Source organism: Bubalus bubalis, chromosome 5 (genome assembly GCF_019923935.1).
Source record: "Bubalus bubalis isolate 160015118507 breed Murrah chromosome 5, NDDB_SH_1, whole genome shotgun sequence".
NCBI classification, from domain to species: Eukaryota; Metazoa; Chordata; class Mammalia; order Artiodactyla; family Bovidae; genus Bubalus; species Bubalus bubalis.
This window is the reverse complement of record NC_059161.1, coordinates 57,825,484-57,969,662: the sequence shown is the minus strand read 5'-3', so window position 1 is coordinate 57,969,662 and position 144,179 is coordinate 57,825,484. Positions and strand designations below refer to the sequence as shown.

The 144,179-nt window shown below is 41.3% G+C and overlaps 1 protein-coding gene and 1 long non-coding RNA gene across 3 annotated transcripts; one reads left to right on the top strand and one right to left on the bottom strand.

Annotated features, from left to right (window-relative positions):
- The first annotated feature begins 58,853 nt into the window (after nucleotides 1-58,853).
- Nucleotides 58,854-101,207, top strand: LOC123465801. The gene is made up of 3 exons (XR_006641107.1): nucleotides 58,854-58,984; nucleotides 91,218-91,338; nucleotides 99,754-101,207. It is a non-coding gene; the product is annotated as an uncharacterized LOC123465801 (long non-coding RNA).
- A 350-nt stretch (nucleotides 101,208-101,557) lies between these two features.
- On the bottom strand, nucleotides 101,558-136,325 carry SLC30A10 (solute carrier family 30 member 10). 2 transcript variants are annotated; one of them, XM_044943178.2, is made up of 4 exons: nucleotides 135,769-136,325; nucleotides 113,674-113,751; nucleotides 105,220-105,459; nucleotides 101,558-102,848 (listed from the first exon to the last, which is right to left on the bottom strand). In XM_044943178.2, the coding sequence occupies exons 1-4, from the start codon at nucleotides 136,217-136,219 to the stop codon at nucleotides 102,349-102,351; spliced, it is 1,269 nt and encodes a 422-aa protein (XP_044799113.1). In that variant the 5' UTR covers nucleotides 136,220-136,325; the 3' UTR covers nucleotides 101,558-102,348. The 2 variants fall into 2 exon arrangements, with proteins under 2 accessions (XP_044799113.1, XP_006056009.2); XM_006055947.4 differs by lacking the exon at nucleotides 135,769-136,325 and adding an exon at nucleotides 114,332-115,100.
- Nucleotides 136,326-144,179: the final 7,854 nt, after the last annotated feature.

Here is a 144,179-nt window from a genome sequence, read left to right as displayed (position 1 = left end):
GCTTCACCTATGAAAGTGTCCAGGGCTCCCTCGGTGGCTTAGCAGTAAAGAATCCTCCTGCAATGTAGGAGACATGGGTTCAATTCCTGGGTCAGGAAGATCCCTTGAAGAAGGAAATGGCAACCCACTCCAGTATTCTTGCCTGGAAAATCCCATGGACAGAGGAGCCTGGTGGGCTAGTTCATGGCATCACAAGAGTCAGATATGACTTAGCAACTAAAACGAACAAACAAAACAAGTGAAAGTCTCCCCCTCATAATACCATTACACTGGGAGTGAGGATTTTAATATATACATTGGGGAGACACAAGATTTCAGCTTATAGCACTCTCCTAGCCTCTAGTTGCCAATGCTGGGAAGCTATCTGTGGCCTCTGTGTCCACCTCTTTGGGTTACCCATAGGCTTTTGCGTGTCCCCACTGAGGGCTCACATAGCAAGTACAACACTGATCTGCCTACAAGTCCTTCTCCATCTCTCACTCTTGAAACAAGAGTTGTATCTTGTCATCTTTGTATCCCCAGCATCCAACACAAGACCTAGCAATCAGTAACAATTTGCTAAATTATTCAAGCAAGTTTATTAAATAGAAAATTATTATTTTTTTTTCAAAAGCAACATTCCTTATGGATGAATCTTTTCTCCTTATTCAAAGAGGTTGTAAAGAGCAAAGCAAAACCAAGTCTTTGTTTTAGTTTTGGTGGAGCAGAAAATTATTATTTTTAAGGAGGATAAACTCAAATATCTCCAAAAAAAGAATGTTCTTTAAAGATAAACATTTTCCCAAAATTTTAATGACCTCTCCTCAATCAAAATGGCCTCCAAGACTGGAAACTGAAACAATAATAGAATGTCTTGACTAAAGGCTATTTGATCATACTAAGAATGAGAAGAATGATTTCTCAGAAACAGAAAACATTTATTTCTACCTTTGGAACTCGCTCATGTCTCAATGATACAGCAAAAATGAAAGAATCTCCCCAAATTCCTTTGAGCCAGAATTCAAAACTAACAAAGGAGAAAGGCCATTGATACGTGGCAATAAGAGAGTTTGCCATTTGCTTTTCTCATCACGTCCACCTGATTGGGAAAGAGGCAAAGAGTCCCTACTCTGCCAACTCTGTCAGCCTGGTGGCTCAGATGGTAAAGAATCCACCTACAATGCAGGAGACCCGGATTTGATTCCTGGGTCAGGAAGATCCCCTGTAGAAGGGAATAGTAACCCACTCTAGTATTCTTGCCCAGAGAATTCCATGAGCCTGTGGGCTACAGTTCATGGAGTCACAGAGTCGGACATGACTGAGTGACCTTCACTTTCACTTCTGCCATCTCACATACATCTAAAGACTGGCTCACCAAAGAGATGACATCCTTGATAAATGAAAATCAGTCGACTACCAAGCCTATGTTCGTTTCCAGCAAGGCTCTGTGGCCAAAGGACATGTACTGAGTATAAGTCTCTTCTATTAAAGAAAATAAACTTTCTCTAGCCGTGATGATGTCAAATCTGAATTGTCAAAGTCAACTCCCTTTCAGTTTGACTCTATTCCTTCCTAGTTGTGCCACCCTGGACAAGTCATGTCATTTTGTCAGTCAGCAAATATCGGTTAAACGCCTGTTCTATGCCAGGCCATGCAAGATGCTGGTACATAACGGAAAGTGGATGGATAGATGGGGTTCCTGCTCTCCCAGAGCTTCATCGGGTCCCCCCCACCTCAGCACCCCTTATTGGTAAACATAGGCTTTTGATAGAAAAGTTCCTAATCTAATTTTTTAAGTGTCTAATTAAGAATAAGTGAGATAACATATATCAGATGTCAAACAGAACATGGTCAATAATAGGAGCTCATTAACTGGAAAAAAAAAAAAAAACTATTATAATTAACCAAATGAGATAGTGTCAACTCTTTTTTTCTTTGGCTGCACTAGTAGGTTTGCAGAATCATAGTTTCCTGACCAGGGATCAAACCCAGGCCCTAGGCAGTGAGGGTGGGGAGTCTGAGCCCGTGGACCACCAGGGAAATCCCAGTGTCAAAAATCCCACTTTTTATAAACTGCAGAGTAAATACAATTGTTCCTGTTATCATTTCTATTATAGAGGTTTTTTAGAACAAATTGTTAAAGCCAGCATATGCTTCCACCAAGTAAAACTGCAGAATTTTACGCACATCTAAACTTCATGGGAAGTAGATGGGGAAACAGTGGCTGACTTTATTTTTCTGGGCTCCAAAATCACTGCAGATGGTGATTGCAGCCATGAAATTAAAAGACACTTTCTCCTTGGAAGGAAAGTTATGACCAACCTAGATAGCATATTGAAAAGCCAGGATATTACTTTGCCAACAAAGGTCTGTCTTGTCAAGGCTATGGTTTTTCCAGTGGTCATCTATGGATGTGACAGTTGGACTGTGAAGAAAGCTGAGCACCAAAGAATTGATGCTTTTGAACTGTAGTGTTGGAGAAGACTCTTGAGAGTGCCTTGGACTGCAAGGAGATCCAACCAGTCCATTCTAAATGAGATCAGTCCTGGGTGTTCATTGGAAGGAATGATGCTAAAGCTGAAACTCCAATACTTGGGCCATCTCATGCGAAGAGTTGACTCATTGGAAAGACTGATGCTGGGAGAGATTGGAGGCAGGAGGAGAAGGGGATGACAGAGGATGAGATGGCTGGATGGTATCACCAACTGGATGGACATGAGTTTGAGTGAACTCCGGGAATTGGTGATGGACAGGGAGGCCTGGCGTGCTGCAATTCATGGGGTTGCAAAGAGTCAGACACGACTGAACAACTGAACTGAACTGAACTGAAACTTCAAATATGCAATTCTGACAGCCAATGCGCTAGGAAAATGCTAGAAAATGTTTTTAAGCAGCCTCACCTCCCAGCAACCCCCACTAAGTACTCAGCACCAGCTACGCCAATAGCTTGCAGTGTCCTAATGTAGCAAGTTCACTCACTGTCTGCTGCTGTGGGATCCCATGCAGAGGTGATTTTGTGGAATCACTTCACTGTTTGTCTTCTCACCCAGAAGTCAGGGCTCTGACTTCTAACCTAAAACTTCCAGCTTTCTAACCCTAATGGCTTCTAGCTTAGTTCCTGGAAGGTAGGAAGGATTTGGTCCATAAATGTTCCCTAATTTAAAAGTAATGAATGAACAAGAGGAAAAAAAAAACAGAATATATTACTTATGCCTTCACCGTCTTCTTATATGTAAAATAAATCATGCTAGAAGCATAGCTCTTCATGCTTTCTATTCATTTGGAATTTGACATGCATCTAACAAACACAAGATTAACTATGGTGTGCCCAGCTATATATGAGACCCTATGAATGATATAAAACTCTGCGCACACAGCACACATTTCAGAATGACTGAACACACAATGCACACATTTTCAAGTTTTGGAGGCTATAAAAATCTGTGGTCATCATATTATTCAAAACTATTGTTCTATCAGTTATGAACTAAAGTTCACAGACTTTGACTTGTCCAAGATGTTTTTAAAAAGCAACGACAGCAAACATGTTTACTTATCTTGTGCCAAATTCTTTACAGGTATCATCTCTTTTAATGCTCAAAACCACACTATGAAATAAGTACTATTATTATCCTCTTTTCACAGATGAGCAAACTTAATATTAGGAAGATTAAGTGATTCGCCCAAGATAAAAACAAAATCTAAGAAGAAAGCCATGTCACACACACATGCACACACATATATACAAACACAGTCCAATTCCTGGGCTCCTCACCACACTAACTAAACTGAAAGATCTGAAAACAATATGTGAGCAAAATTCCACACAGGAACTCTGCTAACCTGCTACGTATCAACAGAGCAGAGCTACCTAGGCAATGGCAGACCCCCAGCTTCCGCAGTTCCCCAGAGGTCCACCATCGAGGGTGCATGACAGTGTGGAACTTCTTATCTCTCGTTTAAATTCTATTCTGGTCACTTTCAAAATAGGCAAGCGTGTGTGAAGTCACTTCCATTGTCCGACTCTTTACAACCCTATGGACTATAACAACTTGCCAGGCTCCTCTGTCCATGGGATTCTCCAAGCAAGAATACTGGAGTGGGTTGCCATGCCCTCCTTCAGAGAATCTTGACCTAGAGATCAAACCTGCATTTCCTGGGTCTCCTGCATTGGCAGGCAGGCTCTTCCACCTCGGAAGCCCCATAAAAGGTAAAAAGAAGGAATCTTTCTCTTTTACCTCCCCATTTCAGCCCATCTGTCTGTCTCTGTCTCCCTCCTTCTCTCATTGTCTCTTGGGGACAAGAATAGGGGCAGAAAGCAACAGTGGGGGGCCACAGGCCCTGAGTCAGAGACCCAAGCCACACATTCACTCACTTCACCAGAGCAGGATGTTCCAAGGTCCGTCCTAAACAACTGCCTTACCTCCTGCCTGCTTCCCCAACCCCTAGAAGCTATCAAAGTCCTGGGTAAGGAAATTAAACTCCTCAACGAGGCATTTCTGCCACCTAGTGTGAAGAGATATACATGAAAAGATTTGGGTCGATAAAAGAAGAAACACAATACAAACTCTGAATTGCAAAGCATGTTCAAATAAATACCATTTACTCTCCCCAGACTATTTTATAAGCTACAAAACAAAGGAGCATTCATACGTTAAATGCAGTATATTGAGACCGTGATTATAAAGCAGCTGAAGACTTTTTGAAGCTGGACTGCAAAGAATGAACCGTGAGGAGAAATTCCAAGATCTGCCACACTCAACTTTAAGATTAAAATCGTGTGTACAAACTGCCAGAAATCTCAAGTCAGCAGGGACCAATCCAAGGAGATTTTATTTGTACCTACTATGAAATTGGTTTTCCCAAGAAACCACAGTTTGGGAGAAACACATTTTTCCTAATACTGAGACATGGGAGACTCTATTAATGCTTATTTTGTTGTTGTTTTCCTGGTCAGAAGACACCCTGTGACATAGATTCATGTTTTTTCCAAAACTTCCTGACAATAAACACAATATGTTTCACACAGTTGCCTCTATGTCATTTTCTCAGTGTAGACAAAATGCATAACATCATGGTGAAATTCAGTGAAATCATGCATTCACGAAGCCATAACACATTCCAGGCACATGGCTCTCTGGAGGAGTGCAGGCCAAGTCATGTCTGACTCTTTGAGACCCCATAGACTGTAGCCCACCAGTCTCCTCTGCCTGTGCAATTCTCCAAGCAAGAATACTGGAGTGGGTTGCTATTTCCTTCTCCAGGGGATCTTCCTGACCCAGGGATCGAACTCATGTCTCTTATGTCTTCTGCATTGGCAGGTGGGTTCTTTATAAGTGATTTTATTCAAAGGCATAGTGAGGTATAGAAAGCCTGCTTCTACCTTTCAGAAAATTCTCAAGAAAAACTGTATCTCACATCTGGCCATGGAAAAAGTTTGGAAAGAAAACAGTTGAGGTTCATAACTTCTGGGAACCTTGGAATATAGATATTCTACAATTCTGGTTTATATTCATTTTGTTCACTAATCAGCCAGGAAATGGGTAAAGCTAATGACCTCTAATGCAACAGACCCCAACATTTTTTGCATCTTAGAAGACAATTTTTCCAAGGATGGGAGTGGGGAGGATGGTTTCAAGATGATTCAAGTGTGTTATATTTATTGTGCACTTTATTTCTATGATTACTACACCAGCTCGACCTTAGATCATCAGGCATTAGATCCCAGAAGTTGGGGATCCCTGCTCTAATGGCAACTAAGGGGTCAAACAGGCCCTGTTTCAGTGTAGATGGACAAAAAATAAAAAAAAAAATGGGGGTAAGTAGAGTTGCTCTTAATCAGGATCACATCCAGAGAGCTGAAATTCACAGCACTTGCCCCCACCCCAAGACATGCCCCCTCCAAAGAGCACAGTACAAGCCGAACATACAGTAATCTTCATCTCTCAAATTATCTAGGATATATAGACCTTTAGGGAGAAATGCTGCAAACCAGAGGACCAGTCAGATCAGGTTCACCGGCTGGCAAGCCACCAGTGACTCATGTGGGAGAACAGAAGTGCGTCTGAGAAACAAGACTCAAGCACAGGGAGTCCGGTTACATCACAGGAGGTGAAACCACTTCAAAGCCTCGATATTGGCAGGCTGAATCCCACTAAGGATTGAAATGAAATACTACCTATTTCACCAGGCCTGGAGCTAACGAATCAAGCAACTTAAATCCCTCACAGAGCCTTGGGTAATGACCAAGATGCCCGTCTCTCCCTGACCCACTCGGCATATTGAGTGCAGTTTGTCTTTATGTGTGTGTCTCATTTTTTGTATACATCTTGTATACAAGATGATGGAAAGACATAAATTAAAGATGTATTTTTATGGGAGGAGAAGGCATACTTTTTTTTTAGCCCTACTACCTGCAAAATTCTTCTAGACCTGCAACCAATAGAAGCTGAAATGCTAGAAGGGAAAGAGGCAAAAAGGGAGAGTCACACTGTAAAAATAAGAAAGGGTCCAGGAATGTGGCTGTAAGCCCAAGACTTTAAACTGGTTATCTCGCACAATAATTCTTTAAAAATGTTCTACAAGGACAGAGGCTCCCATCCCTGGATTGAGATGATGCCAAGGAGCTCCTAAACCCCAGTATGGCATGTTGCCTTAGAAAGGTCTAGAAAGATCAAGGAAAAATAAGTTTAAAGACATACAGAAGTCCTACTGCATACCCCCCAAATATTCCTTCTACTTGATGCTCACAAAGTCCCTTCATGCTTTTTATCACCTCCTGGTCACTCTCATCTCCAACGTAGAGTGTTTTTCTTCTTTTCTTACAACTGTTAAAATTTCACACCCAACATCTACAAGAAATTTTTTTTTCTGAAAATCATATGGATTTGTAAAGTTCTCTCCTAAAGCCCTGCCATGATTATAAGCCAACTGTCTGGTACTTTAGTTTCCTAATTGTTCATATATTTGTTCTATTTCCAAGAAGACTATTTGTTCAACAAAAGTGAAACAAATTTCATTACACTTCAGGATTCCCCCCAACAGCTACTTAACCAGACAACATAATAGGTAATTGGGCTTCTCTGGTGACTCAGAAGGCAAAGAATCAGCCTGCAATATGGGAAACCCAGGTTCGATCCCTGGGTTGGGAAGATCCCCTGGAGGAGGGCATGGCAATCCACTCCAGTATTCTTGCCTGAAGAATCCCCACGGACAAAGGAGCCTGGCAAGCCATCCATGGGGTCACAAAGAACTGGATACGACTGAGCGACTAAGTACATAGTAGATAATCAGTAAACAGTTGATGGTTGACTAAGTTGTAGATTAACTGTAGAATTTAGCCTGAGTTAGGTCTCATACCTCTAAGATCCTGGGATGTAACCAGTAAGGTAAGGGGGAATGGTGTGCACTGGAAAATGCATACATTCTAAAGATGAAATTTTTACCATGGTTTTTATCATTTCCCTTCCTCTAAGCTAGAGATTTTTCTCGTTTCATATTCGAAGGCTACAAATGACATTTTACACATTTAGAAAGAAAAGAACAGCTTCTTTAAGAAAGGGCACAAGAAATTGCAGTAAAGGACTTCCCATCCCATCTTCATCAAGTCCTAAAAAATTTGGAGCCTTTGACCAAGATCAGTACAAATATCATATGTGTGAGAAAGTCTGGCAGACTTGGGGTGATTTTGAGAAATTGGTGCCCAAGCAGAGAGAGATGGGTTTCAAACGCAAGGGCCTATGTCCCAGAGAGCCTGGGAATCTGAGATGACACCGCCACTTGCTGTGGGCTAGAGAGGAAAACTGTTGTTGTTTTTTAGTTGCTAAATCGTGTCTGAAGCTTTGCGACCCCATTGACTGCAGCCCACCAGGCTCCTCTGTCCACGGGATTTCCCCAGGCAAGAATACTGGAGCAGGTTGCCATTTCCTTCTCCAGAGGATCTTCCCCACCCAGGGATCAAATTCACATCTCCTGCATTGGCAGGTGGATTCTTTTACCTCTGAGCCACCAGGGAAATCTCTGCACAAAAACCGATGTAGGGAAGAAGCCACATTCTGACTGAGTCAGAGCAGCCTGAGACACCATTTTCAAGAAGGCAAAGTTGGTCCTGAGCTCCCCAGCAGCACCCTTTTCTGTATCTGTCTTTCTTCTTCCTGTTTACTATCCTCCAAGTAGGCCCTCCTGCAAAATGCTAGATTCTAGGACTCAACTCTGGGCCCCACCCATGACGGCTTCTCTTCTTTTATTTATTTTTTTTTGGCCACACCACAGGGCATATGAGATCTTAGTTCCCCCACCAGAGATTGAACCCATGCTCCCAGTGGAAGCTGGAGTCCTAACCCCTGGGCCACCAGGGAAGTCTCCATGATGGCTTTTCTTAATAATCATTCATTCTCTAACTCATTTCATGTCTGGAAAGCCAGCTGACAAACTCAGAGAACTGCAAACTTTCTAAGCAAAAGCATTACTTAGAGATAATGTCACATGACCCCTTCCATCAAGTGGAAGCCACAGAGCTGTGGAGATTCACCCCCAGTCCCACAGCTAAATAAGCAGAGGCCCAAGCCTCCTGACTGGCAGTCCTGTGCTCTTCCTGTCACACCGTTCAATTATTTATTCAACAGATTTTCATAGAGCACCAACTACATGCCAGATCCTGTGCTAAACTGCCAAACTGGGGTCAGTAAGATACTAGTTACTCCTTGGAAGGAAAGTTATAACCAACCTAGATAGCATATTCAAAAGCAGAGACATTACTTTGCCAACAAAGGTCCATCTAGTCAAGGCTATGGGTTTTCCAGTGGTCATGTATGGATGTGAGAGTTGGACTGTGAAGAAAGCTAAGCACCAAAGAATTGATGCTTTTGAACTGTGGTGCTGGAAAAGACTCTTGCGAGTCCCTTGGACTGCAAGGAGATCCAACCAGTCCATCCTAAAGGAGACCAGTCCTGGGTGTTCATTGAAAGGACTGATGCTGAGGCTGAAACTCCAATACTTTGGCCACCTCATGAGAAGAGTTGACTCATTGGAAAAGACCCTGATGCTGGGAGGAATTGGGGGCAGGAGGAGAAGGGAACGACAGAGGATGAGATGGCTGGATGGCATCACCGACTCGATACACATGAGTTTGGGTTAACTCCTGGAGTTGGCAATGGACAGGGAGGCCTGGTGTGCTGTGATTCATGGGGTGGCAAAGAGTTGGACACGACTGAGCAACTGAACTGAACTGAACTGAACTGAAGATACTAGAGACTAAAGTTCAATATTTCTCTTTAAATCACTTATTCACTCAGTAATAATTTATTGAGGAAACGCCCTGGAGTAGTTTCTGCTTAAATGCTCATCTCAGGAATATCTGAACAGGAATCATTGTGAGGTCTTTGTATTTCAGCAGCTGAGCTAGGCTGGAAGTGAGTTTCCCAGAATTCCACCCTCTGTATGGTGCAGATTAGGGAACAGCCTTATTCCGTATATCTCATAGTGATTCTCCTTCCCTGATTGAACCCTGATGTAAGAAAGTGTGAAAGTGAAAGTGTTATGCGCTTGGTCGTGTCTGACTCTTTGCAACCCCATGGACTGTAGCACACCAAACTTCTCTGTCCATAGAATTATTCAGGCAAGAATACTGGAGTGGGTTGCCAATTCCTCCTCCAGAGGATCTTTCCCGACCCAGGGATGGAACCTGGGTCTTCCACATTGCAGGCAGATTCTTTACCATCTAGGCCACCAGGGAAGCCCTCTGATATAAGAAAGGCTCCCATAAATTTCCTTTAATCCAGGACTTCTGAAGTATCAGTCCTGTTGGAACTCAAAAAATTTTTGCAGCTTCTTAGTGTTGAATAAAATTATTTTAATTGTGACTTAAATAAGCATAAATGTTTATCAAATATGTACAAATATTTATATGTAACTATCAAATAAACTTTAAATTTTAATTATCAAGAAAACTCAAAACCAATGACAACCAAGTCAGTTACATGACAGTATCATTTGGCTGAAAGGGTCATGAATGAACCTTCAGGACAGCTTCCTTCAAGGACCTGAGATGGTAACACCAGGTATATGATGACTCAATACTTCTGGCCCTTTTCTATCCTCAAATAATTACAAAGCCTTCTTTTATACAGATTTCTGGGGTTTTATTTGGTCTTTACTTGATGCAAACATATCATTCAGATAAATTTAAATCTAAAGACCTCCCCAAGTTAACTTTGCCCTTGTTGAGGTCTCCCTGCTTGATCCCTCCCTCTTCCCCTCTTTCTCCCTGGGGACACTAGCCAGGCTTAGCTGAATAAGTGATGCTGGAAGGCTTCTCAGAGGAGTGATATTTGGCACTGAAGAAAGAGCGGCATTGAGTGTGGAGAACCAACTGCTGAGAAGAGCTTCAGGGAAACCAGGGGCGGTGTTTCCCCAGGATTTTTAAGTCCCACCATAAGTCAGGGTGATGAGCAATACCAGGTCCGTTTTCACAGAGAAGAAAACTGAGACACCGAGGGGTTAACCGACTTGCCAAAGGTCATAGGCTGTAAATCTTGAGCCCACAAGTCCTCTGCTTTGCCAAATATGGTGAAGCTAGCAAGCTGGTCACTGAATGCATACCGCTTCCCTATTCTTAAAAGTTGCCACATTTTGCAGATCATTTGATGAGTCGACCTTCATACGTGAACAGAGTTGTTTGTTTTCAGGGCTGGTCTTCCTTACATTCTTTAGCCTCTCCTGCCCTCCAGTGGTTATACAGGGTTACAGCCATCTGCGCTTTCTTCCTATAGCTAAGGGAACCCTGCTGTAAGCGGGGTGGGTGGGTGAGTGTGTGTGTGTGTGTCTAAGTGGGGTGTGTGTGTGTGTGTGTGTGTGTGTCTGTGCCTATGTGTGTTGGGAACCCTGCTCTAAGCGGGGTGTGCGTGTGTGTGTTAGTCACTCAGTCATGTCCAACTCTTTGTGACCCCACGGACAGTAGCCTGCCAGGCTCCGCTGTCCATGGGATTCTCCAGGCAAGATTACTGGAGTGGATTGCCATTCTGTTCTCCAGATCTTTCGGACCCAGGGATTGAACCCTGGTCTCCTGCATTGCAGGCAGATACTTTACCATTTGAGCCACAGGGAAGTCTTGCTCTAAGCATTACCAAGTTGTTTTTACATACAAAGAAGTACTGTCTGCAACTTTAGAAAGTGCAGCTCAAGAGGAACTGAATGTCAGTGTAGATCTTGGAACCTAAGGAAGAGAGTGGTGGGAAAAGGATTGCCCTAGGTAAGACTATTCTTAGTTCTGGACCCCATTGGCTTGTCCACCTTTGCTGAGTAGGAACAATCTCTTCAGTCAGTTATGAAATAGACAACTGCCATCCCCAGAGAGAAGACATCCAGATGAACCCAACAGGCCTGTGAGGACCAGACCTAAGTCTCAGTCTCAAACAAGTATTTGAGAAATGACTGCCAACAGCAGCTAACTACCAGTTTTGCCTTCTATTCTTTAGAATCCTTGCTAACTTCGGATGACTGCAAGTGTGAAACAGACATCGCCCCATCCCCTGGGAGGAGACTGTAACATACAGCTAACAGAGCATTTCATTATCCAAGACATAAGACTTTTTATTGCCAGGAGAAATGGCCAACATGCATTGCTCTTAGTGGAGATGGTAGGAAACTAGATTTAAAGCACACAGTGAAGAATTTAAGTTAGACAAAAGGAAGAAATTTCCAAAGGGAGTGTGAGTGATAACATTGTATGTTGCAAAAGGAAATTGAACGTAACAATCTTGAGTGCTGGATTTTAGTTTCTGCTTTGTCACAAACTAGCAGCGTGAGCTTGGGAGGCTCCTGTCACCTTTCTTGATCCCCTTTCTGCAAAGAGAGCATCACACTAAACAATAGCTGTCCATTCACCCCTAAATGCTTTTAAGTCTAAGCTTCTATGATGCTTCCCCTTGGAGGCTGTCAGAGAGAGAGGTAGGGAGGGATGAGGAGGGAGGGAGTGGAATATTTTTAACTGTTTCCATTGGTATGGACACAGATGTACTTGCAATAAGGGGAGTGACAAAAATGACCTTCCAGATGACCTTCTCTTCCATATTCTGGGGAATTTAGGGATGTTTCTTTCATTGGCCTGTTGAATAGAAGTCTAGCATCTCAAAATTTTGAACCATAATGGTAATCCAACCCCCTACCTTCACTGATGTTTGAATCCTAACACCAGCGCTTCTGCTCTTTCTTAAGAACATTCAATGCCTTGCAACTGGTTCTTCTCAAGACAATTCAGGAAGTCCCTTGAAAACCTGGGCATTAGATAGAGCTACATAATCAGCCAAAAATCTACTTCATGGTAGCTGATAATCATTGATCCTAGTTTCTTTGTAGTTAGAATGGATCCAATTCCTCTTTCTCTTAATAGTTATCCAAGTATTGAAAGGTATTTATCAGCTTCCTGTGAGTCTTTTCTTATAGGACCCACAGTTTTCAACTTATCTGTGTGTGTGTGAGAGAGAGAGAGAGAGACAGAGAGAGTCACTCAGTTGCTCAGTCATGTCAGATTCTTGCGACCTCATGGACTATAGTTAGGCTCCTCTGTCCATGGAGTTCTCCAGGCAAGAATACTGGAGTAGGTAGCCTTTCCCTTCTCCAGGGGATCTTCCTGACCCAGGGATCAAACCCAGGTCTCCTGCATTACAGGCAGATTCTTTACCATCTAAGCCACCAGGAAATCCCCATCGCTGTCTAGCTTGATTTTAACTCCTTTTACCATCATGTGCATTCTCTCCTGTCCAGATCTCTTCCAGGTGTCTGAATAAAATAGCACAGTGATAAAAAGCATAGGTTCTGAAGCTGTACTCCCTGGGTTCAAAATTTAATTCTAGTTAAAATTTGCAAGACCTTGGACAAGTTACTATTTACATATCTTTACACTTCTAATCACGATGGTGTGATCACTCACCTAGAACCAGACACCCTGCAATGTGAAGTCAAGTGGGCCTTAGAAAGCATCACTACGAACAAAGCTAGTGGAGGTGATGGAATTCCAGTTGAGCCATTTCAAATCCTGAAAGATGATGCTGTGAAAGTGCTGCACTCAATATGCCAGCAAATTTGGAAAACTCAGCAGTGGCCACAGGACTGAAAAAGGTCAGTTTTCATTCCAATCCCAAAGAAAGGCAATGCCAAAGAATGCTCAAACTACCACACAATTGCACTCATCTCACACACTAGTGCTCAAAATTCAGTGAGCCAACCTTCAGCAATACGTGAACCGTGAACGTCCAGATGTTCAAGCTGGTTTTAGAAAAGGCAGAGGAAGCAGAGATCAAATTGCCAACATCCACTGGATCATGGAAAAAGCAAGAGAGTTCCAGAAAAACATCTATTTCTGCTTTATTGACTATGCCAAAGCCTTTGACTGTGTGCATCACAATAAACTGTGGAAAATTCTGAAAGAGATGGGAATACCAGACCACCTGACCTGCCTCTTGAGAAATCTGTATGCAGGTCAGGAAGTAACAGTTAGAACTGGACATGGTACAACAGACTGGTTCCAAATAGGAAAAGGAATAGGTCAAGGCTGTATATTGTCACCCTGCTTATTTAACTTCTATGCAGAGTACATCATGAGAAATGCTGGGCTGGAAGAAGCACAAGCTGGAATCAAGATTGCTGGGAGAAATATCAATAACCCCAGATATGCAGATGACACCACCCTTATGGCAGAAAGTGAAGAAGAACTAAAGAGCCTCTTGATGAAAGTGAAAGAGGAGAGTGAAAAAGTTGGCTTAAAGCTCAACATTCAGAAAATGAAGATCATGGCATCTGGTCCCATCACTTCATGGGAAATAGATGGGGAAACAGTGGAAACAGTGTCAGACTTTATTTTTCTGGGCTCCAAAATCACTGCAGATGGTGATTGCAGCCATGAAATTAAAAGACGCTAGACGCTTATATGTCCAACCTAGATAGCATATTCAAAAGCAGAGACATTACTTTGCCAACAAAGGTCTGTCTTGTCAAGGCTATGGTTTTTCCAATGGTCATGTATGGATGTGAGAGTTGGACTGTGAAGAAAGCTAAGCACCAAAGAATTGATGCTTTTGAACTGTGGTGTTGGAGAAGACTCTTGAGAGTCCCTTGGACTTCAAGGAGATCCATCCAGTCCATCCTAAAGGAGATCAGTCCTGGGTGTTCATTGGAAGGACTGATGCTGAGGCTGAAACTCCAATACTTTGGCCACATCGTGCAAAGAGTTGACTCATTGGATAAGACCCTAATGCTGGGAGGGATTGGGGGCAGGAGGAGAAGGGGACAACGGAGGATGAGATGGCTAGATGACATCACCGACTGGATGGACATGAGTTTGAGTGAACTCCAGGAGTTGGTGATGGACAGGGAAGCCTGGCATGCTACAATTCATGGGGTCACAAAGAGTCAGACATGACTGAGCAACTGAACTAAACTGAACTGAACACTTCTAATGGAAAATAATCTTTCTGTTTGGTTTCCAATCAAGAATTTTATTTGATCAGACCCAATCACAAAGGTCTTGAGTTTTGTGTTGTTGTTGTTAATTTAACTTTTTTTTTAATTCAAGTATAGTTGATTGACAATGTTGTGCCAATCCCTGTTGTACAGCAAAGTGACACAGCTATACACATACAGACTTTATTTTTAATATATATTCCTTTCCATTTTGGTTAATCACAGGACACTGAATATAGTTTCCTGTGCTATACAATAGGACCTTGTTGTCCATCCACCCTATATATCATAGTTTGCACTTGCTAACCACACACTCCCAGGCCTTCTCCCCCGACCTGCCTCCCCCTTGGCAACCACAAGTCTGTTCTCTATATCTGTGAGTCTGTTTCTATTTTTTAGATAAGTTCATTTGTGTCATATTTTAGATTCCACATATAAGTGATATCACATGGTATTTGTCTTTCTCTTTCTGACTTACTTCACTTGGTATAATAATCTGTTATTGCATCCATGTTGCTGCAAATGGCATTATTTGCTGGGTTTTTGATGACTGAATAATATTCTATTGTATATATGCACCACATCTTCTTTATCCATCTGTCTGTAGATGGACATTTATGTTGTTTCCATGTTTTGGCTATTGTGAGTAGTGCAGCTATGAACATAGTGGCGCATGTATCTTTTTGAATTATCAGATCAGATCAGTCGCTCAGTCGTGTCCAACTCTTTGCGACCCCATGAATCACAGCACGCCAGGCCTCCCTGTCCATCACCAACTCCCAGAGTTCACTGAGACTCACGTCCATTTGTCTAAATACATCCCTGGAAGTAGGATTGCTGGATCATATGGTAATTCTATTTTAAATTTTTTGAGGAACTTCCACAATATTTTCCATAGTAGCTGCACCAACTTACATTCCCATTGACAGTGTGTGAGGGTTCCCTTTTCTGCATACCCTTTACAGCATTTGTTATTTGTAGACTTTTTAATGATGGCCGTTTTGACTGGTATGCAGTGGTATCTCATTATAGTTTTGATTTGCCTTTCTCTAATAGTGATGTTTTTGCTTTGGCTCCATCCCTTCATTCTTTCTGGAGTTATTTCTCCACTGATCTCCAGTAGCATATTGGGCCCCTACTGACCTGGGGAGTTTCTCTTTCAGTAACCTATCATTTTGCCTTTTCATACTGTCCATGGGGTTCTCAAGGCAAGAATACTGAAGTGGTTTGCCATTCCCTTCTCCAGTGGACAACATTCTGTCAGATACCTCCACCATGACCCGCCCGTCTTGGGTTGCCCCACAGACACGGCTTAGTTTCATTGAGTTAGACAAGGCTGTGATCCTAGTGTGATTAGATTGACTAGTTTTCTGTGAGTATGGTTTCAGTGTATCTGCCCTCTGATGCCTTCTTGCAACACCTACCATCTTACTTGGGTTTCTCTTACCTTGCGCGTGGGGTACCTCTTTATGGCTGCTCCAGCAAAGCACAGCCTCTGCTCCCTACCTTGAACAAGGAGTATCTCCTCATCACCGCCCTTACTGACCTTCAATGTGGGATAGCTCCTCTAGGCCCTCCTGCACCCACGCAGCCACCACTCCTTGGACGTGGGGTTGGTCCTCCCGGCCACTGTCCCTGGCCTCGGGAGTGGGGTTGGTCCTCCTGGCTGCCGCCCCTGGCCTTGGGCATGGAGGCATGGGGTAGCTCCTCACGGCCCCTGCCCCTGACCTCGGATGTCAGGTAGCTCCTCCTGGCCGCCGCCCCTGACCTCCGATTTGGGTAGCTCTTCTCAGCTGTTCCTGCGCTGTTGCAGCCTGGCACTCTCGGTGGCTGCCCCTGACCTCTGACGTGGGGTAACTTCTCTTGGCCGCTGCCCTTCGGGCATGGGGTCCTCCCGGCTTTGCCCCTGACCTCGGACATAGGGTAGCTCCTCTCTGGGTGCAAAAATGACATTGTGCAGTTATGTAAGGGAACAACAGACTGGTTCCAAATAGGAAAAGGAGTACATCAAGGCTGTATATTGTCACCCTGATTATTTAACTTGTATGCAGAGTACATCATGAGAAACGCTGGACTAGAAGAAACACAAGCTGGAATCAAGATTGCCAGGAGAAATATCAATAACCTCAGATATGCAGATGACGCCACCCTTATGGCAGAAAGTGAAGAGGAACTCAAAAGCCTCTTGATGAAAGTGAAAGAGGGGAGTGAAAAAGTTGGCTTAAAGCTCAACATTCAGAAAACGAAGATCATGGCATCTGGTCCCATCACTTCATGTGAAATAGATGGGGAAACAGTGGAAACAGTGTCAGACTTTATTTTTAGGGGCTCCAAAATCACTGCAGATAGTGACTGCAGCCATGAAATTAAAAGACACTTACTCCTTGGAAGGAAAGTTATGACCAACCTAGATAGATAGCATATTCAAAAGCAGAGACATTACTTTGCCAACAAAGGTCCAGCTAGTCAAGGCTATGGTTTTTCCAGTGGTCATGTATGGATGTGAGAGTTGGACTGTGAAGAAGGCTGAGCACTGAAGAATTGATGCTTTTGAACTGTGGTGTTGGAGAAGACTCTTGAGAATCCCTTGGACTGCAAGGAAATCCAACCAGTCCATTCTGAAGGAGATCAGCCCTAGGATTTCTTTGGAGGGAATGATGCTGAAGCTGAAACTCCAGTACTCTGGCCGCCTCATGCGAAGAGTTGACTCATTGGAAAAGACTCTGATGCTGGGAGGGATTGGGGGCAGGAGGAGAAGGGAACGACAGAGGATGAGATGGCTGGATGGCATCACTGACTCAATGGATGTGAGTCTGAGTGAACTCCGGGAGTTGGTGATGGACAGGGAGGCCTGGAGTGCTGCGATTCATGGGGTCATGAAGAGTCGGACATGACTGAGCGACTGAACTGAATTGAACTGAACTGAATAGTGATGTTGAGTATCTTCTTATATGCCTACTGGCCATCTGTATATTTTATTTAGAGAAATGTTTGTTGAGATTTTCTGCCCATTTTTTGATTGGTTTGTTTTTTTTCTTGTTGCTGAGTTGTATGAGCTGTTTGTATATTTTGGAGATCAGGCCCTTGTCTGTTGCATCATTTGCAAATATTTTCTCCCATTCTATAAGTTGTCTTTTTTAATGGTTAAAGGAAAATAATTTTCAGTACAAAATTCTCTACCCAGCTAAACTCTCAATGAAGTGTCATGATAGGGTTACCAGTTAGCTTTTGCCATAAAAGAAATCACCTTAAGATTCATTAATTCATTTAATGAAGCAAAACATTTATTATTTATCATAATTCTCTGGGTCATCAGTGTGGTTTTTCTGCTGACTTGGTGAATCTTTCCAGTCGGGGGCTAGATCATCTAGGATGGCCTTGCACACACATGTTGCAGGCTTGGAGGTCTAAAGCAGAAGGAAGAGGGGCCCTCAGTTGAAATAGCTTATCTCTGTTCCACATCACACAGTCTCCCATCTTCCAACAAACTAACCCATCTTCTTCCCATGTTGGTTTTGGGGTTCCAAAAATCTGCAAGAGAAGACACCACCAATGTACAAGCATTCCCATTTCTGCTCACCTCATGTTTGATACTGTCCCATTGACCAAAGGACTTCCCAGATGGCTCAGTGGTAAAGAATCCACCTGCCAATGCAGGAGACACAGGAGTCATAGGTTTGATATCTGGGTCAGGAAGACCTGCTGGAGGAAAGAATGGTAACCCACTCTAGTATTCTTGTCTGGGAAATCCCATGGACAGAGGAGGCTGGTGAGCTACTATAGTTCATGGGGTCGCAAAAGGGTTGGACATGACTTAGTAACTGAGCACAATGGTATGAATTCAAGGTGGGGAATTATTGCAGCTGTTTGGTAAACAAATTACCACAGATAGACTAAAAACATTTTTTATATGCAAGGTCTCCCCAAATTGATGTTTCACGCAATATTTTTCAGTTGTTGGAGAAAGTGCTCCACCAAAGTAAAGAAGTAAGTTAAGAAAAAAGGAGACCTGGAATCCAGAAAATGGAGGATCTATCACAAAATAAAATTAAAAAAAAAAAAAAAAACATTCTTAGGAGGTCACATGAGGACAGATCTATGGCAAACACAGAGAACAATCAGTTCAAATTGAAGTAGATCAGGAAAGATTCTAAAAATGACTTTTTAACAAGGTGAATTTGATAGAACACTTTATGTATTTCAACCTACCCAGAGTTTTGACAATTAGGGGGAAATGGTTGGGGTTGACTTTGTGATATGTAAATAGAAAACCAAATGTAATAAGCAAACTAAAAAAAAAACAAAACAAAACAATTTTCTTAGTTCTAGGAAAAACAAACATTATGCAAGAAAGAAAAAACACTTGTTATTTGTCACCATTATAGGACAAATCAATTCTGTTCTGCATTTATTTTGGAACCAGTATATTGAGGGATTAAAATTTCCAATAAGTGGGGAAAAAACAAAACATTTTTAATCACTGTTTTCACTCACAATCTCTCAGATCTTCCTTCCCTGCTCAATAGTAAATCCTTTAGCACTTTGGGCAGGTCCCATAACTTTCTATTTATGTTCAGTTGTTAAAGTTCAGTCCCATCCTGTTAACAAGTCTGGACTCATATCTGATTCAAAACTTTCCCTCCCCTTCACTGCAAGTCAGGCATTTGGCTTGAAGAACTTGGAGCAGGAAGGAAGACATTGTTTCATGGCTGCCCTTCTCCATCTGCAGATTCCAGATGCTTTGGGGACAGAAAAGGCGAGGAAGATTGGAAGGAGGGGTATTGGTGGAAGACAAACTTCTCCTTACTTAACCGGAGTCTGGCCTCTCTCTGCCCAATCTTGACTGGTCAGTAAGGCAAGGCATGTGGGGCAGACACCCAAAGCTGACTCTTTTGTGTGGTTCATAAGTATGTTGATGGGGATATCAGAGGAGCCTCCTCACTCCATAGTACACTGATGTGGGATATCTATCCTCCCAACTCCATCTATTCTATCCTCCAGGGGGCTGGTCCATCCAACAGCCCCTTGCTTCTGCGGGGCCCTCATCCTATAGGCAACCCTCTTATGTGAAATATCAGCAAAAGAGCTCAAGGCCACCTTCTGGATGGTATGCTCAATTCACTAGAGACTCACAGCCCCTTCCCAGTTGGTGCTGGTGTAGGTCATAGCACTATTGCTGCTCCTTTTCTGCACCCTTGTGTCTCCCTCCAATTCCTGTCCTTGTCTTGGGTGTTCAGGGGCAGATCAGCAAGTCTGATGCCTGGGGTATGAGATGCCCATCTCTTTCTGCCTTGTGGCAGACACATCCAGGCTTTACAAATGAGTATCTGAGGGGTCCCTTTATTCGAAGTTAGGGAAGGAAAAGCTATCCCTGTGCTCCCCCTGGGAGAATGGCAATGCCATCTTACCACAAGCACTGTACTCCCCATGAGGTTAGCAACTCTGAAAATTCAAGGCTTCTTATGTCAACTGCCACCGCCCCCTCCCTTACCTTTCATCCTTGGTGTGGCACGAGGGTCATGGCTGGAAGTTCTACCGCCTCCTAGGAAGCCCCAGAGGGAGCTGTCTGACTCCCCTCTGCCAAAGAAGTAGGGTTCTTTGAGCCTTTTACTTTCATATTGGGGTTTTAGTCACAATTCTGGGACAACATGCTATTATATCTGTTCCTATATCTGTCTCTCTGGCTAAACTGTGATCTTTTAAAGACAGATGCCTTATCTTATTCCTCAATGTATCACAGCCCTTAGCATAGCACTAGACATATAACAAGACCTCAGTAAATGAAGAGTGAAAGAAGTAGGAATGAAAGAATAATTGATAGATAAATTTCAATAGATAGATAGAACTGCTTTCCAGCTTCCACTGATATTAATAAAGAGTAAACCAGTACTGGTCTTGTGTATTCATCTCAGCCTGAGACTGCAAAAGCATAGCAGTGAGAATTCAATTTTAGAGGCCCCTGAAATTGATGGTTTTAGGCTCTCTTTTCATCCTCTTTCACTCCTTTTATTCCTCATTCTCACAGGCTTTGCTAACCTCAGAAACAATGATATTAGCACCATATTAAAAAGAAGAAAAATAAACATTTTTCATCTAAAGTAACTGGATGAGAAATTTTTAAGAACCCTGGTATTTTTAAGTAGAAAGGCTTTTAAATTTTTCCACGATTCTAGGATGATATAAAATAATTCCTTAAAGCTTCAGAATTTTGCTTTGCAAATGCTTCCTAGGAGTCAGATCAGGAGAGGGAGAAAAACAAAAAGCCTAGCTTCCCCATTGCTAACTTTTAATTTATTTCTTCCCCAAGATCCACCTTCCCAGGAATATAATTCATCAGCATTTCTGAATGTCTGAGCCATGAAAAAGGACCAGAAGTCTAGAATCATGGATTGCCCCCATAACACTTTCACCAACCTCCTGTGAGACTAAGCAAGTAATTCCATTTGGTTTCCTCATTGTGAAATGAGGAAGTTGAAGTTCCTGAATGCTGTCCCCCTCTAAAATCCTATAATTTTATAATTTATTCAGTAACTCTAAGAGCCATGAAAACTCTGACAGCAATAAAATTTCTTCTCTACAGAAAAAATAATTTCCAAACCAAATACAGTAGGCAAATAATACCCTCTCCCAAATCCCCACCAAAGATGCCCACACTTCTCTGGATGTTGTGAATATGGTATATTACAAAGAGACTTTGCAGATATAATTGTTATAGACCTCAAGATATAGAGATGGTCCTGAATTATCTGTGTGGGCCCAATTTAATTACATGAACCCTTAAAAGCAGAAAAAATTCTTCTGTTGGGATGAGAAATGTGGCACAAAGGGAAATCAGAGAGATTCAAACAGTGAGAGGAACTCAACTTCTGTTGAGCCATATGGACAGCTTGAGGAGGACTGTAGGCAGCCTCTAGGAGCAAAGTCTGCCTGCCTCCCTCACTGACAGCCAGCAAGGAAACATACCTCAGTCCTTCAACCCCAAAGAACCAAACTGGTCCAACAGCCTGAATTGGCTTAGAAGAGATCCAATCCCAAAATCTCCAAAAGAGTAACATAGCCCTGCCAACACATTATTCAGCCTGTGATACCCAGAGCAAAAGAACCAACTGAGCCATAATACACTTGGACTTCCAACCCATGAAAACAGTAAGATAAGAAATTTGAATTGTAAATATCTGCATTTATGGCAATTTGCCACAGTAGCAACAGAAACCTTGTATGCCAAGTATACTTATATATTTTTTTTACCCTGAATTTTCTCCTTGTTTCTGAAGAAGAAAAGAGAGGAGAAAATGATGCTCCACAGTCAGCTATTGGATAGAAACTCATCAAGCCTCACCTTCACTGTTGCTAGTTAAATGTGCTTTAGTTGTGTACAAACAACATCCTTTCTGCTTTCCCCCTTTGAGTATTTATTTTCCAAAGTTGTCAATATTAATCATTCTGAAATCAAGCTTTAGGTTAAGAAATTTTAATTAAATTGTGCTAAGGAAAAAGGAATGATGTTTTGTTTTCAGTTTTTCCAACTCCTTTGTCTCTGGTCTTCAATGATGTGCCTTAATCAGAAAGAAGAGGAAGAGGGTAAAGTGTTTTATATCATATTGGCAACCTTTGTGCTACTCTCATTAAGAAACTTCAGCATTTTTATTACAACTTCCTCTAGCCAAAGAATTATACCTCAATAAACCTATTACATGACATCATTCCCTCCTAAGTTCAATGTTTATTCCTTATAGAACAATGACTGTATACCAGTCACTGTGCTAAGTATCAAATCTGGTTTTTCTTACTGTGGGTCCTAAATCATTGACGAATTGTAAAATTAACTTAGTGGATCATGACCAGAATTTCTTAAAATATGCAGTAGAATGGAACAGAAAATATCAGTGTATATTACACATAGTAAGGGTGACCATCGCTTCATTAAATTTTTGTTAAAGTTATGTGTTTCTCTCTGTGTGTACATTTGGGTACATTATCTAGTGATGCAAAAAAAAAAAAATGTATTTCCTGCTACAGATTATAGTCAAAAAATTGAAAGCATTTTTGATCCATCATCTCATTTAATCCTTGCAGTTACACTAAGACTGAAAAAAGCATGATCCTAAGCAGCATTCTTAGGATCAAATGGCTAATCAATACTAGATTTGGGATTCAAATCTAGATCAGTTGATTCAAGTTGATGCTCAACCATATGCTGTCTCTCTTTCACAGGATTAAGAAACCGAATAAGAAGCCATGTTCAAAGCTATGTTCACACCTTTCATTAAGCAGTTTAATACAGAGGAAATAATATATATTTCCTAGATATACATTTATTTTCCTAACCTCTCACTTGCATAGATCAGTTCAGCTTCCTACCCTATGTGAACCATTTTACATGAATCATGTTTAGGATGAAGACTGATTTGTGATATTTACCAAAATAAGATGTACCAGAATGAAAGTAAAATCAATGAAGTTAGCAATATACATTCAACAGGGCAGTACCTTCCCCGTTACTGTGTTTATCACTTGACAAGAAGGTAGTGTCTGTGTCAAAGGTTATTTGGGATTCTCTATCACTCTCAACTAATCCTCCCATTGATTTTCTCAAATTGCACTCCATCCCCACCCCCTCCTCTACCCCCAGCCTCAATTCCCTTCTCCAACCCAGCTGGGAAGGCAGCTGGACTGGGGTGGTCCTTCTAGCTGTCAAGTATCCTGCCATGTTCCAGCTGTGTGTTACAGTCGCCATCTAACTCATCCACACTTACAGAAGTGGAAATGGAGATACCACACTCCAAAAACCTTAACAGTGTTTTTCATAAATCATACACACCCTTAGAAATAGCATGGAGTTCTCTGATACTCATCTCTCTGTTCTACACTTCCCTGTCTGTCTCCCTGGTCTGTTTCTGGCAACCTGATTTCATGAGGGCATCAGGGAGCCCATCAAACACATAAAGCCATCAAGCCACACTTATTAACATTTCTTCCACATAATTTCTATTATTGGCATTAGAAACAGACGTAGGAAAAAAATATTTTAAAGGAATGTGATTTATTTTTCCTGATACTATCTTCTTATCCTCCCTACATTTTTTGTGGAGAGAACTGGCAAATATATTGAGAAGAAACCTCCAAGAATCACTTGAAATTATCCAGAGTCTCAACAGGTGAATGACAGGGTTTTCCATAGAAGTAAAACCAGTTCTTTTTCCTGCATCATGTGGCAATTTGAACAGCTTGCTGGCTTTCTGTATCGTTTTGCAGACTTGATCCAAATAGGTAAAAATAATTATAAGTATCTGATTCCTTTCACACTCCAGTGCGAGTCCTGCCACTTTGCAAGGATTAAAGAAAAAAACTATAAACTTTCTGCTGCAACCCTCCAATAACACCCTGTGAAAACCTGCACAGGAATAAAACCAGACTGCTCAAGGTACAGCATTTGGCATTCAAATTCTGTGCATCTAAAAGGGATATTGTGTGTTCCTTTAAACTCTGTGTGTGTGTGTGTGTGTGTGTGTGTGTTAGTTGCTCAGTTGTGTCCAAATCTTTGCAACCCCATGGACTGTAGCCCACCAGGCTCCCTTGTTCACAGAATTCTCCAGGCAAGAATACTGGAGTGGGTTGCCATTCTCTTCTCCAGGGGCTGTTCCTAACCCAGGAGTCAAACCCAGGTTTCCTGCATTGCAGGCGGGTGCTTTGCCATCTAAGCCACCAAGGAAGCCCTTCTTTAAATTATGTTACATTAAATAAGCCCCTGATTTCTCTAGTCCTTCCCAAGAAGGGTTGTGAGGGATGAGGGAGCCTCTTTTAAGTAAACTGAGCAAGTCTTTATTTACAGCCAGAGACAAACATAGCCCCACTACAGATCCAAAGAGCCCAAGTGACTACTGGAGTACCAGCCTAGATGCCAGAATTCATCATCTACCATCGCCACCCCAGAGCCCCAGAACTACAATGAATGAGCTCACCATAAAAACCATCCAAGAAGTATTAAAAATCCTCACATGCTTCTCTGCTGAGCAAGGTACATCCAGTCCTTGCGCAGAATGTCCCAACAACGCCAGAGGGAGAGCACAGGACTCTTCCTGGGCTTCAGAGCTTTCGCTCACAATCCCCTGGGAATGTTCTAGAGTGACATTCAAGCAACCAGTTCAGTCATTTTGACTGAGGCAAACTAGATTATTTGGCTACCAGATAAATCAACCAGATTTGATGTTCCAAATGATTGGTGAGTTCAACAAACTCAACACAAGCCCGCTGACAGGAAAGATACCTTCTTGGTTCTTGGTAGAATTCAGATGAATGACAAATATCTCAGATACAGAATAAAAAAGAAATTTCTGATACAAAAAATGGAGCATTTCTGGTAGCCAGACAGCCCATAACCACCAACCTCGAGAACAGCACTTTCTTCCAGGGGAAGCAATTATTGCTGCCAGGGGATTCCTTGGACCACGCAGATTAGAGAACTGCCACCCCAAAGTACTGACTGTACTCTGACCTCACCCTCGAGCTGCCTGGACCATTTCATTTTTAAAAACTACCCCAAGATTGTCCTGATTTTTAAAAGTGCTGTTGTAGCCAATGTTGATGCTGTAGAAGAAGCCAACAAATCAGGCCACACAGATTCTGGTCCAGAAATGCAACTAACCAGAAGAGCCTTCTGCTCTGAGCGACATGGGGATACGCCGAGGAGCCTCTGTGGGGCCATTCAACCTCTTTGTAAGAGCATATCTCAAAAACGGAAAAACAAAACGCAAATACATCATAGAAGGGTTTGTCACACTGAGTGTCCACCTTCCTTTCTCTACCATCCTCATAAGCAATGAAAACAAGAAGCAGAAGTAAAGCTCCAGTCTTACCCATCATCTGACATCTTAACACTCCTTTAATTCTTCCAGAAATAAAGCATGAGTGTTGAATCTGCCAGCAGAGAATTCTACCCTTCTCTGACCTTGGCAACACTGAAAGAGCACTGCTTTCCCACTGATCCGATAGTCCCTATTTGAATAATTACTCGAGATAATCACTACAAATAAACTTTCTCCCTATAATAGTAGCTGTTCCATTTCTGGCTTTAATGTTATTCACTGTCTTCCAAATAAACATCATTTCCCGATGCCTGGAAAGTTCCCATCTTGTTCCAAATTTACATATTACTTTTCCATTATCTCAAGGCAGTAATAATAATAATAATAACAGTTATAACATCTTCTTTCTCCTAGAAGAATCCTGGCCACTTCTTACACTTTTCTGGTTTGGAATTCTCCTATGGGCTTATTTTTTCTTTCTCCTCCTCCTCCTTAGTGGAAAATGTTACTGCTAGCTGCTGGATTTAATTTAATTTAATTTAATTATGGTATTTTCCACACATGCCCACAGGCTCTTGGTAATAGTTGCATTTTTAATAAATCTAATATATAATAATGACTTTGTTTTTAATTTTCCACTGAGAGTTGGATCCTGAGTTGAATGCAGAGCTTCAGACAGGGGTGTCTGGTTCACTCCATGCGATTGGGTTTCAGGGAGCCAAAGGGATCCTAATTGGAAAATGGTTGTGCTGTTAGCCCTCCATCTGCACCTGTGTTTCATGTCTTCAGCAAACATCCCATGGGATATGAAATGACACAGTTGCTCCAGTCAAAGTGACCAAATGGGTTATGTGGGTATTGCTCAGGCTGGCCTATGAAAGGAAAATGGAGGTGTGTGCATGGTCCCTGGCCAAGACCATTCTACAAACAGATTTTGTGGACAGCACTGTTTGATAATGGCCTTTACCTAGTGACTTGCCACCTGTAGTCACAAGTCGCTGGGTCAACTCAGAGGTAAAATTAAAGGCCGTCCAACCAAAAGATAAATAGTGTGACCATTGATCTCTCCTTCACAAAGATCACCATATGAGCATTGTCAGTGTTCATTGATTGATTGCTTTATGACTGTCCATGTCCCTTTAATTCAGCTACATGGTAAATTAAGAAAGCTTGGGGGTTTTTTCCCCCTTGGAAAAATTAAGAAAGACCCTTGTCTTTCTTCCCTATCCCAGGAACTCACTGGAAAGCTCAGCTCCATGGAATGTTCTCATCCATAACTAAGGCTGCATTCGTTGGGTGCTCACCATGCATTAGACACCACTGGAATACTACCTGAACTGCTTCATACAGCTTTCTCATGCAATTGTCCCCAGTCTATGGATGAGGACTGGAGAGCTACAGAGGTGAGAGAACTTGCTCAAGTTCACCCTGCTAGTCAATGGCAGAACCATCCAAGGACAGAGTCTAAGCCATTGACCACTAGGCTGTGCTTATTAAACAAAGCTCGCTTCCTGTACTCAGTCACTAAGTTGTGTCTGACTCTTCACAACCCCATGGACTGTAGCCCACCAAGCTCCTCTGTCCATGGGATTCTCTAGGCAAGAATACTGGAGTAGGCTTCTTGCCCTCCTCCAGGGGATCTTCCTGACCCAGGGATTGAACCCACATTTATGTTTCCCACACTGGAAGGCACGTTCTTTATCACTAGCACCTCCTGGGAAACTAAAGCTCAGTGCAGCAAAATCAGCAGCAAAGCACTCAGAAAGCAGTCCCTTTTGTTAATAAAGTGGGTGCACCCTCCTGAGGTCAAGTGTAACAAACCTAAGCTCTCCGAGCCTGTCCCTGAGACCCACCCAAGGAAAACTTCACGATGGATTCCAAGCAACTATGAGAAAACCGGGCAAGCAGGACAAGCCAGAGCTCAAATATGGAGCCAGTACAGCCCTGCCCTAGCCTTTCTCACTCAACCATCACGGGGGTGGCTGCTTCAAAAGGATGGCCAAAAGCAAGGGCTCCACCAGGACACCCTGGCCACCTTCCATGGATCCATGTAGGCCACGCAGGAAGGGCCTGAAGCATAGCTCACCCAAACCTTCAAAGAATATCTCATGATCCCCCTAGAATACAAGAGCATGGGAGGCCTGAGACAGGCAGCCAAGAGGCCCCTGCCCACTCACCTCCAAGGCTGTCGGGAGACAGCACTCCCGGCCTCCCAGGTTCTGATGAGGCCTAAGGCTTTTTGGCCTGCCTCCATCAGAGCAGAAACGCAGAGGATAAATCCTCTAAGGTCCTGGGATGTGACAGCTAAGGGGTGGAGGACGGGGGAAGGGGAGAGGGGGTGTGCCCAGGAAAATAGTTGTGCCATCTAAAGAAGGAACAAGTTTACCATGGTTTTTATCATTTTTCCATGGCCTAAGCTAGAGATTTTTCTTGTCTTGTACTCACACTTTCTTGCAGCTCACGATTGGCTCTGCGACAACAGGGACTTCCATAACCCATGTTGCTGTGGTCCAGCCCCTTTTATTCGAGGCTGTGTTTTTAGCTTGGGGAAATGACCACAGGGAGCTTAGTGCCATCAGCTGTTTTCCCCTTTGCTGAATATATGAATAATAAATGTTCTAAATCTAAAAGCAGCTCATTCTGTCTTTACCTGATCAGTCAGGGCCCTGGCCTTACATTGTATCTTGTGTGTGTTTGACAAACTGTCCCATCAAGGATGTCACCTCCTCAGACAATGTAAGGAAAATCAGCCAAAAAGATGTTTAAATAACATCTCTCATTTACTGCCTGCCCAATATGTATATATATAAATACACACATATATCAAACGCAGACATATAAACAAACATTCTTCTTTTGAAGGCATCCCTGAGAAAAAGAGAAAAGTCACTAACCAAGGAGCCTTTGTCTCTGTTTGCCTTTTGTTAAGCAAGCTGGTGGTAATTTGGGAAAATAAATGCAAATGCATTCAGTTTAACAAAATTAATATGTATTTTCTATAAACCAACTCGGCAGAATCCTCGGTGGGCACATATTTCAACATCAGAATTTAAAATTAAGTATGAATTCCGTATCTCAAAATCTATATGAATCCAAATGCGGAGACGTGTATGAGGATGGATCCCATTCACTCATCAAATCCCAGACGGGCCATAACAATAAAAAAGAATGCAGGGAACTCCCTGTTACCTGGCAGGGCTTGAGAATGGGCTGTTCTGGTTAACAAATACACAGATTGCCAATTTTCAAATAGCTATGTTCAAAGATGATGTGGAAAAGGATTAACACTAAAAGTACCATAAAGTTCTTTTAAACTTCTTTGGATTATTCAGGAGTCACTCATAAGACAGAGTAAATGAGTAATTATTAAGGGATTTAATTACTGTAGAGGGCTGCTTTGGAGGCTCCGTGGTAAAGATTCCACCTGCCAATGCGGGAGGCTCAGGTTCGATCCCTGGAGGATAAGATCTCCTAGAGGAGGAAATGGCAACCGGCTCCAATATTCTTGCCTGGGAAATCCCATGGACAGAGGAGCCTGGTGGGTGACAGTCTATAGGGTCGCAAAAGAGTCGGACATGACTTAGTAACTAAACAACAACAAAAATTACTGTAGAATACTGAATATATATAATAAGTAGAGGAGACAAACCTCATCCTAAAGTCCCAATCTGTTGAAGAGGCAAGATTTTCATTAATCACATTAGAAAACAAAGGTACCTCAGAGGCTTCAGAATTACCTCTGGGAAAACCAATTCTCACCTATCTGGCAGGGGCAGTTAAAGATTATCCAACGAAAGGACAACAAACAGCCACATTTTCATGTTATAATGTTTTCAAATGTCTTTCCATTTCATTCAGTGGATCAGCCCTTATAAATCCCAGGTACAATTAGCTTCACGGACATCATAGACAAAGGAAAGTTAAGTTACTCCCTTCTGCAAAATGTGAATGTATCTAACATGCCCAATCTCACTGGTCTACTCACACACACAAAAAAAAGTTACTACAAAGTCATCAACCTTTCCAGTTGGACTCCTCAACTGTTTTATTAAGAATGATGTCATCGTGCACTACTTCTTAGTCTACTTTTTAAAAATACATTTCTTTCCCCCTAGAAGCATCTAACCATAAAGACAGTCTACAGACTAGAGTCATTTGAAACTCATCCATCAGGTTTCAAATACACAAGCGAGAAGCCCAGAGGGGTGGAGAGGGGCCTGTTGGCACAGATGATCATAACAATAATTTTCATTTAAAAGCACTTCAGTGTGAAGGCACTCTGGTAAACCCTTAACAAACACCTAATTTAATTCTCACAATAAGCCCAAGGGCTAGATTTTATTATATCCATTTAGTGACTGGAAAGATGGAGCGTAAGCAGTTGAGTAATTGACCCAAGATCAAATGCTTCACCCCAGGTCTATGTCCCTCACCCTGGTCAAGTCACAGCAACTGGTACCCAGAACCCAGTGAGAAAGCTTCAGCATGCAAATGGAGCCCAGGATCAACAGTCAGGAGGTCACCGCCTTTGAGCTCATAACTCTTCCGTGGACCTGAAGTGGGGAGCAACCAGTGTTACAGAGACCTGCAAGAGACAGGCTGCTGCCATGGACTAACCTGCTGTTTCTTCTCACTAAACCACTAACCCTTTAAGGACAGAGAGTCTGTCTGCTTAATCTTCATCCTCCCAGTTTCTAGGATGCTGCCCTGTGCAAAGGAGGCTTTAAATAAACCTCCTTAAGCAGAACTTCATAATTCTGTTCGTAGAACAGGTTTGAATGGAAAACAGTTGGCTGTAACCAAAACTCAGCTTTACTCTTTTCCCCATTTGCCTCCTCAAACCCACCTATGACCAAGTTCTTTCTTGGCCTTAGGCAGATCCCAGAACTTTCTCAAGCACTCTTAAACAATGTAAAATGTGATCGACTCTAACAATCACCCAACCATAGTCCAGACTGACGCTATATCCAAACTCCAAAACAGTCAGGAACTTCTCCCCCTCATCCATGCACCCAACCCAGGCCTGTTGCAGAAAGGCGGATCCCTTCCAAGGCTTGAAACCCTGCTCTTGTCTAACACTCAGAAATGAATTGTCTGAGGAGACACATGTGCTGACAAAGCAAGAGATTTTATTGGGAAAGGGCGCCCGGGTGGAGAGCAGTAGGGTAACGGAACCAGGAGAACTGCTCTGCCGCATGGCTCGCAGTCTCGGGTTTTATGGTGATGGGATTAGTTTCCAGGTGGTCTTTGGCCAATCATTCTAATTCAGAGTCTTTCCTGGTGGCGCACGCATCGCTCGGCCAAGATGGATGCTAGCGAGAGGGATTCTGGGAAGTGGACGGACAACTGGTGTCTCCTTTAGACCTTTCTGGAACTCTTCCGGTTGATGGTGGCTTATTAGTTCTGTATTCCTTATCAGGATCTCCTGTCATAAAACAACTCATGCAAATGGTTACTATGGTGCCTGGCCAGGGTGGGCGGTTTCAATCAGTGTGCTTCCCCTAACAGACCCACTGACCGGAGAGGAGAGGATGCTCTTACTCACAAATTCTCCCTCTGTCTCTCAGCTGACCCTGGTGCTTCCCTGTGTGCCCTAGGGCACAGGGCAGCATGTCTCTCCTCTCGATAACTATGAGAAACAAACTATTTTCCAATGACGAGTCTCCTGATCTGTTGGTCTTATTATACCTCACATTTTTTATGAATACACTGTATTTTAAAACAGGAAGGCATCAAGATAACTAGAGGGTTATTATCATACGTAAAGGGCTCAGAAATCATAAGCATACTGGGGCCTTGAAGATATAAAACACTGACTTCCTAGTTACGCATGGGACAAGACACACCTAGCAGATACATCATTAAAATGCACCGAATCTCAGGACTTCCCTGGCAGTCCACTGGTTAAGATTCTATGCTTCCAATGCAGGGGATGCAGGTTCAACCCCTGGTCAGGGAACTTAGATCCCACATGCTTTGGGGCACAGCCAAAAGATTTTTTTGAAGAGAGAAAAAAGTACCCAATCTCTAATGTTTTCTTTAGCACCCCAAGCCACTTGAGGACAAAATCTGACTTGACTTCAAAAATCCATCCAAAATTAATAAGCACCTTCCATATTCAAATACTAGAAAAAATATATATAAATAAGATGTGGCTCCTGGCCCTCTAAGAGCTTACAATCTAATTTCATCAAGTGGAAAGTGAGGGGAGTGAAAATAGATACTTTTTTCAAAGTGGAGTATCATTGCTTTACATTGTAGTGTCAGTTTCTACTGTACAAGGAAGTGAATCAGCTATATGCACACATACACCCTTTCCCTCTTGGACCTCCCTTCCACCCCACCCCATCACACCCCTTTAAGTCATCCTTGAGCACCAAACTGAGCTCCCTGTGCCATTCAGCAGGTTCCCACTGGCTATCCATGTTACACGCAGTGATGAACATATGTCAACACTTCTCTCCCAGTTCATCCCACTCTCCCCTTCCACCACTGTATCTGCATGTCCATTCTCTACATCTGTGTCTCTATTCCTGCCCTGGAACTAGGTTCATCTGAACCATTTTTCTAGATTCCACATATACGCTTTAATATATGAGACTTTTCTCTTTCTGACTTACTTCACTCTGCATGATGACTCTTGTTCCATCCACATCTCTACAAATGACCCCATTTCATGACACTTCTAATATGCCACAGTGAAGATAATCACTGCAGTACCTCCAAGGTCATTTGAGAGTAAAGAGAATAGCCAAACAGGGTGAAGAAGTCTTCATCAGAAAGAGACAGCTTTGTCTTGAAAGATGAATGGGAATTAACTTGCAACAGGTGAAAAGGAACAGGTGACAGAGGGCTGCTTCAGGCAGGAGACAGGACCTGAATCTATTATCAGGTTCCATGTCCAGAACTACCAGTCATTTGATCTCCTGGAGAGTCAAATTCAAGGCAAGGGGCAACTGGTGAAAGAAGCAGTCTGGGGGAGCAGAAATTAAGCCACCTTAGACAGCTTCAGTTTATGTCAACTGCAACTCATGGGGAATTAGTGAAAGGCCAGTGAGCGATGCAGGGAGATTAGCATCTCCTCAGAGAGGAGGAGTAGAAATTGAGTAAGGGACTTGAAGAGAGTGCAGACTGGAACATACGTGTTCAAGCGTAAAGTCCTGTTAAGCCAAGCTTTTCCAAACATATCAAGTCAAATTCCCATTGTTTGTCCCAATTCATGTGGTTCTGTGAGCGTTGGGGATATAGTGAGGAGCATAGCTGCCTTCCATCTAGCTCTATGAATTCTAGAGTCTGCAAAGCAGATTGAACTGGTCAGGACTAAATCAAGATGATCTTTTAGTCAGTTACCCTAACAATTATGTATATTGAGATTATTGTGTTGTATGTCAACCTCTTGAAGGCACCAATACATAACCAGGAAGGAGAACGCTTCAGTTGAGTTTCAATCCTGGCAAATCCTTCTTTGCTAGTTTTTTCCCTTTACAACTTTGCTTATTAAAGATTAATCGTCTATGCAACTTGAAGTTCCATAAGTTTAACTTGAAAAAAGAGGGATTAATTTTGAAATTTAAAATTAATAAGAAAACTGTTAACAATCATAAGGTGAACAATATCGAAACAACTGCATTTCAAAAGCATGTTTTTTATGTCTAGCTGTCAAAGACTTCTACGGGAGATGAATCTCATGTTTCACCTCTACAGCCAGAGATTTCAATTAGTGCACAGGAAATTCTACATATAAATGTGCTTTGTACACTTAAAATACTATTCAGATTTTAATAACTATTATTATTAGTATCCTATGACTGACTAACTTCAGTAACCATGTCTATATATTTTGCAAGTAAAAACAAAATATGTCTGGTCATTATCTTCCTTACTAGTTTTAATATGGTGGGAAAAAAATTTTAATTACTTGCTAACTGTAGTATCTCCTCCTTTAAAATATAATAAAGATTTAATCCAGGAAGTTCACCCTGGCCTACATTCATTTCATCACCTTTCATGAAAATTGATTCAGGGAATAATTTTACTCAGTGGTGGAAATTTTTTAAAAGTGTACAGGCTGGAAAATTCAAAATCCATCAGCCAAAAGGCAACTGGTTTACAGTATGCAAATATCTTAGCCGGAATCTCCATGGAAATTATTTCCCCTTCTCCTCTTTGAATTAGCCCTTTGGAGCTTTAAACCTTAAAGTCAAAAGTTCCCTTTTAACAAAGGTCAACCCTGGAAAATCGCTCCCTACCCCACAAAGCAAACTCCCTTTTGGGATTCTCAAGCTGAAGTTGATTTCCTGAATTTACCAAATGCTTAGTCTCATTACTGTTTTATGTCCTCTAATTGAGGAAATTCTCCCTTTCCAAAGGCGTAACTATTCCCAACAAGATCCCACTGCTTCTCCATGAGAAGCATGCCAGGAAAATCACTGCTATACATTTAAGTGCTTCCTGATTTCTGCCAGCAGCAGGGAGGAACTTCACCAACATCATCCCCTCCCTTCATCAAGATTTCTTTATTTCCAAATGCAACCCAGGCACTAGCAGAGAACAACCTGCTGATTCCCTTGAAGCAAGAGGATTGTAGGCCAAAATTTTAAACTGCTGCTATTTATTCCTTCTTCCATGTATTATAAGACATATCCATATCTATCCCTATGTCCTCACTCACACAAATTAAAAAAAAAAAATTGACTTGGAGTCAGGGGTTGGGAGTGTGGGGAGTAAGACATTGTCAAAGAACACCAAATAACCAAAGCAGTGTATCTAAAGAGAATGGAACACTTCTGATTTAGGGTCAAAATTACGACAACTATTATTGTCCTATTAGATCTGTGTAGAAACACCATGGTCAGAAAATGAAAGAAAAGCTCAGAGAATTAAAGAGACCTACCCAAGGCCATGTAACTAGACAAAACCAAGTTATGGGTCTGGAGTCTCACATTTTGGGGGCTGCCCGGCTCTACACCCCACGTTCTCCCCAGGGTGTCTGCCGTACTAGAGGAAGTGAACTTTTGTCCTGCTGAGATCTATTGGAACAGTGGTGGCATTACACGATACGTTAATAATGAGTGCTATCAGATTATATAAACCCAGGTTTTAAAAAAAACATCTCAGCCATTGCATCTTATGATCCTATGTACTTTATTACTTCCTAAATAATGCCGTCCTAAACTGGACTGTCACCCTTTCATAGCACAATTTCACTATTTAAATAATTTTACTAACATCCCATTTTCAAATGACAAAGTCCAAATTCCTTGGTGGTTAACAAAGCACTTCATTTGTTTTGGTTTTTGTTTTTGCCCACATCACATGTCATGTGGGACCTTAGTCCCCCAGCCAGGAATTGAAGCAACGCCCTCTGCACTGAAAGTGCCAAATCTTAACCACTGAACCGCCCGGTTCCTCCAATTTACTAAGCTGGAGAAGACTGTGGTTAGCCAAGAGATTAGGTCGAAGCAATGAAAGCTACCTTCTGTCTACTGTTGGTATATTTGAAATTTTACCATAATAAGAAGTATTTTTTAAATACATTGTAAGAGTACAGTATTTCCCAAATTTCAGATTCCATGTACACCTTCATAATTTGGACCATTTCTGAGTACTATTACTATATAATATCATGTATAATATTTTTGCTTTACCAAGACCTGTATTAATACTAATATACATGAAATCACAATTTTAATGTGTTTGTGCCATGATTTTGTAATATATATTAAAATCAACATATAACTATCAAAATATTTCCACACATGCCATCCACAACAATCGTTGGTAACAACAAAAGTATACAGATCCTACTTTGGGAAACATCAAGAGGAGAAAAAGTATTGAGGTTTGGCCTTATCAAGAACAACAAGTAGTTCAATTACACTGAAACAAAAAGAATATTGAAAAGAAAAATAAATATTGCCTTTGTAAAGCTTGAATGAGGCCAAGTTAAGAAATACTTTTTTGGTTTTTGTTTGCTTGTTTTGTTTGGAGTATAATTGCTTTACAATGTTGTTAGTTTTTGCTGTACAATGAATTGAATCGGCTATATGGATATGTATACTCCCTCCCTGTTGGACCTCCCTCCCACCCACCCCCATGCCACACATCCAGGTCACAACAGAGCACCAAGCTGAGCTCCCTGTGCTAATTTATAGTAGGTTCCCACTGTTGTTTGGTTTTCTGCATGCTCAGCCGTGTCCGACTCTTTACGACCCCATGGATTGTAGTCTACCAGGCTTCTCTGTCCATGCGATTCTCCAGGCAGGAATACTGGAGTGGGTTTCCATGACCTCCTCCAGGAGATCTTCCTGACCCAGGGATCAAAGCCACATCTCTTATGTCTCCTGCATCAGCAGGTGGATTCTCTACCACTAGCGCCACCTGGGAAGTCCCCCATTCACCAGCAAATCCATTCAGTTCTACTTTCAAAATAAAGGCAGCCATTTCTCACTATTCCACAACCATGCCTCAGAGAGCCTTGTTTGTCTCTTGCTTGGATTATTCAAATAGTTTTCAAATGGCTTCCGACTTCCATCTGATACCCCTATCGTCTCTTCTCTACAAAGCAGCAAGAGGTATCTTTTCTTGAACTAAATTGCTCAGCATGTATTTTATAAAAACATCATGGCCCTACATAACTATGGCACAGTTATCAAAATCCAGACAATCAAATTGACACAGTACTACTATCCAGTCCGCAGTGTATTCACTTTGCATCGACTGTGCCAATAACGTCCTTGAATAGCTATTTGTTTCTTCCCTGTACAGGATCCAGTCTTAAATCACATGTTACATTTAGTGGTCACGCTGCTTTAGTTTCTTTTAAACTGAAACAGCTCCTTGACCTTTTTTATGTTTCAGGAACATGCTATTTATGAAACATAAAAGCCAGTTCATCTGCAGAAGGCTTCTTAATTTGGATTTGTCTGATATTTCTTCAAGATTTGATTGCATTTTGGTGAGCACTTCCTTATCTCCTGCCACTATAAGATCCTCCAGGCCAATCCTGTATTTCCCCTGCTCTCTGCCTAGAACTAGCCATGTTTCCAAGGAGCCTGATTCTTTTAACTGGAGAATGGTATTTAGAAAACAAGATCTGGGTGCCAGTTGTGCTCATGCTCCTGGAGTGGTTCTGATTCTAAACCAAGTGGCTTCCTCTTAACACATAAAAGAGAATGAGCAATGGTGGGAAGAAACGAGAACTGAGAAATCATCAGGTTTATGGTGTACTTATGCCAGTCATGGACAAAGCAGTGATTTACCTTCTGACTCCTCTTGGAAAACATAATAAATCCTACAGACCAGTTAGCTGGGAGGAAAAGTGAATGTAGATGAACCAGAGGATGCCAGAATTTGAGAGAAATAGAGGGAAGAGCAGAGCGACAGGCAATGAATGACCATTTGCCCTGGTTTGCCAAGGATGGGCTAAAGTATAAGCCTATTGATCAAGAATAATCATCAGTAGCACCCCTTTCACTCTCAAAAATGTCCCAACCTGGAAAAAAAATTATCTGTTCACCCTAGAAACAGCCATAAAATTAAGATTTGTGGTAGATGAACCACAATGTGATATTTAGGGTGTTTGCTATGTCAAGCAATATTTATCAGTCCTTTGTACCTCTTATAGAAATATCCATGAAGATTCAACCACTTGGCAGTTTTCCTTGAATTTCCAACGTGTCTCTATTAAACTTTCTTTCTGGCTTCTGGCTTACCTTCCTGGACTATGGCCCCCCAGTGAGGTCAAGGGCAGGGCATCCATCCAAAAAGGCTAGTTTTTCCTAGTCAATTAACCCCAGCAATTTTGCAACATTTATAATCTCCCAGCTCCCTCCCCCAAGGCCCCTTTGGTCCCCTAATAGCAGATACTAGAAATAAGAGGAAAAATTTTTACCTTCTAAAAATTTATTCTCGCTTTCCCAATCCTGTCTCAGCCCACTTTATGCCTTAAATCTTCACCTTAAAGCCATACCTTCCTCTGGTGTGTCCTTGTCATCCTCCAAGGTCCCATCCTGAAGGCAGAGTAGAATGGGATGTAAACCTATCAATAACTCAGCATCTATGATTCAGATTCTGATATTTGGAATTGATATTTATACAGAAAAAAAATTTTTCCTCTTAGATAAAAAATGAATTTTTTAAATTACAATTACACTATGTAATTTGAAAACTCCAATTGATCACCCAACAATTTAAAATTCCAATATCTCCTGTCAATAGTAGAATACAGGAAAAATACATATAGAGCTTAATTTGGCATCTAGAATGAACACGTACTTTTAAATAGGTTTTACAAAGCAATACAGGTTCCAGGAATTGTGGTCCTAGAAAATTTAATCAACTGCAGAAGAATCGTTATAGTTTGTGCAAGTTTGATAATTAAATGGCTTGAAATAGTTGGACTAGAAGGGTCTCCTGGTTTCTTTCAAACTGAGTTGCTCCATCCAGGGTTACCTAAGTGCAAGCAAACCCAGGTGACATTTTTATATTTCCAGGAAACTCTCAAGCCAAGATTCAGCCCATGGAGAATGATCAAATCTTCATTAAAATTCCCCAGAGTAGGAATGGAGACCAGGAAATAAGACTTTCTCGCCTCACCCATGTGTTTAGCACCAGAGCTCAAACTGTGAGAGCTGCTCAAGAAGCACGTCTCAGTTTTGGCTGAGGGTTCTTACAAAACCCAGGGCTCCCGCAGCTGCCGCCCGGCTTCCTGCAGTGAGGAGAGGGGTCGTCCCCAGGTCAGCAGGCAGGTGTGACACAGCCTTGATGGAGAGGCTCTCTGGCATTCTGAGCGGCCGAGAATGTGGGTCAGAGCGCATCCGGGGAATATCTGCAGACTCGGCCTGAGGCTGGGAGTGTTTCCTCACCCCTCTACACCCTTATCCACACCCCCACCCGGCTTCTCTCCTCCCGCTCAGGGTCTGGCCCTACCCTGGATGGATCTTGCTAATGGTCTGTATCAGACTCACCTCAGAAGAGTCTTCACACCGCGCACACCTGCTTCCACAATTCAGAGCAGTAATTCCAACAAGAGTTTCACCCACTAATTTTCCCTGATGCTGTCACTATTGGGGTTTGAGCGAAGTAGGGAGGTGGTTGTGATGTGAACGCTGGATTGTAAATCAGGAGACTGCTCTTGTTGGCATGCATCTCTTCACTTGCAGACATCGAAAGTGGACAGACATTGCTGAGCCTCCCTGGGATTCAGTTTTCTCATCAATAAGGGAGAGTTTGGAGAAGTATAGTGGAATGGAAAGGTTGTGGGACTAGGGGTCATAAGTTCTAGTTTTAAAACCTCAAGCATGTAATTTAACCTCTCTGTGCCTCAATTTTGTTTCCTTTAAAAGGACAGGAATACCTGTACTACAAGGCTGTTTTGAGGGTCAAATAAGATAAAGTGAATGTTCTTTAAAAACTGGTTTTTTTATGGTTCTTTTTGTTGTTGTTGTGGATCATTTTTTAAAGTGTTTATTGAGTTTGTTACAGTATTGCTTCTGTTTTATGGTTTGTTTTGGTTTGACTTTTTGGCCCAGAGGCATGGGGGAACTTAGCTCCCTCACCAGGGATTGAACCTGACCCCCTGCGTTAGCAGGTGACATCTTAACCACTAGACTGCCAAGGAAGTCACTAGAAACTTGTTAAATGATACAGATATCCATCTTTATTCCAGTTGTCTCTGCTCTACCATTATCTTCTAAGTATTTTTGTTTCCTAAAATCACGATTTCAAAAACTTTCAAAATGAAACAATAGCTACTATTCATGATACTTCCATGACTCTTCCATAGATTTTCCCCTATTCTTCCTTGAAATGGGATCTCCGAATAAATGAACCAAAAGCCAGCCCACAGTCATCTCTGCCATGATGAAAAAGTGCCCTGCTTGGGGCACATTGAAACCATGTAAGTCCAAAACTGTCCACCAAGGGGCAGGGCGTTTAAAAGGGATTTTTCTCATGTTACACCTTAAGACGTGCTTCCCAGGTGGTGGGTTCGATCCTTGGGTCCGGAAGATTCCATGGAGGAAGGCACTGGCAACCCACCCCAGTATTCTTGCCTAGAGAGTCGCATGGACAGAAGAGCCTGGCGGGCTATAGTCCATGGGGTAGAAAAGAACTGGACGGGACTGAAGCAAGTTAGCATGCGCACACACCTTAAGAAAGGAAGAATGTCCATAGAAAATACTTCATGCACTCAGAGAGTATTAGAAATAGAATTTGCATGTTGGTATACTCTGAATGTGCTGTCCTTATAAGCACTGAAACATGGCAGTGTTTTTCATACTTGTAGAACTCAAGGTCCCAAGTTGTGTTCCTGCTTTTAAACTTTAGGAGGTAACAGATAACATTCTTCAGTGTGGTGATGAGTTTACAGGTGTGGGATCTGTCAAAACATATCAATCAAAGGGGCTTCTCTCATGGCTCAGTTGGTAAAGAATCCACCTGCAATGCAGGAGACCCTGGTTCAATTCCTGGGTCAGTAAAATCTGCTACAGAAGGGATAGGCTACCCACTCCAGTATTCTTGGGCTTCCCCTGTGGCTCAGCTGGTAAAGAAGCCACCTGCAATGTGGGAGAAACCTGGGTTTGATCCCTGGGTTGGGAAGATCCCCTGGAGAAAGGAAAGGCTACCCACTCCAGTATTCTAGCCTGGAGAATCCCATGGACTGCATAGTCCCTGGGGTCACAAAGAGTCAGACATGACTGAGTGACTTTCACTTCACTTCATGAATCAAAGACTGTGCTTTAAACAGGTGCCATTTATTTTATTCCAGTTAAATCTCTTTAAAGGTGTTTTTGAAAGAGAATGTATGGTGTTCAGTGTAGCCAAGACATCTTAAAGGATTTGTTCCAGCTATTAACAGAAGCTATGGGAATGGAAGATTTTGGTACATCATGAGAGAAGCACAAGAGGAAGGAGGTTTGCTTTTTTATTTTCATATACTTCTGTATTGGTTGATTCTTTTAGCATGATCATATATTTCCAGTTTCAAATTTTAATACATTTAATTTCAAACTAACAATTAAAATTGACTTTTAAGAAGTTGCATGCTTATTTTAATATATTTACCTTCCAATTGTATAGATTGCTGCTGTTGCTGCTGCTGCTGCTGCTAAGTCACTTCAGTTGTGGCCGACTCTGTGCAACCCCATAGACAGCAGCCCACCAGGCTCCTCCGTCCCTGGGATTCTCCAGGCAAGAACACTGGAGTGGGTTGCCATTTCCTTCTCCAGTGCAGGAAAGTGAAAAGTCAAAGTGAAGTCGCTCAGTCATGTCCGACTCTTAGCGACCCCATGGACTGCAGCCTACCAGGCTCCTTTGTCCATGGGATTTTCCAGGCAAGAGTACTGGAGTGGGTGCCATTGCCTTCACCGATAGATTTCTGAGAGGGAATGAAATATTGAGAGAGATGCTTTGCTAAACCGGAGGAAGGGTAGGGGGAAAAAACTGTATCACAATGAAGGACACAGGGTTAGAGCAGGGAGGGGTGGCAAGACCCCAGATGGAGGCTTTGAATATCCAGGAATAGCCTAAAGAACTGCTCCAAAGCAGCTTCAGGATTGGGAATCAAGAGCCTCGCTTCTTCATAGATTCTGCCACCAATCATTGATTTGATTCGCAGGTGGGCCTGGGGTGGGGATCAGAACCAGAATTATACCTCTCCACGTGATTATGAGGAACCACTGGGCTTAGGAATCACTGTTTTTAGAGGTCTAGAATGTTGATGCTCAGTTCTATTTAGAATAAAGACTGTCCAGTAGATGGCGCTGCTGTCACTGAAACTGAACTAAGAAACAAAAATGTCCTCATCTTTCCGACAAAATGAAAATTTGGAGACAATGGTTAAAGCCCTGCTGTGGAGAGCATTGACTGGCAATCAGAGAAGTTTGAGTTTGTGTAAGTTCATCAACTATGGCAACTGAATAATTGTGGATGAAGGTTTGTGAAATTATACAGGAAGCAGTGATCAAGACCATCCCCAAGAAAAAGAAATGCAAAAAAGGCAAAATGGTTGTCTAAGGAAATCTTACAAATAGCTGAGAAAAGAAGAGAAGCGAAAAGCAAAGGAGAAAAGGAAAGATATAAGCATCTGAATGCAGAGTTCCAAAGAATAGCAAGGAGAGATAAGAATGCCTTCCTCAGTGATCAATGCAAAGAAATAGAGGAAAACAATAGAATGGGAAAGACTAGCAATCTCCTCAAGAAAATTAGAGATACCAAGGGAATATTTCATGCAAAGATGGGCACAATAAACGACAGAAATGGAATGGACCTAATGGAAGCAAAAGGTATTAAGAAGAAGTGGCAAGAATACACAGAAGAACTGTACAAAAAATATCTTCATGACCCAGATAATCACAATGATGTGATCACTCACCTAGAGCCAGATATCCTGGAATGTGAAGTCAAGTGGGCCTTAGGAAGCATCATTAGGAACAAAGCTAGTGGAGGTGATGGAATTCCAGTTGAGCTATTACAAATCCTAAAAGATGTTGTTAAAGTGTTACACTCAATATGCCAGCAAATTTGGAAAACTCAGCAGTGGCCACAGGACTGGAAAAGGTCAGTTTTCATTCCAATCCCTAAGAAAGGCAATGCCAAAGAATGCTCAAACTACCGCACAATTGCACTCATCTCATGCTAGCAAAGTAATGCTTAAAACTCTCCAAGCCAGGCTTCAACAGTACGTGAACCATGAACTTACAGATGTTCAAGCTAGTTTTAGAAAAGGCAGAGGAACCAGAGATCAAATTGCCAACATCCACTGGATCATTTAAAAAGCAAGAGAGTTCCAGAAAAACATCTACTTCTGCTTTATTGACTATGCCAAAGCCTTTGACTGTGGAAAATTCTTAAAGAGGTTGGAATACCAGACCACCTGACTTGCCTCCTGAGAAATCTGTATGCAGGTCAAGAAGCAACAGTTAGAACTGGACATGGAACAACAGACTGCTTCCAAATAGGAGAAGGAGTACATCAGGCTGTATATTGTCACTCTGCTTATTTAACTTCTATGCAGAGTACATCATGAGAAACCCTGGGCTGGAGGAAGCACAAGCTGGAATCAAGATTGCTGGGAGAAATAGCAATAACCTTAGATAGGCAGATGATACCATCCTTAAGGCAGAAAGCAAAGAAGAACTAAAGAGCCTCTTAATGAAAGTGAAAGAGGAGAGTGAAAAAGTTGGCTTAAAACAACATTCAGAAAACTAAGATCATGGCATCTGGTCCCATCACTTCATGGGAAATAGATGGGGAAACAATGGAAACAGTGTGAGAGTTGAATTGATGCTTTTGAACTATGATGTTGGAGAAGACTCTTGGGAATCCCTTGGACAGCAGTCCTGAATATTCATTGGAAGGACTGATGCTGAAGCTGAAACTCCAATCCTTTGTCCACCTGATGCAAAAAACTGACTCATTTGAAAAGACCCTGATGCTGGGAAAGATTGAAGGCAGGAGGAGAAGGGGACGACAGAGGGTGAGATGGTTGGATGTCATCACTGACTCGATGGACATGAGTTTGAGCAAGTTCTGGGAATTGGTGATGACAGGGAAGCCTGGAGTGCTGCTGTCCATGGGGTCACAAAGAGTAAGACACGACTGAGCGATTGAATGGAACTGATTGATTGGGGGTTGTTGACAGTGGATGACTGACTATATGGGTATGGGAGGGCAGTGCTCTACTGGGCTTAGTCGCTCAGCCATGTCCCACTCTTTGTGACCCCATGACTGTAGCCCGCCAGGCTCCCCTGTCCATGGGGATTCTCCAGGCCAGGATTCTGAAGTGGATTGCCATGTCCTCCTCCAGGGGATCTTCCCAACCCAGGGATCGAACCCAGGTTGCTGCATTGCAGGCAGGTTCTTTACCATCTGAGCCACCAGAGAAGCTTCATGGGAGGGGAAGGATGTGCGGAAATTCTATACTTTCTGCTCAGTTTTATTGTGAATTTACAGTTGCTCTAAAAAATATAGGTTATTATTTTTTTAAAGAAGTTTGACTTTATCATATATTCAATGTGAGCTCAATCCATGCTGAAAGCAAGAGAAAGAAATGAGGAAAGGCATTTATTGGAAAAGTTAATTTGATAGAAAGCCAAAGGATGAGTTACAGAGGACAGTGAATTGTTCAAGATGGAAAAAACAGAAGGACCTTGAGCTCCAAGAGTTTACAGACAAGGAATTATTGATAGTAATAGTTACTGATAATAATAGTCAGTAGTTGTTTAAGAATAGATAATATAAATAATAGTATTGATAATGATAGATAATATTGTTAATAGTAGATAATAATTAATATATTAATGAATAAAGTTATTAATATCATATATGTGTGTGTGCTCAGTTGCTCAGTTGTGTCTGACTTTGCAACCCCATGGACTGTAGCCCACTGGGCTATTCTGTCCATGGGATAGAGGCAAGAATATTGTAGTGGGTAGCCATTTCCTTCTCAAGGGGATCTTCCTGACCCCGGGACCACGTCTCCTGCTTGGCAGGTGGATTCTTTACCATTGAGCCACCTGGGAAGCCTCTAATATATAATACCATATCATTTATTTATTATTACAGAACACTCATTCTGTGCCATGGAGAAGGCAATGGCACCCCACTCCAGTACTCTTGCCTGGAAAATCCCATGGACGGAGGAGCCTGGTGGGCTGCAGTCCATGGGGTCCCTAAGAGTCAGACATGACTGAGCGACTTCACTTTCACTTTACACTTTCATGCATTGGAGAAGGAAATGGCAACCCACTCCAGTGTTCTTGCCTGGAGAATCCCAGGGATGGGGAGCCTGGTGGGCTGCCGTTTCTGGGGTTGCAAAGAGTCAGCCACGACTGAAGCGACTTAGCAGCAGCAGCAGCATTCTGTGTCAGGTACTCTTCTAAGCACTTTACATAATGTTAACTATTTAGTCCTCACAACAAAACTACATAGCAGGCATTATTATGAACCCAGTTTTACAGAGAAGTAAACTGATATTGAGTAACTTGCCCAGAAGCACCCAACTGGTGTAAGTGGTGGAGACGGTGCTGGTGGAATTAGTGGTGGTGAAACAGTCAAATGTGAGTGGTCTGGCTCCAGTGTGCTCTGATCACCTACACTAAATGGTTTTATGTTTCCCAACATCAGTGGTAAGTAATAATCATAATACCATGGCACAAAGAGGGCCATCATGAGAGATGATTGGACATGAGGATAAGATCATGAGCCCAGTCTCACCCACACTGAATTCAAGGTGAGGACAGGGCTTGTGGCCTTGGCTATCTGGTCTACCCTCACTCAACACAGGATCCCTTTATGAATTTCTGGATGGTTAGAATAAAGTCTAAAATGGCAAGTAGGGTCCCTTTCTCTAAAGATCCTATCTCTTCCTCATAAGAAAGTTCTTCCCTAATTATCAGAACAAAAGGCGAGTTATGTTTCCTCGCGGATTCCTCCATGTATGAGAACAAAGTGTTCCTCCATCTCTGCTCTTCCACCTGCTCTATTTTAACACGGTCACATCCTGACATGTCCCAGAAACAAGGATAACTTGGAGGTCGATGGGGAAAAGTTTCTCCGGACAGTGTTTATTCTTTATGTAAAAATACATTTGTCAGCTTTCATCTGCATTTTCACTTGCATTTCATTGCAAAGCATTCAAGTCACTTTCTCCTGAAAGAGCGAATCTCTAGTAGACGATAAATTGGTAAAGTATCTAGGTAGAATGAACTGCAGGAACCTGACAGGAAGAAGGAGAGAGGACCCACTCTGGAATTGAACTGGTCACTGACCTACCCGAATAGCAAGATATAAATTGGAGGCTTATGGATCTCTATCCCAAGTCCCAAGAGCTGTTCCTTCAGCTCCATCAAACTAGTACAAATTCATGAAAATCTCCTAACCAAAGATCCTAGAGATCACTGCCCTTCCCAATATATTTAACTTGAGATTTTTCTGTTAGAAAGTTTTATATATATATATATATATATATATATATATATATATATTCAAATCCTTGCTGGTTATATAAATTTGGGCAAGATACTTAAATGTCTTTGCCTCAGTTTCCTTGTCTAGGAAGGAGTATTGCTCCCCGCCTTGTAGGAGAGTTAACATAAATGAATGAAGTAATGCTTGCAAACCAGTGAAAACCATGCCTGACACATACTAGATACTCAGGAAATTGTAGCTGTTACCTTTATATAGCATGTTATCTCATTTGAGTCCCCTAGCAACCATGAGATAAGATGGGTGCACAGTATTATTTTTATTTACAACTGAATTTCACAAAGGTTATAATACTTTCTGGGTCATCCAGCTAATAAGTCTGTGAAAGAATTGGAAAAAAACATTTGACATATAGTAGATGGTCACTCAAAATTTGTTGTTCCTGTCATTGTGACTTGACAACGTTGGGTTTTAACCACAGATTTTCTTTTTTTGGCTGCTCTGAGTCTTCATTGCTGCATGTAGACTTTCTCCAGTTGCTTCAAGCTGAGGCTACTCTCTAGTTGTGGTGTGTACTTTTTTTTAATTAAAATATAGTTGCTGTACAATATTATGTAAGTTACAAGTGTACAATATTGTGACTCACAATTTTAAAGCTATTGTAAAATATTGGCTATATTCCCCCTATTGGACAAAAGAGCCTTGTAGCTTATTTTATACATAAGAATTTGTACCTCTTAATCCCTTTCCCCTGTATTGACCCTCCCACCTTCCCTCTGCCCACTGGTAATCACTAGTTTGTTCTCTGTATCAACCACAGATTTTCTGACTCCAGTCCCAAGTTGTTTTTCGTGCTTTCCTTCCTTTGTTTTCTTCCTGCTCTCAAGTGTCTATGGTGAATAGCAATAGAGTTTAAAACCTGAGCCCTAGTCATATCCTATATGTGATATCATTATTTATAAAGCATTTCAAACACCCAGGTTATCCAAGTCTTAATAAAGCAAAGTAATTTAATGCCTCAAATTAAAACCAAGGCTTAAAAATTCAGATAGCACAAAATTCATACTCAGGCCTTTGATCAGCTTCAGCTTTTAATTTTTATTTGGAGGCAATGCATTTTTTTTTCTCTATACTTTGAGAAGCAGACCAAAAATGTTCATGCTAATAAGTAATGCATGGTTATTTTTTATGACACTTCTTTAGAATGTTTATGGAATTGGAAGAAATAATATTGAGGGGTGAGGAGAGTGTGGGGAAAAAAAAACCATGGGAAGAAAGCTAAGTACATGTATGCTGAGTTTGAGACAAAATCACACCTTTCAGTAATTCTGAGAAGACACACCAATCAGTGCATTACATTCCAGTCCCCTAAGGTTCTAAGTATTTAAAAGTTAGGTAGTTTGTGTTTCTGTGAAAACCAAAGGGGACCATATATTTATAGGTGTTTTGATTTTTTTATTTCAAATCATTAGAAATAAAAACCTTGCTCAAATAATAATTAAAATAAACATAGAAATCTTTGGTAGACTTCTTAAAAATAAATGTAATGCTAAAATATTAAAAATATCACTATATTAGGTTTTCCATTTTACAAGGATAAAAAACTATGATTTACTAGGTACTCAGGGAATATAATTTGACTCAGTTTTCTGAGATCCTTTGTAAAGATATTTAAAATCTATGCAGAATTTAGTCCTTTAAACAAAATGTAAGTTGAATTTGGGATAAATCTTAAGTACTGTATATGTCTTCTGGTGTTGGCAATTTTTATATATAGAAAACCTACACTTTCTATTTTCTATCCATCTCTAAATGCTAGACATGAGTTTTAATCTGTACACAGTAGTCCAAAATGCAGGACAGGTGGGCAGTCTTTCTGTAAGTAACAGAGACATCCTAAGATAGATGGAATGTGAAGATGGAGAGTGTGGAAGAGTCAGAGAAACCATCTTCTTTCCAGGATGGTGATGAAGGTGGGGGAAATCAAAGTATTAGGTTGGACAAAAGGTTGTCAGATTTTTCCATAACATTTTACAGAAAGCCCCGAACAAACTTTTTGGCGAACGCAATGCATAACTCAGCATTCAGGGCCTCTGTAATATCATCAAACCTAAGCTCTCTGCCATTTTGATATAATTTTCCCCCATAAATCAATAATGTGATGCTCAACACTCATGTAAGTATCTCTAAAACGTAAAATATAAACCCATTTATTTGAACTTATCTACAAAAGAGAAACAGACTCCTAGATAGAGAGAACAGACTTGTGGCTGCCAAAGAGGAAGGGTGGACTGAGAGTCTGAGATTAGCGGCAAACTATTTTATATAGAATAGATAAACAAAACAGCCCTACTGTATAGCATGGAACACTATACTCAGTAGCCTGTGATAACCCATAATGGAAACAATACGAAAATATGTGTATTATAACTGAATCACTTTGTTGTACAGCAGAAATGAACACAACATTGTAAATCAACTATATTCAATAAAATAAATTTACAAAATTAAAAATGTGTTTAAACATTTCTTTCTCTTTTGTCAGAAAAAGAGGACGGTATTTCTTTGTTCATCGGTTTGGAATTTTCACAATTCAACCAAGAAATGAACATAGACGTGCCACTAGAATTAAAGCTACTTAAGCAACCCAAATTTTTATCCTAATAGTCAGCAAAAGTAAATCTTCTTCCCATTATATCTAGGCGCCTTCGGCAGCCACCCTCCCTAAGTCCAGGAGGCCTTCTGGCCTCCATCCTTTCTGCTTGTCTTACATCCTACATCCACGCATTCCTTTCTGCTGGTCCACCCAGGTCACAAGCAGGCTTCCAGGCTATCATGCACTCCCCTCTGCTGACCTGGGCCTCAGGGGGATGAGCCACAGAAGTGAGTGGTCTCAAGAACAAAGACTGGGTTTGCAGACTACATTCCTCCAACTACCAACTACCAACAAATCTGAGAGGAAGTGTGGCCAGTAAAATGACCCTATTCAAATAGACTCAGCTGTCAACACAGGGGTTTTTTTTTAGGACACTGTTTTCTTTATAGATGGCCATTTCAAGATATTTGAAAGTCGTCACACAAAGGGAAAGCACTGGAACTGTGATGTCCCATTTATCTGGCCCTCTGTCTGAGTATCCCAGGCTTACTCCTCCTACCCTGGAGAATTCGCTTTTACGGAACACCTTGAGCTGAGTGAACTGACAGCCAGACTCTATCTCTTGGGTAATTCCAATTCAGCAGCTTTTTATGGGGCTGTTATCACATTGGAATCTCCCACTTAAAGTCACCGAGTTTGTCTGTTATTACCTCCAGTATTTGCTTTGGCAAACCTTGAATGTAAGGTTCATTTGGTTACATATAATCAAAACATAAGTTATGTATTTATTTAATCAAGCAAAGCTGAATTCACTCTTCCCAATTAGAGATCATAACTACTGTCATATTCAAGGAGGTCGGACCTCAGGCTGGGATGTCTTTGTAATGCCCACACTCCCCAACACCTCTTCCAGGACGTGGCCCAGCATCTTCACGTGGCCAGCACTCAAACAGTATGCCATGAAAGACTGAATAAATGAGTCTCTATTTCTAATTAAAAGAAATGATTCATTTTAAGTTTTCCTGTATTTGTTTAATAAATAGATAAAACTCCAGAGTAAATCTTGTCCTGTGGTGGACTCATGCATATTATGTGCAACGCTGCCCTGCTGCTGCTGCTGCTGCTAAGTTGCTTCAGTAGTGTCCGACTCTGTGCAACCCCATAGACTGCAGCCCACCAGGCTCCCCCGTCCCTGGGATTCTCCAGGCAAGAACACTGGAGTGGGTGGCCATTTCCTTCTCCAATGCATGAAAGTGAAAAGTGAAAAGGAAGTCGCTCAGTCGTGTCCGACTCTTAGCGACCCCATGGACTGCAGTCCACCAGGCTCCTCCGTCCATGGGATTTGCCAGGCAAGAGTACTGGAGTGGGCTGCCATTGCCTTCTCCGAGGAGTTCTTAAAATCTATATCCGTGGTTGTAGACGAGAATGTGTGGTTGAGCCCGTGGCCAAGGGTGAACAATGTCTCTTCCTCCTACTACACAGTGACTCTAGGAGCCTGGTTGGTTGCTTAAGAAGCTAAAGAAAGATATGAAAAAATTAGAAATCTCATATTGATGTCAAAAGTTGAATATTCCTTCTCCTCTATTCAGAAAGAAAGTTCTGGCCAGTCAGAGAAGTCAAGAATTCTGGACAGCAAAGGAGAAAAGTGCATAAACGTATTCCAAGATATAAATGTGTGTGCATGCTAAGTTGCTTCAGGCGTGTCCGACTTTTTGCGACCCTATGGACTGTAGCCCGCCAGGCTCCTCTGTCCGTGGAATTCTCAAGGTAAGAATACTGGAGTGGGTTGCTGTGCCCTTCTCAATTCACGTATTCTCATTTTGTGTACAGACACAGTGTTGGAGGGTGGGCGATGTACAGAGATGAATTAGCGATGTTTCTTGGTAAGATTCTGGTCACCAAGTACAATGTGTGTTTGGGATGGGGTGGGACACAGGGTTTCCACCACCAGCGAACATTCAACACTAGCTCTGTGTGCTACAGTGTAACTCAAATCTGACGCTATGAACCCACAGATTGCATCAGGTCCCACACGTTAAGGACTCAGTCCAAGACTTCTCCCCCAACACCTCAGACTCCAGTCACATGTCCAGGTTGTTGCCTGAGATAGACTGGAGGCTCCAATTACTCCGTCCTTGGGTTGAATTAACTTGCTAGAGTGACTCACAGAACTCAGAGAAATATTTTACCGGTGAGATTACCATTTATTGTCAAAGGATATAACTCAGGAATAGCCAGGAGGAAGGGCAAGTTATGAAGAAAGAGCACAGAGCTTCCATACTCTCTTGAAGTATGCCTCTCCTTAAGTGGCATATGTTTAATATGTTCCATATCTCCATATGTGCACCATCCCATAAGCTCTCCAAAACTAGTCCTTTGGCATTTTATGAGTATTCTTGCCTGGAGAATTCCATGGACTGTAGAGCTTGGCGGGCTGCTGTCCATGGGGTTGCAAAGAGTCAGACACGACAGAGCAACTAAGCACGTACAAGTTACAGAGGCATGATTGAATAAATCATTGCCCAGTGGTGATTGAACTCAATCTCCAGCCCCTCAGCCCTCCCCTCATGTCAGGGAAGTAGGATTGCAAGTTCCAATCATCACTTTGCTTGTTCCCTTGGCAACCAGCCTCCATCCTTAAGTGCTGTCCAAAGACCATCTCATTAACATAACAAGAACGCCTTTCATCTCTTAAGAAATTCCAAGGGTTTCAGGAGCTCTGTGCCAGAGATGGGGACAAAGACCAAGTATCTATTTCTTATAATAAATCACAATATGGGACACTTACCCTCAAAAATCATCCATAAAAGAGATGAAAGATGCATAGCATAATGCAAGGTAACAGTGGATGATGACAGAGTAGAATGGAAAGTCATGAATTATGTCATCAGACTCGATGGGTTCCAAATTCCTACATGGTTTGGGTCAGTTAATATGTCTCCCTGAATCTGTTTCATCATTTATAAAATAGAGACATGATAATCATCTCCTAAAATGATTTTGAATATTCACTTAGCAACTATTGCAGTGTCCGGCACAGAGCGGTCAGTCTGCAAATGGCAGTTGTTCCATTTTTGCCCTGATGGTGAGAACATGAGGAGGAGAAAGAGGAGAAAGATGGTGACGAGGGTGATGAGGTAATGGATGGTGTTACAGAGAAGGACAGATGAGGTGGTCTCAGAGAACGATTACTAGCAAAGAAATTAGAGAAGTCTAAATACAACACATGTATACCTGTGGCGGATACATTTTGATATATGGCAAAACCAATACAGTATTGTAAAGTTAAAAAATAAAATAAAATTTTAAAATAAATTAATAAATACAAGACAAGCATTCATGATGAATCCTGGCCGCCGCCACGACCAAAACCACAACGCCCTCACTCCATTGGCTGAATTGGCCTCTCCCATCATAAGCATCAGACCCTGGCAGAGTCTCCATCGCACCAGCCTCGGCAGAAGCGCCTTCATCCCTGGGAAAGCCCACCAAGCCTACAGAAGCCTGGGTACCTCCTAGCACTTCTGGACTTAGGTGCCACAGCACAGGACTTGGGATACAGTTTTCCCAGGAGGGTCCAGAAGGGGCCTGATAACACAACATAGGGAAAAAGGGGGCCAGATGATACAGCACAGAATGAATGCACCATGAGTGGACTCAGACCAGTGGGAGAGGAGTCAGGGGAAAAACAGTAAATAAATTGCTCTTCCTTTCATCTTCTGGTGGGGTTTTCTGAAGCATCCAGGTCCTGCCATAAAGAGTTGAATCTATTTCCACATGTCTTAAATCTCAGCTGGTCCTATGACTTTCTTCACTCAATAGCACACAGTGGAAGTGATTTGTGCTGTTTTCAAGGCTGTCTCTCAAAAAGCCTTACATACTTCTGTTCTTCCTCTTGCCCCTCTGCCTCACCATGGAAACAAGACCAGGCTGGCCTCCTGGAGAACAGGTGGAGCACCGCCAAGCCAAGTAGTTGTCCCAGCTGAAGCCCCAGATGCATGAGAGAGCCCGTCCAAAACCAGCAAAGTCACCGGGCTGACTGAGAGCTGACCTTAGATGCAGGAGCCCTGCTGAGCCCAGCTCTGAGCAACAAAAGCAACAGATCCACAGAGCTGGAAGGAGAAAGAAATATTCGCTGGTGTGTATCATTGGGGTTTACGATTCTTCATGCAGCACTGCCGTGACAATAGATAACTGATTCAGAAATTGGTGCCAGAAGTTCACTGCTGCCAGCCAGAAACCTAAAATATGTAACATTGATGTAACACTGACTTTGGAGACTGGAGAGTGGGAAGAAACTAGAAAAATCATAGAGCACATTGCTATAACAGGCGGAAAATGGAAACCCATGTTGGGTAGTGATGAAGCAATTAATAAAACCATGATTCATGGCAATATGGAAATCTGGAAAAAAATCTTTGGACTTGAGCAAAATGATTACCACGGCAAAATGCTCAAAGGTTCGCCTGACTGTTTCTCAGTGCATATGATAACATACTGCAAGAAAGAGATGAGCTAAAGAAAAACCGACGTAATTGCAGGCATAAATTAAAGGGAATATGGGACTTTCCTGGTGGCACAGTAGATAGGAATCTGCCCGCCACGCGGAGAACATGGGTCCAATTCCTGGTCCGTGAGGATCCCACATGCCACGGAGAAACTAAGCTCCTGTGCTCTGACCACTGAGCCCGTGCTCTGGAGTCTGCGTGCGAGTCACAGCTATCGGGCCTGCAAGCTGCAGCTACTGAAGCCCACATGCCCTAGAGTCTGCGCTCTGCAACAAGAGAAGTCACTGCAATGAGAAGCCCACTTGCCCCAGTGAAGAATAGCCCCCACTCGCTGCATTAAATGACCCAAGTCTATCTCACAGTTGGTCCAGTGGGACTATGGACTTTACACTGGTTCCCCCACCTTATAGTAAGGGCTGTTGTGTAACAAGAACAAGGTGGAAGCCTCTGAAACTGAAAGATGAAGAGCAATATTGAATTCCTTGAGGCATCAGAGTTTATCACCACCATCAAAAACTCTAAAGGAGGGCTTCCTTGGTGGTCTAGTGGTTAAGAATCCTCCTGCCAATGCTGGGGACATGGGTTCGAGCTCTGATCCAGGAAGATCCCACGTGTTGTGGGGCGAGTAAGCCTGTGTGCCGCAACCATGGAGCCCATGTGCCTGGAGCCTGTGTTCCACAGCAAGAGAAGCCACCACAATAAGAAGCCAGCACACCACCACGAAGTAGAGCCCCAGCTCTCCACAAGCAGAGGAAGCCCACACACAGCAACAAAGACCCAGGGCAGCCAAAAATCAGTCAATCAAAAACAAAAAGTCAAATATGTCTTAAAAAAAAAAACCTGAAGGATGCAAGAGCATTAAGCCTCATCCTATCACCTGCCCGACCTCTGATCTCTAAAAATCAGATGAGTAGTGGTGGTTAATGGTGGACTACCACACACTCGGGGCTTCCCAGGTGGCACAGTGGTAAAGAATTTGCCTGCCAATGCAGGAGACCCAGGAGATGCGTGTTCAATCCCTGGATAGGGAAGATCCCTTGGAGTAGTAAACAGCAACATTTAACGGCTCCAGTAAACAGCTCCAATATTCTTGCCTGGAAAATTCCATAGACAGGAGACCCTGGTGGGCTACTGTCCATAGGGATGCAGAGGGTCAGACATGACTGAGCACACACACCACCATCCTTACTTTATGAGACTTCCTTTGTGATTCAGATGGTGAAGAATCTATCTGCAATGCAGGCGACATGGGTTCGATCCCTGAGTTAGGAAGATCCCCTGGAGAAGGAAATGGCTATGCACTCCAGTATTCTTGCCTGTAGAATTCCATGGATAGTGGAGTCTAGCGGGCTACAATCCATGGAGTCAAACATGACTGAATGACTAACATTTTCAGTTTCATAGTTGATTTAGACGGAGAAGGCAATGGCACCCCACTCCAGTACACTTGCCTGGAAAATCCCATGGATGGAGGAGCCTGGTAGGCTGCAGTCCATGGGGTCGCTAAGAGTCGGGCACGACTGAGCAACTTCACTTTCACTTTTCACTTTCATGCATTGGAGAAGGAAATGGCAACCCACTCCAGTGTTCTTGCCTGGAGAATCCCAGGGATGGGGGAGCCTGGTAGGCTGCCGTCTACAGGATTGCACAGAGTCGGACATGACTGAAGCGACTTAGCAGTTGATTTAGAATGTTGTTATTAGTTTCAGCTGTACAACAAAGTAGTTGGTCACACATATACATGTAGTTATTCTTTTTCAGATACTTTTCCCATTTAGGTTATAATAGAATATTGAGTAGAGTTCCCTGTGCTCTATAGTAGGTCCTTGTTGATTATCTATTGAAATCTCTGGTTATAGGAAAATAAGACGATAAATGGGGGCTTTTGTGAAAATACTTTGGTGACCTTTTAGACACATGTAAGAGATTCCAAAGTTCATGAAGATTCTTTATTACGCATGTTAACCCAAGGAGCTTTGACTTTGCTTTTCTTAGATAGGAGTATTGCCTAATAGAGAGGTTTAATTGACACAATTTAATAATACACTAATCATGCAAGTTATCCTTATTTATGACATTGGTTGTACGAAAGCTAATATTCTTTAAACCAAATTATTTTTAGTTGTGAAACACTAATTTAAAAGTCTTGTTAAATAAAGAACAAGGATTTTTTAGCTGAACTCATATTCCATTACAGTATAAATTATTCAAGTTTAGAAAGTCAGAATTAATGAAATCCATATTAAACCATGTGTATCAGAGGAAAATCTTTTAAAATATAGAAACAAAAGCTTCCCATGAAAAGAATATCCAAAAAAGCATCAATTGTAGTCTAGTATCTAGAATATCATAATTTTCTTATAAAGATGACAGCGAGTTATTTCCTAATATATTGGGGTTTTTTCCTCTGACTTCTGTGGAAACAGCAAATAAGGAACATGCAAGACTGCCATCACTATTATTAATCAAACCACGTGTCAAATATGACACTGGTCTATTATTTATAGCCAGATTTCTTCCACAATGAGTTATAGACAGTTCTTTAAGGATCTGCTAGACCTTGATCCTCGAGATTTTTTTTTTAATTGAACAATAGTTGATTTTCAATATTGTGTTAGTTTCAGGTATATAGCAAAGTGATTCGGTTGTACATATATTTTTTCCCAGTCCTTTTCCATTATAGGTTATTACAAGATATTGCATATAGTTCCCTGAACTATACAGTAAGTACTTGTTGTGCATCTATTTTATATAGAATGGTATGTACCTGTCAGGGTTTCCCAGATGGTGCTAGTGGTAAAGAACCCGCCTACCAATGCAGGAGACATAAGAGATGTCAGTTCTATCCCTGGGTCAGGAAGATCCCCTGGAGGATCATGTGGGAACCCACTCTAGTATTCTTGCCTGGGAGATCCCATGGACAGAGAAGCCTGATGGGTTACAGTCCATGGGGTCACAAAGAGTCAGACAGGACTGAAGCGACTGAATACGAACACAGTTCAATTAAGTTCAGTTGCTCAGTTGGGTCAAACTCTTTTCAACTCCAGGGACTGCAGCATGCCAGGCTTCCCTGTCCATCACCAACTCCCAGAGCTTGCTCAAATTCATGTCCATCAAGTGAGTGATGCCATCCAACCATCCCATCCTCTGTCATCCCCTTCTTCTCCTGCCTTCAATCTTTCCCAGCATCAGGGTCTTTTCAAATGAGTCAGATCTTTGCATCATGTGGCCAAAGGATTGGAGTTTCAGCTTCAGCATCAGTCTTTCCAATGAATATTCAAGGCTGATTTCCTTTAGGACTGACTGGTTGGATCTCCTTTCAGTCCAAGGGACTCTCAAGAGTCTTCTCCAACACCACAGTTCAAAAGCATCTATTCTTCAGCGCTCAGCTTTCTTTATGGTCTAATTCTCACATCCATACATGACTACTGGAAAACACATAGCTTTGACTAGATGGACCTTTGTCAGCAAAGTAGTGTCTCTGCTTTTTAATATGCTGTCTAGATTGGTCATAGCTTTTCTTCCAAGGAGCAACACTTCTTAATTTCATGGCTGCAGTCAGCACCTGCAGTGATTTTGGAGCCCAAGAAAATAAAATCTCTCACTGTTTCCATTGTTTCCCCATCTATTTGCCATGAAGTGATGGGACTGGATGCCATGAAGTGATGGGACTGGATGCCATGATCTTAGTTTTTTGAATGCTGCACGCACACATATATCTGTCAATCCCATATTCCTAATTTATCCCTCCCATCCCCAGCGATTTTAACTCCTGATAAACACAGTGAAGATGCCCCAGTCATACTAAAATGAAATAAAAATTCTAAATTAAGTGGAGACCCATTTTTATGAGTTACAAACAAAGACCTAAGTGAATTTAAGCTCTTTGTCTTTGTCAAGCTCATCCTCTCTCTAGCCCTATCTTCTTGCCCAGCTACAGTTAAAAAGCTTCCTTGGTTTCTTATTTTGTTAAAAGTAGGAAATTTTGATCTATAGAAGAAAAACAAAAGCTACCAAAACACATTACAGGTTCAAGTCCAAAAAGCACCAATATGAATCTAGGGGGCTGCGGAACATAGAATCATTCTTCTCTGTCCTAAACCTCAAAAAGGCTCACAGTATCACATTTCAGAAGGCCCAGATGCTGACCTCTGATGACTGAAATCTGGTCACATTCCAGGCATGGCAGTGCTTGGCACCAACTGGAAGCCCTTGTTTCTCCCTCTACGAAGTTAATATTAAACACTATATGCTTAGGAGATGCCTTCTCTAATCTAGTTCATCTATTTCATCCTACCAGAAAAAGGCAACAGTTTGAGATGTGAAGAATAATGACTACTGAACACAGCCACACAAAGTGAAAGATCATCCATGCCCTTAGATAACTTCCAATACGGCAGGTTCTTTACTTTTTTATTAGTGTTGAGCAAATGTTATATAACTTTATTATTTTATGGTCCTTTGAACCCCAAGACCTCCCCCTCCCTTGTTACATGAACCCATTAAACCCTTCCAACGTCACTGGGTTGGTGGCAAATTTTCTTTCAGTTTTTTTTTACACTGTGTGCTTCTGATAGATGTGGTGAAACTGCTTATTCACCAGTGTCATTGAGTTCACTGGGAAGGTGAACTGCGTGGCAACTTAGAAGTGTAATATCTAGCGTCCTAGAATGGCAGGCACCAAAAAAAAAAAAAAAAATACTCCCTATTGACCGGGTCAAGACTAGGGCAAGGCAGAGAGTTACTCATCTGGTGTTGGTGGGTGGGAGGTTGAAGGGAGGAGTGTGCAGAACTTAAAAGGGAGTCAAAAAAACATAGAAATCAAGAAAAATAGTATTTTGACACACTCTTTTTAAAACAATTTTTTTTTTTTTTGCTGTGGTGGATTGGGAGTTTGAGATTAGTAGATACAAACTTTTATATGAAAGTGAAAGTTGCTTAGTTGTGTTCAACTCTTTGTGACCCCATGGACTATACAGTCCATGGAATTCTTCAGGCCAGAATACTGGAATGGGTAGCCTTTCCCTTCTCCAGTGCATCTTCCCAACCCAGGGATCAAACTCAGGTCTCCTGCATTGCAGGCAGATTCTTTACCGGCTGAGCCACAAGGGAAGCCCAAGAACACTGGAGTAGGTCACCTATCTCCAGCAGATCTTCCCGACCCAGGAATCGAACTGGGGGAAACTTCTACATACAGAATTGGATAAACAACAAGGTCCTACTGTATAGCATTGGTTTCCCAGGTGGCGCAGTGGTAAAGAATCTGCCTGCCAACACAGAAGACTCAAGAGACTCGAGGTCAGAAAATCCCCTGTAGTATCAACTGCACTGAAGTAAAACAAATTTTAAAAATAAAAATGAGAAATTAGTGTAGAGAATTCCTGATGAACAACGGTCAAAAATTTAAATACGGAATTGCACCCTGCATTTGCATGATTCAGCTTCACTTACCTCATCCTAATCTTGACTTTTCTTTACTGACTCAATGACCCCAGAAATCCCACACTTCAGGAGTCCCTCTTTGTATAGTGTTGTCTGCAATTAAAATGCAAGTGTTCTAGAAGGAGCAGCATATTAAATCTCAGCAAATGTATATCCTGGTGCCTTTCAAAAAAACAGATTGGTGCGGGGGCTGGAAAGAAAATGAGATTATGGGTGCTGGGTCTTCAACAGACAGCAAACAGGACAGCAGCAAGTTAAAGCCCAATTCTGTTGCTAAAAATCTAAGACCAAAGTCAACAGTTTTGATTTTTCACTTCAAGATTTAGACATCAGTTGAGTTCAGTTCAGTCGCTTAGTCATGTCCAACACTTTGCAACCCCATGGACTGTAGCATGCCATCGCCAACTCCCGGAGCTTGCTCAAACTCATGCCCATCAAGTCAGCAATACCATCCAACCGTCTCATCCTCTGTCGTTCCCTTCTCCTCCTGCCTTCAATCTTTCCCAGCATCAGGGTCTTTTCCAATGAGTCAGTTCTTTGCATCAGGTGGCCAAAGGATTGGAGCTTCAGTTTCAGCATCAGTCCTTCCAGTGAATATTCAGGACTGATTTCCTTTAGGATGGACTGGTTGGATCCCCCTGCAGTCCAAGGGACTCTCAAGAGTCTTCTCCAAATTTAGATATCATTTACTGTATATTCTTGAGAGTCCCTTGGACTTCAAGGAGATCCAACCAGTCCATTCTAAAGGAGATCAGCCCTGGGTGTTCTTTGGAAGGACTGATGCTAAAGCTGAAACTCCAGTACTTTGGCCACCTCATGCGAAGAGCTGACTTATTGGAAAAGACTTTGATGCTGGGAGGGATTGGGGGCAGGAGGAGAAAGGGACGACAGAGGATGAGATGGCTGGATGGCATCACCGACTCAATGGACGTGAGTTTGAGTGAACTCCGGGAGATGGTGTTGGACAGGGAGGCCTGGCGTGCTGCGATTCATAGGGTAGCAAAAAGTTGGACACGACTGAGCGACTGAACTGAACTGAACTGTATATTCTAGATCCTAGACAAAAGGGGGCGCTGCCAAGCCATAGATGAAGACTCAGAGTTAATTTCTGCTTTAAATTTCCAAAACTCACTAGGATCTGCTATAACCCCGAGGAGAAAAAATTTTTCTCAACAGACACATTTGGCATTTACAGATTTTGCAGCTGCTGTGAATTTATCTAACTGTAGAGGATTTCTAAAACTCATCTGATTGAAGAGAACATGTAGGTGAGTAATATGCAAAGCTCGAACAAAAATATTTAATAATAACAATGATAATAAGGCTATCAATTTTCTCCATCTTAGCCATAATTTGCAAATAAGATAATTTTTAAAATTAATTACAGTATTTTATATAAATATGAACACCCTTAAAATTTTAAAGGTGCTTATTTTTAGACAGTCAATATACTTTCTTAAGCAATGGTAAGATCGTGCCTTAGGCTGCCAATGCCAAAAACTGTGCAACAAAAAAGAATTTAACCAAAACATCTTCAGTGGGGTTCCCCCTCTACCTCTAGCTACAGTTTCTCTCTCCTCCAAACAAAAAGTGATCATTTATTTCTTTCTGACTAAGCCCAGGAAAAGAAGTTTGTGTGTTAAAATATCAAATAATCTCTTCATTGCATTTGTGGGGGGGGGTTCTTCTTTTCAAAGTGTCTAGAGATGAAAGAATTTGGTGTTCATTTCTCAACATTTTCTGCTTTCGTTTTTCCTGATCTTACCAAAAAATATACAAATGTACAAAAAATATATAAAATACAGATATTCTAAAACTAAAGATTAATTTTAAGCTTTGATGAGGGGAAAAGGGCCATTTTCCTGGAAGAGATTAAAATGGTTAAAACCATCGCTGGAAAACTCAAAGGCTATCCCCAAAGTAAGTGAAATGGACAAAATCAGGTCATCCCAATAGGAATGCAGTAATGGCAGTGAATTAAGACAGAAGGCAAGGTAGCCTGTAACTTATAATCTCAGAAAATTAAACTTCTAGACACAGTGTGATTTTTGCAGGACGTAAGGCTTCATATCAGAAAGTTGCAAACGTGGATACAAGTTCAGAGGGAAAAAAGGAAAGAATGATCAGTCACACTGAAAAGGAAATGGAAAGATATTGATACCTTTATTTCACCAGGAATGTTGTAACTGATCATCCCTCTTCTGTGAGAGAAATTAACTTACACATCTATGATTTTTCTTTAGTTGATTTAAGGAGCTAAAGGCAAAATGTGTGCATAATACACACATATATACACACAATTTTCTGATGATGCACCTCATGTGAAATGCAGAGAATGTTTCAAGTTGATGAAAAGGAAAACAAGGTATTTAACAAAATACGAATAAACTTAATACACTAAGAGTAAACTGTTAAAGTATAGGTGATAAAACCTCCAGAAAAATAATCTCTTAGAAAGCAATTCAGCTGGGGCAGGGGAACATCATTAAATTTAAGAAAAGCTTGGACACTTTTTAATGTTGATTATTAAATTACCTTTTCTGATTCTATTCTAGAAACTTAGTTGGTTTTATATTGCTACATACTAAACTGCCGTCTGTGGGGTCGCACAGAGTCGGACACGACTGAAGCAACTTAGCAGCAGTAGCAGCAAACTTATCCATATCAAAAAATTACTAAACTAATTGCTAACCGGTTATTTATCCAAAGGGTTTTTTTTTCCTTTGTTTTTACACTATGTATTGATAACATCTGGAGAAGGAAATGGCAATCCACTCCAGCACTCTTGCCTGGAAAATCCCATGGACGGAGAAGCCTGATAGGCTACAGTCCATAGGGTCGCAAAGAGTCGGACACAACTGAGTGACTTCACTTTGATAACACAGGGGGCTTCCCTGGTGGCTCAGACAGTAAAGAATCTGCCTGCAATGTAGGAGACCAGGGTTCCATCCCTGGGTTGGGAAGATCCCCTGGAGATTGATAAGCAGGAATGAATTTTGGACAAATTCAAGTTCTATTTAGACTCATAAAACATAGCCTATTTGAGAGTCAACCTCAGATATCCTGATCTTGCTTGTATAAATTCCTTGACAAACCTGTAAAATAGAAAGCTTGGCCTCAGCTCACACACAGGACTTAATTCCAGAATGAGTTTTAGAGTTCTGCAGTGCCTATCTGGGCAATTTAATTAAAGAGTAGGCGTTTGCTTTTGTCTTCTAAATCAATCTTTGCCAGAACTTACAAAGTTCTAGTGCCATAATTTTTAAAAAACTGTGTTTACTAAATGTTGGAGCTTGAAAAATTAGCATTTAATATTAAAGAGTCTGCGCTGCTTTTCTTTGTGGTTTGAAAAAGATGAATACTTTGTGAGTAGATAAATTAATAGACTAACATCAGATTACAAACATGTCGTCATAACTGTTACAAACAAAGCTACAATCATATCAGAAAAATGAGTTTATTTATTTACAAAATTATCAAATACCTTGTCATATAAATGTGAATTGTATTATAACCAATGAGGTAAGCTGATAAGTTGTTCCCAGTTCAAAATATTGAATTCACAATCACTCACAGTTCAATCATAATTAATTGTAAGGTCATTTTCCGTCAGCTAGCACATTTTCAAAACAAAACCAAATACAGTCTTGTTATTCAATTTAAAAACATTAAATGAGAAAATGCTGAATGTGCTTAAAATTTTTAAATAGCTCCATTAATTTTATAGAGTATATAAATTCAAATTAAATATAAATAATATTTTATGGACAACCTAAATGAATTTTTTTTCCAATCCAGTATATTTCAGGAATAAATAAAACATATAATTACACTGGAAAGGAAATGGAAAGATATTGATACCTCTATTTCACCAAGTCTATTGCAACTGATCATCTCTGAATGGAGAATTGATTTTGAGAATTAAATATTTCTGACCTTTCAGTTCAGGTCAGTTCAGTCACTCAGTCGTGTCCGACTCTTTGCGACCCCATGAATCACAGCACGCCAGGCCTCCCTGTCTGTCCATCACCATCTCCCGGAGTTCACTCGAACTCACGTCCATCGAGTCAGTGATGCCTTTAGTATCACACTAAACAATTCCAGATAACATCAGATTTCTAATACAAAATACTAGATACTTAAGGAAATAAGCAAGATATTTAGAAGAAAATAAAGCATTTCAGATTATTTGTTTCTAACCAATTACATATACATATGGGAAAAACTATTGAACTCATAAATTTCATGTCATCTTCATGCTTGATTGATGTAAAGTTATCATGGTGCAGGATATAAAACTTGATATTAAGAAAATAAATACATGTGTACACGTTATATTATACTGATTCTGTAACATTCTTATTACCAAGTGTGTTATTAACTCTACAAAAGAAAATTAAATCACTGAATAAGTATATTGAAAGTTTAACAATCAACTGAATATTTCACTTTGAAAATATTTCAAATGAAACATTAATGAGTGTCATATTCATAACTACATACCAAAAATTGTTTCTTATAATACTTAACTTCTTGGCTATCTTAGATAAACTACAGGTTTTAAGAAATATAATGAGATTATTGTCAGCAGGAAATTTGGAAATAAAAAGCTCATTTGCTTAATATAACACCCCTACAAGCCGTTAATAGTATCAATGACTTATTTTCCCTTAGCCACTGAATCAAAATGTTTGATTAACGGTTCACTTGCAAATCAAGAGTAAATATCTAACTGGCGTTATGTTTATATCGGTTCTCTTATTTTGTAACCAATAATCATATATGGTGAATTCATTTTCACTAATATAATAAAATGCTTGTTTTATTTATATTTGCTATTTAGGGGCAATTTTTTAATGACATCTGTATCTTTACCCTTTAACTGAGTTAAATTATGTAAAACAAGCAACATTAAATTTGTCCTGGAACTAGTTAATGCTGAATGGAAATTGTCTATATTCTGAAGCATTAGAAGATCTTTGTACCTAGAATGTTAGTTTCTCACTTGAAGCCTTTCTACTTTTTGGAATAAAACTAGTAAAATTATTCCCTCCTCATATGAAAATTCCTTTTAGTCACTGCTTTCACTAATCTTTGACAGAATTTTTAAAAATTAATTTTATAAAACACAGCCTAATCAACAATGCAACAAAAAATACATGTCCATGAAATTTACACCGTTTGTATATTTTGGGAGGAAGGAGGGTGTTGGTTTTCTCTGTATCTAACACCAGTTTTTTATCTGACTTATTACCTACACCTTTGTGTGTGTCTTTGTATAAAACTGCTAAAATGCATAGCTAATAAGTCTCTCAGCATTTAAGTTGTAGAAAGAGGAAAGTATTTTACTGGCATTATCTTCTGAATCCTTTCTACCCCCTAGGAATAAAGATGATGAAGCAGATTTTCAGCAAATGACAATAGTGTTCTAATTTTTTTTCCCAAAGCATAACATGAAAGCTGGGTCTTTGATATTTGAAGATAAACAGCATTTGATATAATCGCTACAGAATTTTGAGAAGGAGCATCAAGAGTAAGGGCTGTGGAGCCAGACTTCCCAGGTCCAGATCCTGGCTTTGGCACTTACTAACTGGGTAAATTTAGGCAAATTGCTTCATTTTTCTATAGCTCGGTTGTTTTCCTCTGAGGAATGAATGATAATTACCTGCTTCTTGAATCATTGACAGAAAAAAATGAATTTAAACTGTGAACAGCTGAAGACAGGCAGTAACTGACGTTTTAAGCGATTACTGCTTTTCGTGAATTTGCAGTTTAATCTCATTACAGTGATAGTTTTACTTTCCCAGTTTTGCAAAACCGGGTATCAGAGTTCTACCATTGTTTTCATTTCTTTAAGACCTTATCACGGCTGAAAATAGCAACTGCAAACATCAACTTTTATTTCAGATCTTTCTCTTTCTTTGAAACGGATTCATCTATTTAATGTCTTACTGTGAAAAACATTAGTAAGTAGTAATTCATTTGTGCTTTTGCTTGTATATGTCTATCATCTGGATGAGAGGCAAGATGACTATTAATTTGTGATAAAAAGTAAAGATGCTTGATCCTAACATCTCATTAACAAATGTGGTTATTGTTAAGGAATGTAAGTTTTTATGTTATCTTATTTCACCTGCTATGAAAAATTTCAGTTTAGGATTAAGTTTTTCCAAGACATGAAATATCTGTCAGTAAATGGTCAAAATGGAAAAGTACATTCCCTTGTCAAATAATATGCCCAGATAATATTTATTTGAAAAGTGTCACAGGGCAATGAAAGGTTCATTCATTAATTTATTCAAGAAACATTTAGTGGTTATCTATTTTGTTGTTGTTTAATCACTAAGTCACATCTGACTCTTTTGCAACCCCCTGGACTAGAGCCTGCCATGTTCCTCTGTCCATGGGATTTCCCAAGCAAAAATACTGGAGTGTGTTGGCATTTCCTTCCCCAGGGGATATTCCCCACCCAGGGATCAAACCCGCGCCTCCTGCATTGGCACGCGGATTCTTTACCACTGAGCCACCAAGGAAGCCCAGATATCTATTATTTGCTAGAATAAACTAGAATTCAAAACAGGTCCTATAGGAGTAGTGAAAATTTGTTGTAGTATCTAGGAACAATTTCATGAGCCCAGATCAAACCATTTCTTTCTCACCAAGGAGTCAATATACAAGTCTATGAAAATAACATTCAATTTACCTTCAACCCTTATAAAGTTGTCAGAGGGCAATAAAAACAGCTATGGCTTCCTGCATCAAAAAATCAGGCTTTACAACCTTGCTGAGTAAGTCAAGAATAGGAATGGATACATAAGGGGTCAATAAACCATCCCTGGTCAACTTCATACAGTCTGCATCATCCAGCTGCTCATGTTGTCTTTTTAAAATTGAAGTTTGGTCGATTTATTAGTTTCAGATTTTTATATATTGCACTGTGCTTAATTGCTCCTTGTGTCCCACTCTTTCCAACCCCATGGACTGTAGCCCACCAGGCTCCCCTGTAGATGGGGTTATATGCTATTTAAGATTATCACAAAATAATGCTACGTATCCTTGTTGTTTATTTATTTTATACATAGATATACTCTGTATATCTTAATTCCATATCCCTAACTTGCCCCTCTCCGCCATCCTCTCCCCACTGATAAGCACTAGTTTGTCCTCTATAGCTGTGAGTCTATTTCTGTACTGTGATTACATTTGCTTGTGTTCTTTTTAGATTCTACACAATAACAGAGTGTTTGTCTTTCTCTGACTTACTTCTCTAAGCATAATACCCTCTAGGTCCATTCACATTGTTGCAAATGGCAGAAGTTCATTCTTTTTATGGCTGAGTAATATTCCATATCTATGTATCTATATGATATAGTTGCTCATGTTTTTAGAGTCTTCTGCCATCTCAGTGAAACAGAATATATCATTGCAATTTATGTATCTTTTTTCCTCTAAGTAAATACACATGGAAAAGGGATGGATGTCTTGCAAATCTGTAACTGTGATGCAAAATTACGCCAAGTTTGAGTCACAGGCCGTTTCCTGAACTAAGTAAATCCTGCCTTGGGAAGCAATTGAAAATCAGAATTCTGCTTCTACATTGCTCAGTTACCCAGGCAGCTGGAGCCTTTTCAGCCAAGTCTCTGAAGAGTCCCTCAAAAGCAGTCTTTTTAGCCAGGATGAGAACAGTTCTTCTGAGTCATACTATTAACTCCTCTGTACAAGCAGAGGTCTGGTTAATGCTTAGGAGACTGAGAAGAGAAACAAAGATCTTCTTTCTTCCAGGAAAAAAAAAAGAGGTTAAAAAAAAACTGCATCAATCTACTTTATACTTGAGTAATAGGCTCTCGGGACAAAAAATTTTGAGGACTTCCATTGTTGGTTAAAATAATAATTATTACGGTGTTACTTAAACATAAACATAAAATCAGGTTATATACTTTAGCTTATTTACAGCTTTAAAAAACAAACATACTTAGAATTTTATTTCCCCAAAAGCCCCTACATTTCTGACATTCATTTAATGTAATAAATCATGTTTTGCTAAAAATAAATCCACTGCCCACAACATGAATATAGTTCTAATGTTATGGTGAAGAAATTTTTTAAGATCAGCATCCCCAAATTATTCTGTACTATGTAATGAACCCACTCTCCCATACTCCCTCCAGATAAACTGTCATCAAACCCCAGAGTTCTGCAGTCAGACCGCCTAAATTCAAATCCCAGGACTATCACTTCCTGGGTTCTGAATGGGGGACCACTGGCAAGTTACTTAACATCTCTGTACCTCAGTTTCATAGGGCTGTGGTGAGGCTTACTAGAGTTGATAAACCTCGCATACAATAAGCACTGAATTGATATTAATTATTATATTTCACTAACTCAAGCTCCACACAGTTAGCCCACGAGGATTCAAAGCTCAGTTCAGCAGGCATACAAGACTGTGGAGAATGGAATCTCTACTTCCTCCGGAAAACAGGAACTGAATTCAAACCAGGCTTTTTGCATAAAGTCAGGGGCCAGGTTTACACTTGCTTACCACTGTACTTGTTTACCACTGCAAACAAGCTGCTCTCTTGGAAGACAGAAAAGACAGCTACCACCAGGTCCTGCTCATTGGCTCCTGGGATGGGGACTGTATTTCCCCAGCTGCAAGCCCCAGAAGTAAAACTGCTTCTCAGTTAAGGTCACCTGCATCATCATTTTCTCTTCTCTACTGATTTATTCCCACCCATGTGTAAGTATCACTTAATGTTATATACATGTTTTTTCCATCTTTATTAAGATGTAATTGACATGTAACATTGGGTAAGTTTAGGGTGTACAACAAGATTTTATCTTCTTAAATATTGGAGAACGGTTACCACCATAGCATTTGTTAACACCTCCTGCACATCACATAGTTATCATTTCTTTTTTGTAGCAAGAACATTTAAGATCTACTCTTTTAGCAACTTTCAATTATATAATAATTATAATTACCACATTGTAAAATAGATCACCAGAATTTGTTTATCTTATAACTAAAAGTTTGTACCCTTTGACAAACATCTCTTCTTTTCCCCATACCCCTACCCACTCCCACCTCAGACAGTCACCAATCTGTTTCGTTTCTTTCAGTTTGGTTTTCTTAGAGTCCACATATAAGTGATACTATATAGCATTTGTCTTTCTCCATCTGACTTATTTCACTTGGCACAATGCCTGCAAGGTCCATACATGTTGTCACAAATGACAGATCTGCCTTCTTTTTATGACTGAATAATATTCCATCATATATGTGTGTGTGTGTGTATTATATATATCTATATTTCTCCACCTTTTCTTTATTTATTTCTGTATCAGTGGACTCCTGAGTCATTTCCATATCTTGTCTGTTATAAATAATACCGCAATGAACACGGCTGTGCAGAAATCTTGAGATAGTGATTCTGTTTCCTTTGAATATAAACCAAGAAATGGAATTAATGGATCATGTGGTAGTTCTATTTTTTATCTTTTGAGGAACCTGTACACTTTTTTCTATAGTCGCTGTGCCAATTTACATTCCCATCAACAATGCATAAGGTTCCCTTCTCTCCACATCATCTCCAACACTCATTATCTCCTGTCATTGACAGCCATTCTAACAGACACGAGATGGCAACTCACTGTGGTTTGATTTTCACTCTCCTTATGATAAGTGATGCTGAGCACTTTTTTCATGTAACTGTTGGCCATTTGTGTGTCTTCTCTGGAAAAATGTCTATATAGATCCTCTGTTCATTTTTTAATTGAATCATTGGGGGGTTTTTTGCCATTGAGTTTTATATATTTTGGATATTAACCCCTTATCAGATAAATGATTTGAAAATAATTTCTCTCCTTTCATAGATTGTCATTTCATTTTACTGATTGTGCTTTGCTTTTGCTCTTTGTGTTTTGGGTATCATATCCAAAAAATTATTACCAAACCCAATATCAAGACATTTCTTTCTCTGATTTTCTTCTAGGAATTTTCTGTGTTTTCAATCTTATGATTAAGTCTTTAATCCATTTCAAGTTAATTTTTTTAAGTGGTGTAAGTTAAGGGTCCAATTTCATTTTTCTGCATGTAATTATCCCATTTTCCCAAAACCATTTATTGAAGAGTCTGTCATTTCTCCAATGAATATTCTTGGCTTCCTTGTCAAATATTAGTTAACCATATGTATGAGAGTTTATTTCTGGGATCTTGATTCTGTTCCATTGGTTTAGATGTCTATTTTTATTCCAGAACCAAACTATTTTGATTATTGTAGTTTAGTAGAATGCTTTGAAACTTTAGGGTGTGTGCTGCCTCCAGTTTTGTTCTTCTTTCTCAGGATTGCTTTGTTACTGTGAAGCTTATGTGAAACATCTTACGAATGTAACACTATTTTATGGTGATACCAGCTTAAATTTGATCACTTACAAGAATCTACCCCTTCACTCTCCCCATTTTTATGTTTTTAATGTCACCATTTATATCTTTTTATATTGTGTATCCATTAACAAATTATTATATCTATGCTACATGCTAAGTCACTTCAGTTGTGTCCGACTCTGTGCGACCCCATAGACGGCAGCCCACTAGGCTCCCCCGTCCCTGGGATTCTTCAGGCAAGAACACTGGAGTGGGTTGCCATTTCCTTCTCCAATGCATGAAAGTGAAAAATGAAAGTGAAGTCGCTCAGTCCTGTCCAACCCTCAGAGACCCCATGGACTGCAGCCTCCCAGGCTCCTCCGTCCATGGGATTTTCCAGGCAGGAGTACTGGAGTGGGGTGCCACTTATATCTATAGCTATTCTCAATACTTTTGTCCTTTAATCTTTATACTAGAGTTAAGTAGTTACAATGTATTCATTGGAAGGACTGATGCTGAAGCTGAAGCACCAATACTTTGGCCACCTCATGTGAAGAGCCGATTCATTGGAAAAGACTCTGATTCTGGGAAAGATTGCAGGCAAAAGAAGAAGAGGGTGGCAGAGGAAGAGATGGTTGGATGGCATCACCAACTAAATGGACATTAATCTGAGCAAACTCTGGAGATGGTGAAGGGCAGGGAAGCCTGGCATGCTGCAGTTCATGGTGTTGCAAAGAGTAGGACACTACTTAGCAACTGAACAATGAGTAGTTACTGAATCTCACAATATGCTGACCTTTACTAGTGTGCTGTACATAGACATTTTCATGTTACTTTTAATATTCTTTCATTTCAGCTGGAAGAGCTTTTCTTCCTGCATTTTTTCATAAGGCAGGCTTAATGGTGAAGGATTCTCTCAGCTTTTGCTATCAGGAAAGTCTTTATCTCATCTTCACTTTTGAAGGACATGTTTGCTGGGTAGAGTGTACTTGGTAGGCATTGTTTTTTCTTCTTTTTGTTTTCCAGTAGTTTGAATTTATCATCCCATTCTTTCCTGACTTGAAAGGTCTCTGTTGAGAAATCCACTGATAACCTTATGGGAAATTCCTTTGTATGAGAAAAAAAATTTTTTTCTCTTGCTGCTTTTGAAATTCTGTTTTTGATTGGAGAGAGTTTTATAATTATGTGTCTTGGAGAAGTTGATTTTGGATTGAAATTTTGGAGAGACTTTTTAGCTTCATGAATTTGAATGTCCAAACCTCTCCCCAGATTTAGGAATTTCTCAACCAATTTTTCTCTAAGGAAGTTTTCTACCCCTTTCTCCAGCTCTTCTCCTTCTAGGACTCAAATAATGATTTGCCAGAAGTAAATATATACTTACAGGATAGCAATTCAACTTCAAATCCTTTTAATCCATAAACTGGACTGAGGTGATCTAGCATTGCCCCCTACATAACTAGAAGAGGCAAAATGATGTCTTCTCTGAGGAAGATAAGATTAACCTAGCTTCAGATTATTTACACAAATAATTTTGCCATGCAATAGACAGCACACAATCAAAAATAAGCAGACAAACAAGGAGACACTATGATACGAACAAAAACCAGCAGGAAGAATTCAGACAATATAAATAGATCAACAGGGACTCCAATTACTAGGTTTCCAGACACAGACTTTAAAATAAATATGCTAACAACATTCCAAGAAATAAAAGACATTAAAAATTTTAGCAGAAAATAAGAAAAATATGTATGTACATAAATAAATGGATATTCAAGAATTAAGTAAATTAATTGAAGTAGATGGATAAAACAGCTGTTTAAATATATCTTAAAAAAAGAGAGAAGCAGTAGACTAGCACATAAATCAGAATATTCAGAATAGAGCACAGAAAGATAAAAAGATGGAAATTACACAATAAAACAAGAGGTACATTGGTTGCAATGAGAAAGTTCAATATATTAATACTCGTAATAGAAAAGGAGAGGAAGAATAGAACAGAAGCAATACTTGACAAGATAATGGCTAGTGGAAAACTACAAATGATATGAACTCTAAGCAGAAACAAAGAAATCCACACTAGGTACATTACAGTAAAGCTGATGAAAACCGATGATGATGAGACTAGGTCAAGAGAAATATTTTAATATAAAAGGGAAAGGGAAAAAAAAGGTGGGACAACATCTGATATTTCTATAGAAACAACAATAGCCAGAAGACAAAAAATACTATATTTACCTTCCAAAAGAACATGACTGCTGACCAAGAATTCGATAGCTGCTATAAAGACTCATTATGAGGTTATAGCAATTAAAACAGTGTGGTACCAATCCAAGGATTAAAAAATGACCAATATAATAGGACAGGGTCATGAAACAGACCTACATATGTATGCATACTTGATTTATTGTGAAGGGGACATTGCAGAGCAGTGGGGTATCTTTTCAATAGATGGTACAGTGGGAGGAGGGAGGAGGGTTCAGGATGGGGAACACATGTATACCTGTGGCAGATTCATTTTGATATATGGCAAAACCAATACAATATTGTAAAGTTACATAAAATAAAATTTAAAAAAAAAGAATATTATCAGAAAGGAAAATACAGATGTTCTAATCTATTAATATAAATGCAGAAATCCTCAATAAAATATTTACCAAATGAAAAAAAAATAAAAAAAAAATAAATAAAATTTAGCTCAAACCTCACACTCATTATATGGATATATAAATTCCAGGAGAACTGTATATCTAAATGTGATCTGTCAGACAAAGTTTTTTGAAAATCCCATAGGAGAGTTTTTGTGCTCTTAAGGTAGAAAAAGCTACTTGAACAGAACACCAACTCTACAAAAGGGGAATAACTGATCAACTGAATGGCATTAAAATTAAGAACTCCTATTAATCAAAAGACATGAATGATTAAGAGGGTGAAAAGGTAAGCACCAAGTGGGAAAAGGTACTCCCAGCACATTCGATTAGGACGACTGTAGGTGTTGCTTGTAGAGTGATCACATTTGTTTACCTGCTCCTCGTGTCCCTTCAGCCTTCACATCTGCATTCTAGCCACAGAGAAAGAAGGGGGACAAATTTTGTACCGACTACTTCTCCATAGATTCCATTTTCCAAAACTTATCACAAGGCTACATTGATCTGAAAGGGACACTGGGAATGTAGTCTTTATTCTGAGTACCTATGTGCCCAGCTAATATTCAGGGTTCTACTAATGAAGAGAAAAAGGAGAATGGATACTCGGCTATGGTTTTGTTTTTTGTTTTTGTTTTTAATTTTTGGCCTTGCTGGGTTTTTGTTACTGTGTGAAGGCTTTCATGGGCTCTAGGGCAGGCGGGCTACAGAAGTTGCCTCTAATGGGTTTAGTTGCCCTGCAGCATGTGAGATTTTTCCTAGACCAGGAATCTAATCCGTGTCCCTTGCATTTGCAGGCAGCTTCTTAACCATTGGACTACCAGGGAAGTCCCCTCTGCTATACTCTTAATTAGAAAGATTCCTTCCAATGAATTCAACAGTGATAAGATCTGGGTGGTTGACATGAATTTCCTAAGACTCTGAAAAGTTTCAGTTCTTTTTCACTTTCCTATTTTTCTCTATATGTTTTTTTACCAAATATAAGAGCATTATAAACAATCTTGGGAAAACCTATTTTTCACAAATTATAATTGGATCATTGATGTAGATCATAAGCCAGTTGTTGCAAATGTACTGAGCCTGAAAAATATTGATTTCTACTTTGGGAAATGTTCTTAAAAGAAGAAAATGGATGCTTACATTATAATCTGCTTCAGCGGTCAGATTAGATTCTTGAATTGGTATGTTTCATCTTTGGGTACTAATCTCAAAAGCATGGAACTAGACTTGCATATTGGATGTCCCAAGAGCCTTCTGGAATTAATACTTTAGTAAAACCAAATTTACAAGAGAGAAAGTTGGGAGTTCCCAGGAACACTGGACAAAAAGAGCTCCAGTGTCTGGATATCAAAGCAAAACCCTTAACCTCAAACATAAAAGTCATAGAAATTTTTCTCAGAAACAAATACAAAACTCCCTTCCATGAGATTATAAAACCAAAGTTCAAGACAAATTTAAATATCTAATAAAATATATTTCAAAAAACACACATCATTTTGCTGACTTTTTGCATGCTAAATATCAACTCACAATAAAAAATGACAAAGAAGGAGAAATTAAGGCAATCTAAATACTTTGAAAGCAAGTAGAAAATGCATCAATTTTAAGAATGACATTGTTTCGATTTTATATATGTATAATTTGTCAGTATATGTTATGTAAGTCAATCAGGCTGTATATTCATGAGTAGGCTAGGGTGTCTGAATGCCTGGGTTTGTTCCTTGGCTCTCCCACTGAACACTTGCTTGGGGGCAAATTACTTACCTCTCTGGTTTTTACTTTTCTCAACTTAAAGTAGAGGAAAAAGAAATAGGTAACAAGGATATCAAGTTCATGCAATCATTTGGAAAATTCAATGACTCAGTCTTGCAAAATGCTTGAAACAATAATGATACATGTTAGATATTATTATTGTACTTATTCAAAGACCAATACCCAGGCCATATCTAAGACCAATTAATCAGAACCTTTAAGAATGAAACCCAGACATAAAATCTCCCCCAAGTGATTCCAGTGTGTAGTCAAGGACAGCGGTGCTATGACCATGAACAGACTGTACTATAATTTAAGGCTTCAGTTAGAAGCTTATGTACTAATATTTTAGCAATCTTATCTCTTATGGCTATAATTCCTAGGGATTTTTATTTTCTTTTTATTTGTGTGTGTGGGGGGGTGATTTTCTGTGGTTTCAGGTTTTTCTGTAGTGCATATATTATCACTTTATGAAAAATGTCATTTTTAAAATACACTTACATATGAGAGAAGAGGAGGGTGGGACGAATCAATGAATGACAATGAACAGTATTGTCATATATACACTACCATGTGTAAAATAGCTAGCTAGTGGGGAGCTGCTGTTTAACATAGGGAACTCAGCTCAGTGCTCTGTGATGACCTAGAAGGGTAGGATGGGGGTGTGGGAGGGAGGGAGCTCAATAAGGAGAGGATATATGTACACAGGTAGCCGATTCACTTCATTGTACAGAAGAAACTAATACAACATTGTAAACCGATTATACTCCAATGATAAAATTTTTAAAAATAATAAATATACTTACATACAATATATAAATATATATATATATGTACCAGTACACTTGTAAGTTGTGTGCTAGATGCCAACACAACATCCTTGCACTCAAGAATTGTGCAAAATTGAAATCCAATGCACAAAAAGAAAATTGTAAAATAAAGCCTATATCATTAATGCCAGAAGTGAGATTCAAATAATGTACTACAGGAGTTCAGAGAGAAACAACACTTCAGGGCAGGGGGTCACTATCAGCTTCGTGCAGCTTCTGGGTGAAAGGAAGCCCAGTCATTCCAGTCACAGAGACAAGGTGAGCAGATAAGCGCACAGAGGTAGGAAAGAGAAGTTCGGGATAAAGGAAGAGCAGATAATTCAGTATGACTGACACAGGAGCTGAAAAGAGGGCTGTTATTAAACAAAAGAAATAGGGCTGGAAAAAAAGATGAAAATATTTCACTTGACCTTTAAATTAGAAGCTGAGACTTTTCCTGTAGGCTGTGGGAACATTTCTTTATTTTTATTTTATATTGTAGTAGAGTTGATTTACAATGTCATGTTAGTTTCAGGTGTACAGCAAAGTGATTCCGTTATACATACACATATATCCATTCTTTTTCAGATTCTTTTTTATGACATGAACACTTTGAGGAAATCTGAGGCTGGAAATGGCATGATCAACTCTGTTCTTTGTAAAGATAATTTTGGAAACTTTGTGCAGGATGAACAAAAAGCAGACATGAACATCTGAGAGACCAGAAATATGACAGACTGTGGAGCACTCTGATGCTACCGGGTGTCACCACCTCTTACTTGTCCCCTTGTCGATCAAGTACCCAACCCTTGGTCTCTCCCCTTCCTTGACATTATTTTATAAAAATTTGACATCTGTTCACCACCTTCTAATCTTGCCATCATCCTAGAGAAGTAAAGCTCTCACTGTTTGCAGATACATGATACTGTACACAGAAAACCCTAAAATAGTATCAGAAAATTCCTAGAGCTAATCAGTGAATTTAGCGAAGTTGCAGGATACAAAATAAATACACAGAAATCACTTACATTTCTATATACCAGCAATGAAAAATCAGAAAGAGAAATTAAGGAACAATCCCATTCACCACTGCAGCAAAAAGAATTAAATTCTAGGAATAAATTTACCTAACCAGTCCATTCTAAAGGAGATCAGTCCTGGGTGTTCATTGGAAGGACTGATGCTGAAGCTTAAACTCCAATACTTTGGCCACCTCATGAGAAGAGTTGACTCACTGGAAAAGACCCTGATGCTGGGAGGGATTGAGGGCAGGAGGAGAAGGGGACGACAGAGGATGAGATGGCTGGATGGCATCACTGACTCGATGGACATGAGTTTGAGTAAACTCCAGGAGTAGGTGATGGACAGGGAGGCCTGGCGTGCTGCAATTCATGGGGTTGCAAAGAATCGGACATGACTGAGCAACTGAACTGAACTGAACTGAAGGAGACAGAAGAACAGTACACTGAAAATTATAAGACACTAATGAGAGAAATCAAAGATGACATAAACAGATGGAGAGATATTCCATGTTCCTAGGTAGGAAGAATCAATATTGTGAAAATGACTATACTACCAAATGCAATCTACAGATTCAATGCAATCCCTATCAAATTACCAATGGCATTTTTCACAGAACTAGAACAAAAAATTTCACAATTCATATGGAAACACAAAAGACCCCAAATAGCCAAAGAAGTCTTGAGAAAGAAGAATGGAGCTGGAGGAATCAACCTGCCTGCCTTTAGATTCTACTATAAAGCTACAGTCATCAAGACAGTATGGTACTGGCACAAAAACAGAAATATAGACCAATGGAACAACATAGAAAGCCAGAAATAAATCCATGCACCTATGGGTACCTTATTTTTGACAAGGAGGCAAGACTATATAATGGGGCAAAGACAGCCTCTTCAATAAATGGTGCTGGGGAAACTGGACAACTACATGTAAAAGAATGAAATCAGAACACTTCCTAATGCCATACACAAAGATAAAATCAAAATGGATTAAAGACCTAAATGTATGACCAGAAACTATAAAATTCTTAGAGGAAAACATAGGCAGAACACTCAATGACATAAATCAAAGCAAGATCCTCTATGACCACCTCCTAGAATAATGGATATAAAACAAAAGTAAGCAAGTGGAACCTGATTAAACTTAAAAGCTTTTGCACAGCAAAGGAAACTATAAGCAAGGTGAAAAGACAACCCCCAGAATTGGAGAAAATAATAGCAAAAGAAGCAACTGACAAAGGATTAATTTCCAAAATATACAAGCAGCTCATACAACTCAACACTAGAAAAACAAGCAACCTAATTAAAAAGTGGGGAAAAGACCTAAACAGATACTTCTCCAAAGAAGACATACAGATGGCTAACAAACACATGAAGAGATGCTCAACATCGCTCATTATTAGAGAAATGCAAATCAAAACTACAATGAGATATCACCTCACACTGGTCAGAATGGCCATCATCAAAAAGTCTACAAACAATAAATGCTGGAGAGGGGTGTGGAAAAAAGGGAACAGTCTTGCACTGTTGGTGGGAATGTAAATGGATACAGCCACTATGGAATATGGTATGGAGATTCCTTAAAAAACTAGGAATAAAACCACCATATGACCCAGAAATCCCACTCCTAGGCATATACCCTGTGGAAACCAAAATTGAAAGAGACACATGTATCCCATTGTTAATTGTAGCACTATTCAGAATAGCTAGAACCCGGAAGCAACCTAGATGTCCATCAACAGATGAGTGGATAAAGAAGTTGTGGTACATATACACAATGGAATATTACTCAGTCATAGAAAGGAATGCTTTCTTGAGTCAGTTCTAGTGAGGTGGATGAACCTAGACCCTATTATACAGAGTGAAGTAAGTAAAAATAGAAAGATATATATTGTATGCTAATGCATATATATAGAATCTAGAAAAAGGGTACTGAAGAATTTATTTACAGGGTAATAATGGACCTTCCCTAGTGGCTCAGACGGTAAAGCGTCTGCCTGCAACGCGGGAGACCTGGGTTCCATCCCTGGGTCAGGAAGGTACCCTGGAGTAGGAAATGGCAACCCACTCCAGTACCCTTGTCTGGAAAATCCCATGGATGGAGGAGCCTGGTAGGCTATCGTCCATGGGGTCCTAAAGAGTGGGACACGACTGAGCAACTTCACTCACTTAATGGAGAAACAGACATAGAGAATAGACATGGGGGGGGGGGGGGGAGTTGACACCTGTTCACCACCTTCTAATCTTGCCATTATCCTAGCAAATTCTACTGTGCAGTGGATTACCCATCCGGACGCCCATGTTTCAATTCATGGTTGATTCCAATAACCTTCAGCTGCACTGGATAGCAGCCACTCACTCTTATAATCCACCCTGTTCACCGGGATCCATTCCATCTCTGAAATCTGAAACTTCAATTGCCCACTCTTAGATATTTATCTTTTATTCCCTATCTACACCAATCTTGCTCTTTCAGATAAATTAAGCCTTCCCCTCTGGTCCTCCCTAATTCTTCTCTACTTCAGAGCAGCTGTGCAAATTTATACCACTCCTTCAGCCTCACCTCATGGCTACACCTTCTGGATGGAAGTCCCCCAACTTCTGAATGAAACAGAGGTTATCTCTCAACTTATTTTTCCCCAGCTACTAATCCACCTATCTTTCATCTTCTGCTCTTTCCTACTTCAAGATATTTTTCCTCCTGAAAAAATGGATACTCTTATTCCCATTTTGGCCTCCCTGATAGCTCAGTTGGTAAAGAATCCACCTGCAACACAGGAGACCCTGGTTTGATTCTTGGGCTGGGAAGATCCACTGGAGAAGGGAAAGGCTACCCACTCCAGTATTCTTGGGCTTCCCTCATGGCTCAGCTAATAAAGAATCCACCTGCAATGCAGGAGACCCTGGTTTGATCTATGGGTTGGGAAGATCCCCTGGAGAAAGGAAAGGCTACTCACTCCAGTATTCTGGCCTGGAGAATTCCAAGGGATGGCAAAGAGTCAGACACGACTGAACAACTTTCACTTCACTTCACATTCACATTCATATTTTACATTCTAGGAAACCATGCCCAAGGTGACCACAACTAATTTGTTGAGAAGCTGTCATAGGGAGCCAGGTCTCTCTGGTATTAATCATCAGCCAGGGATATGGAAAACAGGAATGAACTAAAGAGCCCTGCTCTGCAGATTGTGCTAATTTTCTGGAAACAACATAAATATAGTACCCAAGTTCCCATTACATGAGAGCTTTTATTATTAGAGTGTCTTGGTGGGCTGGAGGTTGGTGATGTTACTGACAAAGTTAAGGAGGTCAAGACAAAGAGATGATTTGGCATCAATGGACAATGAGGTTTGTTTTTAACATGTTGAGTTTAAGAAGCTGATAAGACCTCTATCTGGGAATGTTCAATAGAGCTCTAGTGCTTAGGAAAATAATGAAGTGTGGAGATAAGATTTGGAGCCATTCATGGGGTGGAAACCATGACATAATCAAGTGAAAACAAGGACGGAAAGAAGGTAGAGGATAGAGAAGCCCTAGAAAAAGAGATGCCAGGAAAAGAGATGGAGGACTGGTATTGAGAAAGATTAGGGCAGCATCGTGGAAGCTGAGGAAAGAGTCTAACTCATCAATGACCTGAAGGCATGTCATTGAATTTCTCTGTAACTTTCCCCTCATATACAAAAGGTGAATAATAACTCCTGACACTGTAGTGTAGGTCCTGCTTTGCCTTGTTGCATGCATGATGCCATATGTCAATATTTTATACTTTATCCAAGCGTACTTTGCAAACTATAAGGTTCTGTTCAGATTTACTATTATCATCAATGGTAGTCCCACAAAGACAATTTTGTGGGACTACCATTGATGATAATAGTATAATTATTATTGGGACTACCAATAATAATTATAATCCTATAATTATTCAGTCTCTTGCATGTATAATTCAGTTCAGCTTGGTTTCTTGCCTGTATAATTCTCTAAATGGGACTAATTTCATTAGACTAATATCTTAAGAGGAAAGAAAAAGCCCTTGCTGATATATTAAAATCAATTTAGAATACATAATCATTTAACTTGAGCTGTGGTAATGGCCACCTTTGCATTAGCATTGGAGAGTTCACTTGACATATAGTTTAAAAATAATAATAATAATAATAAACAACCTTAGAAAATGAAATTACCCATCTTATCGTAGTTTTGTGTCCCAGTTGCCCTGTGTTCATCAACTGGCTGAAGTCACCCCTCTGTGAAGTTTTCATCCATTAATATTGCCCAGGCTGTCTCCTCTGCCTCTAAAAAATTACATCTATACCACTCATTTGACAAGACATCCCCATGCTAGAACATGCAGATGCAGTAGACTCAGATCATTTGCCAAATGGATAAGTCAAAGACGAGATAAAATATTTTCAGCAAGTGAAGGCAGTAAGAAACCAAATCACTATTTGTTCATGGGAGATATAAGGCTAAATTGAAGGGATGTCCCCAGTGTCTTCCAAGGACAAAGTCTCAGAGGTGGGATTCAAGCCCTCCAAAGAGGATCCCCTGAGCTCTTTCCACTACCCTCTTTGCCTCCTGATTCCACAGTCAGATACCTGATCAGACAACTTTTAAATTCTATACATGGTGCCATTGGCAGAATGTTGTTGTGTTGTTGTTGAGTTGCTAAGTCATGTCCAACTCTTTGTGACCCCATGGACTGTAGCCCTCCAGTCTCCTCTGTCCATGGGATTTTCCAGGCAAGAATACTGGAGTGGATTGCCATTTCCTTCTCCAGGGAATCTTCCCAACCCAGGGATCAAACCCATGTCCCCTGCAAGTCTCCTGCATGGCAGGTGGATTGTTTACCACTGAGCCATCGGGGATTCATTAAACATATATTTTTTTCTTAAAACAATAGACATTTATTCTTTAATAGTTCTGGAGTCCAGAAGTCTAAAATCAGTATCACTGGGCCAAAAGTGAGGTGTCAGAAGAACCAGCCCCCGCTGGAGGCTCCAGGGGAGAATCTGCACCTTGCCTCTTTCCAGCTTCCGGAGCCGGCCAGCATCCCTTGGCTGCAGGTGCCTCCCTCCAGTCTGTGCCTCTGTAGTCACAGCACCTCCTCCTCTTCTACATGTAAAATCTCTCTCTGCCTGTGCCTCCTTCTTTTAAAAAACCTTTTATTTTGCATTGGGGTATAACTGCCTAACAATGTTGTAATAGTTTCGGGTGCACAGCCAAGCTACTCAATCATACATATACACATACCCATTCTCCCCGAAACCCCACTCCCATCCAGGCTGCCACGTAACATTCAGCAGAGTTCCTTATGCTGTACAGTAGGCCCTTGTTGGTTATCCATTTTAAATTCAGAAGTGTGTACATGTCCATCTCTAACTCCCTAACTTTTCCCATCTTTTTCCTAACTTCTCTCCCTAACTTTCTCCCCATCTTTTCCCCCTTGCAACCCTAAGTTCTTTCTCTAAGTCTATGAGTCTGGGATTCATTAAGTATATGTTTACTGAGGAAACAATTACAAATACTGAATCACTAGGGGGAAAAAACTTAGTTATACTGTACACTGACCAAATGGAAGAAAGAAGATTGTCTGGTCAAAGAGTCCACCAAAGTTACTTTCACCTTTACTCTTTCTTTGGCTTCCTCAAAATTATATTAGTTTGAACTTTGTATCTTATTCAAAGAAGTTTCAAAATATATTGAAGCTGAAGCCCGATTACTAGATTATACAGTTAAATTGAGAGTTATGACTAATGCAATTCTCCGAAGATTTCACAACTAGTGGAATCCTGGGTAATAGAACTTCTTACTATCATAATTTGCTATAAATTAATTTAATATATCCATATAAGTAGACCCAGCAGAAATCGGTCTTAGCTTAAGACCTAGTTCAATAATTTCTTCTTTTTTTTAACAATGCACCAAATGTTTAATTTCTCTCAGCAGTTCATATGCAAGGAAATAATTTCTTTTTAAAAGTGTTTTCTACATTTACTACTGACTGTCTACAACTCGGCCATGTTCTCTGACTCAGTTCATAAGGTCCTAAGTTTCGTTTGGTTTTTTAAAAATCACAGATCCTTTGAGGACCTGACTGATAAAAGCTACAGATTCTCTCTGCAGAAAGTTTATACATGAACATATGTACAAAACTTGGCAAGGACCCCAAGAAAGCTCACCTGTGGACCTCTTAAGAAGCCCGTGCACCAAACTTCATGAAATTTCATTTTCAGTTATTATAATAACTGAAATTATTATGGCCATTTTCAAAATGTTTAGCAAATCAATCTTTTTCCTTAAAATGCAACTATCTTTGTATTAGTCACAGAGGTTTAATCATTTGTGAAGAATATAATGGCCCTATCTTTACCAAATGCCGTTGTAATCGCTTGGGTAAATAGTCTGGAGCCATTTGTATTATTCTTTACAGGATACTGGGTTCAAAGTTGTAAAATCTGGAAATATTTTACCACAAGAATGCTGCTGTAGGCATTTCCCATTCTGAACCTCAGTTATATCTTGCAGGTCAAGATCTTCGTTTTATGTTGATACGTGTAGTGAACAAATCGATTCTGAGGCTACCCACATGTAGACTCAGACCTGGAATGGACCTAGAGAGGTCACCTTCATCTCCCAATCTTTTCTCTTCTGATGGAGATACAACCCTTCATGCATCAGCCCAGCTCCAATCAAGAACATACTCTCTTCCTGGCCATAGTTACCCTGCACTCTCTGCTTTTTCCATTGGGGAACCTGGCATCAGTGAAATTCATCAGACTGACTCTGTGTTGGTCACTGGTGGGGAACAGATGAAAGAGCCCTTTTCTTAAACCACTTGGGGATCATAAATGTCAAGTTGCCAACTATGAACAATAAGCAAAGTGGAAGACATGGAAGATATCAATGTATCTTTTCAAACACTTACCATGCATTAATAGCTATTACTTAATTTTATTTCTCATGTTCACTGATCTTGATGTTTTATGGATTTAAAAAACTGAGATTTATGAAGAGGGAAGGGAATTAATATGTGTTAAAACCTATGGGGACCTAGCATATAGTAAGCACACGGAGTTCTGCTCAATGTTATGTGGCAGCCTGGATGGGAAGGGAGTTTGGGGGAAAATGGATACATGTGTATGTACGGCTGAGCCCCTTCACTGTTCACCTGAAACTATCAAAATATTGCTAATCAGCTATACCCCAATACAAAACAACGTTTTTTCTTTAAAAATTTATGATACAGAGATTATTTTATATTTTTCCAATGTTTTAATAGAGGTTAAGTGATGTGTCTAGAAAAACACACAACTTATCAATAAAAATCAAGCACCTGCGGGTTGTCTGAGGCCAAAGCCCATGTGCTTTCCATTACATGGAAGCTTTTGAGTTTCAGTCATTCAAAACCATGCTCATGACTTCTGCTAAAATCGTGTGCCATGTACTTGTTTGCTTTCTTAGAGGCAGCCTGGCTTCATGGTTAGAACACGATCTTGAAATCAGCCTTCCTAAGTTCTGATCCTGGTGCTGCCTCTTACATGTTTTACAACTTTGGACAATTGACTTGACCCCTGCCTCTTTCCTCGTGGTTATAATAGCACCTACTTCAAAAGACTGTTTTGAAGATTAAATGACTTAATATATGTTAAAGCACTATACTGAGTGGTCAAAGTCAACTCATATTACTTCAGAATTGTCTTTAAATCAGGCATTTGCTACTTAACAAAATGTATTCAAAAGGAGAGTTTTTATAACATGACTGTGAACCTACAAGGTTTATGTGATAGTTATAATTCAAGAAACGCTCCAACCAATACACAATATTAAAATAAAAGGTGTTTGTTCATGGATCGCCTAAAATAATTTCCTAGATCCTGTTTTGGGAATACGGTTCCACACCAGGTTGTTTGCTAACCATGAAGACAATACAGGAAGCTGAGTTTTTAAAGCTTGACGTCAATTGCAGAGAAAGGTTTAAGCTTCCTAGATGTAGGGGAAATAAGATTAAAAAATAAAACCAAAAGATAGAAGTGAAATGTAATAGAGCAGATGCCAAAACCATCTAGCAAAAGAAAGAAAAAACAGTTTTTACATGACTTCTATTTCCATGGATCAGCTATCTCCCGTGGGGAAGATATCCTGAAAGAACACAGATGGCCTTCAGAACAGACCTTAGGCCAATCTTCTGATACTCAAGTTACAAAGAAGTCCTGTGTGAGGGAACTACGGGGGGACAGGAGCCCAGAAAGAATTCAGTGCAAGAACACAAGGGAAAGGATGTAAGATAAAAAGCCTTTGGACAAAGAAAACAAGAGGGAGCTGAAGGGAAATAGAGTTAGCCAAGAATAGACCTGCAATAACTCGTCGTGTGCCACAGATGTACAAGCAGAGGACACCAAAGCAAAGTAGCAAGACATATTCAAGATGCTCAAGAATAAGACAAAAAAATTCAAACATGAACCATGAGACCCCAAGATAGACACACTAGAGTGACCCTGGAGATCATTCACCCAACCTCATTTCACAGAGAGAGGAAAGAAGGTCCAGGGGAAAGACTTAACCAAACTCTGAAGCCCAGCCCAGGGTCCTGTCTCCAAGTTCATATCCAACATCCAAAATGTGACACAAAATAGAACCCATTCTTTAATTAAAGGGTAAAAGAGAATTCACTTAAATGACAAAAAAAAAAACCCTAAGGCATGACTCTTAAAGAGACATTTGCTGTTCTTTTCAACTTTTTGTATCTCCAATTCCTTTGGAATTCACAATAAACTCCCTTGAGAACAGGCTACGCAAAGGTTGAAAGGATAGAATTAAAAGAAAATAAATACAAATTCAAAAATAAAAACATAAATATGGCAAGAAGGAAGAAAGGGAGACAGGGAAAGGAAGGAGGGAGGAAGGGCATAGAACTACACGGTGAGAGATGAATTTTAAAGTGTATTTCTGTAGAAACCTAACAGTCCACATCCCGGAATACTTTAAACATCCAGACAGAATAAATCCAGAGCCTCTGGTACCTGTTAAAAATCTGTTAAAAACATAAAAAGTGAAGAAAGTGCTTAGGGTTCCTTCAGTTCAGTTCAGTCGCTCAGTCGTGTCCGACTCTTTGTGACCCCATGAATCGCAGCATGCCAGGCCTCCCTGCCCATCACCAACTCCCAGAGTTCACTCAAACTCATGTCCATCAAGTCAGTGATGCCATCCAGCCATTTCATCCTCTGTCGTCCCCTTCTCCTCCTGCCCTCAATCCCTCCCAGCATCAGAGTCTTTTCCAATGAGTCAATTCTTTGCATGAGGTGGCCAAAGTATTGGAGTTTCAGCTTTAGCATCAGTCCTTCCAAAGAACACCCAGGACTTATCTCCTTTAGAATGGACTGGTTGGATCTCCTTATGATGCAAAAGTTCTACTATTCCCCAAAATCTGGTTTGCTGTGAAATTTTATATAAGAACTTTACTATTTAAGTCCATTTTCCCACCTATAAAAAGGATAGAATTCCAGCATACCACCTTACATCAGAATCTTAGGATGGGATGAGGATTTATATAGAGTATTCAGCCTTAAGTATTAATGAGACTCTGAAAACCCTTGACATAGACAGGCTTTTCCCTGACTTTTACAAAATATTTTTGCTCTCTTTCGATATGAATCCTCGAGAAATAATTTTGGGTAGAAAGAGCAACCTACAGCAGCAGTCCCCAACATTTTTGGCACCAAGAATTGGTTTTTTATTGAAAAATTTTTAAATATTTTTATAGAAGTTGAAATAAAAAAAATTAAGAAGGAATGCCCTAATAAATATTTTGTGTGTTAGTTGCTCAGTTGTGTCCGACTCTTTGCAACCCCATGGACTGCAGCCCACTAGGCCCCTCTGCCTTGAAATCTCCATGCAAGAATACTGGAGTGGGTAGCTTTTCCCTTCTCCAGGGGATCTTCCTGATCCAGGGATCGAATACAGGTTTCCTTCATTGCAAGCAGATTCTTTACTGTCTGAGCCACCAAGCTGCTGCTGCTGCTAAGTCACTTCAGTCGTGTCCGACTCTGTGCGACCCCATAGACGGCAGCCCACCAGGCTCCGCCGTCCCTGGGATTCTCCAGGCAAGAATACTGGAGTGGGTTGCCATTTCCTTCTCCAAGGCATGAAAGTGAAAAGTGAAAGTGAAGTCGCTCAGTCGTGTCCTACTCTTAGCGAGCCCATGGACTGCAGCCTGCCAGGCTCCTCCATCCATGGGATTTTCCAGGCAAGAATACTGGAGTGGGTTGCCATTGCCTTCTCCGAGCCACCAAGGAAGCCCAATAATTTTATATCCATAAAAATAAACCTATGAAGAAAATATCAAACAAAGACAGTAGTCATCCTATTATAATTGTAAATAAGTAATAAAGATGTATTATTTCATGATATCATTTGCTTGCTAGAAAATATTCATGAGCTCCATTTTGGAAACAACCTTTTAGATTCATTTTGAGGTTTTGTTTTTCGTGTTTCTTAAACAGATAAACCTCATACTGCTAGACAATTTTTCCTGAGCCAAATATTCAGTGCCTTTCCAATGTTAAGTCCTGTAATTGTTAACTCTTGGCTTTCAGGGCCCATCCACTCACCCCAGGCTTTCGGAAAGTGCAAGACTTCAAAGCAACATTTCAGTGCAAACATAGGAAGCTTTGGTTCACCTGTGGGGCCTGGGTTTTTTTGAGTAAATATTTCACAAACCCCTCTCCCAACATCCAGCCTTCTATGACCACAGCAATTCTGGTCGTTCCAGGACCCCTGGAATGTTCCACAACCCCTGCCCTCACTTGGTCCTGGCTGTTCTCAGATACACAAGTGCGCACACAATCTCAAGGCCAAGGTTAATTTCCTTCATTTGCTTTTATCTAAAAACGTCCTTGCAAAGAGCTCCAATTCTTGCTGTGCCAACTTTTTCGTTTCTCTCCTTCTAAGACCCAGCTCCCCCCACAGAAGTTGGCATGCAATTAGCTTGCCCTAAAATCCAAATTGTTGCAGATGTTGAAAAGGAATACATTATGTTAGAATTTAATGAAATAAGAATTTGTAGTTAAGGACAGATTAATCTAACATACTTAGAGGTGTTTATAATGAAACACACCACAGATAAAGAAGCAAAACCACAACTAAACTGCAAGACATGACTTGCTTTCCAGAAGCCTGGATAAGATCACCATGAGATGTTGGTTAACTTCCTAAGGAATAAATGCTCAGTCACTCAGTCATGTCCAATTCTTTGCAATCCTATGGAGTATAGCCCACCAGGTTCCTCTGTCCATGGATTTTCCAGGCAAGAACACTGGAGTGGGTTGCCATTTCCTACTCCAGGAAGGAACAATTAGCGCATTTAAAAACATTTAAAAGTCCAGAGTTTTTGCTTTCCCAGCAGTTCCCAATGCAAGCCCTCTTTTATGACAAGGCAATTATGAATTCTAATGAGCAACTGTTAGATAAGACAGCTAACTAAAAGACAACCCCACATTTCAATGTCAATAATCAGGGCTCTACAGTAGTCATTCACTCTGATCTACTGCATTTCACTCTGTTTTCCAGCAGATGTTTGTCTCCAGAATTTCCCCAGTTGCCTTTTCTCCTTCTATGCTATGATGTCTCAAGTCCAATATGCTGAAGAGAATTCAGTAACGGATACTACAAAGGAATTATTAGTGGATACATATGATGTCAGGCCATATCATGCAGACTTGATCTTTGAGGAGACAGGTTTGGGTATACTGGCTGGGATATGTCTTTAGAGGAAGAACTGCCCTCCATCATATTTAAGCCAAGAAGCTGCAATTACACCCAAGTTGTACAATCCATCCTTGAGCTAGATGCTGCAGTGGATTACAAAATAGGAGACGGGACAGGGCAGTGAGAAGGGCCAAGGAGAACTTGGTTCTAATCCCAGCTCTGCAAAAACTGAACTGAGCAAATCATTTAAACTCTCTGAGCTTTATTTTCCTCACTGTAAAAGAGAGAACTGACTTCACAGGCATTTGTGGAGATTGCAGGCATGCTCAGTCATTTCTGACTCTTTGTGACCCCATGGACTGTAGCCCCACCAGGCTCCTCTGTCCAAGGGATTTCCCAGGCAAGAATATTGGAGTGGGTTGCTATTTTCTTACTCCAGGGAATTTTCCTGACCCAGGAATCAAATCCACATCTCTTGCATCTCCTGCACTGGCAGGTGATTCTTTCCCTTGCGCCACCATTAAATGAGATCATATATACACGTCAGGGATTCCCAGGTGGCGCTAGTGGTCAAGAACCTGCCTGCCAATGCCGGTGCAGAAGATGTAAGAGACATAGGTTTGAACCCTGGGTCCGGAAGAGTCCCTGGAGAAGGAAATGGCAGCCCACTCCAGTATTCTTGCCTGAGAAATGCTATGGACAGAGGAGCCTGGTGGGCTAGAGTTCATGGGGTCACAAAGAGTCAGACACAACTGAAGGGACTTAGCACACATTCAAGTCAAGTGCCTGGCACATAGAGGGGCTGAGTCAATCTTATCATTAATTTGAAGATGGTTCTATGTTGTCAAGGAACAACTCTTTATTTGAAGATATGAGACATATAATCAAATATCAGTGAAATGAATCAAACATCTATAAAATAAATACTATTTTTCAATAATTTTTTCTGATAGTATATAAGTATCATATATTCATTAGGAAAAATAAGAGGAGGCAAAAAGAAGAAACACTTTTAATGGCATGAAGTCCAAACATAATACCGATAAAATAGTATTTAGATTTAATGCTTTAAATCTATAAATTTATATATTTATATAAAATTTATAAATTTTAAATCTATAAAGATTTAGATGCTTTTCTAAAGGAAGTAAAATTCATCAATAGGGAGAGTATATATTTAAGTTGATGTAGTCATACAGTGGCGGAATAGGCAATGGCACCCCACTCCAGTACTTTTGCCTGGAAAATCCCATGGACAGAGGAGCCTGGTGGGCTGCGGTCCATGGGGTCGCTAGGAGTCGAACACGACTGAGCAACTTCACTTTCACTTTTTGCTTTCATGCATTGGAGAAGGAAATGGCAACCCACTCCAGTGTTCTTGCCTGGAGAGTCCCAGGGACGGCGGAGCCGGGTGGGCTGCCGTCTATCGGGTCACACAGAGTCGGACACAACTGAAGTGACTTAGCAGTAGCAGCAGTCATACAGTGGAAAACTATATACCTAATTAATAAAAATAGACTGGAACTTTATGTCTTACATCGGAAAATAGCAGAATATATTGTTAGTTTTAAAAAGCAAATTGATGGTAAATGGGATAGAGAGCATGAAATTAACAGATGCACACTACCATATGTAAAGTAAACAACAATTTACTGTGGAGCACAGGAAACTATATTCAATATCTATTAATAAATGATAATGTAAAAGAATAACAAAAGAATATAGATATATACCTATATATGCATATGTGTGTGTATAACCAAATCACTTTGTGGTACACCTAAAACTAACACACTATTGTAAATCATTATACTTCAACTTTTTTAATGAATAACAAGCGGGTTAAAGAAAAAAAATAGTTTGAAATGGTTATTTTATTAGGCATGCTTTCCTCTGAAGTTTGGGATTATTTCAAACACTTTATACATATTTTCACTATTTTGTTTTATGGCAATTTAGTAATTTAGACAATAGCTCTAAGAAAGGCAAAAAGACCATATAAAGGGAGGTGAGGAAGAAGAAGAAACACAGATATCAAGAACCCCCAGATAACATGGAAACAACCTTAATGTCTATCAACAGAGGAATGGATAAAGGAGATGTGGTTCATAAACACAATGGAGTATTACTCAGCCATGAGAAAAAATGAAACAAGGCCATTTGCAGCAACACTGATGGACCTAGAGATTGTCATATTGAATGAAGTGGTTAGATAAAGACCAGTATCATGTAATATCACTTATATGTGGAATCTAAAAAAATAATACAAATGAACTTACAAAACAGAAATAGAGTCATAGATGTAGAAAACAAATGTACAGTTGCCAGGGGATAAGAGGGGAGGAGTAAATTGGGAGACTGGGATTGACACATACACACTAGGCTTCTCTGGTGACTCAGCTGGTAAAGAAGCCACCTGCCAATGCAGGAGATGCAAGAGACACAGATTCAATTCTTGGGTCAGGGAGATTTCTTGGAGAAAAAAACAGCAACCTGCTCCAGTAGTCTTGCATGAAAAATTTCACGGACAGAGGAGCCAGGCGGGCTACAGTCCATGGGGATGCAAAGAGTCGGACACAACTGAGCACACACACACACACATACACACAAAATAGATAACTAATAAGGACCTGCTGTATTGCACAAGGAACTCTACTCAATACTCTGTAATAACCTATATGGGAAAAGAATCTAAAAAAGAGTGGATATATGTCTATGTATAAATAATTCACTTTGCATACAGCAGAAACTAATACAACACTGTAAATCAACTATTGGACAATAAATTAAATTAAAAAAAGAACCCCCAGATAACAAAGGCCACTATCTTAGGATGTGAGCATTGAGGCTCAAAATATCTGTTTCAAACTTGATGGCCTGAAACACGTGGGTGAGAAAGTGCAAGTTCAGGACACTGGAAGGAGGAGATAGGAGGCCAACACCATTGACTCTTGGAAACCACAGATACCTTACCCAGCTCATTCTTTGCCTCGAAGCACTGAAGTAACTTGTAAACTGTATATCAGAACCTCATTTGAAGGCCGGTGTCAAAGGATAAAGAAAATATCTGCTTGATGGGGTGAAAGGTGAACCACACTTCATCATTTACATCCTTTCATTCATTCATGTATTGAGGATTGACAGATAGATACCTGGGTATTTTGATAATAGTCTGGCCACTCACAAGCCGTGGGACCTCCCATGTTAGGACACACACATGAGCCAGACTCTCTCTAGGCCCGATTATTTGATACCATGGGCTTGTTAACAGTGGAAGTGATGGTGGCAGTGACATGAGAGTATTTCCTAGGAGTAAACGCCAAGGAAGAAATACGCTTAGCATCTGGCAAGTCTTCTAATCATGATTTTTAAAGAATCTTTTTCACAGTAGGTCCCTGTTGATTAACTATTTTAAATATAACAATGTGAACATGTCAATCCCAGCCTCCCAATTTATCCCTTGCCCTCACCATTTGCCAGTAGTAATCAGATGTTCATTTCTAAGTCTGTGAGTTGTTTGTTTTGCAAATAAGTTCATTTGTATCATTTTTTTTAGCCTCTGCATATAAGCAATATCATATGATATTTGTCTTTGGTTTACTTCACTTACTATGATAATCTCTAGGTGCATTCACATTGCCGCAAATGGCATTATTTTCAATGATTCTTTTCAATGATTGTGTAATATTCATTGTGTGTGTGTACATATATATATACACATATACAACATCTTCTTTATCCATTTTTCTGTTGATGGACGTTTAGGTTGCTTCCATGTCCTGGCTATTGTAAATAGTGCTGTATTGAGCACTGGGATGCATGTATCCTTTTGAACCATGTTTTCTCTGGATGTATGCCCAAGAGTGGGATTGCTGGATCATATGGTAGCTCTATTTTTAGTTTTCTGAGAAACCTCTGTACTATTCTCCTTAGTGGCTGTACCAGTTTACATTCCCACCAACAGGGTAGGAGGATTTTTTAATAGTCCCGTGATGCAAGGAAATAAAATGATACAAAAGGAGAAAGTGCATTTGATTCACATCCTAAAATGAGGCGGTCATGGAGGCAGACATATGCATAGAGGGGCTCAATAAAAACAACTAACATTTTAAAATGTTAGCCCAGTTCTTTGCTGGGTGCAGGTGGTAAAGTATCCACCCCACAACACAAGACATCAGGGTTCAATCCCTGGGTTGGGAAGGAAGTGGCAACCCACTCGAGTATTCTTGCCTGGAGAATCCCACAGACAGAGGAGCCTGGCGGGCTACAGTCCATGGGATCACAAAGGGATCACTTTTTTCAGGATCACGCAGGATCTCATTTAAGTTTCACAACTCCCATAGGAGTAGGTATCACACCTCACATCAAAAAGTATGGAGGATACTGACACTCCAAGAGGTGAAGTAACTTGCCCAGGGTCATACAGCATCTCAGGGACCTGCTAACCAGGATTTAGAGGCTCATAACCTGCTTCATTAAAATGCACCAACAAATATACCAAGTACTAAAAACACAAAAAAGAGACAAGCAGGTCCCCTGACCTCTGGAACTGACACAACTTGGCCCTGGTGTTGCTAGGACTGGCCGGGCCCTCACAGCTAAGCAGGAGTGTCCTGCTGAACAGCATCTCTCAGGATAGCAGCACCAGACAAGAGGCCGCTCTGCACTCCTGTCTGGGTGTATGCTCAGATGCCATCATGTCTGACTCTGCGACCCCATGGACTGTAGCCCACCAGGCTCCTCTGTCCATGGAATTGTCCAGGCAAGAACACTGGAGTGGATTGCCATTCCCTTCTCTAGGGGATCTTTCAGACCCAGGATCAAACCCGAGTTTCCTGCATTGGCAGGTGGATTCTTTGCATTCTTGTTGAAGCTCAGATAAAAACAAGAACACTCTGCTAGCCATAGAAATACCAGTCTTGCCCAGGATTATGAGTGGCTGCTATTCTTTACCAATGAAACCTGAAGCCTGACTTCATTCCTCCCATGTTACAGACAGAATATATTGACACCCAGTGATATAAGATCCCCCTTGCTGGCAGCAAAGCCCCAATTCCTTGAATCCTTCCCCAGATCACCTAACCCAGGTGCTGGAACAAATCCTTGTGAACACTCTCTTGCTAAGATGCCTCATGGTTTCCCCATGGTGGAAGTTCTCCTCCCTGCACTGAGCATTAAAACCCATTTGTTTTATGATTTATCCCGAGGTGTGTCTATGGCTGAAAGGCAGTGATGGACCTGGAGTGGGAGTCCTCATTGCCTTTGAATGGAACCTGGACCCAGGACTCTCCCTAGTGTTCCTGCTGAAGATGCCGCCTTGTTTGGGAGGTGAGGTCCTGTGGAATTGGGCCCTGGTATTCCACTGAAGCCCTTCAGCATTGGGTCAGTTTCGCTTTCTTAGGAATAATGTGCCTTGGGATTTTTCAGTCATATAATCAAGTCTATATGGTTCTCTGGTGAAATAGTGGAATCTGGCCTCTGTCCTCGAGACATTTAAGATCTAACTGGGTGCAGACACCCAAGGTCAGTCTACACTATACATTTTGACATTTCCACTATGAACAGTGAGTTAAAATAGAACTAAATCTTGAAACCTTACTTATTAAAGTTGGTAGTTTAAAGGAGGCCTAGCATTCCTAAGAGCATTTACAGATCCAGACCCTGTGCCAGGCACTCCACAGGGACCACCACCTCCTTTAATCCTCCCAACAATCTCATGAGGCAGGAATTATGACTTTCTCCACTTTTACAGTGCATGAGTGTGCATGTTCAGTCATGTCCGACTCTTTGCAGCCGCATGGACTGTAGACCTCCAGGCTTCTCTTTGCATGGGATTTCCCAGGCAAGAATACTGGAGTGGGTTGCCATGTTGCCCTCCTCCAGGGGATCTTCCTAAGCCAGGAATCAAACCCGAGTCTCTTGCGTTTCCTGCTTTGGCAATCAGATTTTTTACCAATGCACCACCTGGGAAGCCCCAAAGAGAAGGGGGTGACTGAGGATGAGATGGTAAGATTGCATCATTGACTTCAATGGATGTGAATTTGAGCAAACTTTGGAAGATAGTGGAGGACAGAGGAGCCTGTCTTGCTGCAGTCCCTCGGGTCACAAAGAGTTGGATATGGCTTAGCAACTGAACAACAACAACCGCTTTTACAGATGGTAAAAATGAGGCTCAGGGCACTTTTTAAATTCACAGACAATGTGCTTTCTGAGGTTAAGCAGCTGGTGGAACAGGGTTTTGATAGCAGGCAGACTTCAGAGCCAGAATGCTCAAACTCCAAGCTATACTTCATAGTATACATTAATTTCTATAATAAAATCTCTCTGTAAAGCCCTTTTCTATAACCTAGATTGGGTCAGGCCATGGGCCAGATCATGTTTCCACAGTTAGGGCTCTGTAGTCGCACAGAGTCGGACACGACTGAAGCAACTTAGCAGCAGCAGCAGCCGCAGCAGTGCAAGTTTTGAAGATAGAAAGCAAAACCTATAAAGCAAAGCTTCATGCATCACTCCTTCTAAAAGCATCACATTTGTTTTTTCTGAATACCTTTGATCACCAGATTGCAGTCATGCACTCATAGCCCAGCATGGGTCCCAGTTTTCTGAGGCAGATAGGAGACCTGGTTATTATCATCATGGCTGCAAGCCCCTATCACCACTGGCCACTCTGAGAATTTACTCCTCCCTCCCTTGAGAAAACATAGGCAAAAAACACCCAGCCCAGTGGTTATAAATCCCATGAAAAGTGACACTTGCACCCCAAGCCTAAAAGAATGGGTATAACGTGCCAAAAATTTTGGATCTAAATTGGAGCTTATTTTTATGGCCTCTGTGACCATGTGGCTCAAGTATGAGACAAAGGAAAGTCCATCACCTTTTGTGTCACCAAAAAAAATAACAATAATAAGTGAGATTCCGGCTGTACTTCCTCTGCACAGGATATATTCTTCCCAGAGTGTGCTCCTGAATCAGGACACGAGGAATGGAAAGGTGGCGGTCTGTCATCCACAGAGAGCCACCCTTTGGGATAAAGTGACAGACTAACATAGCAAAGGGAGGAATCGGGAAAAAAAGGGAGAAAAAGCAAGGAGATAGCTTAGCAAGCTGAATTCAAAATTCAAAAAGAGTGAAAATGTCTTTTTAGGCTATTGTGTGATATTCACTCCTCAACTCATACCGACCTCCATTTACTAGTCCACAAGGAACCACCCTCACCCCTCTCATGCTCTAACTTCCTTAGTTTATCTTGGTGCTCTTCTGGTCTGCTAAAGACGATAATGCTTGCCAGAGGCCCAGGGGATAGAGGGGCTTCAGTGACAAGCTGAGGAGCTGGTCCTCCTCCTGGAGCAGAGAGAAGGTGAGAGGGTCACGGGAAGTTCAAAGTGCCAGGAGGCTGGTCAAGCGCCTTTTCCAACAGCACAGGTGTGAAGGGATAAAGTCACACCCAAGAAACAGGACAGGAATACAAAAGGGGGGGCTGTGGCGAGTCCTTTGAAGGACTGGTACAGACTGAAGGTACAGACTGGTTAGACACAGGATGAAAGGGAAAGCAGCGTCAAATGCGGCAGCAAGGTTCCACTTGGTTCAGGGGAAGGAGCATGAGTGGGCGGGGACTGTGGGCAGAATGCTCCCACTAAAACCAACAGAAGGGCTGACTGTGGAACTGGGATAAACTTGTGGATAAAGAAGATGTGGTGGGAGAAGAAAATGGCAACCCACTCCAGTATTCATGCCTGGAAAACCCCATGGACCGAGGAGACTGGTGGGCTACAATCCATGGTGTCGCAAAGAGTCGGACACGACTGAGCAACTTCTGTGTTTTTGAAGTTCAAAGGAATATGGGCCACTGAAAAGGATATAAACCAGGGCAGAATTTCTTAAAGAAGTAACAGATTAGTTAGTTACAACATCAAGATAAATGGAATTGAAAGAGAGATGCTACCAAGAGAGTTGTACAGTACTGCTTAAATAATGCTCAAGAATAATTTCTATTCTTTTTTTTTTTTTTGAAATTCTTTTTTTTTTTTTTATTTTATTTTTAAACTTTACATAACTGTATTAGATTTGCCAAATATCAATTGTTTCCTCTTGAGAGAAGATGAGAAGCACTGGGCCCACTCACCTCTGCCTTTTTTTGTTCCCCACTTTGGTTATGTGTTGCTACTTTTGGAATTGCACTTTTTTCACCTTGTCATAGTAGCTGCCAAAGTGTGTTTTTATAAACATGGGGTTCTAGAGCACTGGCTTCCTGGGGCAGAGGAAAGAAAGAAATGCGTGTTGTACAAAATAAGTACGTTCATATGTTTAATAAAATAGTTCTATTATTGAAAAAAAAAAAAGAAGATGTGGTGGACTACTACTCAGTCGTGAAAAAGAATGAGATAATACCATCTGCAGCAACATGGAGGCAGCTAGAGATTATTATACTAAGTGAAGTCAGACAGAGACAAATATCATATGATATCACTTATATGCGGAATCTCAGATATGGCACAATTGAACCTACCTATGAAACAGAAGCAGATTCACAAACATAGAGGTTGCCAGGGGAAGGGGGTTAGGGGAGGGATGGAGTGGGAGGTTGGGGTCAGCAGATGCTATCATATATAGAATGGATAAACAACAAGGCCCTACTGTATAGCACAGGGAACTATAGTATTCCATGATAAACCATAATGGAAAAGAATATTTTTAAAAAAGAGTGTATATGGATGTATCACTGAATCGCTTTGCTGTACTGCAGAAATTAACACAATATTGTAAATCAACTATACTTCATTAAAGAAAACAGAACCGAGACAAACTCCCAGCGAATGTGGAGTGTCTGCAGATTCCCGGAGAACATGCCCAGGGAAACCTTAGCAACAGCTCCCATGGCCTAAGATCCTGGGCGGGGCAGGAGATAAGGTCGCAGCCCTTTTGAACCCTGAACACAGGGCAGTATAGAGCATGGTGGGGAAGATGTCTGCATAAAATCCCTTCTCCAAATCCTGTTCCTGCCGTTTCCCCAGTCTGGCCCCCTCAGCCTCCCTGCTGTGAAAGCTCAGTGCTAGTTGCCTAGAGAATAAAGTCTCAGTTCTCCAGATGTATGGTCCTCTCCCTCTTTCTCTACCCACTGAACTACTCCAAGGCCAATTTCAGGTAGACATGTTCTGAGCAGTTGCCCTTGACTCTTCATTCTCTCTTCTTCACTTTTATCCATGTTGATTGCACCACTGTTTAGTGCCATTTAGCTTTAAATGGTGTTTAACTGACAAAATGGGATAACAGAGATAAGAGGAGGCAGGATGAGAGAAGGAAGGGTATGAACTCCGAGTTGAAAGCATAACAAAATAAAATCCATTGACATTTAACTCTGTTCTTACCCACTTGATCTCCTAGGATTCCTATAACAACCCTGTAAGGAAGGTAACTGGAGAAGGCAATGGCACCCCACTCCAGTACTCTTGCCTGGAAAATCCCATGGATGGAGGAGCCTAGTAGGCTGCAGTCCGTGGGGTCTCGAAGAGTCAGACACGACTGAGCGACTTCTCTTTCACTTTTCACTTTCATGCATTGGAGAAGGAAACGGCAACCCACTCCAGTGTTCTTGCCTGGAGAATCCCAGGGATGGAGGAGCCTGGTGGGCTGCTGTCTCTGGGGTCGCATAGAGTCGGACACGACTGAAGTGACTTAGCAGCAGCAGCAGCAGCAGGAAAGTAACACAGGCCTTCCTCATTAACCTCACTTATAGATAAGAAAACTGAAGGGCAGTGAAGCTAAATGACTTCTCCAAAGCCTGCCACCGGGAACATCACGTGTTGAACCTATTCATTCAGATGCTTATTCGCATATTTATGTATTTACTTATTTACTCATTCATGTGCCAGGTACTGAGGCACTGTTCTAAGCACTGGCAAAGAGGTTGGAAAACACAGTGGTTGATTATACAAAGCCTTATTCTAGTTGGAGAGACAGAAAATAAATAAGTAATATGATGTTACTAAGTGACAGTACTATGAAAAAGCATTAAGGAGGGTAAGAGACACAGGGAGAGGTGGGGTCCTCTTTTAAACGGAGTGGTCAGAGGGACTTCCCTGGTGGTCCAGTGGTTAAGAATCCACATTCTAAAAAAAAAAAAAAAAGAATCCACATTCCAATGCAAGGGAGCACAGGTTGGATCCCTGGCTGGGGAACTAAGATCCCACATGCTATGCTGCCAAAACATTAATTTTTAAAAATATCTTTAATGAAGTAGTCAGAGATTCTATAGCCTGAGCCCTGGAGTACTGAGTACTCTCACCTCTGCTCCATACTGCAGACTCTTGTTGCTGAAGGAAGTCGATGGTCATGTAATGCTCTATAAGCCTCTCCTTTTGCAAATGTTTCCCAGGGCTTAGCATGTGCACATTTGAGTGCCAGAACCCCTCCAGCCCAAGATCCCCCCACCCCCCAGACATCCAGGCTATAAGGCAGTTCTCTTTAAAAGCCCGCAAAGTTGGACTGCCTTTTTTGGCTTCACATATAGACTATAACCTCCTTAGAAGCAAGAAGAACTTGCCCATGGTTTATAATAAGTATATGCTGATTACTCAGTTGATTGATTGATAACATAAAAGCAATTGAAAGAAGTGGAAGACTGCTCCCCTTATTCAACAGTCATATAGTTGCCAGTCAATTCACTGGAGAGATTTTCAAATCGATAAGGTCTCTCCCCAGGAAGCCTAGCCTCTCACCATTCCCTAAATCACAGGAGCTCCCCTCCTACACAAACCCATCAGGTGGCCAGGGTCAAACACTAAAAAACCAGATCAGTCCAGGTTACCAAACTAAGGTAGCTGGGTCAATTGGTGACATTTCTGCCAAGAGTGGAGGGTAGCAGAGGGGTGTGAAGAAGAGAACAGAGAAATGGAGACAAAGAATTAATCCCAAATTATTGAAATCAATCCAACAAGCTCCTGTGCGGGAAATGGACTTAGGTAAGTGACAAAGACAAAATGATTCAGGTACTTTGAGCTGTCTAATTTTCACAAACATATCTCAGTCCTGTGTTTATTTTAAAACCTTTTTATTGACAGCACCATTGAACATCTTTTGCTTTTAAAGGTATGCACCTGTGCATATATCCCTGGGGGACTTCACATACAATTAGCAATGAGTTATTGAAAGTTTATATCTTGGAGTTTTAATAATTCCCCCAAATGTGACAATTATACTTCAGCAAAATCGCCTGTGAGGACAGAAGGAAGACTTCAAGCAACAAAACTCCACGATACTGTAACGTAATTTCAGACCTCTAGGAAGGAGTCATTCTCCCCTGAAAATCAACGTTCTTTCCAGATTATTTCCATCAGAATTCAGAGCAGGTTCAGTGTCTTGGCTTCGTACCAAAAGGAGACCACTGATCCACCTAGCAATATGCAAGAAAGTTCCATGTAAACAAAAAAAGTCCAGAAAGAAATACCTGAAAAATTCCATTAAAAATGACACATCTTCATTAGCTAAATTCCAGATTCCTAAGGACATTCAGATGACAGTGAAGACTAGAGGCTGATGCAAGTTTCATTTGAGCAGCCAGTTTCCAGATTCAACAACTTCATTTCTATTTTATTCCTGTGGCTAATCACATGCAAATACACTCAGAAGCACAAAGAGGTGACAATTTATCAGCGACAGGGCTATACAATAGGCATGCTTGCTCAGTCTTAAATAAAAACCCAAACTAGGTCATGTTTCATCATTGCTTTTAAACCAGTCTTTTTTCACAATCTTTAATTGCAAGAGTGTGAAGATACATTAAATCTGGGATAATTTATGTCAGGAAATGTATTTTGTCCTCTTGGGGAAAAAATGGATATAATTTGGCAAAGGAGTAAATGAGTCATGAACAACAAAACAAATTTTTTTAACGCTTGAATTTGTCATTAGCCCTAAGATGAGCTGTTTGTCAGGGACCAGTAACAAAAAGTATCAGGTTTAAAATCAGTGGAAAATTAAGCACGTTAACTCCAAGAATCAATCATGCTGATGTGCTCTTCTCATTTAGCAGTGAGTCCATCAAATTGAGGATAGTCAAAAGTTGAAGAGATCATCACAGAATAGTGACAGCATTACATCACTGTTACATGGGCTGAACTGTATAATCAGATTGGTAAAGGCTTTATTTTTGCCAACTTGTATTTTTCTTTAAATATCCAAATTCCTATGTAAAGATAACTGTATTTTTACAGTTTGGTCTCGTCTTTAAAAATTATTTTTTTAAAGAGTAAATTCTGCAGAGTGATTATATTAAAAGGATTGTTGGACCCTGGAAGGTCTTTCATCCACAATATCCCTCAAGAACCCTTAGGTTAAGTCAAAGGCTCAGAACTAGGGGCTATTCTGCTTCCTGGGGGACCTGTGACAGCGTCTGGGAACATGGTTGGTTGTCACAACTCGGTAGGGCGGGGTGCTGGGGAAGGTACTGACATTTAGTGGGTAGAGGTCAAGGGATGCTGCTAAAAGTCCTACAAGGCACCAGACAGCCCCACGCAACACAGAGTTATCCAGTTCAGAAGGTCAAGACTGGCACAGCTTAATAGGGACTTCCCTGGGATGTCCAGTGGTTAAGACTCTGCATTCCCAATGCAGGGAGCATGGTTGGATCCCTGGTCCGAAAACTAAGATCCAGCATTAAAAAAAAAAAAACAAAACCTCTTACTACCTCAAAAGGCAGCTGCCTTATTATAATCCAAATCTACCTCAGTGATCTCTTTGACATTCAAAGTACCCCTTCCAACTGAACTTTTCAGTTCCTGATGTACCTCCACTAGAGACTGGCCACTCAGTGGCCAAAAAGAGAAGAAAGAAAGAAAACAAACAAAAAGTAGCTAAGTATGGAGAACATTCTAAATTCTTCCTCAATGTCTCCTTATTTTAGTGAACAAAAAATTAAAGGGATAATTTCTTTTTCTGTCAACAATGGAGCCTGATAGCCCAATGAACATTCATAGTGGCCAAAAATCAACCTCTATTTTCAAAAACAGAGTTGACATTTGGGAAATAAAAGCAGACATGGTATTTCCTATAACTGGTGCTGAAATAATGTGGAAAGGACTCTTTCCATAGAAATAGGAGGAAATGGTTAAGTGTTGCCTCGTGTCCCCAGGTTAGTGGGCCTGATGGCTGGTTCTGATCTGACACCCAAAGGATTCCTTAGATGCTTAAAAAGTTATTTTCAGTTCCTAGGGACAAAGAGGGAATTCTTCTGGAACTAACCTAAACAAACAGCAATGCTAAACTGGGGAGCAGGATTTTTCTAATCTCAGAAAAAAACAGTGTTGTTTAAATCCACTGTTCATTGGGCACCATGGCCAATATGCAAAGGGAAAAAGAAAACGCTTGCATTGCATTGGGAGAATTTAAATGTAGGCTAAAAGGGAGAGTTAAACCCAAGTGAAAATACCATAGAGCAAGCATCAGATGCCTGAGGCGGCAAATGCTAACACTTAACCCAATACAAAAATATTGCACTTAATTAGCTTGTTTGGACATTATTAAACACACCAAGCCAAACTATATTCTATAATTTGGTATGTTCATAAGTGTCCATCAAGATAATTTCCTGAGGTTAGATTTAATTATGTTGGAATTAAGAGCCTTTTCCTTTGCAGACAAATATTTTAGAGATTAATTAAAGAATATTATTTGGATGTAAATGAATATGCATTCCTTTATCCAGCTGCACAAAAACTATAAAATGATATTTTCCTCTTTTTCATGAAGGCAGAAGGATACAAAATCAAATTAGACCTTCAAATCTGGAACTGAAAGACAGATTTCTTCTTTGACTCCAATCAATATATTTCAACCAACATTTACACAAGAGAATTTGATCTGCATATTACTGTGGTGAGTTTCACAGACAGAGAATCCTCGTTTTGTGTGAGGACATGCCATACTTTCAACATTAAAAATAAAAATGTCTTCTATTTCTCTCGTTTTAGCTTTAAGTCTATATACACTACGTGCACATGTACGTGCTGTGTCACTTCAATCGTGTCCAACTCAGTGCAACCCTATGAACTGCAGCCTGCCAGGCTACTCTATATACTACCATTCAGTATATATGCTTAATAAACTTCTGGGATAAAAACATATTTAGGCATTTTTATATGCATTTTTATATTTATGTAATTCATGACCAATTTAAACTCAGATAATGAATTTAACAGGAATAAAAAATTTCCTGTTCTACTGACCACAGTTGCTTCTTTACTTCAGCTTTAGAATTTAAAACTAAGATACAGCTTTTTAATGGTGTTTGTGCTGAAAAATGTGGGGGCCTTTTCTGGTCCCAATCCATAACTTTTTACAAGAACTGTGCAGATTCCAGACCATGCAGACTCAACACTTACAGTCTAAGGGATGATCTTTCTCAGTCAATTTTGCAACCCTAGAATCAAAGATTCTAGTTGTCTAGTAAGGCACCTCACATTTGCTTATACCTATTTTGAGACTGTTCTGATTAAAACATTGCTGCCTAAACAATTTGTTAAACACGTGACAGATGTTTCTCCAATACTAATATAGGTTCATTTTGCAAGCAAATCAGATTGTAATAAATGTATCTGAAGCTTGATAATATGGGTCAGAGAAAGAAAGATGTAACCTCCTTGAAACACGTTAAAGGCAGCAATTTAAGAAATGCTTGTTTCTCCCTTGGACATATACTTCTTAATAAAATTATTAGTTGAAAACTATAATAAATATCTTTAAATATATCTAAGTAAAGGAAAGTCAATCTAGCTTATTTGGGGGAGCGAGAATGCATACTCAATGTCATATATTCTTCTATCCTGAGAAAGCTCATTTTCTCCTGGTAAATGCTACATAGATCAATGTGATCATATAAAAGAAAACACAAGGGAAATTTGGGTAAATAAGCAAATCATTAACAAGCAATAAATGATATCAGTCCCAACTGGACTGACTCTAAAAGACAGTATTTAAGTACTGTGTCATACTTAAAGAAGTAGAGATATTCCCATACTTCCAAGTGAAAAACACAAGCATCTTGTATTCTTAAACATTTGAAGCAACCTATAGTTGTAGTTTATTTTCTTGGGCTCCAAAATCACTGCAGATGATGGATAAAATTAAAAGACACTTGATCCTTGGAAGAAAAGCTATGACACACCTGGACAGCATGTTAAAAGGCAGAGACATTACTGTGCCGACAAAGGTCCATCTAGTCAAGGCTATGGTTTTTCCTGTGGTCATGTATGGATGTGAGAGTTGGACAATGAAGAAAGCTGAGCACCAAAGAATTGATGCTTTTGAACTGTGGTGTCGGAGAAGACTCTTGAGAGTCCCTTGGACTGCAAGGAGATTCAGCCAGTCCATTCTGAAGGAGATCAGCCCTGAGTGTTCATTGGTGGGACTGATTTCGAAGCTGAAATTCCAATACTTTGGCCACCTGGTGCGAAGAGCTGACTCATTGGAAAAGACCCTGATGTTGGGAAAGATTGAAGGCAGGAAGATTAGGGGATGACAGAGGATGAGATGATTGGATGGCATCACTGACTCGATGGACATAAATTTGAGCAGGCTCCGGGAGTTGGTGATGGACAGGGAGGCCTGGCGTGCTGCAGTCCATGGGGTCACAAAGAGTCGGACACAACTGAGAGACTGAACTGAACTGAACTGAATAGTTGTAGTTCACAGCAGAAAGTCTTTTTTTCACCACTTCCTGAAATGAAGAAATCATCAAAATGCATTTTCTTCCTGCCTTTCCACATCCTCAGTAAACTCAACATCCTCTAATGTTCTGAGAATATTTTCTACCTTACCAGGTATTCATTTTACATTCATTAAAAAATGAGTCAAAGAAAAAAAAACTTCTGCCATGATAGGATTACCTAACTTTTCTCTTTTATGGTCACCCAGTGGAATGGAAAAGAATATAGCTGTTATGGTTCTTGAGTTTTTTTGACGTACTTGGCTATGAGCTCACCTGAGAGTCAGCTAGACGTTCTAGTCAATTTAAAACAAAAAGCTACTTTGAATCCTGCGTCCACGATCATTGAGTCCCAGCTTTCAATGTCCCTGATGTGTACACTAGAGCATTTGCTTCAGAAAATAAATGTTCAAACAAAACTGTTGAAGAGCAGCATGAAACACCCAGGATAATGTAAAGGAGTTCTTAGTCACATAACAATTAACAGACCAGTTCAACTAGCATCTCAAACCACCAGCTGCTGACGGAACACAGAGCGTGCTCACTGGTCAGTGCCTATAGCCCACAAAGTTCTTCCCACAAGCCAAGCGAGTGGTTCCAAAGTGCCTCGTCTATATAATCTTACTGATGTGGGCACCAGATTAAAAATGTGTGCTGTTGACATAATGTGAGTCCTCCTGAGGTTTGCCAAGAGCTTGTCCGTGGTCACTCAGACAACCTTCCAAAGATACTTCAATAGCCACTTCGGTGGTCTGTCGTCTACCGAGGACATCACTCTGGGACATGTCCAGAGGGGGACAGCCATTGTGCTCCGCACAGCCATTGACATGGGCCAGTGGCAGGGCCCCAGGGGGACAGCACAGCTGCTTGGCACAGCTCTTGGCGATGCAAGGGGAGCTGCAGAGCAGCTGCAAGTCCTTCTGCTCCAGGGGCTCCTTCAGGTCTGCCTTCTCAAACTGGATGGTCACATTGTGAATTCCGGCGTTGTGGAAGATTTCTCGAATTTTTCTGTTGGCATCCTGATCTCCCCCATCCTGCTGACACTTGATGTGCAGAGTGGCAATGATCTTCCCACTTATAAGCTCCCAGACGTGGACTTCATGGAGACTGCTAATTCCGGGCACAGCAGAGAGCTTACTCACTAGAATAAGGAAGAGAAAACAATAGCCAAGGTGAGGGCTGTAATTGGAACATGGAACCACCGTGGGACAGGTAGGGTCCCTGTATGCCTTCTCACCAGAATGATGTCATTATTAAGAATAAAGAAAGGAAAACAGCTGTACCTATACGAGCACATTTTCCCATAATCTTCTTCTTCCTCTCTGAGTTCCTCTAACATACAGGGTTAGCCCATAAAAGGCAATTGAAGAAAATAAGATTCACAACAACCCTCCCCAAATGCCCAGGTTGTTGAGTATACAAGGCATTAAGTGCTCTGATGGATTGGCATAGGAATATAAAATAGGATGCCTTTTTTTAAAGGGGATTTGGCAATATAGATCAAAAACTTTTAGCAGCAATTCTAATACTGGGAAATTAACCGAAAGGAAACAACCAAATATTTACATATGAGAATGCTTTGGGCAATACTTTTTGTGTTAATGAAAAAAAAATGGAAACAGCAAGGAAACAGTCAATTATGTGACAGGTGATGACATAGCTGTGAAGAAGCAAACTGCATATTTAAGGCTATGAGGAAAGGTATATAAGGTATTTTTAAATGAAAAAGCCAATAGCTGGACTGTATATGTGGCATGATCTTTTCTCCTTTTTTTAATGAAACAGTGTATATACACATACAAAAATTCTTAGGCAGATTAAGTCTTGTTTCAGTGAATGACTGACACAAAAATATTGAGTGTTAATTTCTGGGTGGTAGGATTATGAGAGATTTCTATTTCCTTATTTAGGCTCTTCTATATTTTTCATACTTTCTAGCATTTAGAAACATGGTATTGAACAGTGAATCCAAGCAACCTATAGCCAGATAATCTGAATTCCAGTTTAGTCATTTACTACCTGCAGGACCTGCATGACCTTACCCAGTCCCTCTGTGCCTCAGTTTCCTTACCTGGAAATTAAGATAATCACAGTACCTCATAGGATTATTTTAAGATTAATATGAGTTAATACAAGCAAAGCATCTGGACAATATTACCTAGCATGTAATCAGTGCCATTAAAGTGTTGCTATTGTTATTACAGCCTAATTTTAATATTAATATCTGCTTTATATATATACATATATATCTGTATGTGTGTGAAAGTCACTCAGTCATGTCCAACTCTTTGCGACCCCATAGACTACATGGTCCATGGAACTCTGCAGGCCAGAATACTGGATTGGGTAGCCTTTCCCTTCTCCAGGGATATATACATATATATATAACTTTGTTAAAAGGCAATAAAAGAATATATATCACAAATTGCCATTGGGTTGGCCAAAAGTTCATTCAGGTTTTTCCAAGATGTTATGGAAGAACCCCAAAGAACTTTTTGGTCAACCCAATATGTGTTTATTTTGCTCTCTCCATGAGGAAACAAGCCCCTGGAGAGAGCCTCCTTCACCTCTGTCCTCCCCAGCCTGCAGCACTGCACAAAGATTAGGTACGCAGAACAGTCACACTGTAAATCACGCCTCTGGAGGGAAAGCCTAGCCACGGCAATACAGTGTATTAAGACCCATCAAATCTAATTTCCGCTAGCTGTCATGAAATAAGGTCTTCCAATTTTCAGCCACATAGTGGGCCTGGGCTTTAGTTCATGTTCATGGTCTCACCGATGAAGTAATGATAGAAAAATAGCAAAGATTCATTAAAAAAAAAAAGTGTTTTCCTATAAAAAACATTCTTTCCATTTAAAAACACTAGAACTAAAGCTGTAAATTCAGTTTCTCACCAATATCTGGAGAGCTCCCATTTAGACATTCTAGAAGGTCTCTAAAAATGTTATTCTCAGATGCACATAAACTGAAATGAGAGCTTGCCCTTCTGTCTGAGCAAAGCAAAGAAACAGATTTTACTACTGAATGAGTGGATTGAAACATGGTCCATTTGCCTGTGTTTTAAGACACACAGTGACTTGCATGCCCACAAAAATCAATTAACTAGAAAGCAGGATCTAGAATATGAAGGAATGACTCATATTTTCAGAATAGGGGGAATAAAAATCAAGTCCTGGGCAGAGTGGCTTTATCTGAGTTAGAATAAATCCCTGACATGAAGGTCAATAAATATCCCAGGAATATTAATAGGGACTGCCCAAGGAACACATTCTCAAAAACTCGAAGTCAAGTCAGAGAATGACGGGCTAAAAAGGACCTCTGGTTCTCAGAGCTGCAAGTCATCTTAGTAGCTGTAGTCATCTACGAAACATAGAAGGATGTCTCAATTGCTTGGTGATTTAAAATATTTCAAGATACATAAATCAAACACTGCTCTGAAATAATGCTGGCGCTTTGGCCTGAAGAACATTCAGTGGGCAGCGGTTTGAGATCTGAATGGCATGACTTACTCAGCTCTTCCATGTTGACACCTTTGGGGACCATCTGCAGCAGAATGGTAGCAGTCTCCTTGATGAGTGGGAAGGCAGATGATAAAATGATGATGACCATGACGACAGTCAGGCTGGGGTCAATGTAGCACTGCCAGTTACACGGGTCCTCGCGTTTCAGGGGAAGCACATAGAATATGATGGCCGTGATCACCACCACCACTGACCCCAGGGCATCCCCCATCACATGCAAAAGTACCCCTGTGGGGAAGAAAGAAAGACCAATCAAGCCCAGATCCACATCTGGGAGCCGCATGACACTCAGTGACTTGGCTTCCCAGCTCTATGAATACCTGTTGCTACTTTTTTTCTGTTCTGTTAGAACAGCAGGCTGGATTAGAAAGCAAAAACAATGACCATTGCATCACAGAAAAACAAAACCCCAGACCACCATCCCATGACCCAGAGAACCCAGAATAGCCTAAGAAGATTCTGAGCTGCAAACACCCACAGGAAGATGGACTGGGCTAGTTCAAACTGCCACATTCCCTTCCCTAAATATATTTGCCTACTTTTCATTTAGCCTGTGGTTACTTCAACTGCATTTGGTGTAAGAGATCCTCCGGAATGTTCCCACTAAAGAACTCTTTGTCTCAATAAAATAACATTTAAATTCTACAGATAATGGCAAAAATTGGGGTTGCCTTTACTTAAGGGAACCACTTTGAAAAGCTTTAATTATGATATAGAAAACATGTCATCCCAGCAAAGAAGATCTAAATGTCCAGTCATTTGTTGGACATAGACTAAATAAACTGTGCTTAGTCATTCAGTCCTATCTGACTCTTTGCGATCCCATGAACTATAGCCTGCCAGGCACTTCTGTCCATGGGAATTCTCCAGACAAGAATACCAGAGTAGGTTGCCATACTCTCCTCCAGAGGATCTTCCCAACCCAGGGATCGAGCCCAGGTCTCCCACATTGCAGGTGGATTCTTTACTGTCTGAGCCATAGAGGAAGCCCAGACTAAATCGGGATTTAGTGAATTAGGTGAAGATTTGTCAGAAGGATTATACAGTATAAACATAACATTTTTTGTTTTTGTGTCTTTTTTTTAACTTTCTGTACATCAGAATCTCTCTCTTCAAAGTATAGTTCGCAGCTTCAGTATCACCTAGAAGCTCGTGAGACATACAGAATCTCAGGCCCCACTTCCAATCTTTTGAGTCCAATTCTGCATTTTAATAAGATTCCCCAGGTGATTCAAATGCAGATAAAAATTTTCAAAGCGCTTCTCTAGAAGAAAGCATAGGAACCAAGAAAGATCTGCTCTGTCTCTCCAGGTATCCCAGATTCACTCAATAGAATTAATAATGATCTAAAATACTAACAAACTCACTCATGGCTGCGACTTAATCGTTCCACTTAGAAGAGGCTAACTCTTCCTCTTGGCAGCTTCTGAGTAGCATCATGGTGTCAAATGGCATTTTGAAAACATACCAAATGTAAATTGTGGCAACTTCCCCCAACCAAAGAAGCACAAGAATAAAAGGAATCTCCACATCTCCTTCAGGCTGAGTATCTACTAGTGGCAATAGGATCCTGATTCAATAAATACATTAAACAGTCCAATTTTTAAATTCTGTGCCCACTCTGTCCACCCCACCCCCACAGGAGTGTCTTACTTCCCAGTCCTTGTCCTCAGCCACCAAGAAAAACTCAAAATGTTCCCAAGAGTTGGTCTCGAGAAGAAACTGAAGATCAAAGCTTTAACCTTCCCCAGGGCAGTACCAAACACTACCATAAAAATATGAAGACCAATTATTGCCTTTATGCACTCAACATCATTTTCACTGCCTGAGACTGTCCTTCTCTTTTTCACTCTTCATTTAGACTATAAGTAACATAAGGGTGAGGGTTGTACCCTAAATTTCCTTTGTTTATTTAGCACTGGAGGTATACCATCTAGACACTTAAAAAGTATTTTCTGGTTGATTAGTCAGAACTCCCACAATACAAAGTAACTTCTGCCTCTTAGTAAGAATAACTGTAATGACAGCCAAGATATATGCACCAGACATTGTTGTATGTTACATGTATTGATATTTATACATTAAGTGATTTTGAGGACTCTCTGAAGTGGTTAGTCTCTCCGTTTTACAAATGAGGAAACTGAAGCACAGAGTAGCTAAGTGACTTATCCAAGATCACACAGCTAAAACGTGTTTGAGTGGGGAAATAAGTCTGCATAGTCTGACTAGAGAACCATTACATATCCTGCCCCATCTAAGTCCCAAATTCCAGTTTCAGGTTCTCCTTCTGAGAAGTCCCACTACTAGCTCCTAAGAAAAAAATGTTCAAACTTATTTTTCACATAATCCACAGTAAGAACCCTATTTTGCATCCTAGCCCGGGCATAAATGTACAGTGAAAGAAATATTTCTGGAAAAACCAAAAACCTGTCCTTACACAGGATTCATTACTATTTTTCTATTTCATTCAATTCTAGTTTATTTTCTAAATGATGATCATACTCTACTAAATTGATTTTATGACCCAAACTATCATGACCTTCTGTTTGAAAAACTGCTTACAGCATCATGTCACTAAATTCCTGAGATTGGTCACTGCGGTGTGTTTTCTGGCCTCCCACGCAGAAATGGTCTTTATCTTCTGGGGACCATAGTTCACTGGCAGGATTCTGAGATAAGTAGGTCAGTAACTTCTAGAGGGAAGACTATTCCCTGTGATGGGAAATCTCAGGAAAGGGTTCTCAAGAGACGGGCAAGCCTCCAAAGGGGAGGCAGACTTCAAAAGGCAATGATGTCCCAGGCAGGGAAACTCAGCCGGAATGTGTTCCAAGCACAGAACTGGAACGAGGCTGCAGACGAAGACTTGTGAGGCAACGTGAGAGACAGACCTGACGGTCTCTCTCTCTATGACTCACGGACCTTGTGAACATCAACCTCTTACAGCAGCAAGATTCTCACTGGTGAGCTGGGGATGGTAATAACGTCAGCCTCACTTCCCAAAGCGGCTAGCTCTGAAGAGGCCGTGCAACAACATCCGGAAACCCACTGAGAAGTAAGCGCACTGAAATGGGGAGGCGACTCGTTAAGGGAATCCTCCGTGCTGTTCCGACCAGCATGTATTTCTCACAATAACACAGCGATGTCCACACTGCTATTATCTCCCTTACATAGATAAGGAAACTGAAACTCAAAGAGGATACTTTGCTTGCCCAAGGTCACCCAGCTAGTTAAAGGCAGAGACGGAACTCAAACCAGACCTCCCTGCTAAGCACATTCCTCACCCGCTCTACGAGTGACCTGGGCCCTGAAACCTGGGACCCTTTGTTGCAGTGCTTGCAACTGGACAAAGGCCTCCTCCAGCAACAAAATACAAAGAAACTATAAGGGACTTAAAATAGCTGGGTGTATGGGCAGTTGGGGCATATTATGAACAGGAAGGATTCCCTGGTGGCTCAGACGGTAAAGCGTCTGCCTGCAATGAGGGAGATCCGGGTTCAATCCCCGGGTCGGGAAGATCCCTTGGAGAAGGAAATGGAAACCCACTCCAGTACCCTTGCCTAGAAAATTCCATGGATGGAGGAGCCTGGTGGGCTACAGTCCATGGGGTCCCAAAGAGTCGGACACGACTGAGTGACTTCACTCACTCAAGATACAAAAAGACCAAAAAGCCCAACTTCGACTTCTGAAGAGCCTGGAGCAAAAGCAGGGGACTGAGGATGCCCTCCACACACACATCACTACCAAAGGGGTGGGCAAACCACCTAAGTAAGCCAATTCTCCAACCCAGTCCCGGCCTGACCCCCACCTTCACCCCATATAGGGAAACAGCTAAACTGTTACTTGTTCTCAGTCACCCGCAACCCCCAAAAACGCAGGAGGGGTGGGTTCAATTCCTGGGTCCAGAAGATCCCCTGGAGGAGGAAATGGCAACCCACTCCAGTATTGTTGCCTGGAAAATTCCATGGACATTGGGGCCTGGCAGACTATAGCTGTGGGGTCGCAAGAGTCAGACATGACTGAGCAACTAAACAACAGTAGATTATCAGAGTGCCTGCCATTGCTAAGCACCCTTGACTTTCTTGTCTGGCCTCTAGTCAATTTTTATTGATTAAAGAGGCCAAGAACCCCAGTCGGTAACAGTGGGGAAGTCGGGGAGACTGTTAAAGGGTAAGGGTGAGGCAGTAAATGAGTGAACAGAAGGACAGAAACGTCTAGAAAGGAGCATTGGCACTAGAACAGCAAGTCCTTGAATGTCTGCAGTGTTAGGGCCTCATTCTGGATGCAAATAAGGTTTCAGAGCAGATTCTGCTGAGACCTCATCTGTGATTCAGAAAGATAGATCAGGCAGTAAGTACGTCTGAGAGGCGAAGATTGCCGCCTGGAGACAACCCAGTCACCTGATTAGTCATGGTGCTCACAGGTAGCTTTGCAAAAGCAAGGACCCTTAGCTCTCGCTTGCTGTCTTTAGATAAAAACAAAACCAAAACACTGGCATATAGCTTGGAAACTTGATATAAGTTAACGTGTGTCCCAGCATGTATCAGTGGTACTGAATTTATTGAATAACTGGAAATATAGTACCTTAGCACTGGGCATTAGCAAGTGGCTGAGGAAGGATGGGAGATCTTTCTTAATGGGGAAAAAAAAAAACCCACAAGAATTAAAAAGAAGCACCTCCTCAAGAGGGAGGGGATATATGTATACATAACAGCTGTTTCACGTTGTACAGCAGAAGTCAACACAACATTGTAAAGCAATTATACTCCAATTAAAAAGAAAAGAAAAGAAATACTTCATCCCAGGAGATTTCTTTTCAAAAGATGTCAAGATTGTTATTCATCCATTTATATTTATACTGAAATAAAAAGGGTTAATTGTCTTGCTGATACCCTGTTGCAGTTTTTCTTAATGGATCATGTTTGAGCCTAATAAATAAAATCAACCACAACAAAGGGCACTTGTTTCTCTGATGAGAATTTTAAAGAAATGTGCTTCTGCTATGCTTTGCAGCAGAAGATGGGGTGTGTTTTTTAGAAGGCATTTTTTATTCCATTGAAATAAGAAAATCAAGAAACGGCTTTTGCCATACTATTCTTAGAAATCAAAACCAGAAAGTTACCTAAATGTCCATTAACCAAGAATGGATAACTACAGGGTGGAATATTCACACAGTGGAACATTATAATGAAAATGAATGATCTAGGACAATCTTCAACAATATGGATGAATCTCCTCAATGTAATGTTGAGTAGAAGAAGCTGGGCAAAAATTGTACCAACTATAAGATTCCATTCATATAAAGTACAAACGCAAGTATATCCATGCTGTTACAAGTCAGAATAGTGGTGACCTGGGAGGGTGGCTAGTGACTAGACAGGAGCATGCGGGGCGTGGGGGGCGGGGAGCCCTGGGGTGATGGTATCTTCTATTTCTTGATCTGGGTGTTGTACATGGAAGTGTTCAGTTCACTAAAATCCACTGATTGCATATTTATGATATATGTACTTCTGAGTATGTATATTATACTTGAGTAAAATTTTTAAGTTAAAAAAAAAGAAATGGTTTTTGTTCACAAGACTTCACATCAGCTGTTTGTTCCCCTGAGTGTCTGGGAAGGACAGTCTTGCTTTCTAAAGCAGTGACTAAAATGTCAGAAATGTAACCATTCAGTGGACTGTGGACACTGGAGAAGCCAGCCACCCTGATGGAGTCCAGAGGCAATGCAAGATGACAGAAAGAGCCAGAAACGGAAGCCCAAGATCCCAGCCCTGCCTCCACTGTTAGCTGGGGTGACTTAGGAAGTCACCAGAATCTCTGGTGTCTTTTGCTCATCTGTAAAGTGAAGGCCTTGGAGTCTAATTTCCCCAAGGCCTTTCCAGCTGTAACACGCTGTGGTCTTTCCCTGAATGAGGACACAGTATTCAAGGTAAGGCCAGCTTGCCCCTTGGCCTGAAATACAGACAGGCTCCTGTTAACCACAGCCAGGCACTGAGCTCACCTGTCCCTGAAGCCGTTTAGGTGGGAGCCCAGCAATTCCACTCACCACCTGAAGCACAATAGAATCCTGCTCTTCAAGTTGTTCTGAATGCTAAGTGACCTATTCATGAATGGTGCCTAAGAGCAAGTGTGACCTCCATAAAAATGTTAGCTCCCAGATGTCTCAGACCTCCCAGATATCTGAGCCTTAAACAACAACCCCGTGAAATGGGTACTACTGCTATCCTCATTTTAAAGATGAGGGGTTGGGAGGCTGAGACAGGTTCAAAAGTTACCTGAAGTCATCTGGTTCTTAAGTGGCAGAGCCCAGACCCAAACCCAGGCAGCTTCAGCCCAATCCCAATCTTTTTGCCTCTGAATTCTTTACCTCTATGGGAGCTACCAGTGCATTTTGTCAGCCCCTGTGGACCACAGGGCTCAGCTAGGTACAGCAAGGCACTTCACCCCTAATGTTTTTCTACCCAGGAGTTCCAATAGCTGTGGAGTGAAAATGAGCAGGATCATCCAATTTTCCCTTACATACGTTTCCCAAACGAGGTCACAATATCTACTGGGACCTACTCTTCATTCTTTGCTACTTTCCACCTACCTGTTCTCTTTCTCAGTAACATAAGATGAGGATGAATAACCAACAAGCTCACATATGTGGCATCTTAAAAAAGTTAAAAAACAAGCTCACAGATACAGAGAACAGATTGGTGGTTGACAGAGGTGGTGGCAGGGAGCGGTGGGCGCAAAATGGGTAGATGGAGTCAAAAGGTACAAGCTTATTATAAGATAAATAAGTCCTAGAGATGCAATGTACATCATGGTGATTATAATTCATAATACTGTATCCCATATTTGACAGTTGCTAAAAGAGTATATCTTAAAATTTCTCATCAAGAGAAAATAAAAACTTACTATGTATGACAATGGACATTAAGCATGCACTGCTATTAATCTGTTAATATTTATACAGTGGTGATCACTTCACAATATTATACAAAGATCGAATCATTATATTATATACCTGAAACTAATGTTATATGCCAACTGTATCTCAATTAAAAAAGAATAAAAACAGAATGTGCTTTGAAATGGTAAAGTGCTATGATGGTGAACTCCATTTTTAAAATTCACTAAATTTATATATATATATATATATATATATATATATATATATATAAACTGAACCTTAAAAAAAAGGATAAATTAAAGGATTATGAGTTTTCATCATAGATTCTCTTTCCAAAAAGTGTCACCACCACACTTTTTAGAAATTCCCCTATTGCAGTTAACTTTTTTTAAACAAATTCATTTAGAAATGTTTAGGAGCTCATGTGTTGCTGTTGTTCTTTTTTGCTTTTCTCTCTGGATTCATTCTGGATATCACTTTATAAAACAGATGTGAGATTCTCAGAACTGAAGATATCTTCTGTATTACTTGTTTTTCTTTGTAATATTTACCTCTAAGCCCCACTTCCACCTTCCTCAAATCAATTAAAGATAAAGGGCTGCATAATCTTTGTTCTGGCTTTCCTGGTAACTCACTATAAAGAAACCGCTTGTAATGCAGGAGACTCGGGTTTGATCCCTGGGTTGGGAAGATCTCCTGGAGAAGGGAATGGCAACCCACTCCAGTGTTCTTTCCTGAAGAATCCCATGGACAGATGAGCCCGGTGGGCTATAATCCATGGAGTTGCCAAGAGTCGAACACAATTGATCGACTAACACTTTCTCTTTCACTCTTTGCTGAAATTCTCCATCAGTTTGGGGATTGACCCTTCTTGAATCTCTCTGAAGAAAAACCTGTACTCAAGAAGTTGGAGAGGGGAGATGTAGTATACCATGTTAGTGTCCAGTGAGAAAACTTTTGAAATCTCAGTGCTGACCTTCACCCGGGGTCTGTGACCTTGAGCTCATGGTAGGAGAGATGCTAGTGATGTGCCTTCCTTCTGTCTCCCCGAACCCCCACTTTGGACATGGAGGTGGAGATTCAAGTGAACCAACAGACAGACCCATCACAGGAGCATATTTCTGGCCAAAATAAGTGAAGCAATGAGGGTCACTGAGCAAGTTCACTTGGGGCATGACCTTGGATAGATCCCACCTACTCTCTTCCAAGCTTTATCAAAATGATACTCAATTCAAACAGGCTGCGCTTTATGGTCACAATATCCATGGGTGGGCAATATGGAGCAGTAGCAAGCCAGAGATCTGGGGGGCCCTGGAGCAGGCAGCATGAGCATGAGCCTAGGTAGAACAAGGATAAATCATTAGCAACTCTGTCTCCCGAGAATCGAGAATCGATGCCACCATTAGGCAAGAGACTAAGGTCATAGTCTCTACATGTAACCGGCCAACTTTCTAACACACCTATGAAAAGGCAAACAAATGAAGAGTTCAGTGCAGTCCATATGTAACACTTAAAAGGATTTCAACTTAACCCCAAGTCAATCCTACCTCTGATATTCAGGGCTTCGGACTTTTTCTCCTTTTTCATCGTCTCTTCTGGCTCATTCTGGGTGTTCAGGGAATCACCTGCATTCAAAGAAGAAACCTCGTGTTGTGTATAAGTTCTACAAGCAAAAAGAACCAATGGACTCAAAACACAGTTTTGTTATTTTCAAATCCTACTACCTTCCCAGATTCCCGCCTCTCCAAACACGCAGTCCAATTTTGGCCTTGAAATGAGCCTTGTGATTTAAAAAAAAAGGGGGGGGGGGCATGAGAACCCACCCTCATCCCCCCCAAACCTTTAACTCGCAAGGAGACTGAAGGATGCGCAAAGGGGTAGGAGGGCAAACAAGGCGCAGATAGCTACAATGGAGGGGGAGGGGTGCTATCTGTTGCCCAATAATAATAACTGATCTCCAAGGAAATCAATACTCTTATACAAGGAGACTCCTATACAAGAGGGAGGGGGAAAGAGGGGCCCAAGGATCCAGGAGGAAAAAGAGAAATTGTAGGAATATGTTCAGTTAGCGGCAGAGACCTAAAGCCGGCCTGCAGTGGAAATCGATTACTTTTAAGCAGGCAGGTATAAAAGAGGGCGAGGAGGAAGGGACCGCGCGGGAGGAGGGAAGGGCAACGCGGGCCAGAGGATGCAACCGAAAGGCACCTGCTACGTTTGAGAACACTGTGGCCCCCTTCTCATCCTTCCTGTCCACCGATGACGCGCGGAGGGTCAAGGCAGAGTCGCGGCCGGGGGCGGGCAGGGCGCCGGCGTGCCAGCCTTGGGGATCCCCGAAAGCGCCGCGGCTGCCGACCCCGGCCGCGGGCTGCGGATGCTGCTGCTGCTGCAGTCGGCGGCGGCGGCGCCCACAGCAGGCGAACCAGGCGGGGCAGTCCTGGAAGATGAGCAGCCCCACCACGTTGACCGCCAGCCCCAGGGCGCCCACGATGAGCACCAGTTCAGGGTCATCAATGCGCTCGGGCCGTGCCAAGCGCAGCACGGCCTCCACGAAGATGGTGAAGCAAAGCGCGGTGAGGAAGACTGCGTTGCTGAGCGCGCCCACTACCTCGGCGCGGGCGTAGCCGTAGGTGGCGCCCAGCCCCCCGCGGGGGCGCCGGGCGATGTAGCCGGCGCTCAGCCCCACGCACAGCGAGATCAGGTCCGAGAGCATGTTGAAGGAGTCGGAGAGAAGCGCGATGGAGTTGCCCAGGTAGCCCGACACCAGCTCCGCCACGAAGAAGGCGACGGTGAGCACGAGCATGAAGAGCAGGCGGCACGTCTTGCCGGAGTAGCGGCCCATCCCGGCCCGGCCGGACGCCCCGCGCCGCCTCCGCCGCCACAGGTGGGGCGCGACGTCCTGGACTCCGCGGTGCCCCGGTCCCCGCCTCCCGGGCCGCCCTGCCCGCTGGCGCCCGGGGCTTCTTATAAGGCGGAGGCGGAGGCCGGCGGTCCCAGTCCTCGCACGTCCAGAGTCTAAAGGAGGGGCCGGGCGGGACCTTCCGCCGCCTCCCCGGCCGCTGCCCCTCCCTCGGTGCTCGGCCTCACTTGGCACGTGGCCACCGGCCAGTGTCTGTGCTCCTAAGAACGGAAGTGGGCAGAGAGGGGAGCTGCCCAAAAGAGGGGGCGTGCCTGCACGGCACTCGTCACAGACACCCCCTAAGCAGCGGTGGGGTTCACCCGACGACCCGCTTCTGAAGTCCCTCGGGTCACCTGGGCCGTGACTGTTGACTCAGGGATAAGGACCTTGACTGCTGTGGGGTGTGTTCGCAGTGGTGGACGTGAGCACCTTCGTGTACGTGCCCAGACACCAATTCATTCCCCACTAACCCGGGAGCACTGACCTGTCCCCCACTGCCCTTCCCGTGCTTCCTGCCTTGCATTTCTGAAGTTTGAGCTGACTCGGGGTTCCTACTCCACTACCACCGTAGTAGAGCTATTTTATTCCACTCTTCTTGTTCACAGCCTTCTTAAAGGGCACGTTGTCGCTTCTGTCACCCCTTCATGGCCCAGCATCTTCCCTTGAGGATCTTGGCTCACAAGGCGGCCTTCCGGAGATAAGCCGCAGGCAGCCCTGGGGGAGAGGGCAGATTGGACTTCTGTGCGTCCGGCCTCCCACCCAGCGCTCAGAAAGGCAGTTTCTTTGCAGTAGGTGCAGGTCCTTGGGCCACCAAAGAAGCCAGGGTCGGCCCCCTCTGTATACTTGTCTCGTTCTCAGTTGAAGAGAGTATCTCTTCACCGCTGTGGGTCCCTCCCAACATGACCTGATACTCAAGAGTTCAGTGACTGACCTACATGAAGACTTATCCCAAACAGAGCCCTTCTGTTGAGAACAGGCTGTAGTCCAAGTGAAGAAGCCCAGAAGAGGGTTTCTCAGGGAGAAACCAAGGACAGGTGTCCTGAAAAAAGGGTGTTTGCTCCTGGTCAGTTCAGGGAGTGGGGTGAGGGGAACCCTTGCAGGTTTCCTTTATTGGTTTGTTTCAGTGTTATACCTTTGTCTCATTCTGAAGAAGATCTGAGGGTGAAGTCAGATGATCGCTCTTCTCCCTCCCCCATTCCCCAACTCCTGAACTTTAACCATTGATAAACACACACACACACACGCGCACGCGCGCGCACGCACACACACATCTGGTTTTGGCTTGGAAATGAATAAAAATGTCTCACTCCAAAAAAGCCACAGAATCCATTCACGGAACATTCTAATCCTAGTTCCCATTGCCTTAGCCTTGTAAATCATGATCTTGTCTTTTAATGGTCCATGAGGGGCCTTAAAAAGCATGCAAAAAACTCCTGAATCTGAGCATTCCACCGAATATCAGGTGAGCCTTGAAATTCTAAATTCGGGGAGACTATTATGCATTCCTTTCCCACTTCCAGGAAAATATCACTACATTGAGAACTGAGGAAATTGATCTTTCAAAGTCTTCTCTAAAAATTAATATTAAAATGATCAAGAACGTAAAAGCAATAAGGAGATACAGGCCAATGAAAATTTTGAAGCTGAGTGGCCTCACACAAGTTCTTTAATTGTCCAGGCCGGTTTTAACTATTGTAAAGAGGGAGTAATAACAGTGTATTCTCACAGGGTTATGAGGATTGAATGGGTTAGTAGGCATAAAGTGACTATAACAGTGATATTGTAACAGATTATAATAGCAAGCAGTCAATAAATGTTAGCTGCTGATTAAAAAAAAAAAAAAGCAGACAGGAAGAAATAGAAGGTATGGAGTGAGGAAAAAGAAACTGGACAAGAGGAGGGAAGAGTGAAGTGATCCAGAAGGCCACACTCAGTTCAGTTTCATTTGGTTGCTCAGTCCTCTCCGACTCTTTGCGACCCCATGGACTGCAGTACACCAGGCTTCCCTGTCCATCATCAACTCCCAGAGCTTGCTCAAATGCCTGTCCATCAAGTCGGTGATGCCATCCAACCATCTTATCCTATGTTGTCCCCTTCTCCTCCTGCCTTCAATCTTGCCCAGCATCAGGGTCATTTCCAATGAGTCAGTTCTTTGCATCAGGTGGCCAAAGTATTGGCATTTCAGCTTCAGCATCAATCCTTCCAATGAATGCTCAGGACTGATTTCTTTTAAGATTGACTGGTTTGATCTCCTTGCTGTCCAACGGACTCTCAAGAGTCTTGCCCAACACCAAAATTCAAAAGCATTCATTCTTTGGTGCTCAGCTTTCTTTATAGTCCAACTCTCACATCCATACATGACTACTGGAAAAATCATAGCTTTGACTAGATGAACCTTTGTCAGCAAAGTAATGTCTCTGCTTTTTAATATGATTTTTAATCTAGGTGTGTCATAGCTTTCCTTCCAAGCAAGCAAGTTTTTCTTCTGTCTTTTAATTTCATGGCAGTCACCATTTGCAGTGATCTTGGAGCCCCCCAAAATAAAGTCTGTCACTGTTTCCATTGTTTCACCATATTTCCACATATTCCCCATGAAGTGATGGAACCTGATACCATGATCTTAGGTTTTTGAATGTTGAGTTTTAAGCCAACTTTTTCACTCTCTTCTTTCACTTTCATCAAGAGGCTTTTAAGTTCTTCTTTGCTTTCTGCCATAAGGGTCATGTCATTTGCACATCTGAGGTTATTGATATTTTTCCCAACAATTTTGATTCCAGCTTGTGCTTCATCCAGCCTGCATTTCCCATGATGTATTCTCCAAGCCAAGCTTCAGCAACACATGAACCGTGAACTTCCAGATGTTCAAGCTGGTTTTAGAAAAGGCAGAGGAACCAGAGATCAAATTGCCAACATCTGCTGGATCATGGAAAAAGCAAGAGAGTTCCAGAAAAATATCTATTTCTGCTTTATTGACTATGCCAAAGCCTTTGACTGTGTGGATCACAATAAACTGTGGAAAATTCTGAAAGAGATGGGAATACCAGACCACCTGACCTGCCTCTTGAGAAACCTATATGCAGATCAGGAAGCAACAGGTAGAACTGGACATGGAACAACAGACTGATTCCCAATAGGAAAAGGAGTATGTCAAGGCTGTATACTGTCACCCTGCTTATTTAATTTATATGCAGAATACATCATGAGAAATTCTGGGCTGGAAGAAGCACAAGCTGGAATCAAGTTTGCCGGGAGAAATATCAATAACCTCAGATATGCAGATGACACCACCCTTATGGCAGAAAGTGAAGAGGAACTCAAAAGCCTCTTGATGACAGTGAAAGAGGAGAGTGAAAAAGTTGGCTTAAAGTTCAACATTCAGAAAACTAAGATCATAGCATCTGGTCCCATCATTTCATGGCAAGTAGATGGGGAAACAGTGGAAATAGTGTCAGACTTTATTTTTGGGGGGCTCCAAAATCACTGCAGATGGTGACTGCAGCCATGAAATTAAAAGACGCTTACTCCTTGGAAGGAAAGTTATGACCAACATAGATAGCATATTCAAAAGCAGAGACATTACTTTGTCAACAAAGGTCCATCTAGTCAAGGCTATGGTTTTTCCAGTAGTCATGTATGGATGTGAGAGTTGGACTGTGAAGAAAGCTGAGCACCAAAGAATTGATGCTTTTGAAGTGTGGTGTTGGAGAAGACTCTTGAGAGTCCGTTGGACTGCAAGGAGATCCAACCAGTCCATTCTAAAGGAGATCAGTCCTGGGTGTTCTTTGGAAGGAATGATGCTAAAGCTGAAACTCCAATACTTTGGCCACCTCATGCGAAGAGTTGACCCATTGGAAAAGACTCTGATGCTGGGAGGGAATGGGGTCAGGAGGAAAAGGGGACGACAGAGGATGAGATGGCTGGATGGCATCACTGACTCGATGGACATGAGTTTGTGTGAACTCCGGGAGTTGGTGATGGACAGGGAGGACTGGCGTGCTGCAATTCATGGGGTCGCAAAGAGTCGGACATGACTGAGTGACTGAACTGAACTCTGCATATAAGTTAAATAAGCAGGGTGACAATATATAGCCTTGATGTACTCCTTTCCCGATTTGGAACCAGTCTGTTGTTCCATGTCCAGTTCTAACTGCTGCTTCTTGACCTGCATACAGATTTCTCAGGAGGCAGGTCAGGTGGTCTGGTATTCTCATCTCTTTAAGAACTTTCCACAGTTTGTTGTGATCCACATAGTCAAAGGCTTTGGCATAGTCAATAAAGCAGAAATAGATGTTTCTCTGGAACTCTCTTGCCTTTTAAATGGTCCAGTGGATGTTGGCAATATGATCTCTTATTCCTCTGCCTTTCCTAAATCTAGCTTGAACATCTGGAAGTTCATGGTTCACATACTATTGAAGCCTGGCTTGGAGAATTTTGAGCATATTCTCACATAAGAATATGAGCATATGAGAATTGAGAGTATATTTGCATAGGTATTAGTAATACAGCACATGTAACAGAATTACTAACTGAGGCAGACTCTAATTTGAGAAGAGTGATGCCCAAGTAGTGCAGACTATGAGTCCCCTGAGACATGTAATCTATGAGAGCAAGCCAAGCAGTCACCACAAAAGAAAGAGGCCTTTTGGAGATAACTTGACATTGCTAACACAGACCCCGCTGACTGCGCTTCTCTGTCATTCACAACTACAAGAAAAACCTTAGAGCAGCAGGACTATCTCACTTGTGCCTGTTGCCCAGTCATTCCCCTAGCCGAAGGCAGATAAGAAGAATTATGTCATTGCCCCAGAGGGCAATCGATAGAACCTGAAAGCCAGCGACCAAGTAAGCATAGGTGGGAGCTGTAGCGCCCTGCCTTGAAGAAAGGCTAAAGGCTAAGGGTATCAACCAAAAGCATTTAGGAAAATGTTTTGACTAAATAACCATAACTACATATATATACATATGTATTTGTATATATACACATATAGTTGTGTGTACATGTATATAGTTGTGTTGTTGTTTAGTCACTAAGTCATGTACAACTCCTTGCAACCCCATGGACTGCAGCACTCCAGGATTTCCTGTCCTTCACTAACTCCTGGAGTTTGCTCAAACTCACTTCCATTGAGTCAGTGATGCTATTCAACAATTTCATAGTTGTCTGCATGTATACATATATAAGAGGTTTCCCAGGTGAAGCTAGTGGTAAAGAACCTGCCTGCCAGTGCAGGAGATGCCAGAGATGTAGGTTCAATCCGTGGGTCAGGAAGGTCACCTGGAAGAGGGCACCAATTCACTCCAGTATTCTTGCCTGGAGAATTCCATGGACAGAGGAGCTTGGCGGGCTACAGTCCATGGGTCACAAAGAGTCAGACATGACTGAAGTGACTTAGCATGCATGCACTCACGCATACATATACATAGTTGGTGTCTGTGTATATATACAAAAACATCTATATATATATAGGTTATATATAATCTAAGTTAATCACCAAAAATTTAGACTGTATCTTACAGTTATTATAAATTATGAGGTTTTAGTAGTTTTGTTCATTGAGTTCTGATTCTCTGCCCAACCCTGTGCTGAGCACTTTATAGTCATTATCTCACTTCATCTTTGGAGAAGGAAATGACAACCCACTCCGGTACTCTTGCCTGGAAAATCCCACGGATGGAGAAGCCTCTAGGCTATAGTCTATGGTGGGCTACAGTCTATGGAGTCACAAAGAGTCGGACACAACTGGGTGACTTCACTTTCACTTTCACTTTTTCACTTCATCTTCATAAGAGCCCCATAAAATAAGTACAGGCAGACTTCAGAGATACTTCAGATTTGGTTCCAGACCACCTCAATAAAGTAAATATCACATAAAGTGAATCACAGGAGCTTTGGGTTTCCCAGTGCATTTAAAAGTTATGTTTAAACTGTACTGTGGTCTTTAAAGTTTGCAATAGCATTATGTCTAAAAAAAATGTACATACTTTGATTGAAAATGCTTTATTGCTTAAAAAATTACAATCATCACCTGAGCCTTTACTGAGTCATGGTAGTAACATAGAGATCATTGATCACAGATCACCAAACAAATACAATAGTTATGAAAAAATTTGAAACACCTTGAGACTTTCCATAATGTGACACAAAGACAAAAAGTGAGCAAATGCCCTTGGAAAAATGGCACCAATAGACTTCCTTTAATGCAGGGTTGCCACAAACCTTTGATTTGTAAAATACACAATATCTGTCTTCCAAGCGCAATTAATCAAAGCACAATAAAATAAGGAATATTTTATGCAAATACATGTCTGCATTTACTTTGTAAGTCACGAACATAAAGCCCTAAAGATTTTAAGATTTTTGTAACATCTTATGGTAAAACACAATAATTTATTAGCTAACCCAAAAAATTGCCTAAGATCGCACAATCTGTAAATGATAAAACAGAAATACTGTCTAGGCATCAAACTCTTCAGTGTACTTTTACACTTTGCCCCCACATTATACTAATTTGATCATTCTTAAAACTTCTTTTGTTCTAAACAAATGAAAGAACTTTTTTTAAAGTTCATCATCTACTGGTACAGGACTTGATGTGCTACAATTCATTAAGTCTGATTATGACACCCAAAATTCTTTTACATTGGTGCCGGGAGCCAGCGTGAGGAACTCCACCCGTGGCAAAGGTCATGAGGAAGGAAGCTTGGCATACGCAAAGGTGGGATCGAGCCTCAGGAGTCTCCCTGGAAATTCTCGAGCGTCTACCCCCAAAACCAGAGTCTGCCTACTTTACTGCTTTGTGCTCTCATCTACACCTCTGATTTTATGGGGGGCTGTCCCCCACCACCTCTCTTGGAGAAGGAGTTAACTTAAAGCTCCAGTTAATAAAGTTCCTGGGCGTGACAAGAGTGTTTTAGTTCACAAACTCCTTTGGAAGTTTTCTAGCCTGCCTGAACAGGTTCTTCCAGCCACATGTGATTGTTCACAGCCTCCCAACCATGAGAGGCATGAGATGTTCTAAACTTTCTAAATACAGATTCCTTTGAGCAGTTAGAAGATTATTAGTATAGTATAGTGGGTTGATTAGAAATTATATTAGTGAAGGGTTTTCATTTATTGGGCCAATGTTTGCTGCTAAGTTTCCATATCCCTTACCTACTGTGTTCCTGGGAGTGTATTGATTAATATAGTTGGTGTATAGGAATGTAAGTAGTAGCTTTAATGTTTGTAACCTTGGGCCCTTGAGTTAATTCTTTTCTTGTTATAGCCCACCACACCTTTGCCCTATAGGAATGCAACTTTATCTAATGCTTTCGGAGGGTAGCGCCTGACTTTAGAATAATCACCTTTAGAGAAAAATAAGTTTTCTGAAGAAAGGATCATAAAATGTTAATAGGCCTCCTGGCCAGAAGATGATGTAAATCACCTAAACTTTTGCATATGATAAGTTTGCAGGAAGAAAGCCTGGCTTCAATAAGGATCAAGGACTGCTGACCTTGCATGACTCTACCCCTTCCTCCATTATCCTCTATGCACAACTTAAGGTATAAAAACTACTTTGGAAAATAAAGTGTGGGCCTTGCTCACCGAAGCTTGGTCTCCCCATGATGTTCTTTCTCTCACCTTCTGGCTGAATTCCCATCTGGAGCGTGGAGGCTCGCCAAGCCTACTAATTTTGCCTGGGCTTCTAAGATCTAACCGGGGAGGCCTTAGTGTCTCCTCTCCTTCGGGAGAACGGGAGGACGCCTGTGGCCTATGTAGGTGGCACAAATTCCTTGTCTTGGAATTTTATTGGTTTTCCACGTAAACCAAGTTATTCAGCCTCTTTTCTTCACTGAATTTCTTTGCTGAGCTATCCCTATTTAACCACTTTTTATATCTTTAATTCTATCATATCCTGATCGCCGATGCCATCTCCCCTTCGAATTCCCTGGATCCACCAGGGCTGGACCCCAGCACATTGGCGTTTAGCTCAGAAACTAAAAAGACTATTTTTTTTAGAAATTGAAAAGGCAGCTGTTATTGTTTTCATTTTTCAGTTCTCCTTGACAAGAGAAGATGCTTCCTTCAGAGAAAAGAGCAGACATCTTGTCCAAGGCAGCAAATTCTTACTCAAAAGAAGAGGTGGCTCTTTTTCTGCACAGCACTGTCTTCAGACTGCAAATACATAATCAAAGGATGGCCCTTTCTCATCATCAGCCCAGCTCCAAACATGCTGAGCATATTACAAACATGACTTTTCAAAAGGAAATTGCTTCTCTAGGTAGCTGAGGAATCTTATGTACAAATCAGTTCTTCATTGATAAATTCATATAATACGTATATTTGTAACAGTTTGTAACTCAAAGGTATTTTTTGTACACAAAAGTATGTATTTCTCTTTCATGAAGATTTTTAGAATACATTAAAACTTAAAAGATGCTTTAATTGAGGTGACTTTTTTTAAATAATAAAGGCATGAGACAAAAAAAGATAAAAATTAGGTAATGGTCCACACCACTTTGGGCTGTTGATAGGGAGAAATTGTCAACATTTACATTATAGCCCATGAGAAGGAGGCAGCTCTGATATGAATTTAGAGCTGTGCTATTAGCCTGTCCTGGAGAAGGAAATGGCAACCCACTCCAGTATTCTTGCCTGGAGAATGGACAGAGGTGTCTGGTGGGCTACAGTCCATGGGTTGTAGTTGGAAACAACTACACAATTGGACACACAAAAAGTTGGACATGACTCAGCAACTTACACACAAGCACACACTGGCTCAAAAGTGAGCCAGGCAAGGATTTTGACCTTGGCAAATCAAAGCTGCTTATCACCTATGACTGTTGTTATAGATGCAGTGATATTCTAATGGGCCTTCGCGAGCATGAGTTTTTAAGACTGTTTTTAGTTATGCTTCAGTCTTATTGTGCAAAGAAAGTGGGAGAGAGAGTAGTTTGCTCTCAGAAACTGCAGGGAAATTGCACCAGAGGAAGAGAGAAAGATGCAAAAAAGAAAAGGAGATGCACATCTATCTAAATATACTTAGAGGGGATTACATTAGATCAGACTGGGAACTGGGAACCAAAGATATCTTTCAGAGACAGGAAGGCAAGACACCGGATGGCTGATTGGCATCGAGGAATGCACCTCACCAGCCCCAGAGGGAACCAGAGGTAGGGAGCTATTCAAAGTCATCCTTAGAATGGACTTATGGTTGCCAAGGCTGAGGAGGGGGATAGATTGGGAGTTTGGGTTAGCAGATGCAAACTATTACATATGAGAAGGATAAACGACAAGGTCCTACTGGGTAGCAAAGGGAACTATATCTGATATCATGTGACAAGCCATCATGGAAAAGAATATGAAAAAAGAATGTATGTATATGTATAACTAATCACTTTGTTGTACAGTAGAAATTAACACAATAGTGTAAATTAACTGTACTTCAATAAAATAAATTTTAAAAAATTTAAAAAATAGAAGTCTAGTTTAAAAAAAAAAGTCATCCTCTTAAAGCTGCTGTACCATTGAAATAAAAGCAACTGGGGAATCCAGCAATTATCCTATGTCCATCCCATTGTCATGTGCTGGGGATGTGGAGGGCAAGCCCTTTCTTTGTTTCTTTAGTTTGTAGATCTTCAGATGGAGGAGAGGATACCTAAGAAGCCCCTGAGGAGCCTCACTTGCCCTCGGCTTGAGTAAGAGCCTGAACATGAAGTGGATGCCCCATGGGATGAGACGGTAAGGCTCTGGGGAGCAGTGAGTGATTTTGCATATAGAACTGAGATGAACTGTAGTTGGAGGGCAGACTATGTAGAGCATTTTTTTCCAAAGATGGCCACAACATTATCTCCCATTCAACATGTTTTATCATAGGCAGACCTTGACGCTCCTTCCATTCAGAAACAGGTCTGAGGGCTTGACACTCCTTCCATCTTCTCACTTGCTTGTATCCCATACAATCTGAGTTTGGGCCAGAAAAGGCATTGAGGCATCTACCTTGTTTGATGGGACACTCATGTTTGAAACCTGAGCCACCACAGACGATGTCTTGAGGTGATGGTCTGTGAGGAAACCAAGCCACACAGCGAGGGCCTGTGTCGGTGGTCCAGTAAGCAGTCCTTTCAGCCCAAGAGCCAGACATACGGTGATGCAGTCTCCGGCCATCACCTTGCCACCCTCAGCCTTAGAATCTTCCCAGTTGAGGCCCCAGACAAGCTGTTCCCACTGTGTCCTTTCCCAGTTCCTGCCCAGAGAATCCCGAGTATAGTATCATCAGATGAATGTTGTTTTACCCCACTGTTTGTAATGGTTTGTTACATAGTTAAGTAGAATGAGGAACCACCATGTAAAGACTGGAAGAGCTATACAAAATTCCTACATAATTTGGAGCTATTTGAGAGGAGAAAGTAGGAAGATTAGCATAGAATATTTAAGGTATTATTGGGCTTCCCTGGTGGCTCAGATGGTCAAGAATCTGCCTACAGGAGACCCAGGTTCGATCCCTGGGTTGGGAAGATCCCTGAGAGAAGGGAATGGCTACCGACTCCGGTATTCCTGCCTGGAGAACCCCATGGCCCGAGGAGCCTGGTGGGCTACAGTCCATGGGGTCTATTATTAGAGTGATTCAAAGCAAAATGGTTATCATGGATGTGGGGGTTTGCCTGCTCCTGCGGGACCCGTCGGGAACAGACAGAATTAGGACATCCAGGACAGGAAAAAGGAGGATGAGGCACAGTGAAGGGGATCAAGGCAAGAACACAATAGTCCAAGGCCACACCCAACTTAGACTTTGGGCTCACTTGGAAAAAGCTTTTCAAGTGAGATGACCCAACTCAGAGAGGTGAGAGTTGATGAGATTTGTTTGGAAAACAGCTGCTTTTGGCAGGCCCCTGAACACTGACTTCATTTCTCTCACTGTGATAAGGGGGGAAAAAACTACATTGGAAAAATAAATGCCTGACCCAGAAAACAAGGACCAAATAAAAGGGGGAAACGTCCAACAAAAACACCAGCCTTATGTGGAGTAGAGAAAGAAAAGGAGCAACTTTAAGAATTTGATTAAACCATGAAACCATGAACAGTTCAACTGAGCCTTCTGAGAGAAGAGCAGGAAGAGAGCCGGGAAAACCCTGGAGGCCCCTCCCACACTTCAGAACAGAAGACAGAAGATCAGTCAAGGGCTGTGGGAAGACGGACAGTCGCTGAAGGGTCGGAAAGCAGGAGCAGGGGCAACAGGGCGAGCTTGCAACATCCAGACAGCTTCAGCTAAGAAATCTACGGAGAACGGCCCTCAGGCAGAAGCCCACATGGGCTCGAGGGAGAAGCTTCCTTAGGAAGCAAGAGTCACAGGCCTCAGCAGCTCTGGAGATGGAGGTGGTGGCAGCAACCCCTGAGACATAGGACTGAGAGTGCAGACAGGGCAGAAATAGGAGCTCGAGATGGAAACGGAATCCAGGGGGCTGCTTGCTTGTATTCTCCATTCCTTCCTTCCCCCTCTTTCTCCCTCCCTCTCTCTTTCTCTCTCTCTCTCACACACAACCTGGAGCCTCAGAAGTCTTTAAAGCCTACTCTACAAATAGGCAGGAATATTTTAAACATTGCTTCCTGGAAAAGGATGCAATGTGTTTTTCAGATACAAAAATCTTGGTAGCATAATTAACCTCTTGTTGTGAGGTCTGCTGGCAGATCCGGGTCCGCTGGCACATGCTGACCCACCTCTGAGAGAAGCAGAAACCAAGAGGACTCCATCTGTCAGTCGCCCCTTCTCCTGACACTGTTGAGTCTCTGCTATGATCCTTTTAAGTGGTAATGAGGGCCTGCCTTATATTAAGTGCTGAGTTCTAGGAACTAAAATTTACCTATATTAAGTGCTCGAGCTCTGGGTTAATACTATGTGCTTCTGTCAAGCTTTTTGAACTCTATTTTTTTTTTATTTTTTATTATTATTATTAATATATATATTTTTTTTACTTTACAATATTGTATTGACTTTTCCATACATCAACATGCATCTGCCACGGGTGTACACATGTTCCCCATCCTGAACCCCCTCCTCCCTCCCTCCCCATACCATCCCTCTGAGTCATCCCAGTACACCAGCCCCAAGCTTCCTGTATCCTGCATCAAACCTGGACTGGCGATTCATTTCTTATATGATATTGTACATGTTTTAATGCCATTCTCCCAAATCATCCTCCCCTTCCTTCTCCCATGGAGTCCAAAAGACTGTTCTATATATCTGTGTCTCTTTTGCTGTCTCGCATACAGGGTTGTCGTTACCATCTTTCTAAATTCCATATATATGCGTTAGTATACTGTATTGGTGTTTTTCTTTCTGGCTTACTTCACTGTGCATAATAGGCTCCAGTTTCATCCACCTCATTAGAACTGATTCAAATGTATTCTTTTTAATGGGTGAGTAATACTCCATCATGTATATAAAAAGTGTGGCAGGACATTATTGACTTTGGGGTCAAACAATGAAGTGAAAGCCAAAATCCAGAAAGGTGAGTTGAAGCCAGAACCTGACTTAAGGGTGTCTGCCCACCAAAGACAAAGGATCTCGCCTTGGATTTTAACAGCCGTGTGACGGGGTATGATGCAAGAGACAAAACTGAGATGCAGGCATGGTGAGATCAGAGATCCCCTCATAAAGCTCAATCCTTTGGTAAAAGGTTGAATCAAAACAAATAATAAAATAAACACACAAAAACTCACTGCCTCGAAGGAGACAGCATGAAAACTTGCATGTTTCACTCTTGGTTTTGGGTAGAGAGAAGAATATCCCCTGTGGAAAGTTGGAACTATCCTCTGGCCTTCATGTGGGAATGCAGTCTAAATTCTCACTATAATTATCATCCTCAAGCAAAGAATTTTTTAACTGCTCACCAGTTTCTAATGGCTTCAGGGACCCAGTGAAAAGAAAAGTAAATCTTCTGTGGGAAAATGTATTTACAATCTTCCTCAAAAAATTCCCTCAAAGAAAATTCCACTGATCATGAGTTCACAATAAAACATCATGAAACTCACAAAACATGAAGAAGCAAACCATCTTGAGAGAGGCAGCAAAAATAATAAACAGCAGAATCAAGCATTCAAAAATTGCTGATTTTAAGAATATAAGATGCAGAAAATAAACTGAGCATATTTAATATATGGGAATAAGGGAAGGTTTGAAAAGTAAAAATAAAGATCAAGGCACTGTAAATGAAGAATACATTACTTGAGATTAAAAACTCAATAGAAGGCAGCCCTATTCCTCCCAGCCAGAGAGTTATCTTGATGCTATCATTTCACGTCACTCTGCAGTCTCTAATGAGTGATTCTTAACATTTGTGGGGCCTCGGTGTTCATTTAACTAATATACTTACTGTTCTAATCCATTTTAGTCATTGAGGAGATGGGTTTCAAAATTACCAAACACTGGACCCAAGGATTATACCCAAAGGAAAAAGTGGTTATTGTAGGAGGTGCAGGCCTTGAGAATACCAGCATCAATACTCTCCTGATAACTGTCTAGCCCGTCAAGGGAAGCCCTCAGTGAAGGGCACGTAAAATTGGAGAGTACTGGGGGGAGATGATTCCTCTGGTCTTACGTTTCCTTGAGGAGACTGCCATATTGGCTCTGACTGACCCCTTCATTCTTTCTCCATGGGAGAAGTCACTCCTAGAGTAAGAAAGTCTCCTTTTATTGGTGGGTTTAGTGAAAGTCACTCAGTCATGTCCAACTCTTTGTGACCCCATGAACTATACAGTCCATGGAATACTCCAGGTCAGAATACTGGAGAGGGTAGCCTTTCCCTTCTCCAGGGGATCTTCCCAACCCAGGGATCGAACCCAGGTCTCCCACATTGCAGGCAGATTCTTTACCAGCTGAGCCACCAGGGAAGCCTTGGTGGGTTTAGTGGAAGGAACAGAAGCCTGGCTCAGCCCCTCCCAGGTTTTATCCTTTGAACAATCTGCCCCTTGGAATGTCCATCCTCTCTGCTCCTGGGCCCACCTCTATGCCTCCCATTGTTGAGCTGGGCCCTGAAGAAGATGATGGGTATGTTTACTGCTGAGATAAGTATTAGGAAGCTATTGGGACATCAAAGGTCCACCTTCCAATTCAGCCTTTATCAAAAACAATTTTTATTGCCATCTGACTATCTTTGCTCCCTTAGCTCTCAGTTAGTTCTAGGCTCATGAGTGGACATTATTTATTGGTCCCATGAAGTCCCAACAATGTCATCAATCAACTGGTCAGGGGCTGTAGAGCTGGTTGCCAGCTCCCCTCTCTTCTCTCCTGTAAAATCTCAAGGTGGTTTCTTCAAGTTAAGAATTAGACAGAAACAGGTGGTCTGTCCAGATAGTTCCTTCTTCAACCTGATTTCTTGGCTGCTCTTCTATCTAAGGAGTCAACCACTAGTTCTCATTGGCCTGAGTCAAGGACTATCATTTTTTTTCTATTGTCTATTGGGCTGATACATTTTTAGAGCTGTCACAGCAGACAAAGAACAACAGCCCAGATATACTTCATCAAAAATTACTTCATTCAAAATTCTCTGGAGACAACTTCTCAGATGTAGACAATAAATATCAGGACACAGACCGTGGAAGACATTCTTCTAAGAAAAAGGAGTCTCTAGATACCATTGCCTCTTATAAAAAATGATGACAAGACTAGCATTTGTCATAATTATCAGAGGCAGCTATACACAATGTGATTTATATAAATCACAGTGACTATTGTCTCCACAAAAGAGCAAGAAGAAGGCAAAAAGTAATAAATATATCCTTTATATCCTGTAAGCATCTGACCAAAAGAAAAAAAAAATAAGCTTACTTTTACTCCACTTTTTTTGGAAAGTAAACCTCTCAGTAAGGAAAATGGGACTATCTAGACAGAACTGCAGGAAAATGTTTAAAAGGCAAATCATCCTGAGTTATAGAGAGAGAGATATATATACACACATGTAGATGGGCTTCCCAGGTGGCGCTAGTGATGAAGAACCTGCCTGCCAATGCAGGAGATGTAAGAGATGCTGGTTCAGTCCCTGCATTGGGAATATTCCCTGGAGAAAGGCATGGCAACCCACTCCAGTATTCTTGCCTGGAGAACCCCATGGACAAAGGAGCCTAGTGAGCTACAGTCCATGGGGTTTCAAAGAGTCAGACTCAGCTGAGCACATAGCACATGGCATGGCCAGAAATGGTGATGGATCTATATGGATCATAAGCATGGATAATTGTGGGTGTTGGCCCAGGATGAGTTTGGCTGCCAGTCTATGGATGTGGAGCAGGCAAGGACTTGTCCACCAAGGAACTAACTGCTGCTAAGTCACTTCAGTCATGTCCAACTCTGTGTGACCCCATAGACGGCAGCCCACCAGGCTCCCATTACTGGGATTCTCAAGGCAAGAACACTGGAGTGGGTTGCCATTTCCTTCTCCAATGCATGAAAGTGAAAAGTGAAAGTGAAGTCACTCAGTCGTGTCCGACTCTTCACGACCCCATGGACTGCAGCCCACCAGGCTCCTCCGTCCATGGGATTTTCCAGGCAAGAGTACTGGAGTTGGGTGCCATTGCCTAATATGACCTTTATTCTTGTCTCTTCAGCCCTTGGACAATCACTGTCAACCACCGCCACCAAGTGCCATGTTGAGGAATTTACACACAGAATATACTTTCTTCACAATGTCCTGACGAGATAAATAATTACCCACTTTACAGATGAAGAAACTGAGGCTTAGTAAGTTGAAGTAACTTTCTGGAGGTCATTCAGCTACTGGAATTAGGATTCTATCTATGGAGTATTGATTTATACTTTTGTTTTGGCACCAAGTCCTAACCACTGGACCACCAGGGCATTCCCTGATTCATACTTTTTGACATGCCATTTTGTGATTATTTCCAAATAACTTTTCACTGTTCGTTATTTATTTTTTCTTTCTTTGGTCAAGAAGAGTATGTTTATAATTAAAGCCCTAGATTTAGCCTTGTAATTCTCTGTCCACAACCATTCACTCACTGCGTGGTTGTGGTCCTGACTCTCAGTTTTTGTTTCCTTATCTGAAAAAAACAAATACCAAGTATTCCTTCTTGCTAATTATTTCACAAAACATATAATTCTCCAAATGTATGTGATACACTGCTGGGGTTATCCTCCCACACTTTCACAGCGCCTGACGACTCACAGATGTCAAGCAAGACTTAAGTTTTCATTAAGATTTACCTGAGGAGTCAGTCAGAGTGGCCTCTGCATATTGAGAGAACATGGCTGAGAATAAGGAACGGGTCTCTTTATCTTCTGTTTTCTTTTTTCTTCAGTTGAATTTGATTTCACGAACGTGAAACAGCACGAAGTTTTCAGTCTTCCTTTAATTTTTCTTACTCATTCCCTGTAACTGACCCAGAACCCCATTCCTGGGCAGCAAGAGAGGTGAGAGGCTAAGCAAGCTGACCTGAGTATACAGAGAGAGACCTAAGGTAATCTGTGAAGCACTAGTGGAGATGCTGTGATCTGTGACAGGTGTGTGTACACTGAGTGCTCCTGCGGAAGTGAATTGTTCAAAACGCTTGGAAAACAATTATGTCCGATATAGACAAACGGCAAAGTAACAGCTTCTGGGAATTAAGCATCACGGTTCGTAAAATCATTGAATAATTATTGTTCATTCCAATCCTGCCTCCAAAGTACAAAGAGAACCCAGGGAACCAATACCTGGAAAATCTTCTTTCTCTTTCCAGTCTGAAAAGCCACCTTCCCGTGTGCAGTTTCTGATCCCTGACTTATTCTGTGGTACTTGCTGCTGGGAGGGAGGCAGCCAGTTCCTCCCGGCCCCTCCTAAACCCTCAGAGCCCTGCCTACACAAGCTCTTAAAGGAAAACAAACCCTATTTGCTTTCAGTATCTACAGGACTGTCTGTGTGAAATGTTCCCATTAGGCTGTAGCATCCAGACTTAATGAGAAGCTTGGGAAAGCCCCCAGTCAGCAGCCTGTTCTAGGCTGTCACTGCCCCTAGCAGGTTGGTTGAGGAAATATGCCAGAAAGGTGATGAGAGAGAGTGGCAAAGAGAGGAAGAGAGAGGGAAAGAACACAGTTTGGAAATCAAAACAAAATTTAAGTAAATTCACAGGGAAGGCATTTGGTTAAAAAATGTTTAATAATAAATACATATTTCAGACCTAAATGTGCCATTCATAAATTGTGTAAATGGCAAGCCTATCCTAGACAGAGCTGCACAAAATTACTTTTGGTTTAAAATAAAAGCCAGAGAGAAGCAAGTGTTAGTCATTCAGTCATGCACAGCTCTTTGCAACCCCATGGACTGTAGCCCGCCCGGCTCTTCTGTCCATGGAATTCTCCAGGCAAGAATACCGGAGTGGGTAGACATTCCCTTCTCCAGGGGATCGTCCCAACCCAGGGATCTAACCCTCGTCTCCTGCATTGCAGGCAGATTCTTTACCCTCTGAGGCACCAATGTAAGGCAAAGTATTGTTCAAACACAAGTCAAGGAAAAGAGAGTTCTGTCTGTTAAATTTTAAAGAAAACTCAAACATGAAAAATAATTGAAAAAAACAGTGCACACATAAAAGATAAGGTGAAAGTCAAGGGAAATCTAATAAAGTAAACACGCTGCAGGAAAAACTGCACGCCAAGCAAATTTCATTCCTAAGTCTAGAGAAAGAAGGTAGGGGTGCCCTGTATTTCCTAGGATCTGAACTGACTTGTTTTCACTCCTCTTCCCTTTCTTCAAACACATTTATAACTCTCTTCCTCCTAATAATCTCACAAATATAGCCATCCAAATTTGAACCTTAAACCTGTTTGTTTTTTTTCTTTTGTGCTTGCAATTTTTCCTTTTTCATTTTCCTTTTTCTTTAGCTAAAAATATCTGTTCCACCATCATTTTTTCCTGTTGGGGATGGACTCCCACTGACTAGATACTGGTATAAGGCTTCCACAATCCCAGTCTCAGCTTAGTGTTCCAGACATTCTTTACTCCCAGGTGATTTTTAAAATTTCTGACTCCCTCTGTCCAATTCTTCAATGTATCTTACTCCATGAATCCCAGAGAGGTTTTCAAGTCTTAACAGTACATACATTCTGTTTTGTTCACATTTAGAATAAATTAGTGGTCTTCTTTTTACCTATAATCTCAGACATAAAATATAACTGGTATCAAACAGATAAAACAAGTAAAAGATCCACAGAACTGGAAGAGACTAAAGGCTTGCTAAGTAAAAAATTCTCTTTGGTCACACATTGCACCAAAAAAAAGTGATGGATTATTTGATTCTGATCACTCAACCAGGAGATACAATAGTTCTTTAGTTTATAGGACTTTAAAACCCTTCAAGTTAGAATTTAGTATATAGAAAATCTTATTCCTAAATTTGAGTTGAATCTTTTGAAATCAAGAATCATTTTTTCTTCATATTTTATACCAGGAGGTCCTGGTATAAATCAATATGTATGGATTAATCACAGTTTTTCTTAGACTAGGAGACAATTGGGTTAATGTCAGTTTATGAGATTTATCTAAGCCAAATATTGACTCTAAGTTTATTTAACTAATTTGAAGGATATTAAAATATATGTTTTAGGGAAAGTGATAAATATGTAACTCAAAACATAAATGCTACGACACTAAGTAGCTATCCTAAAATCACTAGGAGGATTTAAACACTCTAAAATTTCTAAGAGAAGAATTCAGCAATACCAAAAGCTACCAAAGTAATAATTCCAACATAGAACATGGACCTTAAAGCATTAGCTACATGTGTGCATAGTACCTAAAATAATAAATATAGAATACGAATCTTAAAGCATCATCTATACGTATGTATAGTACCTATCATTATAATTATTTAAAGAAGACTACTATACAGCATCAAACATTTCAAAAGGAGATAGATACTCTAGAATTAAGACAGTAGAAATCCATATGGTCAGGGTAAAATATTTGTCTTTAAGCCTCTTCTTATCTGAATATGAACATAAACATTAGAAATCACTGCTTCCCAAACAAGAGCTGAACTAAGATCTACCTGATAATAATTCAGTTTATAAAAATAGAACAACAGTTATCTACCAATTTTCATGTTGGTCAAGAAGTCAAACTCTTTGCCTACATTGCTTTTACTATATGCAGGTAAATATCATATGTCAAAAGTAAAGAAAAAATTAGAATTAAAAACACAAGGTAAGTTTAGCAATGCCAATACTAACCATTGATTTGATCAGCTTCCTTGCCTTATAATTAGCAATAAATATTGTTTTCTTCTATCAAATATGTGAATTTTATGATCTTGAACCTCCAGTATATGATGACTGATGTAAACAAGGCATATGATCTCAAGTTAACTATTATATTTTACAAAAGATGAGGCCCTAACTGATTCATTAAATAAAATAAAGATACAGACTCTAGTTTCTTGTCTGTTCCCTTTTATACTTAACACATACTATAGGTGTTTTCAAGATGCATCTTCTACTAATAGGAAAATTTAGGCAGAGATAGAATATAGGACTGCTCCCAGCTGGGAAAATTTACAATGGCAGGAGAGACAGGAGAAAATACAATAAAAATACAAAGTCTTACTCTGAGGTCCCCTATTGAGTTACATGACCCTCTGACTAATGAGAGAAAACTTTTCAGCATCAAATAAGAAAAATCTTGAAATTTCTTAAAATCCAGATAAGCAATCAGAATTCAATGATAATGGATGATCACATAATTCAGATTTGCATTGTGATTTCTTTAAAAGAACAATAACTAGTCTATACCAAGAGCCTATTAAATGCTAAGCACTTAGAAGCCCATTGAGTCCTTATTGACTCCAGATTACAGGTGGGCCCACAGCCCGAGGAAGTAATTTGACAGCTGCCCTGTAGGAGAACCATGATTTGGACCTGGTCTGTTCACTCTATAGGACTTCTTAAAAAGCACTGAAAATTGCTCTTCTGCAAAAAGCTTTTAACATATATTTTTAAAATTCCTTTTGTGGCACTAAAGAAACATGGTTCTATCTAACAACTAATCTTTTGGAATCCACGTTTTTCAATGTATTGTTCTCTTCTGAGATTTAATTTGATCCTTTGACAGATAATCCAATGAGTTTGGTACCCACTCCTAAGTTCCTCCTAAAGATTTACATACAAATAGCTTTCCTTTTTCTCAAACAAGACAGATGTCTACAATAAATAGATACGAATATTTCGATTCAGAAATAGAGCTAAGTTTACTGGATCATCTTTATTTTTTCTTTCTGCATTTTACCTCACATTCCTTGAATATATTCTTAAGAGGCGATCCACCTAACTGATGGTTTTTGAGCCTTTGCTCCAAGTGAGCTGGTAATGGAGCCTAGTAGTTTTTGAACAATTCGGGGGAAAGAAAATTAAAATATTATTTTAAAATTCAAACACAGTCATGTCACATCTGGATAGACAAAAGGGAGTCACTAAATAAAGGAGACAGCTTTGCATAGCACATCCACTTTCTGGCAAAGGACTCCCTCTATGGCCACAGTTTATCACTCTACCTGTCTGCACATTTTTCATCCCCAGTTACTACAAAAGACCCCTATGTGGTCGGCTGCCACCCAGCTCATAAGGAACTTTGGACTGGAAGTGACGCTTTGGAGAAAGACCTTTAGTAAAGTTCAGGGAACGAAAGACTGATGGAATGGAGTCTCACTCCACAACACCCCCAGAGGCCCCCAAGATAGCACCTGGCAGGACTCTGACCAAACTACAACATCTGAGGAGGCGTTTACCTGCTTCAGCGTCTCCCTGGGGCCCCCGCGCCGCACAGTAACAGCAGTCCAAGAAGATGGCATAGTTGAGAATATTGAAGAATAGCCCGATGACTCCAGCACTGAGAACCAGCAGCGGCGTCTCTGTCTTCTGCGGATCAATATACCTTTTGACAGCTTCCACCAGGATGCTGAACATCAGGGCCACAGCGAAAACGGAGTTGCCAAATGCGCCCACGACATCTGCCCGGAGAAAGCCAAATGTGCTTTTCCGGTGCTGCTGTATGCTGCTGGCCCTGATGCCAAAAAGACCGATGATCATGGAGACTAAGTGGGAGAGGACCGCAAAAGCATCGGAGGTCAGCGAGAGGGAGTTGCCTATGTGGGAGATCACTAGCTCCATCACGAAAAGGAGCATGCTCACAATGCACATGAGGATTAAACGGAAACTTCTCCCTGAGTATCGCCCCATGGCGCTCTGCTGTCCCTCTCCTTTTCCTGGGAAGGCTGAGCTCTTAGGGGAGCAGATGTAGAGATCACAGCTCCTGGATAGCTCTCCCCTACAGCCTTTCAGTGCCTGTCATATTTGAAAATCACTTTTTACAGGCTGCTATAAAGCCATAAAACAGTTTAAAGGGCAATTAAGCAAGAGATGTCACGTGAGCAGGGACTTATGGAAATAGAAGACACCAACTTCCAGATATGAACTGGAGGGGCTTCTTTTGCTCATTTGTGTGTATCATTACAAAAGTCAAGAGCCTCTGTGTCTGAATTATGCACAAACTCATGTATGGCTATGGCCTTTCTAGATTCCACACCGTGTTTGCAATAATCGTTGTGACATTTTACATAAACAATCATATCTTGTCAACCTGGTGTGTGAGTGGCTTTTAATTCTGTATACTGCGTGGAACAGGGAATATTCTAGGGGTCGTAATCCAGAGATTAGAGCTACAGTAAGTGAAAGCCAAAAAACAGCTAGGGTGATTTTTTTCTTCTGCCTTGCGCACTGATCTGGAATAAACAAGCACCCCACTTCCAAACCCTTTCCATAAATAAGACAAAAAAAAAATTCTTCATGTTTAGGAAAGATATAATACCTTTAAAGGAGCTAAAGACATAATCCCAGTTAGTTTTAGGAAGAAAGTCAAATTACAGTGTCTTGATTTAACTGATGTAAGAAGACATTTTTGCTTTTAATATTATCTTCTGTCATGCATAAGCCTTAAAGGTTTACCAGTTCCCAAATATCTAAAACAACAGTAGCTGCTATTGTTTTGAGTAGACTGCCTACAGTCAATCCTGTAAAGAAATACAGATTGAAATGACTATACCCAATCCTAACTGAATTTGAAGTCTGACTGTGATGGCTAGTTTTATGTGTCAATTTGACTGGGTTTGCAGGTGCCCAGACATTTGGTCAGACATTACTGTGAGTGTTTCCATGAAGGTGTTTTTGGGTGGGACTAACAGTTGAATCAGTAGACTAAGTAAAACAGGCAACCCACTCCAGTATCCTTGCCTGGAAAATCTCATGGACAGAGAAGCCTCGTGGACTGCAGTCCATGGGGTCGCAAAGAGTCGAGCACAACTGAGCGACTAACACATAACACACAACACACATACATCCTTAATGAGGGCCTCATCCAATCAGTTGAAGGCCTGAACAGAACAAACTGGCTGACTCTCCTGCAAGTAAGGGAAGATTCCTCCGACTGAGTGCCTTCAAACTGGGACACTGGCTTTTTTCCAGCTTTCAGGCTCAGACTGAAAGCTTGGCTCTTCCTGGGTCTAGAGCCTGTGGGCCTTTAGACGAAAACTACACCATAGGATCTCCTGGGTCTCTGCTTGCCATGTTGACATTGGGATTTTTGTCAGCCTTCATAATGGCAGGAACCAATTCCTTTTAATAAGTCTCTATTTATATACATATCCTACTGGTTCTATTTATCTGAAGAACTTAAGACAAATACACTGATTTGACTAAAACATGACTAGTTAGATGTAGCCCTAATAATTTCCTTGGCATCTCACAGTTCAGTTCAGTTCAGTCGCTCAGTCGTGTCTGACTCTTTGCGACCCCATGAATTGCAGCACGCCAGGCCTCCCTGTCCATCACCAACTCCCGGAATTCACACAAACTCATGTCCATCAAGTCGGTGACGCCATCCAGCCATCTCATCCTCTGTCGTCCCCTTCTCCTCCTGCTCCCAATCCCTCCCAGCATCAGGTTCTTTTCCAATGAGTCAGCTCTTCGCATCAGCTGGCCAAAGTACTGGAGTTTCAGCTTTAGCATCAGTCCTTCCAATGAACACCCAGGACTGATCTCCTTTAGGATGGACTGGTTGGATCTCCTTGCAGTCCAAGGGACTCTCAAGAGTCTTCTCCAACACCACAGCTCAAAAGCATCAATTCTTAAGCACTCAGCTTTCTTCATAGTCCAACTCTCACATCCATACATGACCACTGGAAAAACCATAGCCTTGACTAGACGGATCTTTGTTGGCAAAGTAATGTCTCTGCTTTTGAATATGCTATCTAGGTTGGTCATAATTTTCCTTCCAAGGAGTAAGCGTCTTTTAATTTCATGGCTGCAATCACCATCTGCAGTGATTTTGCATAAATCGTTGCCAATTCAGTTGCTATTCTAACAGTGAGACTTCTAGACAACCAGACTGTGATAATTAGTGCAGTCAAGGTGACATTAAGGTTTTTGGCCCAAAATAATGACGCTGCAAAGTGAGATGAACGTAAAACAAAGGTGACAGCTCTAGGAACAGTGTGGGAGCAAGAGGTGGAAATGTTGTCATTTGGTGTATCTATTAGACATCCAAGGTGAAACGCTAAGTAGAGAATTGGATAAGGGAGCCTGGAGTTCAGAGGAGAAGGGGATAGGCTGGGAATACTTGAGAGTTGACAATACATGTATTTAGAAGTCAAAAGATGCCCAGAGATAACCAAGGATGTGAGAGAAAATACAAAATGAAGATACAAGTAGATAAGAGAGAAGGACCAGAAAGATGAAAGGGAAGCCAGGAGAGTACAGTAGTATTCAAGAAAGAATGTGTTTCAAAGAGGAGAGAACTAGCTGGGTCAAATGTTGAGAGGACAAGAAGCACTGAGGACTGGAAATGATGACTGGATTTAACCTTATGGAGGCCCTGGTGACCTTAGTGAGAGGGCAAACTGAAGTGAAACAGTGACAGATTTTACTTTCTTGGGCTCCAAAATCACTGCAGATGGTGACTGCAGCCATGGAATTAAAAGATGCTCCTTGAAAGAAAAGCTATGACAAACCTGGACAGTGCATTAAAATGCAGAGACATCACTTTGCCAACAAAGCTCTGTCTAGTCAAAGCCATGGTTTTTCCAGTAGTCATGTACAGATATGAGAGTTGGACCATAAAGAAGGCTGAGCACCAAAGAATTCATGCTTTTGAACTGTGGTGCTGGAGAAGACTCTTGAGAGTCCCTTGGACTACAAGATCAAACCAGTCAATCCTAAAGGAAATCAACCCAGAATTAGAAGGACTGATGCTGAAGCTCAAGCTCCAATACTTTGGCCACCTGATGCAAAAAGCAGACTCATTGGAAAAGACCCTGATGCTGGGAAAGATTAAAAGGAGAGGGGCAGCACAGGCTGAGATGGTTAGACAGCATCACTGAACTCAATGGACATGAGTTTGAGCAAACTCTCTGAGCGATGGAGAACAGGGGAACCTGGCACACTGCAGTCCATGGGGTCGCAAAGAGGTGGACACAACTTGCTGACTGAACAACATGAATTGGGTTCAAGAGAACAGAGAAAAGAAATTGGAGATGGCAAGTACAGATAATCCTTTCAAGGAGTTTTATTGCAAAGCAAAAGGAATATGGAGACAGGAAAGGGTATTTTTAGGCTGGGGAAGGTAACAGCACATTTTTAAGCTGATGGAAAGATCCAGTAGAGAAAGAAGATGTGATGATACACAGAGAGAGCTGCTGAAGTGTTACCATCAGGGCGGCCAGAGGTGAGGAGTTTTAGTGCACACGTGGAGGGGGTGCCCTCTGCTATGAGAAGAATGTCCATCCGCCTAAACAGACATTTCTCTAAAGACATACAGATGGCCAACAGGCACACGAAAAGATGCTCAATATTGCTAATTATTACATAAATACAAATCAAAACTACAATGAGATACCACCTCATACTAGCTTATGGTATGGCCATCATTTTAAGATCTACAAATAATAAATGCTGAAGGGGGTGTGACTATTGGTGGGAATATAAACTGGTGCAACCACTATGGAACAGACTGGAGGTTCCTCAAAAAGCTAAAAATAGAATTGCCATATGATCTAGCAATCCCATTCCTGGGCATCTATCTGAACAAAACTGTAATTCAAAAAGATACATACACCCCCATGTTCATGGCAGCATTATTTACTATCGCAAAGACACAGAACATCCTAAATGACCACTGACAGATGAATGGATATGGAAGACGTGGTACATATTATATATACCATTGAATATTAGCCATAAAAAGGATGAAATGCCATTTGCACCAACATAGATGGATGTAGAGATTATCATATTAAGTCAGAAAGAGAAAAACAGATACCATGTATCACTTATATGTAGAATATAAGAAAATGATACAAATGAACTTATTTACAAAACAGAAACAGACTCACACAGAGAACAGACTTGTGGTTGGCAAGGGGCAGAGAGAGTAGGGGAAGGAAGGATTGGGAGTTTGGGATTAGCAGATGTAAACACATATAGGATGGATAAAAACAAAGTCCTACGGAATAGCACTGTATGGGCTACCCTGGTAGCTCAGTTGGTAAAGAATCTGCCTGCAATGCAGGAGACCCCGGCTCGATTCCTGGGTTGGGAAGATCCCCTGGAGAAGGGATAGGCTACCCACTCCAATATTCTTAGGCTTCCCTGGTGGCTCACAGTAAAGAATCTGCCTGCAATGTGGGAGACCTAGGCTTGATCCCTGGGTTGGGAAGATCCTCTGGAGGAGGGCATGACAACCCATTCCAGTATCCCTGCCATGGAGAATCCCCATTGACTGAGGAGCCTGGCAGGCTACAGTCCATGGGGTCACAAAGAGTCGGACATGACTGAGTGACTAAGCACAGCACCATATAGCACAGGGAACTATATTCCATATCCTGTGATAACATAATGGAAAAGAATATGAAGAAATATATATAACTGTCACTTTGCTATTGACATATAGCAGAAATTAATGCAATGTGTGTTAGTTACTCAGTAGTGTCCAACTCTTTGTGATCCCATGGACTGTAGCCCACTAGGCTCCTCTGTCCATAGAATTCTCCAGGAAGAATACTGAAGTGGGTTGGCATTTTTCTCCAACATAATATTATAAATCAACTATATTTTAATAAAACAAATGATAATTTTTAAAAAAGACGATAGTTCATCTGAAATAGCAGAGAAGGTGGAAATGTGGACACTTGAGTGGGGAAGATATGGTGGGGGTTCTTGTGGGTCTCTTCATATTGTCTCTATCTTCTTAGTGAAATAGACATCAACCTGATCAACCAAAAGTCAGAAAGGGGAAGTACTGAGAATCCGAGGGGAGAAAAGCTCTGGAATAATTGTTCAGAAGAGTGAGAAAATGAACGCTGGAAGGAAATATAGTACAGTCACGTATTTGTGTGCCTGCAAGTACATGCTCAGGTGCGTCCAGCTCTTTGCAACCCCAGGGACTATAGCTCGCCAGGCTCCTCTGTCCATGAAAATTTCCAGGCAAGAATACTGGAGTGCATTGCCATTTCCTACTCCAGGGGATCTTCCTGACCCAGGGATCGAAACTGCATCTCCCCTGTCTCCTGAATTGGCAGGCGGATTCGTTACCACTGTGCCACCTGAGAAGCCAATTACATATTTAGTACACGTAAAGTAATGTGAAAAGTGAAAGTGAAGTCGCTCAGTCGTGTCCAACCCTCAGCGACCCCATGGACTGCAGCCTTCCAGGCTCCTCCCTCCATGGGATTTTCCAGTACTCTTGCCTGGAAAATCCCAAGGAGGGAGGAGCCTGGAAGGCTGCAGTCCATGGGGTCGCTGAGGGTTGGACACGACTGAGCGACTTCACTTTCACTTTTCACTTTCATGCATTGGAGAAGGCAATGGCAACCCACTCCGGTGATCTTGCCTGGAGAATCCCAGGGACGGGAGAGCCTGGTGGGCTGCCGTCTATGGGGTCACACAGAATCGGACACGACTAAAGCGACTTAGCAGCAGCAGCAGCAAAGTAATGTCAGTGTTAACATTGTCACCGGTCTGTTGAGCCCCAAGCTCCTCACTCATTCAACAGGTGTTTCTTAATCACAAAATTTGGCTTTGGTGACCCTATTACGTGAGACTTTGTTGTTGTTGCTCAGTTGCTAAGTCGTGTCCAACTCTTTGCAACCCCGTGGGCTGCAGCACGCCAGGTTTCCTGGTCCTTCATTATATCCTGTCCATTGAGTCGGTGATGCCATCTATGCATCTCATTCTCTGTCGTCCTCTCCTCTTGCCCTCAGTCTCTCACAGCATCAGGGTCTTTTCCAATGAGTTGGCTCTTCGCATCAGGTGGCCAAAGTATTAGAGCTTCAGCTTCAGCATCAGTCCTTCCAATGAATATTCAGGGTTGATTTCCTTTACGATTGACTGGTTTGATCTCCTTGCTGACCAAAGGATCTGAAAGAGTCTTCTTCAGCACAGCAACTTGAAAGCATCCATTCTTTGGTGCTCAGCCTTCTTTATGGTCCAACTCTCATATCTGTACATGACTACTGGAAAAATTATAGCTTTAACTATACAGACCTTTGTCAGCAAAGTGATGTCTCTGCATTTTAATACACTGTCTAGGTTTGTCATGGCTTTTCTTTCAAGGAGCATCTTTTAATTCCATGGCTGCAGTCACCATTTGCAGTGATTTTGGAGCCCAAGAAAATAAAATCTGTCACTGTTTCCACTTGTTCCCCATGTATTTCCCATGAAGTGATGGGACCAGATGCCATGACCTCAGTTTTTTGAATGTTGAGTTTTAAGTTGGTTTTCTCACTCTCTTTTTTCACCCTCATTAAGAGGCTGTTCAGTTCCTCTTTACTTTCTGCCAACAGAGCTGTATCATCTGAGACTTATTTAATAGAATATTTTTATATCATTTCAGTACGATTGATGTTCCAAGCTCTTCAATTTTTCAGTCAGGTTGAACGAAGCCACCGGTTTAACATCACCCGCTGAGCCCCAGACATGTGTTTGTGCCTGTTATTCTAACCCTGATGGTTTGGCAGAATGGGATGGATCGCACCCTCCAGCTGCTGTCATCTCAACGGCAGGGCTGTTACAGGGTTACTTTGGAGGGATCACCTCACGATGTGTCAGTGTGACCATCACTAGGCAGTGGCCGCCCACGCTCAGTCCATCTCCTTGTCCACTTGATAGCCTGATTTTCCATCTAAAATAGAAGTTTTGAGAAGAGGAAGCCAAGAGGAAAAAACATGTTTAACTCTCTACTGTCTGCTCTAACACTTGGTACATTGCAGGCACTCAATTCGTTAAAGAAATAAATGGCTAGCACTTTGCAGACACAGTGAAAGTGACAAAGGACCAAAGATATGTTTGCAAATAACAGGGCCGGGGCAGCTGCCTCCACAGACCCCTGATGCTCCCGGAGCTGCTGAGCAGCACAGTTATGTGTTTCGGTTGTTTAGCGGCTGAGTCGAGTCTGACTCTTTGGCAACTCCATGGACTGCAGACCTCCAGACTCCTCTGTCCACAGAATTTCCCAGGCAAGAATACTGGAGTGAGTTGCCATTTCCTTCTTCAGGGGATCTTCCTGACACAGGGATCGAACCTGCATCTCCTGCATTGACAACCAGATTCTTTACCACTGAGCCACCAGAGAAGCCCTTCAGTGTAGGGAGACAAAGATTTTTCCTTTTATTTACAGGGCAACAATGGAGAAACAGACATAGAGAAAAGACTTATGGACATGGGGAGAGGGGAGAAGGGTGAGATGTACGGAAAGGGTAACATGGAAACTTACATTACCATATGTAAAATAGATAGCCAACGGGAATTTGCTGTATGGCTCAGGAAACTCAAATAGGGGCTCTGTATCAACCTAGAGGGGTGGGATGGGGAGGGAGATAGGAGGGAGGTTCAAAAGGAAGGGGATATATGTATAGCTATGGCTGATTCATGTTGAGGTTTGACAGAAAACAGCAAAATTCTGTAAAGCAATTATCCTTCAATAAAAAATAAATGTTTTTGCTTTCCGCACACTAAAAGACAATGACTGCAACTTAAATACAAAAGAACTCTACAGTTAAATCCACAGCTTTATACATTTATCTCACTCATGTATCAGTGAAAAATCACCAACTATCAAAAAAATAGCAAAAGTTATATAGTTATATAACAG

Coding starts and splice junctions, on each gene's coding strand:
- SLC30A10 (XM_006055947.4), bottom strand. CDS start 114,965: ATGGGCCGCTACTCCGGCAAGACGTGCCGCCTGCTCTTCATGCTCGTG. Junction 113,752..114,331: donor AGTGTTCTCAAACGTAGCAG/GTGCCTTTCGGT, acceptor CTTTGAATGCAG/GTGATTCCCTGAACACCCAG. Junction 102,849..105,219: donor TGTCAACATGGAAGAGCTGA/GTAAGTCATGCC, acceptor TCCTTATTCTAG/TGAGTAAGCTCTCTGCTGTG.